Here is a 144,179-nt window from a genome sequence, read left to right on the forward strand (position 1 = left end):
TTAGAAATGCCATCAACATAAGAGGAGCCCTCACGCTGAGTGAGGCAGGGCACAGGAAGGTGAAAAAGGCAAAGAAAATCTATGGTTGCTGGGACAGGAGTCATGTTCGGCTCCAACAGTGGTTCTCAACTTTGCACATCAGTATCACCTGGGGTTCTTCTAAGAGAAATACCAATGACCCCTCCGCAAACCAATTAAATCTGAATCTGTCGGGTGGAACCTGGGCTTCAGTGTTTTAAGTCCCCTCAGATGATTCTGATGTACACCCAGCTCCAGAAATATGGAGGGGAAAACACCAAAGCCTTAAAGCAATGTGACCTCATGGTCTCTTCCATCTCTACTGCACACCCACCACCCAAAAACTCTCAAGCCCCAGACCAAGGCTGAGCCGTGGCTCTGCATTAGGGTTTCTGTCCCAGACTCAAGGGCTTGACCTCTCTGCAGGGATCTGAGAAACAGGATTGCGTTGTCACCACCTAAAGCAGGCTTCCCACGTTACAGATACCTCAGACCCAAAAAAGCCATGTACACAAAAAAATGCAAAAATTCTCTCCCAGTGGAGGTGGACAAGCAGTGCCTGAGCCACAGAATGGCGCTTCCTATAGCTTCCTATGGCAAATCCTATGTGAATTCATCATTTCCTTTGAAAAAAATTCCAGTTGAGGAAATAAATCCTGGGAGTAAGATCTCCATTTCTCTCATCTACGATCTAGATGTAGTAACAGGCCAGGACAGTATTTTAAAATTGAATTATGGTTCAGAAGATAGTCTCTAGAACATCTCAAACAAGGTAGGTGGAATTTATATTGAATAATTATTCCCCACCCCACCTCACCTCCTCCTCCCAGAAAACACCCAAGTAGGTAAGACTTTGCCTATTTTATTCCTCAGTTGTTTTTCATGAAACTAGTTAATCAACTTGTTTTTTTGACTGCTACATTATGTCAGCTTCTTAGGCTCTTAAAAGTCCTCATATTTAATCTAAGAATATTTTTATTTATATGAAAATCAGTAGCAACCCCAAAAACCTTCAACTTCCCTAATAATTCAGGGTAGAGTCAGGCGGACTGGTCCAGGGCCCAATACTCTCACTATGTCTGTGTATTCAGCACATTTTGAAATTTTTGTTTCAAACATTATCTGCCTCATGGGGATAAGGATGAAATGAGACAACTCATGAAAAGTGCTTAATGCAGTGTCTGCTGCCTCATAAACACTGCATCCACTCATCTGACATATATTTGTTACTGTGTATTATGCATCATGGACTGTGGCAGGCATAACATATACAGTGGTGCACAAAATCAGATTTGATCCTTGCTTTCATGGAGCTTACAAACTAAACATCAATAAATTCTGGCTACTATTATTCCAATATGCTAAGAATGCACTAATCCATTCACTGCTAAAAACACTGTGAGTGATAAGAATTTGCAAAATTTACTTGAACTTGCTGAATCCCAAATGACAGCTATTCATATGCTTAAGTTTCATGGAAAGAAACAATGCAGTACTGGAGGGCTAGATAACTTCCTGATTTTGCTTAAACTTTCTAATACTTGAAAAGGCAACAATTAGGGTATGTAAGAACAGCTTGAGATGACCAAATTCCTGTCCCAGGATGTCTACTCAGTGCCTTATAGCTTCCATTTTAAGTCATTTCATCCTTTGGCTGTAGTTTACTATAAACTGTGAGATTATTTCTAATATCTGTGCAGTTCTAATATTCTTTGGTAATTTGTTTTTGTATTTGTGTTTCCCTAAAGCAATGATGATTCCGGTCTCGTAGGTTTAATATATTAGTATTATCAAAAATGCTTGGCAGATGATTGTCCAACCAACCAAAATGTTTAAATATTAACAAAAACAGGAAGCCTATGGTAGAGGCTTCTAATTGCCTATCCCAATTTCCATTCACCCTTCCTCCTTAGTAACTACACCCCACTTCTATTTGAGGTGTGAAAAGTCAAGATTAAAGACTCTATTTTCCAGCCTCCCTTTGACTTTCTAACTAGAACTTTACTAAATTTCAGTTGATGAAATGGAAATCAATCTCTTCGTCTTATGAATAGCAACAAACAAAAAGAATGTTGGACGTAAAATGCTACTGAAACACACAAAAGAGGAATTTTCAAAAGTCAGTGCTGAATAAATTTTCCAATGAAACATCCCTACAACTCAGCAAGCCATACACATTTTTTTTTAGACAATTAAATTAATGGTTGTTGAACCCTTTACACTATTAGGAGAAAAATGTCATTACAATTAGACTAATAGTAACCTTTTAATTCATTGTGTTTATGATCACTGTGGTAGATTGAATCATTTACTCCAACAAAAGACATGTTCTTAATGTTAATCCTCATTCCAGTGGGTGTGAACCCATTGTAAATAGGATCCATAGAAGATGTATTACGAGTGAAGGTATGCATTCATTTCTGAATATTATGGCCAAATTGATTCAGAGTGGGTTTGAATCCATTCTACCAGAAGCCTTATAAAGAGAAGAAATTCTTCTTTACAGTCAGCTAAAACTTCATAGAGAAGTCAGAAGTTAGTGGAAACTGGAAGAGCTGATAGAGAGAGAGATCGTCATGTCATGGAGGCAGGAATGCAAGCCAAACAACCTCAAGGAACATGGCAAGCCAGCACCAGAACACTACAGACTTCAGAGAAAAAGCAGGGGCTTACCAATGCCTAGACTGTGGATATCTAGCCTCTGAAACCGTGAGACAATGGATTCCTGTTGTTAAGCCAACCAGGGTAGGATATTTGTCACAGCAGGCTGGAAAATGAAAATTATTGACCATTTCCCATGCACTCTTCTACCCTCTATTAAAGAGAGCAAAGAATCCTTGCCCTCTAAGAAAGTTTTACTAGAAAGTTTCATACAGTACTCCAAATGGAATATTTTAAAACCTTTCATTTAAGAATCCAAAGATACATTTCTAGGATAAATGATCTTGGACAGTTTTATTTACAAACCGTAATTATTTGCACAGGTAATCACAATCTATCTAGGAGTCTGTTCTATGGGATCTTGAGGAGGAGACCTTGGGGAGATGTCAATGTGTTCCTGGAATAGTCAGGGTTCTCTACAGAGTCAGAACCAACAGGAGATACCTATAAACATTATCAAATTGTTTAAGTGTCTCAAGCAACTGTGGGGATGCATGAGTCCAGATTCCATAGGGCAGGCTGCAAGCTGGCAACTCCGATGAAGGTTTTCAATGAATGCCCCAGGAGAGACTAGCTGACTGAAGTAAGAGATGAAAGTTCTCTCTTCTGATTGCTGAAGTCATCACTTCTTTTAAATCCTTCAACCGACTGGATGAATGTTCTCTCATTGTGAAGACACCCCCCTTACTTGATTGTAGATGTAACTGGCTATAAATGCAATCAACTTACTGATTAATTTAAGTCTACAAGATGTCCTCACAGTAGCAGTTAGGCTAGTGTTTACTTGACCAGACAACTGGGCACCATTACCTGACCAAGTTGACACATGACCCTAACCATAACAGTCCCCTACACAGAAGATCCATCAATAGACAGAAAAGCTTTTATCATTAAAGGAACTTGTATCCTCTGCCTGTGTCTGTTAGGATCTGCCAATTGAATGGCTGACATTCTGTTCTCAAATATGGCAGTAAATCCGCTGCAGCAGAATCGCAGATGCCAAAGTCCACACTGCTTGCCAAGCACATGGGACATTACACTTAAAAATGTTAACACAGTCTATAAAAATGCTACCCACATTGTGTTAAACATATACTACACAATCCAAAAGCATTAGTGTACAGGCATACCTCATTTCACTGCACTTTGCTTTATTACACTTTGTAGATAACTGAGTTTTTTACAAACTGAAGGGTTATGGCAACCCTGCATGGAGCAAGTCTATCAGTGCCATTTTTCCAACAGCATGTGCTCACTTCATGTCTCTGCGTCAATTTGATAATTCTTACATTTCAAATGTTTTCACTATTTTATCTGTTATGGTGATCTGTGATCTGTGATGTTACTATTGTAATTTGTTTTGGGGTGCCACGAACCATGCTTAAATGAGACAGAAAACTTAGTCAGGTCATGTGTATTCTGACTGTTTCACCAACTGTTTCCCTACTGTCTCCCTCTCCTTGGACCTCCTTATTCTGAGATGCAACAATATTGAAATTTGGCCAATTAATAACCCTACAATGACCCTACAATGAGTGTTCAAGTGAAAGAGCTGCTGTATTAGTTTGCAAGCTGCTGGGATGTGTTATACAAGAACTAGAGCAGCTTTTAAAAGGGGGAATTTAATAAGTTACAAGTTTACAGTTCTAAACCTATGAAAATGTCCAAATCAAGGCATCCAGGGCAAGATACTTTAATTCGAGGAAGGTCAATGGATTAGGAGCACCTCTGTCAGCTGGGTAGTCACATGGCTGGCATCTGCAGGTTCCTTGCTCCTGGGCCCCATGGTCTTCAGCCTCTGTTCCTGTGGGGTTTCCTCACATTGCTTTTCCAGGCTGGCTTTCATCTCTCGGCTTCCCTTGGCTCTCTCCAGGCTGTGGCTTGCTTAACATCTCATGGAGACATCTGCTGGGCTCCAAGCATCTCCAAACATGTCTCTATTCTCCGCCTGTCAGCTCTGCTCTGAAGTTTCTGTCAGCTCTGCTGTTTCTGTCATTTCTCCAAAATGTTTTCTCTTTTAAAATCTGTAGTAATCTAATCAAGACCCACCTAGAATGGGTGGAGTCACATCTCCATCAATTGAAAGATTGCACCCACAATTGGGCACGTCACATCTTCATGGAGATAATCTAATCAAAAGTATCTGCCTGAAATCTTGAACCTCTATTAAAAGAAATGGCTGCCCCCACAAGATTGAATCAGAGTAAAACATGGCTTTTCTGGGGTACATAATACTTTCAAACCAGCACAGACTACACACCTCTTAATTTAAATCAAAAGTTAGAAAATGATTAAGCTTAGTGAAGAAGGCATGTCAAAAATCAACATAGGCTAAAAGCTAGGTCTCTTGTGCCAAACTGCTAGTCAAGATATGAAAGCAATGGGAAAATTCCGGAAGGAAAAAGTAAAAGTGCTACTTCAGTGAACACATGAATAATAAGAAGGTGAAACAGCCTTATTGCTGATATGGAGAAAGTTTTAGTGGTCTGGATGGAAGATCAAACCAGTTACAGCATTCCCTTAAGCAAAATCCTAGCCCAGGGCAAGCCTCAACTCTTCAATTCTATGAAGACTGAGCCAGAAAATCTAGCTGGGATCATTGATAAAGGTGACTACACCAAATAACAAATTTTCAGTGCAGATGAAACAGCCCTTCATTGGAAGATGCCATCTAGAGCTTTCATAACTAGAGGGGAGACATCAATGCCTGGCTTCAAGGCTTCTAAGGACAAACTCTCTTGTTAGGGGCTAATGCAGCTGGTGACATTAAGTTAAAGCCAATGCTCATATGCCATTCCAAATATCTGAGGGCCCTTAAGAAAGATGCTAAATCTACTCTGCCTATGTTCTATGAATGGACAGTACATCAGTTTACAACACAATTTACTGAATATTTTAAGCCTACTGTTGAGACCTAATGCTCAGGAAGAAAAAAAACATTCCTATCAAAATATTACTGCTCACTGACAACTCACCTGGTCACCCAAGAGGTATGAAGGAGATAAGGAGATGAATATTGTTTTCATACCTGCTAACACAACATCCATTCTGCAACCCATGAATCGAGAAGTAATTTCTTATTATTTAAGAAATACATTTCATAAAGCCTATAGCTGCCATAGGTGATGATTCCTCTGATGGATCTCAGCAAAGTAAATTGAAGACCTTCTAGAAAGTATTCACCATTCCAGCTGTTAAGAATATATGTAATTCATGAAAAAAAATCAAAATATCAGCATCAACAGGAGTTTGGAAGAAGTTCATTCCAAACCTTACAGATGACTTTTAGGGATTCAAGACTTCAGTTGAGGAAGTAACTGCAAACATGGAGGAAATAACAAGAGAACAAAAATTAGAAGTGGAGAATGAAGATGTGACTGAATTGATACACTCTCATGATAAAACTGAATGGATGAGGAGTTGGTTCTTATAGATGAGCAAAGAAAGAGGCTTCTTGAGATGGAAGCTACTCTTGGTGAAGATGCTGTGAACATTGTTGAAATGACAACAAAGGATTCAAATATTACATAAACTTAGTTGACCAAGCAGCAGCAGCTGGGTTTGAGAGGACTGACTCCAATTTTGAAAGAAGTTCCACTTTGGGTAAAATGCTATCAAGAGCATCATATGCTACAGAGAAATTCTTTTTGAAAGTAAGAGTCAACCAATGCAGCAAACTTCATTATTATCTTAAGAAGCTTCCACAGCCATTCCAACAGCAGCCACTAACATCGAGGCAAGACCCTCCACCAGCAAAAAGGCTATGACTCACTGAAGGCTCAGTTGATGGTTACATTTTTTAGCAATAATGTATTTTTTTTCGGGGGGGGTGCATGGTCCAGGAATCGGACCAGGGTCTCCTGCATGTAAGGTGAGCATTCTATCACTGAACCACCCATGCACCCAGCAATAATGTATTTTATTTTTATTTATTTATTTTTTGCATGGGCAGGCACTGGGAATTGAACCCTGTAATGTATTTTTTTTTAATTTTTTTTCTGTTTTCTTTTTATTTCTTTTTCTGAATAGATGTAGATGTTCCAAGAAACGATCATGATGATGAAATGCAACCATGCGATGACACCGCGAACCACCGATTACATATGTAGAATGGAATGACCAAAAGTTACGAATGTTTGTGTTTGTTGGGTGTTTTTTGGTATTTAGAAAAAAATAAAAAAATTAAAATAAAACAAGCGAGCAAACAAAAAACAATTCGGCTTAACATCAGGAAGATATTATCTGAATCCATTCTGTTGAGACCGACTAGTTAACGTGATAATTTGCCTTAAAATTATTTTGGAAATCTTGTCAAGATGAGAAAATGAAGGGCCATTTTGAGACAAATGCAAGGCCTCCAGTTTGAAGAATGTATGAAAATATGCTTAGACTGCTAGAAACATCCCTATATGCACATCCCTGCATCCTCCCAATATAGTGATAACACAGTTTCTGGTTAAATCAATGTTCAGTGTTTATCTTGTTATGACTCTCTTTGTATTGTTTACTGTGCTTATAGGTCCTTGCTTGTATAATGTCTTGTTCTTTTTTTTTTTTTTTTTACTATTATTATTACTTTTATTTTTTTTCTCTATATTAACATTCTATATCTTTTTCTGTTGTGTTGCTAGTTCTTCTGGGCCGATGCAGATGTACTAAGAAACGATGATCATGCATCTACGTGATGATGTTGGGAGTTGCTGATTGCATGTGTAGAATGGTATGATTTCTAAATGTAATGTATTTTTAATGTAGGTATGCACACTGGTTTTTTTTTAGACATAATGCTATTATTGCACACTGTAACATAACTTTTCTACTCACTCAGAAACCAAAAAATTAATGTACCTCATTCTATCGAGATATTTGCTTTATTGTAGTGGTCTGGAACTAAACCTGCCATATTTCCAAGGTCCACCTATAATTTTAAATGGTTGTAGAAAGTGATAAACTATATAATGTTCAAATCACTTAATTCTAAAATGTCCCCATCCCCCGATAAATGTGAAAACTATAGATATCTTGTTACACCAAAATCATTCCTACCCAACAATCCCTACAAGAAACCCACCTTAAATAGGAGACACATACATAAAAATAAAAAGATGGAAAGATAAATAAAATGTAAACACTAATCATAACAAATCTGAAATACCTGGATTAAGATTAAAAAGGTAGACTTCATAGAGAAAGAAATAGTACCATAAATAAAGAGGGACTTTCAGCAATGACATGGGGAAAATTTATTAAAGAGACAAAACAATCCTAAGTATTTATGGACCTAATAAGAGAGCTTCTAAATACATGAAACAAAATTTTTCTGAACTGTAAGGAGACATGGAGAACACACGATTGTATTTGGTGAGTTCAATACTCCTCCATCAGTAACTGATAGAACAAGTAGGCAGAAAATCAGTAAGAACATAGAACCCTTAAATAATACCATCCACCAACATAACCATATTGATACTTATAAAGCATTACAGCCAACACTGCAGAATACATACTCTTTTCAAGGGTACATTGACTAAGGTAAACCATCTTCTGGCTCATAAAACAAGTGTAATACCTTTAAAATAACTGGCATCAAGCGTTTTTTATTCTGTGACCACGATAGAACTAAGAGATCATAACAAAAAGATCTGGAAAATCTGGAAACACATGGAAATTAAGTGACACACTTCCAATTAGCACAATGATGAAAAAAATACATGGGAAATTAGAAAACTTTGGCTGAATGAAAATATGTGAGATGCAGCAAAAGCAATGCATAGAGGAAGACTGCATAGTTGTGGTGGTTTGAAGCTGAATGCAGCTAGAAAAACATGCTCTTAAAATTTATCCATTCCTGTGGGTTTGACCCATTGTAAGTGGGACCTTTTGATGAGGCTACTTCAGTTAAGGTGTGACCAACCTCATTCAGGACAAGTCTTAAACCTACTATTGAAATCCCTTATAAACATAATGAATTGAGAGGGAGAGGGAGCATGAAAGCCACAGAAGCAAGAAGCTGAAAGCAAAGAAACCCAGAATAGGAGGGAGAGAACAGCAGATACTGCTATGTGCCTTGCCATGTGACAGAGAAGCCAAGGACTGCAGCAGCCAGTCTTCGGAAAGAAAGCATCACCTTAATGATCGTATTAGTCAGGGTCCTCAAGAGAAAAAGAACCAACAGAAGATAACTGTAAATATGAGATTTTATAAAAGTGTCTCATGCAACAGTAGGGATGCACAAATCCAAATTCCCTTGGCAGGTCGCCAGCTGGTAACTCCAACGAAGGTCATCAGTGAACTCCCCAGGAGAAGCTGGCTGGCTAAAGAAAAAAGTGAAAGTTCTCTCTTTTCCCTTAAAAGTCTTCGACCAATCAGATTAAATCCAAGCTGATTGGATTATCTCATTGTGGGAGGTGCTCCTTTAATTGATCATAGATCTAATCAGCCACAGATGAAATCAACTGACGAATGATTTATAAACCAGCCTCTGTCTTATTAACCAGCCATGAAATGTCCTTGCAGTAACAGTTAGGCTCATGCTTGCTTGTCCAGATCACTGGGCATCATCACTTGGCCAAGTTGACACCTGAACCTAACCATCACAATGATGTCTTGATTTGGACATTTTCTCAGCCTCAAAACTGTAATCTTTTTATTATTCCCATTTTTTTAAGCCAGCCCATTTCATAGTATTTGCTGGAGCAGCCTAGGAAACTGAAACAGTTGAAAAATACTTATATGTTTTTTAAAAAGATGTAAAATTTAAAAGCTAAGGTTATACCTTAAGAAGCTAGAAAAAGAACAAGTTAAATCTAAAGGAAGTAGAATAAAATAAGTTATAAGAGCAGCTATCAAAAATAGAAAACTAAAAAAACAACACACACACACACACAAAAAAATCTGAGAAACCAAAAGCTGGTTCTTTAAAAAGATGAATGAAATTGATAAAACTCTAACCGAACTCATAATAACACAAATTTTCCATATTGAGAATGTTCTATGAACACTAAAATGATGAGAATACAATAAACAATTTTATACTGATAAATTTGACAACATAGATGGAATGGGTAAATTCCTTGAAAGACACAAATTGCCATAAACAAAATAAGAAATAGAAAAATTAGGGTAGCCATACAGATATTCTGGCTTCTTAGCTTACTTATCAGTCAGAGTTCTCCAGAGAAACAGAAGCGTGTGTGTGCATATGTGTGTGTGTGTGTGTGCATGTGCGTGTGTGTGAAGAAACTTTAAGGACTGGCTTATGCAACTGTGAGGTCTGGCAAGTCCAAAAATTTATACAGCAAGCTTGGCAGTTTGTATTCAGACAAGAGTTAATGCGACCTTGAGGCAGAATTTCTTCTCTGTAAAACCTCAGGTTTTTTACTTTTATGGACTTAAACTGATTGGGTGAGGCCCACACACATTTCTGTGGGTAAGCTTTTCTTAAGGTCAATTTACTGTAGATGTTGATTACATCTACAAAATATCTTCATAGCAACAACTAACGCTAGTGTTTGAACAAACAACTGGGCACTATAGCTGAGCCAAGTTGACATGTAAATTAACCATCACAGCCGCCAACTAGCCCTTCTCCAATGAGATCTGAATCTCAGCCTTGGGAGGAAGACCTCTTCCAAATTTGCTATTCCCTAGCCAGGAAGTAGATGGTCTCTATAGCTCCTCTTACTAAATCCTTTAGCATCCTCTTGACCCTATAAGCAATTATTACACCATAACTAGTTAGAAATTCTTTATATTACATTTTTCCTATTCAAATAACTGGTGCGCTTTGTCTCTGGACCCTGACTGATACACTGTTGAATTGTAAGATTTAAGAACCTACATACTCTTTCAGAATAAAAAGAAGAGGGGAAGACTTCCCGTATCAGTCAGGGTTTCAACAGAGAAACAGAACCAGTAGGTGATATATGTATAAAATGTATATATATAAATGTATTTAAAGAGATTTATCAGATTTCCCAACTGATTTTAGGAGGAATCATTCTGTTACCAAAAGCAAAGACATTATAAGAAAAGAAAACTGTATGCCAATATTCTGCATGAGCACAAACACAAAAACCCTTAACCAAATATTGGCAAATCAGATACATACACACATATAATATATATAATAAAATAAAACATGTAAATAGGTGTAAACCTCTCTTGGTCATAAAACATCCCAAAGATGCAAAGTTGGTTTACTATTTTAAAGGCAAACAATGTAATTCACCATATTAATAGAAAAAAGAAAAATCAAATAATCGTCTCATCAGCTATAGGAAAAGGATTAAACAAAATTCAAGGTCTGTCTATGATAAAAATTGTATCAAACTAGAAAAAGAAGGAAACTTTCTAACGCAATAAAGGGTATCAGAAAAAGAAAAAAATAGCCTACCATTAACACTACACAGTAAAAAACAAATCACTTTACTCTTAAGATTTAGAACAAGGAAAGGACATCTATTCTCAGCACTTCTTTTCAAAATTGTACCAGCCAGTGGAAGAAGGCAACTGTCATGGGCGGGTTCATCTGTCAACTTGGCCACGTGGTGGTACCTGTTTGTCTGGTTGGGCAAGTGCTGCCCTGTCTTTTGGTATGAGGACATTACATAGAATTAAATCATGATCACGTCGGCTACATACACAGTTGATTACATTTGTAATCAGCCAAGGGGAGTCTTTTTAATGTGTGAGACTTAATCTAATCACTGGAAGGCTTTTAAGGAGGATTCAGAAGAGACAGTCTCTTCCTGCTTTGGCTGGCCAGCCTCACCTGTGGAGTTCGTCCAGACCCTCCATCAGAATCATCAACTTCACAGCCTGCCCTACAGATTTTAGACTCTACGTTCCCATGGTTACATGGTTACATGAGACACTTTTATAAATTTTATATTTATGAATATTTCCTGCTGATTCTGTTTCTCTAGAGAACCCTAACTAATACAACTTGGTACTAGGAGTGGTTCTTAAGAAACAGAATCTTAAAAATGGGTTTTTAATTAATGGTTTTCTAAACTGACTGGACTCAAAGGCACTAAGGACTCTGATTCCCATAATCAGAACAGCATTGCCAATCCATGGAGTGAGTTGGCAAAAGATACGGTCAAAATATCACCATTCAATTCTCTAATGCTTCACTTGTATGAAGCCATTATCTCTGGGGGATAATGTTTTGACATCTTACAGAGTTGTGTGGATATAGTAAGTATAGAGATGTTGTCTAGTTGTTGTTAGATACACTGTTACATTAATGAGTGAAAGGGATGGGCTTAAGGCTTCAAACCAGAAGCTTAAGCACTGTCTGACAGATGTAGATGTTTCTGTGAGTGTCCTAAAGGAAAATCTTATTTCCTGTAGCTGTAGACTTGAGATCTCTGAAAATCAGATTCAGACTCTTATTGTAAGAGTAGCAACTTTACAACATAAACTGAAATCACAATTTTACATGGTGTCTGCCATTAAAGTGAGGGCATTGATTGGAAAGGAGTGGGACCCCGAAAAATGGGATGGCGACATATGGATTGATAATGATGTTGGGGGTGAGGTTGTAACCCTAGGTCATGCTGAGTCTTCTCTAGATAACCCTGTAATAGTCTGCCCTGAGGACATAGCCACCCTACCTCCAGTCTGCCTTGAGGAGTTGGCCACCCAACCTCCACCTAAAGGCATTAGCCCTAGAGTGATTAATCGTGTTTCACCAGATGAAATTGCAAATGAATGTCCTGAAGCAAATGGCTTGGTAGATACTTCTAATTCTTTTCATGACCTACCCCCACCAGCCCTCATTACTTCCAGACCAATAACTAGACTAAAGTCCCAACAGGGCCCTAAAGGTGAGGTACAAAGTATCACACATGAGGAAGTACATTATACTCCAAAAGAACTGTGTGAGTTTTCTGATTTATATAGTCAGAAATCAGGAGAATGTGTGCGGCAATGGATTTTAAGGGTGTGGGATAATGCTGGGAGGAATATAAGACTGAATCAGGCTGAATTTATTGATATGGGCCCACTAGGCAGAGATTCTGCATTCAATGTTAGAACTTGAATGGTTAGAAAAGGAATTAACAGTTTGTTTGGATTGTTGGCTGAAACATGGATCAAAAGGTGGCCAACATTACCTGAGGTTGATGCCAGAACTGCCCTGGGATAATGTAGATGAAGGAATCCAGAGGCTTAGAGAGATCGGAATGTTAGAGCGGATTTATCATGCCAAGCCTTCTCTTACATCCCAAGAATGTCCAGAGGATGCACCTTTTACGGGAACAGTGAGAAATTTGTAAGACTAGCACCATCAGCCCTGAAGAGCTCTGCAGTTGCACTTCTCTGCAGGTCAGATATAACTGTAGGAACTGCTGTAACTGTGCTAGTATCCTTAAACACAATGGGGATGACACGATCCCGAGTTGGCAGAAGCCAGGTGGCAGCACTTAATTACCAAAGACAGGGTAGACGTGGCTATTATAATAGACGGCAAACTCAAAGCAAGAGTCAAAATTATATGACTCGCAGAGATTTGTGGCACTGGCTAGTAAATCATGGGGTACCTATAAATACAATAGAAGGGTAGTCTACTAAATTCTTGTTCGAGCTGTATAAACAAAAGAGTCCTAGGTCAAGTGAACAGAAGTCTAACCTGAATTACAAAAACACAGAGTCACGGCCCCTTAATCAATTTCCAGACTTGAGACAGTTTACAGACCCAGAGCCCCTTGAATGAAGGGGAGACCAGGTCCCTTTGGGGGAGAAACCTGTTACACTGCCACAAATCTATACTGTTAATCTTCCTCTGAGCCTTCCCCAAGGAGACTGATGGTCTTTTACCAGGGTAAAAGGAAATGATCAGACATTTCAGGGATTATTAGACACTGGTTCAGAAATGACATTAACTCTAGGGGACCCAAAATGTCACTCTGGTCCACCAGTCAGAGTGGGGGCTTATGTAGGTCATGTGATCGATGGAGTTTTAGCTCAGGTCTGTCTCACAGTGGGTCCAGTGGGGCCCCAGGCCCATTCTGTAGTTATTTCCCCAGTTCTAGAATGCATAATTGGAGTAGATACACTGGTGCGCAAGAAGTAGCAACTACTCTAGACTTACTGGTAAGGCATTTGCATGTCAGAGGATGGGAGATAAATCCAAGAAAAATACAGAGGCCTTCCTCCTCAATAAAATTTCTAGGTGTCCAGTGGTGTGGGGCATGTCGAGATATCCCTTCTAAGGTGGATAAGTTGCTGCATCTGGACCCTCCTACAACCAAAAAAGAGGCACAATGCCTAGTTGGTCTCTTTGGATTTTAGCGACAACATATTTCTTATTGGGTGTGCTAATCCAGCCCATTTATCGAGTGACCAGAAAAGCTGCTAATTTTGAGTGGGGACCTGAACAAGAGGAGGCTCTGTGACAGGTCCAGGCTGCTGTACAAGCTGCTCTGCCACTTGGACCATAAGATCGAGCAGATCCAATGGTGCTGGAAGTGTCAATGGTAAATAGAGATGCTGTTTAGAGCCTTTGGCAGGCCCCTATAGGAGAATCACAATATACACCCTTAGGATTCTGTAGTGAAGCCTTACCACCTGCTGCAGATAACTACTCTCTTTTTGAGAAACAGCTTTTAGACTACTATTGGGCCTTAGTGGAGACCGAACGCTTAACCTTGGGCGTTACCATGAGACCTGAGTTGCCTATCATGAGCTGGGTGTTGTCTGACCCACCAAGCCATAAAGTTGGGCATGCACAGCAGCACTCCAACATAAAATGGAAATGGTATATACGAGATAGGGCCAGAGCAGGTCCTGAAGGCACAAGTAAGTTACATGAGGAAGTGGCCCAAATGCCTATGGTCTCCACTCCTGCCACATTAGCTTCTCTTTCCAAGCCAGAGCTATGGTCTCTTGGGGAGTTCCTTACAGCGCATTGACTGAGCAAGAGAAAACTCGGGCCTGCTTTACAGATGGTTCAGCACAATATGCAGGTACCACCCAAAAGTGGACAGCTGCAGCACTACAACTTCTTTCTGGGGTGTCCTTGAAGGACAGTGGTGAGGGAAAATCCTCCCAGTGGGCAGAACTTAGAACAGTGCACCTGGTTGTTCATTTTGCTTGGAAGGAGAACTTGCCAGAGGTGCGTTTACATACTGACTCATGGGCTGTTGCTAATGATTTGGCTGGATGGTCAGGGACTTGGAAAGACCATAATTGGAAAATGGGTGACAAAGAGGTCTGCGGAAGAGGTATGTGGATAGACATTTCTGAGTGGGCTAAAAACATGAAGATATTTGCATCCCATGTGAATGCCCACAGGAGGGTGACTTCAGCAGAGGAAGGTTTTAATAATGAAGTGAATAAGATGACCTATTCTGTGGATACCTGTCAGCCTCTTTCCCCAGCAACTCCTGTCATTGCCCTATGGGCTCATGAACAAAGTGGTCATGGTGGTAGGGATGGAGGTTATGCATGGGCTCAGCAACATGGACTTCCACTCACCAAGGCTGACCTGGCTACAGCCACTGCTGAATGCCCAACCTGCCAGCAGCAAAGACCCACACTCAGCCCCTGATATGGCACCATTCCCCAAGGTGACCAGCCGGCTACATGACAGGTTGATTATACGGACCACTCCCTTCATGGAAGGGACAGCGATTTGTTCTAACTGGAATAGACACATACTCTGGATATGGGTTTGCTTTCCCTGCATGCAATGCTTCTGTTAAAACTACCATCTGTGGGTTTACAGAATGTCTTATCTATTGTCATGGTATTCCACACAGCATTGCTTCTGATCAGGGAACATACTTCACAGCAAATGAAGTGCAGGAATGGGCACATGCTCATGGAATTTTCTGGTCTTACCATGTTCCCCATCATCCAGAAGCAGCTGGATTGATAGAACAGTGGAATGGCCTTTGGAAAACTCAATTATGGTCCAACTAGGTGGCAATACTTTGAAGGGCTGGGGTAATGTTCTCCAGGAAGCTGTGTATGCTCCGAATCTGTGTCTGCTGTATGGTGCTGTTTCTCCCATAGCCAGGATCCATGGCTCCAGGAACCAAGGGGTGGAAATGGGAGTGGTACCATTCACTATAACCCCTAGTGATCCACTAGGAAAATTTTTGCTTCCTGTCCCTGCGACCCTGAACTAAGCTGGTCTACAGGGTTTAGTTCCAAAAGGGGAGTGCTTCCACCAGGAGAAACAACGATTCTGAACTGGAATCTAAGACTGCAATCTAGTCACTTTGGGCTACTCATCGCCCTGGATCAACAAGTCAAGAAGGGGATTACATTACTGGCTGGGGTGATTGATCCTGACTATGAAGGGGAAATAGGACTGCAAATACACAACGGAGGTAAAGAAGAGTTTTCCTGAAATTCAGGAGATCCCCTAGAGTGTCGTTTAGTACTACCATGCCCTGTGATTAAAATAAATGGAAAACTGCAACAACCCAGTCCAGGCAGGGCTACCAATGGCTCTGAAACTTCAGGAATGAAGGTTTGGGTCACCCCACCAGGCCAAGAACCACGGCCAGCTGAAGTGCTTGCTGAGGGTAAAGGGAACATAGAATGGGTAGTGAAAGAAGGTAGTGATAAATATGAACTTCAACCATGTGATCAGTTACAAAAATGAGAACTGTAATGCCATTTTGTTCGTTATACTATTTAAGTTGTAAGATATCAAGTTTAAGAATGAATATTACCCAAGGACTTGCACCCTATTCTGGAGATATTTAATGTGTTTCTGGTTATATGCAGGACAGCTGAGTATTGTTAGGTGAGAAAAAAAGTGTCTTTTATTGTTTTCTATTTAGAAATTAGATATGGTTTAAGGTGATGTGTATAGCTGCCAAGTTGACAAGGGGTGGACTGTCATGGTCAGGTTCATGTGTCAACTTGGCCAGGTGGTGATATCTGTTTGTCTGGTTGGGCAAGTGCTGGCCTGTCTTTTGCTGTGGGGACATTTCATAGAATTAAATCATGATCATGTCGGCTACATACACAGCTGATTCCATTTGTAATCAGTGAAGGGGAGTGTCTTTCCTAATGAGTGAGGCTTAATCTAATCACTGGAAGCCTTTTAAAGAGGATTCAGAAGAGACAGGCTCTCTTCCTACTTCAGCCAGTAAGCCTCTCCTGTGGAGTTCATCCAGACCCTCCATCAGAATTGTCAGCTTCATAGCCTGCCCTACAGATTTTGGACTCTCTGTTTCCATGGTTACGTGAGATGCTTTTATAAATTTTATATTTATGAATATTTCCTGTTGATTCTGTTTCTCTAGAGAACCCTAACTAATACAGCAACCATAAAAATACAGATTTTGGAAAGAAAATCATAAAATCATCTTTATTTAGAAAGGATATGATTGTATATGTAGATAATCCTAAATAATCTCACAAAAAAAGTTATAAAAGCTAAAAAAAATAAAGTTATTAAACCTAATAAGTAACTTTAGCAAGGCAGCAGTATTGTAGGTCCAATATGTAAAAATCAGTTGTATTTCTAAATATAAGCAACAAATAATTGAAAAATGAAAGTAGAATAAAAATACCATTACAACAGTATCAAAAGATAAAATAAGCAAAAATTTAATAACCACAAGATTTGTAGTGTGAAAACTATGGAACCTTATGAAATATTAAGGAAGGCCTAAATTAATGGAGAGATACAGCATGCACGTGGGTTAAAGAGCCAATATTATGAAAGTGTTAATTCTCCCCAAATTGATTGGTAATTTTAATGCAATACCGATCAAAATTTCAACAAACTCTTAGCAGAAATAGATAAGTATATCTAACATTTCTATGGAAATACAAAAGAACTTGGGCTAGACTAAAAAAGATTTAAGAATAAAGCTGGAGGACAAATTAAGTTCAAAATTTACTATAAAGCCACAATAATGAAGACCAGGTGATATTTGCTTAAGGATAGATACATAGATCAATGGAACAGAATACAGTCAATTTCTGGATGTATACATACATACTCCATTGATTTTCATTAAATGATGGAATTTTTTTTTTTTTTTTTGCCTGGGCAGGCATCGGGAATCGAACCTAGGTCTCTGGCATGGCAGGTGAGATTCTGCCACTGAACCACCATTGCACAGCCCCAGTGATGGGATTTCTTAATGATGAAAAAAACCTGGATAATAGTATAGAAAAAAAAAGAAACAATCATCACCTCCAATCACTCACAAAAATTAACTCAAAATGAACCACTGCAAAAGGTAAATCTACATAATACTTGTAGAAGAAAACAAAGGAGAAAATCCTTACGAACTTGGAGTAGACAAAGACTGTTTAGAACACAAAAAGCACCTACCATGAAAAAAAAAAAGATAAGTAAGGCTCCCAAATGAAAATTTTGTATTCTTAAGAAGATACTGTTAAGAAAATGAAAAGGCAAGCTTACAGACCTAGGGAAAATAATTTACAAAATATGCATCTTATTTTTTTAAATAACACAAAATTTTGTAACCTAAATATAAGAGCTCTTATAGCTCGATAATACAAATGACCAAAGTTTTAAATTGGGCAAAAAAAAATGTAAACAGACATATTACAAAAGGAAAAACAAGAACAGTCAATAAGCCCATAAAAAGAGGCTAAACATCTTTAGTCAACAGGAAAACACACTACTACACATCCATAAGAATAGTCACAATTAGAAAGCACTGATAATATGAGGTATTAACAAGAATGCGGAACCACTGGAACTCTCAAACATTGCTGATGGGAATGTAAAATCATCACTCATTTGGAAAACCATCTGGAAGTTTCTTATAATGTTAAACACATATTTACCTTAAGACCACACAAATTTTACTTCTCATTATTTACCCAGATAAAAATAAAAACATATTTCCACACAAAGATTTCTAAGCAAATATTTTATAACAGCTTTATTTGTAACATTGAACATTGGGAGGGAAAACCAAATAAGAGTATACCCATACAATGGAGTACTCTTGAGCAAATAATAAGGAAAAAACAACTAATAGACATAACAACATGGAAAAATCTACTGAATGAAAGAAACCATTCAAAAAAGAGTACATAGTGTATGGTGCCACTTTTATGATGTTTAGAACAAAGAAAACTGATCAATAATGATAGAAATCAGAGTAACAGTTGCCTAAAATTGGACATGGAAGAGACCTGACTGCACAGGTGTGTGAGGAAAATTTCTGGAGTGATGGAAATGTTCAGTATCTTGCATGGAATGTTGATATATAGCCATGTATTGAAACTCATCAAACTGTACACTTAAAATTGGAGCATTTAATTGCTTATAAATTATAACCTCAATAAAGTTAGTTTAAAAAACATATAGAGACTGAAATGGTTGTTAAGTTATGTGTCAATTTGGCTAGGTTTTGGTTGCCAATTGTTCGGTCAAGCAAACACCGGCCTCATTGTTACTGAGAGGGTATTTCATGGTTTTAAATCATTAGTTGATAGCATTTATGGCTGACTACATCTACCACTAACAAAGGAAACTGCCTTCAGCAACGAGAAAAGTCTCATCCAATCAGCTGAAGTCCTTAAAGAGAGAACTGATGATTTCAGAAGCCAGAAAGATTTTGTCCCCACTTCAGCAAACTAGCTTCTCCTTTGAAATTCACTGAAACCTTCATCAGTATTCCCAGCGTGCAACCTGCCCCGTGGAATTTGGATTTGCCAATCCCACGGTTGTGTAAGCCAATTCCTATAGTAAATCTCTTAATGCGTATACACACACACACATACATCCTGCCAATTCTGTTTCTATGGAGAACCTGATTAATACAAGATCTGGTATGAAAATCATTGAGACAATTTTAATTTAAACATTTTCTCTGAGATCTGATTTATTTCCAGTAATTAGCTTCTGGTCTTCAATAGTAATACAGTGCTTCATGTCAACTTAGCCTACATGAAACCATTATTACTAATTCCAAAATAGTTAAATAAGTTCAGTGAAATTTTAAACATTCCAGAATTAACTTTACTCATATGAATAATTATTTCTAAGAGGTACACTAATGCTTAGTTATAAATTAAACTGCCTGAGAAACATGCTCATGTCTTTTTAAATATAAACAGATTTGTACTTTAAGGAAATGAAAGCATTTAACCACACAAAATAAATGGGAGTGATCCAATTCAATGGGCTAGCAAAAGGCTGTTTCCCTTCTTTCATGCACAAGGAAATAAAAGAACTCATTAGTTATTTTAGTCTATCACCAATACCGCATTAGAAGAGAGACCATGAGAGGCGCAATGAAATGAAAACTTTGTCTACAGTTGCAGTTACAGCATTGGCTAGATGAGGTTTTCATCCACCTTTCAGCCACCAGGGAAAAGGTTCCACAGAGTTACAAAAGTTAGAAGACTAAAAGTTGGATTTGAAAGAATTACAGAATGCAGATAACCCAATCAATCTGCTAAAATTTAGTACTGCAAAAATAACTTTAGAGGTAGTTTATTAGCAAGGCATTTTTCATATCATCCCACTTATCACATTCTGCATTTCAAAAGCATCATCTTAAAATGGAAGAAAAAAATGCTGTTTAGTGTGTAAGGAAGGCAGGTAGCTGTGCTTTTCAGAAAGCCACATATCCAGTGTTTTTCAGCTTCCTATTATAACAGCATTATCTTAAGCTCACTTAGATAACTGGTCAGCATTAATTAAATACATCTCAGAGATGAACAAGTTATTACACTTAGCAAGAGCATTTGCAAATAGGAGGAAGAGAGCTATCTCAGTATTAAAATCAAGGCTTTGAGGTCTGAACCATCCAGACTACTTCTAAGGACAAGACCAGTATACAGTTTTAATTTTAGGAGACACATCAGGTAGTGGTAAAGATTTACCTGTTTTCCCTTGGCATTGGTTCTAATAAAATCTGTCAGAGAGTCAAGTAAAAATATATTTTTCTCCCCATTAACTATTATTTTTAGTCTCCAAATGGCTCAAATATTGGTCCATCAAAACAAGAACTAGCCCTAAATCAAAAGCAAAAAAAAAAAAAAGAAGAAAGAAAATCCAGGGTGTTCTGTGGGACTCGGTGAGTATTATCTTGTGGCTTCCACTTGAAAGTTGTCAAACTGTGCAAAATCAAAGGAGTGTGTTCCAATCGCAGCCCAACCATTTGGTGGGAAAGCCACATAGACATCTTTCCAGAGAAGCTTACCATTCAGCATGCCAGAGGAGAAACGATCCTGGAGTGGAAAGAGACATATCCTTTGTAAACATATGGAAATGATCTTCTGACGTCTGTTTCTTAATAATGTATGGCACATCTATTTAATGGTGCAAATGTCCTTCTTATTCAAGACTCACCACAGCAAACTGCAATAGCAAAAGTTTGAAATACAGGAAAAATTTTTCTTGAAGGAAATTCTTACCTACCTATTTAAATAGTTTCCAAGGTAAAAAGACTGTCTTAATATGTCCTTGTGCTCCACCCGAAAGTTTTAAAATCAACCACAAAAATGCAAAACTTTTCATAAAATTATTGAAAAGTTTTAAACAAAACCCCACTAAAATAAAAAAGTATTTCTTATTTATAAGTGGTTGCAGTATCGTGTTGTTGCTAACAGCCATCAGCTGTTTAGATACAATTGTGCTGAAGCCAAAATGTCTGCCTCTACCACACCATTTAAGGTCCTCATTAACGAACCTTAGCTCAGCTAGAAGAAGATTAATTAACCATCCTTTTATTGTTTCGTCCCCACTTGCACATTATCACTTCAAAGCCATATGATATGTCAGAAGCACTTACTTACAGGTTAGAAAAATAGAAACCATCAGTTAAATGGATGACTGGAGAAGGAAAATGTTAACTTGTGGACGCACTAATCACTGACAGAGAAAGATAAAAAAAAAATGTCTTCCTCAGAGAGTGTCCATGAGGTTGTCTTCCTGCTGAGAAAAATGTGTGCCACACAATGAACAATGCCAGCTTTTATTATTATTATGTTGGCAAGTTCGTGAGCAAGTAGTCAAGCACATCAATTACAGCCTACCATTGAAAACTAGCTAATCTTTTGGATGGAGACACTAACATATTAAAATTCAAAGTCAGGGATTTACTAGCAGAGCTAAGACATGAATTCAAGTTGCCGGACTCTAACTTCCTATTACTCTACCTCACAAAGCTATCATCAGCTCAAAAACTGTTTATTGAACGTCTTCTGCCATTCATGGGACAGTGACTACAAACACTGAGTCAAGGAACTCACATACTGATACTCCAACAAGTTATTTCACTTCATACTAAGCACATGACTCCTTTAACAGTACATAACTCCTCTAACAGCATGGCTCCCCCCACCTCATCCCCAGCCCAAACTCATTTCCTCCTTCCCTCACTCCTCAGGCTTCAGCCATCCTGGCCTCTGGACAGCTCCTCACATAAGGCTATCATCTCCCATTTTGCACCAGCTATGCCCTCTGCTCAGACTGCTCCCCCCATCACTGAAATTTTGGCTCAAATATCATCCCAGGTAATCAAGGCCTTCCCTGGAGCTACTTTATCCCATTGCACTATTTTATGTTCTTTATGATGTTTTATTTTAATTTACTTTTTGACAAATTTACTGTCCTAAAACAGGGGTTGGCAAATTATGCCCTGCAGACAGAACTCCTGTTTTATAAATAAGTTTTTTTGGGAAATACAGCCAAATACATTTGAACATACCATTCATTATGAATTATTTATGACTGTTTTCCCATTTCAACAGCAGAGTTAAGTAGCTGTACCAGAGACTCTCTGTTTCACAAAGTCTAAATTATTTACTACGTTTACTACAAAAGTTTGCCAACCCCAGCCCTAGAATAACATAGATTCTAAGAGAGTAAGGTCCTGTCTTACTCACTGCTCATTGTTGTATATCCCTAGCATTAGAACAGGGTAGATAGTTAAGTGTTTAAGGAAATATGTTGAATAAAGAACAAAACACATTTAACCCTCAAAACAACTTTGAAGTCATCTTTGCTAACAGAGGAAACAGAAACTCAAAGAAGTGAAATAACTTGTTGGAGTATCGGTACATATAGCAAGGAAACATGAATGCCAGTCTCTCTAGTTCCGCACATTCAGACTCCTGTGAATATTAACTTGATTCATTAAGTGCTTATCACATCTTAAGCACTAGAGCAAGCACTTCATATATATTATTTTATTTAATCTTAATGATAGAGACTTTTTAAATGTTATGAATGGGAAAACTGAAGTACAGAGATTTAAAAAACTTACAAGTGTAACATAAGAGACTTCAGAGTTTACTGTTCTAACCACCACCCCAACTGGGTAAGGTATATAACGTGCTGAGGAGAATTCAACAGACAGCTAATGTTAAAGGGATAAAATCCCCATATTGGCTGTAATTCGAAATACGGACAACATAGAAGATGTTGTACTTTGGTAGTTGTTTTTTATTTCATTTATGCAGCAAAAATTTATATGCCAAATGCTGTTTTATGTACTGGGAATTTAATATGAACAAGAAAAACAAGTCCCCATGCTCATGGAGGAGACCCACAATCAGACATATGATAAGGGTTTAGCAAAGAATTAGAATAAGTTAATGTGATGATGGGTGCTGAGAGATAACTTCAGAAAGTTAAAGACTGTCAGAGTATATTCTATAAAGCTGAGACACAAGTGAGATGAAGAATGCCCACAGTTGACAGAACAAGAAGTAATGGGGCAAGGGAGAGGCAGAGCAAGTTTAAGCCAGCTAAATCGCCACCCATCAGTGTAGCAATTCAAGAGCTAACATCTAAAAGTAATAAATCACATTATATTAAAGAGATACGAGAAGAAACAGCTAAAATAGTTAAGTGTCATTCTCAGAGAAGCAGAGCACAGGCTAAGACGGAGGACAAAGGGGCAAGAGATGAGGCAGGAGGCAGCTGTTTTCAATAAGCCCTTTTATATTATTTAATTTTTTAACAATGTGTACAAATTACCCAAAAAAATTTAAGGAAATTTATTTTTAAATCCCATTCACAATTTTAAAAAATTCATAAGATTACTAAAAAGGCTATCAAGAAGTGTGCAAGATCTACAAAAAAGAAGACTATAAAACTCTATTGAAGGGCATAGTGGGTGACATAAATCAAGGACATGAGTGGTAAGATATAGCATATTCCTGCCCAAATTGATGTATAAATTCAGTGTAATACCAGCACCAATTTTCATAGAATTGAAAAGCTGTTTTTAAAGTTCAAGGAGAAGAAAAAATATACTGGAATGGCAAAGATAATTTTAAATAAGAACAATGAAGAACCTGTCCCACTGGATAGCCACTCATTCATTCAACAAGTATTCACTGGACTCTTGCTCTGACTGTGTGCCCGATACTTTTCTATGTGCCAGAGACCTAACAGTGAATAAAATGGACAGAGCCGTGCCATCAAAGGAGCTACGTCCTAGTAGCTAGCACATAAGCATGACAGGAGGTAAGAAGAACTTTGGAGAAAAATAAAGTAAGGTACGGGGAGAAAGAAAGTGAGATGGGGTGTTATTTTATATGCAGTGGTCAGGAAAGAACTCTGAAGGAACTAAGGAAGTAAAAAACATGTAACAGATTTTAGAAAGCTAGTGTGATTTTAAGTGTGATATTGGGTAAGAACAGAGAAACAAAACAGCATAAAGAATGGAGAGACATTAAAAAACAAGTCTATATACATGTGATGATCTGTTTTCTCAAAAAGGTGGCCTTTTAAATCATGGGGGAAAGGACAGGTTATGAAATAAATGACAATGGCTATCCATTTGTTTAAAAAAACTATATTGGGCACTATCCCTTACAAGTCACAAATAAATTCCAAATGGAATAAAGACTAAAACATAAAATAAAAGAAACCTAAACATTGCCTTGAGAAAGGGGAAGGCCTTCTTAAATAAAATTTAAAACATGAAACCAATGGGGAAAAAAGTGAAATCTTTGACAATATCAAAATTTAAAACTTCTTTAAAAAATACCATAAACAAATTAAAATACACATTAAAGACTAGGCAAAAATATTAGTGATAGGGTGGGCCATGGTGGCTCAGCAGGCAGAGTTCTCGCCTGCCATTCCGGAGATCCAGGTTCAATTCCCAGTACATGCCAATGCAAAAAATATATACATATTAGTGACATATATAACAGACATTGGGTTACTACCAAGAATGTATAACAAATTCAAACAAATTCATTAGAAAAAGACAAACAAAAAATAGAAAAATGAGTAAAGAATATAGGCAACTTCAGAAAAGATAAAATGCAAACAGCAATAAACATAATAAGATGTGCAACCACCCTAATTATTAAAGAAATACAAATCATATCTACTAGTTGAAAAAAAACTTTAAAAATAATAATATAAACTATTCTAGTAAGTACTGTGGAAAATGGTACTATTTGGCTAGTAATATGACAGCATTTGTTAAAATGTAAAATGCAATTCTAACTTGTAAATATCTGCCTAAGTAAATAATAAAACATGTGCACACCAGAAGATATGTACAAGATCTCTCCCCTCTGTTTGCAAGTAAAGCCGGCCCTTACCACCTCAGTTCATTATGAAAGGGAAGAACTGAGAACAAAGTAATGCCCATCAATGGTGGTGTGATTAAATAAACTATGTGATACCCAAACAACAGGATTCTACATAACAGTTTAAAAGAATGAGGTAGAGACATTCATATTGACAGGAAAAGATCTCCAAGGTATGTTGTTAATATCTGAAAAATCAATACTCTCAGTTTTAGTGAATGGGTACAAGGAGAGAACAAGTTCAAAAAGTTATCTGAATTCCATTTTTAATCTCTTTCTCAACCTAAACAGGATTCTCTTAGGAGAGAACAACATATTATATGGAAGAATTTTCCTATATGGCATCCTTTGCAAGCATTGTCAATCAACATCTCATGATCAGTGAGCAACTATGACAAATATTTTTAGATTCTTGATATACTACAAACAATCTGACATATTTTCTGACAAAAATATTCCTGGAGACCAACTTCTAAAATTATTTTCTTGTAGTTAAAAAAAATAGCAAACAGCAAACAACAAAAAAAAACTATGCTTTCAGTTGAAAACCAAATTATTCTCAACCACCAAAAAATAAGTTTATATGACTTTGCATGTATCCATACATTCCAATTATAGTCTTGTTTCAAACAAACATGAAAAAATAGTTCAATTATTGACTTTAGCTACGAATTACTCCTCAGTTTAAAAAAGAAACAGTGCTCTGATAAAGTCAACTTTCAATGGTTCTCATGTGGATAACCCTGGCCTACACTACTTACTACCCTAGGGACCTGTGGTTTACTGGTACTGTTTACGGATTCCCTGCTTCTTTCCATCATTTCTCATATTCTCCCCCCTCTTACTTGATAACAGAAAATGCTTGAGAAGCACAAGAAAAGTACAATTTACCTTCCAGGCACTCTGATCAGCAATACTTACCTTAAGAGTTAAAGTGAGCGTATACCATTTTTTTGCTGTAACATCAACATGTCCTAATTTATATGTGATCCATCCAGCTGTAAAATAAAGATTATCCTAATTTACCTATTTATATATTACATATCAAATAATTATAAATTGTTATGTAAACAAACACTGTATAAATAATATGTATTCACATATAGTTTACATTAAAATTTTTATATAAGTAGATTTTTATCTAAATCATATAACTCAATGGGGAACTCTCAAGTGGTATTAGTCTGTAGTAAAGTCAATACTAATAAAGGAACTACATCCCTTCATGTCCAGATCTACATACAACTAATTCAAAACAAATGCATCATTCAACCCTGCATTCAACTAGCATGTATTGATATCCTATTCTGGTCCATCTACTATAGATGAGCTCATAATGGAACTGGTGAAATACACTTGCAAATCAACCACAGAATAATGGATTAGTGCCAACAGTTCAGGTGTACATTTATCCCTGATTGAATTGAATATGGAGGATGAAAAGTAGTAGTCAAAGGCTACCATAAGGTTTCCAGGTAGTATAATTAGTTATGTAGAAATAGCATTAACTGAGAATTAAGGGGAGACAATGATGAATTAATTTTCAGATGTACCGCATTTCAATGTCTGTGAGAAACCCAGGATGAGATATTGAGTAGGCAATTTAAAATATGCAACACTGGGGACGGTAGATACAGATTTAAATTTCTAATTCCACTTCTGCTACTAACTAGTTTTGAAACCTTGGGCAAATCAATTAACCTCAATGGCTCTTTGTTTTGGATTGGAAAAATCAGTAAGGTACTGCTCTAGTTGCTAGCTACCAGAATGCAATACACCAGAAATGGAATGGCTTTTTCAAAAGAGAATTTAATAAGTTAAAAGTTTATAGTTCTAGGGGCGGGCCGCGGTGGCTCAGCAGGCAAGAGTGCTTGCCTGCCATGCCGGAGGACCCCGGTTCGATTCCCGGCCCCAGCCCATGTAAAAAACAAACAAACAAACAAAATATAATAAAAATAAGAAAATGTTTAAAAAAAAAAGTGAGATTTAAAAAAAAAAAAAAAAAAAAAGTTTATAGTTCTAAAGCAATGAAAATGTTCCAATTAAAGCAAGTCTATAAAAATGTCCAAATTAAGGCACCATCAAGAGGTTATTTTCACTCAAGAAAAGCCAATCCAGTTCAGGGTTTCTCTCTCAACTGGAAAGGCACATGGCAAACTTGGTGACATCACCTAGCTTTCTCTCCAGGCTTCTTGTTTCACGAAGCTCCCTCTGGGGCGTTTTCTTCTTCATCTCTAAAGGTCTCTGGCTGTGTGCACTCTTAGGGTTCATGTGGCCCTCTCATCGTTCTCAAGCTTTTTCCAAAATGTTTCCTCTTTTAAAGGATTCCAGTAAAGTAATCAAGACCAACCTGGAATGGGTAGAGTTACAACTCCATGGACGTCATCTAATTAAAAGTCACCACCCACACCTGGGTGGGTCCTATCTTCACAGGAACAATCAAAAAGCTCCCAGTCAGCAATACTGAATGAGGATTAAAGGACATCGCTTTTCTGGGGTCCACCACAGATTCAAACAGGCACATTCCACCCTTTGGACTCCAAAAAGACATGTTCTTTCTGAATGCAAAATACATTCATTCCATTACAATATCAGAAAGCCTTAAACCATGTCAGCAGCAATACAAATGCAATATAAAGTTAAAATCAGTACAAAGTCTCTTCAAAGTCAGCTACAGGTATGGACAGTCCTAAGGCAAAATTCTCTTCTGGTTCTGGACATGTAAAATTCAGAACAAGTTATTTGTTGCCAACACACAAAGGAGGCACAGCCATAGAATACATATTTCCATTTCCATAGGAAGAAATTGGAAGGAATACAGGGGTCACTGGACCCAAGCAGTTTTGAAAACCGGCAGGGCAATCTCCACTAGATTTCAAAGTCTATTTATCTTTGGGGCTTTAGAAATCAGCAGCCCACCTCTCTCCAGATGCAACCTGGGGGACACTGGGGAGACCGCCTTTTCTTGGTTCCACTCTCTCCAAGCATCGCAGCTGCACCCTGTGATCTCTGGGGTACACACTCAACCTCTTCATGCGGTGGCAGCTAGGCTTTCCCAATCGCCAAGGAATGTGCTCCACTCTCTCCAAGGCCTGAGGCAGCAACATTCTCCCACTGTAATGAGGTGGGAGGCCCATCCTCTGCCTTCTGGGCAAACTCACCCTCTCCACATGCTCGGGTTAAGTCCACTCTCCTGGTCCAAGGTTTCGTGACTCTAGCTTCCATAGTTCTGCCTCTGAAGTTATTTTTTCTCCAATGTGTCCTTTTCTGTCCCTCTGAGTCCAGACTGGCAGTAGTTCTGTTTATAGAGATCCTGCAACACTTTTGTTGGCTTTGTATGTAGTAAGCTTGTATCATGCCCATCAGACAGCAGGAGTTTCCAGAAATCCTTCCTGGATAACTCCATTTCCAATTCTGGCTTTTTCTGAAATGGCTGACTGGTTCCACATTTGTTAAATCCTCATGTGGGGCACTATTCTCTGGGGTCTCCCTTCCTGGAAGCCCAGAACTTTCTAGAACATCGATTTCTGATTTCTTTGTACCCAAGAGTTCAGTTCTCAGCTTATCTCTTTCCTGTCACATTTCACTATAAGCTGCAAGGAGAAACCAGGCTGCACTTTCAACACTCAATTTGGAAATATCTTCTGCTAAATAGTCAAGTTCATGGTTTTTAAAATCTGCCTTCCAGCCAAAGCCACTAGTCAATTTTGCCATATCATCTGACATTTTAAAATAAGGATTGCGGGTGGGCCATGGTGGCTCAGCAGGCAAGGACACTTGCCTGCCATGCCAGAGGACCTGGGTTCGATTCCTGGTGCCTGCCCATGTAAAAAAAAATAAAATAAAAAAATAAAAAAAAATAAGGATTGCCTTCCTTCCAGTTTGCAATGACACATGCCTCATTTCTATGTAGTGCCTCACCAAAGGCATCCCTAGAGTCCACGCTTCTACCAACTGTCTCTTCAAAGCATTTTAGGCCTTCTCTATCAAGCTCCTCAGAACTCTTCCAGAATCTTCCCCTTATCCATTTAAAAAGCCATTCCAACACATTTGGTATTTGCAAACCACAGCATTTCTCTGGTACCAAAATCTTAAATATTAGTTAGGGTTCTCTAGAGAAACAGAATCAGCAGGAGATATCTGTAAATATAAAATTTACAAAAGTGTCTCATGGAATCATTGGGATGTAAGAGTCTAAGATCTGTAGGGTAGGACATGAGCTGGCAGCTCCAATGAAGGCCCTCAATGAACTCTCAGGAAAGGCTGGCTGGGCAACCATGGGGATATAAGAGTCCAAGATCTGTAGGGCAGGCTGAGAGCTGGCAGCTACTATGAAGGTCCTCAATGAATTCTCAGGAGAGGCTGGCCAGCTGAAGCAGGAAGAGTGATTGTCTCTTCTGAATCCTCCTTAAAATTTAGCCTTCTGGTGATTAGATTAAGCATCATTCACTGCAGAAGACACTCCCCTTAGCTGATTACAAATGCAATTAGCTGTGGATGTAGCCAACATGGTCATGATTTAAGTCCATGAAATGTCCTCACAGCAACAGACAGGCCAGCATTTTCCCGACCAGACAACCAGACACCATTACCTGGCCAAGTTGACACATGAACCTGACCATCACAGGTACCTTCTAGAAGGTCATGCTGTGATTTCACAACTCTGACTCTAATGTCCTTACTACCCATTTCCTCTTTAAAATACTGGAATTGCTATTTATGGAGGCCTTTTTGCTTTAGGAAGAGGCAAAGAGCAGCAACCCATAAAAGAGAGAAAATTATTAATGCAGAAGGAAAGTCAAGAAAGTGAGAACCAAGAAAAGTCACCACTAATAAGGTCTAGTTTCAATGTAGAGATGTGGATCAAAATCTAAGCGAACTGTAGGCAATTCAACTTGAACATAGTTTAAGCAATTATTCTGGATAAAATATTGTCCTCCCTAACATATAGGTTGTTGAGATGATGGGGCCAATCAACCTGTATCCAAGTTATTAGCTAAATTATAAATAAGATCTTTTCTTTTTTAAGCATATCAATCTCTCTCTCTTTAGTTCTATAAGCCCATTTAGAACATTCTCACAATCTTGCTTTTATCACAGTGTTTGTATGAATTCTCTCACCACTACTACTTACCATGGTCTACACAAATTATACACTCAAAGCCAAGCTTAATTCTACAGTGCCCTAAAGAGTTTTGTACAATTATTTTAGCATTTATTGAGCTGTTCCTCACTATTGTAACTAAATAGCTCTCCATAATCTTGAATTTTTTAGTATTTGCTTTGTATGTATTGAAGCTCTTCCTATTTAGATGTCCAAGCTTAAGTTTAAAGCTCTTTCACTGATCCCACAAGCTATAAGGAGATGTTCAAAATAGATCACATAGTAAGGTCTCAATAAATGCTGTTGGGTCATGTGCTATAAAAGAAGTCACTTACCTAAATCACCTGTAAGTCTGTAGGTTCCGTTTGCAAAAAGCCATAAGAAAACTCCTCGAGCACTTCTAATGAAAATACCACCTTTATTTACTCTTCCTGCAATGAACACACCTCCCTTCTCAGGAGTCTCTATGTACACATCACATGTTATAGTCATATTGGTCCTGCAGAATGAAACTGTTGATTAGTACTCTTAAATTATGCTATTATTAGTCTAGCATAGAAGTGTCACTTCACAGCTACATGCTTCCAAACTTCTAGTTAGCGTGAGGATGTGATTTGCTAAGTCAATTTAATAGAGGTGGACATCAAGAATCTTCATTGAAAGTGGTTTTGGAACTAAAATTTTATGTGACTTAAACATTTCATTGCCTCTTTTAATGAGTTTCTGGAAAATAATATTTACTGTTTTATGTTTTTTAAAAATATTTTTCTTATCTCTCTATACTAAAACAATTTCACATTCTAAGATTATTATACAGAAACATGCCACTTTTACATTGACACATAAAAGATAAACCTTTCCACACAATTCTGAATAAAGAGATTTATTCAGAGTTTCAACAGCAAGCAGTGAAGACAACATCTCCGGAAAACATAAGTTGTTTTGGGGCTAATTTTTACATTTAAACTTAACAAGATTTAAACATTATTCCAGGAAAAAGATCTAAAATTATTTCTCTGCAAAAACAGAGTTCAACTATATGTTGGCTCCCCAGCTGTGGTTCTCAAACTTGAGGAGCTTCGAAATCACCTAGTCTTGTTAAATTCAGACCACTGGACCTCATAGTTTCTGATTCAGTAGTTGTGATAGGTTGAATAATGGTCCCCCACACGGACCACATCCTAATCCCTGGAACCTGTAAATGCTCCCTATATGGTCAAAAAATGGGGTTTGCAGATGTAATTAAATCTAAGGATTTTGAGATGAGGGGGCATTATTCTGGATTATCTAGGTAGACCCTAAATGTAATCACATGGGTCCTTAAAAGTGAGGCAGGAGATAAATACAGACAGAATTGGAGAAGGCAATGAGGTCATGGAGGCAGAGATTGGAGTGATGTGGCCACAGCAAACAAGTACTGGCAACCACAAGGGAATGGAAAAGAAAAGATAAGAAATGGTTCTCCCCAAGAGCCTCTGGAGGGAGCATGGCCCTACCAATACCTTGATTTGGGCCAAGTGAAACTGACTTCAGATTTCTGAAGTGCCTCCAGAACTGTAAAAAAATAAACTGCATTGTTTCAACCCAACAAGTTTGTGGTAATTTGTTACTGAATTCATAGGAAACTAGTAGAGTAGGTCTGGGGTGTGCTCCTGAATTTGCATGTCTCAGAAGTTCTCAGGTGTTGCTGATGTCATTTTGAGAACAAATTTCATCCAAAACATCTCTATTTACAGAGACAGTAAGAATCACTGTTCTAGAGTTACTGATCCACAGGAGTATACCAAAGGAGAGAAAAGAGACAGACAACCAGAAACTGAGCTTTATAATGAGCCCTCCTCCAGGCTCCCTTTTTAAAATACTACCAGATACAATGCTTTCCTACTGTGATGATAAAGCACACCCCCAAAACCCAATGTTACTTCAGAAAATAATTCACTTCCTACTCAGTGACTGATTGCAACTAGGAAGAAAAAAGAAAGCCTACACATAACCAAGTAAGAAATCAAGCAGTTAGTCTGAAATAAGAATAAAACTGCTGAGGAGTGTATTTGGGGAATAGGGGGAAAGCTGGAAGTAGAATTATGTGGCTTTTTACATTTCTCAGAGTTTCTTCTTATCAATGAATTCAATTTTGCACAGTGAAATTCTACTATTTAAAGGGAAATAATAAAAAAGAAATACTGACAAAGTACACAATCAGGAAAATCCAGGCTTAATAATCTAACCAGAGATGGAATACTTATATGAAGAATCAACCCTAAGTAACTGAAGCCCAGACTCTCTTGTATGTCCTTCAACATCACAAGTATTATTTTCCCCTCTGTAGATTAACAACCAGTATAAAACCAGGTCTGATAAACACTGTTCCTTATACCCTCAACCTCCTTTCTGGTGCTCACTGAAAGTTGAAAAGTGTAATAGATATTGCCAACACTATAAACTTTAAATAATTCTATTTAAAGTTATAACAAAAGAAAATCAAACATTCTTCTTCTTTATATTATCCCATTCCAGAATAAGTGATCTTTGCCTCAGAACTTTTCAGGCAATTTTGCAAATAATGGATGAAAATACAGTTTATTCTTGCACAGCCATAATCTCTCTGTAGTACTGAGAGAATAAAATGAGCCAATATATTAAGCAAATTTGATCAAAGGGATGCAAAGTTTAGCTGTGCGCAGTGAAAGGCAATTTTATGCCTGTCTTCTGAGCCTAGCCAAAGCTTACTAACAAGATGGAAAGTCTGAAGTAACTTTGGTTAAAGTCTTCCCATTACAAATTACTAAATTGATACTCAACTAAATCGAAGCATGAGAGAGTAAGCTATACTGCAAAAGAATTCTAAGAACTGTTGAAACTGTGCACACACTGAGATCTGCTGTACTGTAATAGCACTAGAGATAAACTAATTTTCCATTTCCTTCCTTCTTAGGAAGAAAACAATGATTATAACAAGGCTGTGAGATGAGCTTGGCCTACAGGGTCAGACAGACCTGGCTTCTAGCCCTAGTTCTGCCACTTGCAAATATGGGATCTTGGCAAATCACTTACCCCTAACCTAAGTTTCCTCGTCTATAAAGTGGGGTAGTTGTGAGAAGTTCATAAACGTGTCCAGTATTACCCAGTATCTACTGTCTCCCTTCCCCACAATAGGTGTCAATGCAGCCAGAGAACAGAAATGAACATGGAATGTGCATGGATACATGAACAGACCTGGCTACTTGGAATACAGGAGGGATGGAAAACTCAGAACTACCACATGATTAATAAGATGAGACCAAATTATAAAGGGTCTTAGAAGTCAGGCCCTTCAGTAGCAAGAGAGAGGTACTTCAGATTCCTGAGCATTAGAATAACACGATAAAAGTAGGTTTTAAGAAGATGAAAACATAAAGTGCTTTATTGATATACATGACTGCTATTACCTGGTTCCTGTACTTTTAGACTAGTGTCTCTCTTTTTCTCTCTACACAGTCTTCCCCATTCCCCTCTTTCTAACCTCCTTGCCCTCTGCAACAGATCCTGGTAAAGACTGAATATTGCTATTTAAATATCTCAAAGTTTAAAAACTTTTGAAGGGTTTTGGTTCATCTTTGGATAGTACTCTATCTCATCTATTACAATTAAGAAGCCTCTCAATTTTGCTGGGGTTTCAACCAGAAATAGAGAATATGAGTTAGAAAGAGCCCTCAACACTATTTAGGAGCATGGGGAACAGGGATTGACACAGAAAGGTTTAAAATGTCCAAGTTTAGAGGTCAGTTTCCAAACTGGTGATCAAAATATAAGGATCTATCCTTTGGACACTTAAACCCAGCCACCTGCCTTAGAGTAAGACGATTAGTCACAAATGAGAAAAGTCACAAACCCACTAATTCACTGCCTTGTTCAGATAATCCACATAAAGTAATCAATTCAGAGATGATAGGATAAGTAGTATTCCATTGTGTAAAAAGACAAAAAAGTTATTCTAAACACCAAAGTTCTTCCAAATTAGGCCCTCTACCTTAATAACCCCAATAACTCTGTATGGTACTGTAAGGGTTCCAAGGCCTCTGGTTACCTGAAAGCCTCTCAAGACTTTTGTTAGAGCTTGGCACTAAAATCAAGATTTATAACAGGGAGTAAGGCAATACAGAAGGGATAAAGGATAAATACTTTCTGCAGCATTCCACAGATAAGCAGTTCAAGGCTCTTTCTGGAATTACCTTCCCTTTCCTATCTAACTTCCAAGCTAGAGATATGGCCCTTGGGGGAATTTTCATTATTAATTACTATCAACAAACCTGAAATGCTTTGGGCTTTATTTTTCATTTTTTGTTACAAAGGAATTACACTGTTTAAAAGGAAAAATATAAAAGAAAACCCAAAACAGGTATCATAATAATAGTAAGTCAGCACACTGAAATTCTATTACTTACGTAGAGGGAAAGGTGAAATTTTGGTTTGAGCATTATATTTTTAAGTGAAGAAAAATAATACAATGTGTTACTTTATCGATGCTTAAAGAAAAAGTAACAGAATTAGCTAGGCAATCAAAAAACAGATTTTTTTTACTATTGCAATTTTACTATTTACTGTATCTGTTTTACTATTACTATCACCTGATAAGCAGATTTAATTCCTATCACCTGTTGTAATTCTAGTACTGCTCCAGTAGGTGGCAATATCAGATCAATAATTTAATTCACCAGTAAAACAAAAATTGATTTTGCAAATTACCAAGTCTGCTTATAAACATTAAATTACAGTTGAGTCCAAGAGTCCTCGATTTACATATTGAAAACAAAGTGGTTCTGCAACAATCACTATTAACCTGGGCAAATCTGAGGGAAAGACACTGAGCAGCAAACAAGCATTTTTTACAAACGTTTTAGGTCTTTGGACTAGTAGGACCATTCAAAACTCTGTTTCAAAATGTACCAGACAACACTGTAAGGTTATTTCTGCCAAATCTACACTGAATACATCAATTTCACATACCATTTGTAATCTCCTATAATAGTGATCGTGTTGGACGCATCAGCAGCCCAAGTAATGGGTCGTTGATTGAGAACTTGACGCAGTGTGAAGCGATGCTCTCCGGGATCTTCCGCATTTACAAAGTATTCAAATACACCTGTCTGATCAGCAAAATTCGGAGCTTCACTAAAAGGATTATCTGTTCAGAACATAATAAAGTCTCCATTGAATATCAAACTATTACAGAATCTCTCCTCTTTGAAATTTTATGCTACATTTTGAAACATTTTTGAAAAGTTAAATAAATAAATAACACAATCAAAATGTAGAGTTTAGGTCTCAAAAAGAGAGAATGGTTACTATATATCATTATGATAGAGCAATGTGACAAATTTGATATGCAACCTTGGCTCATTATTTAATCCATACATTTGGTTGAGAGGAAAGAGCATGAGTTTTAGAGTAAGGTAGACCTGTGCTCAAATTCTAGCTCAGTCTGTCACCCTGGGCAAAGTACTTAACTCAAGTTTCCTCATTTCTAAACAGCAGGGGGCAGGAGACTAAATGAGGCAATGTATATAAAGTACGACTATAAGCTAGCACTTAGAAAGGGCTCAACCAAGGATAGCTTTAATATTTCCAGTTTGTCACGTTTCTTCTCACCTAGAAGAACATTAGAAAAGGTGCACCATTTCACGTATAGAATTTACAGGTTTTCTTCTACTTTGAAAATGGAGAAAAATCTAGTTTAGTACATATGCTATCAATCCCTTTTTAGTTTTATTAAATTAAATTTACAGTCTTACAATGTTGAAGATTAGGGAAGAACAATTTTAATCATAATATCTTACAACTATTTTGTATTTCATGCTTTCCCAAGGGCTTTCATAGTCATTATTTCATTTGAGATATTAAGAACCCTATCATGGCATTTCAAAATCTGGTTTTAGTTTTTAACTTTTATAGCTTATTCAGCATTATGTTTACATTTGAAAGTTTAGAACTGCTTTTCAGTCTTCAGGGTCACATAATAAAGAGTTTTGGTATTGGTAAGTATTCCTCAATTGCCAACTGAATGCAAGAAAAGGTACCTTTGCCATGAGAGAACTGAACAAGAAATGCACTAAGACACTGGTGGCTGGAAAAATTAAAGGACTAATTTAACAGACCACATCAGAGAGTTGTTGGAAAACAAACTACCAAGCTCCCTGGAGGGTCACTGTTGTCCGTACAGTCCAAATAATTCAGGGGGAATCCAGTACAATCCAAGGTAGTGACTGGGAAGAAGTGATAGGAGTCTCCCTTGTTGTGGAACAAGCAGCAAGGCAGCAGTAAGAGGTTCAAGGGACTCTTTAGCAATGCCACTCTCTCTCCCTACTACTCTCTTATAGCTACAGATTTTAGGAGCAGAGTATAGAGCCACCTGACCCTGTCTGGGAGATCTATAATCTTCTACAACACCACCTACCAGGCAAGAGAAGATTTGCTGCTTACTGAGTGATCCAGGAATATGACTACAATGGCTGTGTCTTCTAAGCTTTTAATGGTGTTCCTAAATTACTGTGATAGTTTGGAGCTGAATGTTCCCCAGAAAAACATGTTCTTAAACTTAATCCATTCCTGTGGATGTGAACCCACTGTAAGTAGGACCTTTTAATGAGGTTACTTCAATTAAGGTGTGGTCCACCTCAACAACGATGGGTCTTAATCCATTCCTGAAGCCCTTTACAAGAATGAAATTCAAAGAGAGAGAGAGAGATATGGGAAGCAAAAGGCTGAAATTCAGTGGAACCCAGAAAAGGACAGAGAGTCCAAGAGAGGCTGCCATGTGCATTGCTATGTGTCATAGGAGTCAACTACCAAGAATGGCTGGCAGCCAGCCCAAAGAGAATTCCGGTGTTCAGGAAGAAAATATCATCTTGACGATTTGAACTTTCTCTAAACCTCAAAACAGAGAGGTAATAAAACTTGAGCAGCCCAGGAAACTAAAACAATTACCTAAACCAGAAGCTCTACAGCTTTTGGATGGCTCTCGACAGAACCCCAGAAAAAAAAAAAAAAAAAAACACTAATAAAACCCTCAGGCAAAACTAGAGGGCAGACAAAGAGTTGGATTACCTAAGGATATCAGAGCTGCCCATAAGGACTCCATTTGCTAGCACAACGGAAAGACAGATATTAACATGCCTTAGCTTCCACACAAAAGGAAGATGTAAGGCTCACAAAGCATTAGCAGAATCACAAATCTTAAATTTCACTAAAAACAAGTTAGAATTATAACTTCCTCCTGACAGTAACCTCTATGGTACCAAAATATACAGTGTGTTCAAGTTGAGAATTATTTTGAAGTAACACAAAAATTAGATCTCCTTTTATCAAGCAGAGATTTTATAACTAAGTAAATGTGACTTTAGAACCACTTCATCATAAAGTTTGATAGAAATTTACCCATTACAGTTAGAAATAGAAACCGAAGTAAATTTTAGGGGGAAAAAACTTACGACTACTGAAATCATCCTTATATACAGATGGGAAGGGCTGGGATTTAGGAGGAAGCTGGTAGCTGCCTTTGTGACCAGTGGTGAGGGTAGTGAGTGTGAAGAGCTCATCCTCTTGCAGTTCCAGTGTGAAGCTACCGCTGCCATCAAAGAGCTGAAATAGAAGAGAATTAGTATTCAAGGCCAAGTGCTGTGGCCTACTTAGTTTGGATAAAATATTTAAAAATTTTAAAAAAAAAGCTTAAATAAAATCCAAAGTCCTTTCTGTTAGAACCTCCTAATAATTTATAAAAGACCCACCCACTACCAAGGCCCTCAGAATCATCTTGTTTCTTAAGGATTTTTGAAGATTTTAAAACACTATAAAGTTTTCAGAGATAATTTAAAAAGAATTTCAACTTATGAATGGAAGAAGTACTAGATGATCTCAAACCTGTTTCTATTAGCTTGTTCTTCTCCATTAGACTGTAAACTCCTTAAAGCTTATGTATGCTCAATACATATAACTAAGAGAGTGTTTAATTATTCTGTAGGACTTTACTAAGGTAGAAAAAGCCATAAAATCTCACTGTTGACTCAGCTATTAATCACAGAAAAACCTTCAATAATAAGAAAGGAAAATGTTGCTCATTATATGTTCAATACTTATTACAATTAGTAAGTTAGGTTTATGTCACATTTATGATCTTAACAATTTACTTAATCTCTTCAAGCCACAATCTCCTAGTTTCTACAAAATGAGGAAAACAATGCATAGCTCTTAAGGTTGCTGTGAGGATTAAACAAGGTAATGTTTATAAAGTGCTTAGCTCAGTATGTAACCTGCAGAAAACACTCCCTGCTTCATAGCTGCTAAATGCAGACAGCTGAATACATCACAAGTCCTTGCATAATTAATGTAGATATTAAACTGATGCCAATTTTATGAACTTTTGAGCACTTTTTTCCTACTTTGAATTAAAGGAGTTTATATCATATCTTTGCTTTGATAGTAAATTGACAGTTTTCTCTGTGTAATATCTGATACCATGTTCTGCTAGCTAAGGAATAACCCCAAATGGTATTTTTCTTATGGGGGAAATCAATTTTACTATTCTGTTTCCAGCAATTTGTTCTACAAAAGTGGAGATCGCTCTACTTTTCAATCATTGATAGTGACTGATTCCCAGAACACTAATCATTTCTAGAGGTAACAGATCCATGTTAACCAGGTAAAGCAACATGCTTGCTTGGCTCATTTCATTTTTGAAACACTTCCCAAAAAATCACCATGTATGTGCCAAGCACTAGAGTAGGCACCTGGAATACAAAGCTAAATAATACAAGGCAGGGCCCCAAACTTCAAGGTGTCTAGTCTAGTTGGAAAGTATTCAACTAGGTAAGCACAAAATCCTAGGTGGCTACAGAGCTAAGACTGAGTTGTGGGCATCAGAAAATCAGGAAGTGATACTCTGGCTCAATCTTGAAGGATGATAAAGACAGGAGAAACCATTCTAGGAGGAGGAAAAAGCATGTGCAAAGTCACAGAGGTAACTAAATTGCCATGCCACCTCTGAAAAATGCAGGAAGTTTAATCTATCAAGACCAGCTCAGGACGACATACAGCTGGAAAGGAAAGGAGAATTTACCTCAAGAGGAGATTATGAGGGTCACGTGCTAGGCTAAGGGGTAAGAACTTCACTGGAAAAAAAAACTGAGGTAGTTTGAGCAAGGGACCAAGTAGTTATTTTCAGAATACCAGGAGAAAGATAATGTGGAACTGAAATTGTAGCAGGGGGAAAGGAGAATAAGGAATGGGAATGAGAAATATGCAGGTGGCAGAATCTATCTCCCATACTCCATCACTAGTGGGATGGAAAGGGTGAGCAGGAACAGCACAGCCTAGAATGAGATGCAAATTTCTGACTTGGGCAGCCAAGTAATGGTGGAACCATTCACAAGATAAACCAAGTAACTAAGAGCAAAACACACCAATAAAAGCACAGATTTCTTTACTGCCTTGAAGATGATTTCTATAAAATAAAAACAGGAGACAACCTTATCTCTATTATGCTTCAACTGTGAAATCATAAATTTCATAATTCCCATCAAATCAATTACAAAATTCAGAATTCTAAATTCATTAATAAAATTTATGTTCTCTTTTACTTTAACTGTTGCAATGCCCAAAATATAGGAATTTATTATAAAACTACCCATAGAGGATCCAGTTGTTTAAAAATAAATTTCTCAGATGTTTTTCCAAGTTTGGTATACCACACCTGTAGCTCTGGTATTTGACTCTAGGGAAGAAACAGAAAAAAGCACTGGTTGAGTAAGAGACATCATATCCTCTCTAAGGATTTCCAAAATCAGTAACAGCAAGAATGGACCAGTGTCAACATGCACTCTGTTTCATACACCAAAAACTCATCTCAAATTTAAAGAGTGATATTTTTCAAAGTAAGAAGACACTCAAGCAGTTACTTAATTTCTAAAGTAACTACTAAAGAATTTTGATTAATGTTAAAAAGTATTTTAATGCCTTTGCTTCAAAAATACTCAATATTGTACCTGTGTAAAGAGCCTTTTTTAGAAATCTCTAGTATTAAAAAACAAACTTAGGACATTAGTAATCAGAAACAGCACTGTATTTTCGCTACTCAAATTTAACAATAAGTGGAAACAGCAAGAACCTGGTGTCTTTTTTGCATACAGTACTGTAAATATCAATTCTTGAAAGTTCCATAGACCACACAATTGATGCATCTACCATTAAGAACAACTTTCTTACATATGACCTTGTAAGTGTTCTTCAAAGCCACAAAAAGCTTTGCCTATACTGGCTTCTACCATGTTTGACTAAAACCTGTTAGGAGAGAGAAGACATCAGGGAATTTGTCCAATTATATGCAAACAGTTAATAGTTCATCATAAGAAACTTCACTTAATTAACTGCTGGCCTGTGATGAACTACATACATTTTCTTAAATCAAAATAAAAGTACCACTTACGTACTTACAAAAGATCCCTTAAGGAAGAAGGTAGCATATTGTTGTGACACATTGAAATAAGGAAGGAATGGTCGAATACACATAGAATGTTTATGGCTCTAAGGAAAAAAAAATCACATAAGTTATTCAAATAATATAACATATCTGAGGGTAAAAAAAAGTTAAATAATTAATGACCTAATATTAACAGAAATGGCACAATTAAGTGACAAATATGAATTTATTTCAACTTTTAAAAAAGTATTTTTCTAGGGTGCATGGGTAGTTCAGTGGTTAGAATGCTCGCCTTCCAGGCAGGAGACCCGGGTTCTATTCCCAAACCATGCACCCCCACCAAAAAAAAAAAAATTAGTGAAATGTGTGCTTATTCAAAGTTAAACTAAATGGCATTTCAATTGAATCAAAATATCCAAAGATATTTTATGTCACAAATGCATTAATTTTTATGTTATAACTATGTTTTTCAATAAAATACATCAAATTAAAAGCAAAGCTTGAGATGTTTTCACTGAAAAAGGATCTCATCTAGATACAACTTTTAAATACATGCTATTTAAATAATAGTTCTCACCTTGTCAACATGATTACTGAATGGGCCAGGATCAAAGGATGCATGAGACAATCTCTATTTTAGGGGATTCAACAATCTCACAGCATTTATAGTTAAGTTTTACATTGGGCTTCATGGGCAATAAAAAATTACAACTATTTTAGAGATTTCAGTACTCTACTCTCAGTGATTTATAGTACAACTAGACTGAAAAATCAACAAGGATGTGGAAGATGCAAACAATACTACCAACTAACTTGACTTGATTGAAATCTATAGCTATTCTACCCAGCAACAGCAGGATGCATATTTTTTCAAGCACACAAGGAACATTTACCAAGGTAGGAGATACTCTTGGCTGTAAAAAAAGTATCAATAAAGTCGAAAGGATTCAAGTCACTGTGAAGTGAGTTGCATTGTAGGAACATGTGCTCAGATACAACAAAGACTTTCAGCAAATTAGGTGGAAGTTAATCCAATATGTTATCCTTATAAGAAAAATAGGTTTGGACACAGAAAGAGAAAAGATCACAACGTGATGGAGGCAGAGACTGAATTATGTCATAAACCAAAGACCTCTGTACATTTCCACAAGCCACTGCCAGAACCCTATAGACTTCAAAGGAAGCATGGCCCTGCTGACAACTTGTCTATGGACTTCTAGCCTCCAGAACTGTAAGACAATATATTTTTGCTCTTTTAAACCAGCCAGCTTGTGGTGTCTTATTACAGTAACTCCGGCAAACTAAATCACTGTATGATGCTCTCAATAAATGCAGAAAAACCACTTGAGAAAATCCAACACCCATTTCTGATAAAAAATAAAACCTAGGAACAGAAGTAACTTCCACGTTTGGATAAAGGGCAGCTATGAAAAAACCTATAGCTAGCAAACTACTTAACAGTAAAAGACTCAGTGCTTTCCTCCCCAAATTAGGGATATATGCTCTCCATTCAACAAAGTAGTGGAGATTCCAGCCAGTCCAATCAGGCAAGATAAAGAAATGAAAAATATCTAGATTAAAATGGAAGACATACAATTATTTGAATTTGTAGATCATCTATGAAAAAAAGCCCCTAGAACTATTGAGTTTAACAAGTTTATAGAAAATAATATCATTATATAAAAATCTACTATATTCCTATATATTAGCAACTAACAAAAATTAAAATAAAAAAGCAATACCATGTACAATAGTATCAAAAATACAAAATAGTCATAAATTTGACAAAAGATGTAGAAGATCTATACCTATAAAATATTGTTAACAGAAATTAAAGGAAACCTACATAAAGTGAGAAACAAAGATTTTCTTTGGGGTAAAAGACTCAATGTTGTTCAGATGTCAGTTTTTTCCCACCTTGATCATAGATTCAAGGTAACCCAATCAAAATATCAAACGGTGTTCTCATCTTAGAAATTGATAAGCTGACTCTAAAATTGAAATAGAAATGCAAATGACCAAAAGAGCCAAAACAATTTTGAAAAAGGAAAAACAAAGTTGGAAGGCTGAAACTACTTAGTTTCAAGAATTAATTTCTCTGATAATAATGGTATTGGCATGAATATTCCTAAATAAATGAGTTGAACAAAATAGAGTTCAGAAATAAACCTACAAATATACGGACAAATATTTTTACAAAGGTGAAAAAGAATGTAGTGGCGAAAGAATAGCCTTTTCAACCAATGGTGGTAGAGGCAGAATAAATGGATAATCATGTGAGAGTAAAAAAAAAAGAAAAGATAGGGAACTTGAATCTATACAAAATGGGTCACAGACCCACAGGCAAAAGCTAAAACTATAAAACTTTTAGAAGAAAACATCGAAGAAATGTTTTGAGTTGGACAAAAATTTTGAAGATATGACACAGAGGGAGTGTTCCTTTAAAGAACAAATTAATAAATTGGAATTTATCAAAATTAAAAATTCTTGCTCTTCAGAAGACATGTTAACTTAATTAAAAGACAAGCACAGACTGGGAGAAAATTTTTACAAAGCACATATCTGATAGAGGTCTTGTATCCAAAATGTATAAAAAAACTCTCAAAACTCAATGATAAAAAAAACAACCAATAAAAATGGACAAATAGGGGGTATAAGAGTAGTTTAGTGGTAGAATTCTCTCCTGCCATGTGAGAGGCCGGGGGTTCAATTCCTGGTCCATGCACTTACCAAAAAATAAACAAGCAAAACAAACAAACAAAAAGCAAGCAAACAAAAATTCAACAAATGGTGCTACGATAACAGGATACTCAAATGGAAAAATAGAGAAATGTGACCCCACCATAGAGTATACAAAAAAATGGGCAAAAATACCTCTATATGGGACATGACTTCCAGGGCTGTAAACCTCCCTGGTAACATGGGACAGAAATACAACACGGGTATGGTATGTACAAGGTTTTCCTTTTTCTTTTTTATTTCTTTAGAGATAAAAATGTAAAAAAAAAAAAGTGATCATGGTGATGACTACACAACTGTGTGATGATATTGTGAGCCACTGATTGTACACTATATATAGAATGTTTGTATGCAAAGAATGTTTGTATGTTAAGGTTTGACAATGAAAATATTTTTTTAAATGGGCAAAATATTTGAACATTCAACATTTCACCAAAGAACATATATGAATGACAAATAAGTACATGAAAAGATCTTAATATCATTAGTCATTGGGGAATTGCAAACTAAAATCACAATGAAATACAACTATGTACCTATTAGAATAGCTAAAATTAAAAACTGATCACCAAGTCAAGTGTTAGCAATGATAAGAAACTGGAACTCTCAATTGTGCTGATGATGGGAATGTAAAACAGTACAAACACTTTGGAGAACAGTTTGACAATTTCTTAAAAAGTTAAACACATACCTACTACACTGGCTTGAAACTGTTAGGTACCCTAGAAAAGACATGTTCTTTCAAATCTAATCTAATCTTGTGGGGGGCAGACCTATTGTTGGGGATGGGAACCCTGATTAGATTGTTTCCATGGAAATGTGACATACCCAATTGGGGGTGTGGCCTTTTGATTAGATGGAGATGTGATCCGCTCATTTAAGGTGGGTCTTGATTAGTTACTGGAGTCCTTTAAAAGGGAGACATTTAGAAAAGCACAGTTGCTTCAGAGCCGACATGAACGCAGACATTTGGACATGTAGAAGATGCAGAGCCCAGGAGACATCATCTTGTACCTTCCCCTGAGATACTAAGCAAGGACCCACAGTACTGAAAAGCCAAAATCTGGAAAGAGCCCCGGGAAGATGAGAAGAAATTCAGAGTTTGCCCCAGAGAAGCTAAGCAAGGACCACAGATGCCAGCCATGGACCTTCCCAGCTGACAGAGAAATCCTAGACACCATTTGGCCTTTCTTCAGAATCTTTCTCTGGGTGTCTTAGTTTGGAATTTTTAAGGCTTAGAGCTATAAACTTGCAACTTAATAAATCCCTTTTATAACAGCCAATCCATTTCTGGTATATTGCATTCCAGCAGCTTTGCCAAACTAAAAACCTACCATATGATCCAGACATTCCACACCTAAGTATTTACCCAAGAAAAATGGAAATACAAGTCTGTATAAGATTTGTACACAAACATTCATAGCAGCTTCATACGTAAAAGCCAAATCCTGGAAACATCCCAACTGTGCATCAAGAAGTAAACGGATGAACAAACTATAGTACATCCACACAATGGAAAACTACAAGGAATGAACTACTGAAACACATTACAATACGGATAAATTGCAAAATAATTATGCTGAATGAAAGAAGCAAGTCCAAAAACAGAATATACTGTATGATTCCATTTATATAAAACTCTAGAAAATGTATACTAATCTATAGTGACAGCAGTGATCAGTGGTTGCTTAGAGAGCTAAAGTTCAGGGTAGGGGAGGTAGGAAAGTACAAGGGAAGGAGGAAAAAGAGAGTGGACACTTTTCAGGGATAATAAATATATTCACTATCTTGATTGTAGTGATGGTTTATTGGGCAAATATTAAAATGTTAAAACATATTGTACACTTTAAGTACATGCCATTTATTATATGTCAATTATACCTTAATAAAGTTGGTTTAAAAAATAAAGCATTCATTTTTGTAGTATGCTATTTCTAATTCAAAAGCAATGAATTAATCCAAAAGCAACAACAAAAAATTACCATGGTTTCAATGATGATGGTGAGGTTACCTAAGCCATCAGTCAGAGCTACATAGCTTCCTCCTTTCTCTAAATGGTCAACTGTCTTCAGGTAATACCAACCTGGTTGAGTAAACTGAGTGGTATGAGCTATAGAAAAGCAAAGAAAAACCCAAATAAGATTTAAGATGGTGATAACAGGGAGTCTTAAAAAAAAAAGTCTACTCATTTGGGTCTGAATGAGTCCGAAAATCATTTTCTATTTGGGGGGAAAATACCTACCGACCTCACGTTTTAGCTTTTCAGTAATTAATCCAATCATGGTACAATTGCAGAAAGATTCTTAGAACAACTGGTAAAAATAAATAACTCTGGGAGTCAAAGAATATTGATTACTCCATTTTTCAAGAGCAAAATAATGTTTTCCCTTTCCAACCTGTGTTCATGTCTATTTCACCTATCCTGACGTAATTACCAAAATGACATTAAAAAACATTAATAACACACCTCAAAAACATAAGTTTCATCATTTCTGAGTAGTTTATTTTCATAATATATATTTATCGGGCTCCTCCAAAGACGGCCCTGAAACTATACTGAGCAGTATTTCATGTCCTCACCCCTCAACTCAAAAGGGCAGTCACAAAAATAGCAAAGCACATTAGCTCACCTAGATAATACAGAACCAACAATTTCAACATCAAAGGGTTAACCCACCAGGATATAGAAGTCCAACGTAAGTTCCCCATATTTTGGAAGAATAATTTAAGTGGTTTATTCTTAGGGTAATAATATATGATTCAAGGAGTTAGGGATGGAATCTGAGTCATACCTGTTACCCAGATAGGAGCTTCTACTACATAGTGCCCACTCCATGGCTCTTGAGCAGTCATCAATCCACATCGCCCATAAGGCAACTGTTCATAGTAACTGGCCACCAAATTCCAAGCGATTGTGCTAAAAGATTTGTTTGATAAAAAAGAAATATAAAAACAACTAATAAAAATATAAATGTTTGCAAACCTACAGAAAAAAGACCTTATGCTAATTCACATAGATATTTGTAAATGACCACAAAATGACCACAGAACACAAGGAAATATAAGTTACCTAAGTTCACTCACATTTTGAAAAATCCAATGTTAGCTGCGTATAAGAATTTTTAATTATGAATCACATAAAAAAATGCAAAGGTAAATGGGTTCCCAAACTTGTGTGGCATCAGAATCAGCTGGGGCACTGACTAGACCAACAGGAGCTTACCATGGAGATTCTGATTCACTAGGATTCCACATTTTCCAAGGAATCAGTATAATAAATGTCTCAGGTATTCATTAAGAGAAGGTAAATTTGAAGAAAACTGATTTTATTCTGTAACAGAATATACATCATTAAAAATGATGAAATAGAAAATTACTTAATTATAAGAAAATTTCCGTAACAACTTGTTAAGTAAAAAGCAGCTTACTAAATAGATCATGTATTCTGACCTCCACTTTTAATTAAAAATGTATACATGTAAATATAAATTGGAAGGTCATACACCAAAATTTTTAATGATGGCTATTCCTGAATGTCAAGATTATGGGTGATTTTGTTTCCTTCTTGTACCTATCGAGTTTCTAAATTCTATGCGATAAACATGTATTATTCTTACAACCAGATTAAGTTATTAAACCAAATTCTCCATGATAAGCATCCTTTCTTTCAAAAAGAGAAGAAAAAGAACTAAAGGCTTTAAGAATATATCAACTCATATTAACATCACAAAAGTTTGTATCGTCTTACTTTTTTCCTGTTAATATTGTTAAAGAAAGCTAATTTGAATCTAATTACAATTAAAGTATTTTCAAAGCATTTATGAAGTGCTTCCCTTGGAAATAAAAGGACTTGTTCTCTCCCCTTAAGAATCTCTATTTAAACAGACAGTTCCACAAGTTAAGTGATGTCATAAGGAATCAATCAGGCAGACTGGGATGTGAATTATCAACAAGAAAACCAACCTGGTCTTTTCAAAAGCTCACTGCAATAAAAAAAAAAAAAAAAAAAAAGTGGGTCAGTCTGTCCTAGAAGCAGAGGGTGGGCCTTCAGCTTCATCGCTCAAGAACAGTCGTGCCACCTCAGGCCTCAGAGGGTGTGGAGCACATAAACGAAAACTGGGGGGGAGCCTAGCTACCACCCTATTGGGATTGAGCGTGTGCCCTGGAGATGGCAGAGATCCTGGGTGCTGCCTTGATGTATTTAGAGGGTGGAGCCAAGAAAAAGGCATTCCCTCCCAATCAGGGACACTGGCAATCCCAGTGCTGCAACACATCCCAGTATGTGGAGAGAGAGCAAGGCTGATGAGTAGGCTCTTGGAAAGGGTGGGACTGTTGCTTTCTAAAGCTCAGAGGATAAATGACTCTCAGACTTTGAAATCCAATGGAATTTGCCTTGCAGGTTTTCAGAACTGTTTGGGTCCAGTGACCACTATTTACCTTTAGATTTTTCCCTACGACAATTAAAATATGTATCCTATGACTCTCCCTCCTTTGTATATTGGCAACAGATAACTTGCTCTGAGTTTCACAGGTCCAGAACCAGAGGAGAATTTTTGCCTTAGAACAGACCATGCCCATAACTGACTTTGATGAGATTTTGCACTGGTTTTAACTTTATATTGTATTTGTATTGTTATTGAAATTTTTAAGGCTTTGTGATATTGTAATGGAGTGAATATATTTTGTATTTGGGAGAAACACATCTTTTTGAGGGTCCAGAGGGTAGAAGGTACTGATTTGAAGCTATTATGTACCCTCAAAAAGCCATGTTTTAATCTTATCTTGTGGGGGCATTTCTTTTAATCCTGATTCAATACTGTAGGTAGAAACTTTTGACTAGATCATCTCCACAGAGATGGGGCATGCCCAATTGTGGGTGTGACCTGTTGATTAGATGGAAATGTGACTCCACCCATTCCAGATGTGTCTTGACTAGTTTACTGGGGTCCTTTGAAAGAGAAAATATTTTGGAGACAGCAGAGCTGACACAGATGCCGACACTTGGAGAACAGAGGCACAGATGTTTGGAGATGCTTGGAGCCCATCAGACATTGCCATGTGACTTCTCAAGATACGTTAAGCAAGCCAGAACCTGGAGAGAGTCACGGGAAGCCAAGAGATAAAGCCAAGCCCACAGAAGCCAAGCAAGGAATCCCCACAGGAATAGAGGCTGAAAGCAATGGAGCTCAAGAGTAAGGGACCAGCAGATGCCAGTCACATGCCTTTCCAGCTGACAGAGGTGTTCAGAAAAATGATTAGTCTTTCTTGAGTGAAAGTAACCTCTTGTTGGTGCCATAATTTGGACACTTTTACTTCCTTAGTAAACTTGTAGCTTATTAAATTCCCTTTTTAAAAGCCATTTCATATCTGGTATATTGCATTCTGGTAGCTTAACAAACTAATACATTGACTATTACTCAATAAACCTGACTATTATCTAGAAAAAGACTGATAAAGAGTAGACATAGATCATAGACATAAAGGAAGCAAATAAGGCAAAATATTTACCATCACCGAATCTATCTGTTTTAAGAATATCATTTTTTCTCTTTAATTGGGTTTTCAAAATAAAAAACTTTAAAACTTTTTAATAACTTACGAAGTCATGTAGCCATTGATATAATTCTGATTCAATATGCGACCCCAGCAGCCTGCACCCACGTCATTATTGAAAGTGCTAAAATCTTCAGAAGACCAAAGCTTCTTTCCAGTCAATTTTGCATCCATCACTGTTTGGGTCCCAGGATAATGAGCCCTAAAAAAGAAAGTGTGGGAAGAAATGGGAAAAGGTCAGAATGTGGCACTTACACATATATTTGGTGAGTGATAAAAAATACATCTCCTCCCCAAGGTTTTCTATTTTAAAGCAATGAGCAGCTTCCAGATCAATGACAGGGATCTGCCTCTCATCTTTCTAGTCCAGGATCCTGTGACAACAACAGAAAAGAAAACAGAAGGAGATAAATTTTTAACAGCATTCAGAATGGGATGCAAGATCCTAATAGATGAGGGATTTCAACCTGGTTTTGGAAACCATAAAATGGATGGAAGCATGTTGATGGATGGAGCTAGCAGAGAAGGCCACAAGCCAAAACACTCCAAGAAAAGAACAGAGTGGAGAAGAATTGTTGGAAGATGGCAGAGTAGGAAGCTACAGGAATTAGTCCTTCCACACAACAAGTATTGAGCAGACAGGAACTGTCTGACTCAATTATTTTGAAACTCCAGAGTCCAGTAGAACACTATATGGCATCTAGGGAAGAGCAAGAGGAAGAGGCTGGTAAATGACAATAAACACCAGTGAACTGCTCCCTCTACATGGGGGTTACCACCACCCAACCCTGACTCTTACAGCAGGCAACAGTGAGGTCTAGCCCTGGTGTAGCTTGGTGGTGCCAGAAAGGAACATAAAAATCCACTTACCCATGAGGGGGCCTACAGGCTGACTGTTGACACTGCTTTTGATTAGTAGCTTCAGATCACTAGGGCCCAGCTCTAAGGGCAGCCATTGTTCCAATCTGTCTAGGACAAAGGTGGCAGAGGAGGCTCAAAGATGGATGCTTCCTCAAAGCTGTGTGGAGGACAGATGAAGGGCTGCATTTGCTGGGTAGGTGCTGAATCAAGAAATGCAGGTTTGGGGAGCCATGGAAGAAGCTCCTGGTATCCTTGCTGGTCCTTCTCTTACTTTCTACCCAGGGCAGTTTGGAGCCAGCCAATACTACCTTTGTGAGTCCCTGGACTGGTTCCAGTTGGGAAGGAATGACTTGGGAAACTCCTCTCCAGGATGCCTCCTCCACCCAGAATTGGCCGTCCAGGCAAAAGCAGCTTGAGACAAGGAAAGCAATGTAAGAAAGAATTTAGGCAGACAGCCTGGAACAAAGCCTTATATACTCTAAGCCCTTCAACAGAACATGCAGGAGAGGGAGAAGGTCCATTTCCTGGGAATAGAGAGGGTATTCAAACCCCTGTAAACAGGGAATCTCCAAAGGCCACTAGCAAACACAAACCCAAGACAAAACACATATCCAGAAAAGACAGAGAGGATCCTGTACTTTGCATTTGCCTTGGGCAAATCTTCCTTATAGAAAGTGGAACTCTGAAGGAGAGCACCAGCCAGTGGCAAAGTCAATTTGCAAAGACAAAAAGGTAAAAGGAGCTTTTGCTTAGGTTTGCTTGGTTTTGTTAGTTCCTGACACTCAACAAAATCTGTCATATCACTTGTTGGATACAAACTCAAGAAATAGACATCTCAAGGAGTTAATTCCAGAGTTAACATTTAAATATTAAAATGTACAGTGTGCAAAAAAGTATTACAAGTCAAACAAGAAACAGAATGACAGCTCATCCAAAGGAAGAGGAAAAAAATCCAGAAAACATCAAGGAAGAAGATCAGAGTAGGTATATCAGACAAAGACTTTTTAAAGACAATCTTCAATATGCTGAAGGAGATGAAGGAAAATTCAGAGAAAGAACTAAAGGATATAAGGAAAATAATGAAGGAATAATATGAGAATTTCAACAGACACAGAAATTTTAAAAAAGGAGCCAAACAGAACTATTAGAGTTGAATACCACAATAACTGAAATGAAAAATTCCCAAGAGGGGTTCAACAGAAGATTGGAACTGGCAGAGGAAAGAATCAGTCAACTCAAAGACAAAATAATTGAAGTGATTCAGATTGAGGAATCAAGAGTAAAAAGAAGTATAAAGGGTGAAAATAACCTAAGACACCTCTGAAACACCATCAAGCATACCAGTATATGTATTATGGGGGTCCCAGAAAAAGAAGAAAGTAAGGGCAGAAGGAAATAATCAAAGAAATAATGACAGAAAAAGACATGAATATGCTTATCTAAGAATCCCAGAGAACCCCAAACAGGATAAAATTGAAGAAAAAAAATGTCCCATCACATATGATCATATTATCAAATGCAAAGGACAAGGAGAGAGTTCAGAAAACTGCAAGAGAAAAGCAGCATTTTATGCACCAGGGAGTCCCAAGTAGATTAAGTTCCAATTTCTCACTAAAAACCACTGAGACAAGAAGGCAATGGATTGAAATACTTAAAGTGCTGAATGAAAACAACTACCAATGAATTTTTTATCTAGCTGAGGCCTTCTTTCAAAAATGAGGGAGAGATTAAGACATTCCCAGATAAAAACTAAGAGTTCATGACCACCCAATCTGCTCTACAAGCAATACCAAAGGGAATTCTTCAGAATGAAAGGAAAGGACACAATACACTGGTTCAAAGTGGCATGAAGAAATAAAGACCTCTGATAAAGGAAACCATTTGGGCAATTATAAATGCCAGTACTATTATATTGTACCTTTTGGTATGTAACTCCACTTCTTACTTCGTACAGGCTAAAATGCAAATGCATGAAAAGTAATGATAAATCTACGGTTTGGAACACAGATACACAAAGGTATAATTTGTAACAAGTACAAAAAAATGGCAGAAGAAAGTCCTGCATTATCATAAATGGATTAAGCTCTAGTCAAAAGGCAGTTTGGGAGAATGGATAATAAAACTGTTTACAAAACACTCACCTTATATGCAAAGACATAATAAGTAGGTTTAAAGTGAAAGGATAGAGGGCGGGCCACGGTGGCTCAGCAGGTAAGAATGCTTGCCTGCCATGCCCGAGGACCCGGGTTCGATTCCTGGTGCCTGCCCATGTAAAAAAATAAATAAATAAATAAATTTAAAGTGAAAGGATAGATAAAAATATACCACACAGGTAGTAACCAAAAAAGAGCTAAAGGTAGCTGTACTGATATCAGATAAAACAGACCTTAAATCAAAATCTATACTAAGGCAAAGACAGTCATTACATACAAATAATGGGGTCAATTCAACAAGAAAATGCAAAATTTATAAATATGTGCTCCTACCAGGAGAGCCCCAAAATACGTAAAGGAAGTACAGATTTGAAGGGAGAAATAGACCATTCTACATTAATAGAAGACTTCAATATACCACTTTCAATAATAGAGAGAACATCTAGATGGAAGCTAAATCAATAAGGAAATAGAAGACATGAACAATAATCTAAACCAACTAGACTTAACAGACATTTAGATAACACTACACCCAACAGCAAAAGAACACACATTCTTCTCAAGTGCCCATGGTTGATTCTCTAGGATAGACCATGTCTTAGGCCACAAAACAAGTCTCAAAAAATACAAAAATAGGACTTCCGGAGAAGATGGTGGCTTAGTAAGACGCGCAGGTCTTAGTTCCTCCTCCAGAACAGCTACTAGAGAAGTAGAAATGCTACAGAACAGCTCCCGGAGCCACGACAGAGACCAAGAAGACAGCGTACCCCATTCAGGAACGGCTGACTGGCTGGGAGAACCCGCTCCAGTGAGATCGCCGAGGGGCGTGGGCTTCTCCGGGCCGGGGCAGCAGGCGGCCAGAGTCCCTCCCTCCCTTCTTCCCAGGACGGCTGGGAGAATTGGACAGGCGGTCCCCTCAAGCCGCGGCAGCTGGCGCCCCTCCCCGACGCGCGGTCCCCCAGACCAGCTGGGAGAATTGGATCGGAGATCCCCAAGCCGCGGAGAACGGCGACCAGGGTCCCTTCCAAACACGTGGCTTCCCGGTCCGGCTGAGAACGGTGGATAGGCACTCCCCCAAGCCGCTTCGGCTGGCGACACCCCCCCCGACAGTGAGAGTTTTCCAAAGTTAAAGGAGCCACAGTATCTTTTACTGGTGGGACCCGCACACAGATGAGCACCATGAGCAACACCTACTGGGCAGGATAAGAAAAACAGAGCCCAGAGATTTCACAGAAAAATCTTTCAACCTGTGGGGTCTTACACCCAGACTCAGGGAAATCTGATTAAATGCCCAGACGCCAGCAGAAGATAACGGATCACGCTCAGAAAATTGAAAATATGGCCCAGTCAAAGGAACAACCCAATAGCTCAAATGAGATACAGGAGCTGAGACAACTAATGCTGAATATACGAACAGAAATGGAAAACCTCTTCAAAAACCAAATCAATAAATTGAGGGAGGACATAAAGAAGACATGGGCTGAACAAAAAGAAGAAATAGAAAAACTGAAAAAACAAATCACAGAACTTATGGGATTGAAGGACAAAGTAGAAAAGATGGAAAAAACAATGGATAACTACAATGGTAGATTTAAAGAGACAGAGGATAGAATTAGTGAATTGGAGGATGGAACATCTGAATTCCAAAAAGAAACAGAAACTATAGGGAAAAGAATGGAAAAATTTGAACAGGGGATCAGGGAACTGAATGACAATATGAAGCGCACAAATATACGTGTTGTGGGTGTCCCAGAAGGAGAAGAGAAGGGAAAAGGAGGAGAAAAACTAATGGAAGAAATTTTCACTGAAAATTTCCCAACTATTATGAAACACCTAAAATTACAGATCCAAGAAGTGCAGCGCACCCCAAAGAGAATACACTCAAATAGGCGTTCTCCAAGATACTTACTAGTGAGAATGTCAGAGGTCAAAGAGAAAGAGAGGATCTTGAGAGCAGCAAGAGAAAAACAATCCATCACATACAAGGGAAACCCAATAAGACTATGTGTAGATTTCTCAGCAGAAACCATGGAAGCTAGAAGACAGTGGGATAATATATTTATATTACTAAAAGACAAAAACTGCCAACCAAGACTCCTATATCCAGCAAAATTGTCCTTCAAAAATGAGGGAGAAATTAAAACATTCTCAGACAAAAAGTCACTGAGAGAATTTGTGACCAAGAGACCAGCTCTGCAAGAAATACTAAAGGGAGCACTAGAGTCAGATACAAAAAGACAGAAGAGAGAGATATGGAGAAGAGTGTAGAAAGAAGGAAAGTCAGATATGATATATATAATACAAAAGACAAAATGGTAGAGGAAAATATTATCCAAAGAGTAATAACTCTAAATGTTTATGGACTGAATTCCCCAATCAAAAGACATAGACTGGCAGAATGGATTAAAAAACAGGATCCTTCTATATGCTGTCTACAGGAAACGTATCTTAGACCCAAAGATAAATACAGGTTGAAAGTGAGAGGTTGGGAAAAGATATTTCATGCAAATAACAACCAGAAAAGAGCAGGAGTGGCTATATTAATATCCAACAAATTAGACTTCAAATGTAAAACAGTTAAAAGAGACAAAGAAGGACACTATATACTAATAAAAGGAACAATTAAACAAGAAGACATAACAATCATAAATATTTATGCACCGAACCAGAATGCCCCAAACTACGTGAGGAATACACTGCAAACACTGAAAAGGGAAGTAGACACATATACCATAATAGTTGGAGACTTCAATTCACCACTCTCATCAATGGACAGAACATCTAGACAGAGGATCAATAAAGAAATAGAGAATCTGAATATTACTATAAATGAGCGAGACTTAACAGACATTTATAGGACATTACATCCCACAACAGCAGGATACACCTTTTTCTCAAGTGCTCATGGATCATTCTCAAAGATAGACCATATGCTGGGTCACAAAGCAAGTCTTAACAAATTTAAAAAGATTGAAATCATACACAACACTTTCTCGGATCATAAAGGAATGAAGTTGGAAATCAATAATAGATGGAGTGCCAGAAAATTCACAAATACGTGGAGGCTCAACAACACACTCTTAAACAACATGTGGGTCAAGGAAGAAATTGCAAGAGAAATTAGTAAATACCTCGAGGTGAATGAAAACGAAAACACAACATATCAAAACCTATGGGACACAGCAAAGGCAGTGCTAAGAGGGAAATTTATTGCCCTAAATGCCTATATCAGAAAAGAAGAAAAGGCAAAAATGCAGGAATTAACTGTCCACTTGGAAGAACTGGAGAAAGAACAGCAAACTAACCCCAAAGCAAGCAAAAACAAAGAAATAACAAAGATTAGAGCAGAAATAAATGAAATTGAAAATATGAAAACAATAGAGAAAATCAATAAGGCCAGAAGTTGGTTCTATGAGAAAATCAATAAGATTGATGGGCCCTTAGCAAGATTGACAAATGGAAGAAGAGAGAGAATGCAAATAAATAAGATCAGAAATGGAAGAGGAGACATAACCACTGACCTCACAGAAATAAAGGAGGTAATAACAGGATACTATGAACAACTTTACGCTAATAAATACAACAATTTAGATGAAATGGACGGGTTCCTAGAAAGACATGAACAACCAACTTTGACTCAAGAAGAAATAGATGACCTCAACAAACCAATCACAAGTAAAGAAATTGAATCAGTCATTCAAAAGCTTCCTAAAAAGGAAAGTCCAGGACCAGACGGCTTCACATGTGAATTCTACCAAACATTCCAGAAAGAATTAGTACCAACTCTCCTCAAACTCTTCAAAAAAATTGAAGTGGAGGGAAAGCTACCTAATTCATTCTATGAAGCCAACATCACCCGCATACAAAAACCAGGCAAAGATATTACAAAACAAGAAAACTACAGACCAATCTCTCTAATGAATATAGATGCAAAAATCCTCAACAAAATTCTAGCAAATCGAATCCAGCAACACATTAAAAGAATTATACATCATGACCAAGTAGGATTCATCCCAGGTATGCAAGGATGGTTCAACATAAGACAATCAATTAATGTAATACACCATATCAACAAATCAAAGCAGAAAAATCACATGATCATCTCAATTGATGCAGAGAAGGCATTTGACAAGATTCAACATCCTTTCCTGTTGAAAACACTTCAAAAGATAGGAATACAAGGGAACTTCCTTAAAATGATAGAGGGAATATATGAAAAACCCACAGCTAATATCATCCTCAATGGGGAAAAATTGAAAACTTTCCCCCGAAGATCAGGAACAAGACAAGGATGTCCACTATCACCACTATTATTCAACATCGTGTTGGAGGTTCTAGCCAGAGCAATTAGACAAGAAAAAGAAATACAAGGCATCAAAATTGGAAAGGAAGAAGTAAAACTACCACTGTTTGCAGACGATATGATACTATACGTCGAAAACCCGGAAAAATCCACAACAAAACTACTAGAGCTAATAAACGAGTACAGCAAAGTAGCAGGTTACAAAATCAACATTCAAAAAATCTGTAGCATTTCTATACACTGGTAATGAACAAGCTGAGGGGGAAATGAAGAAATGAATCCCATTTACAATTGCAACTAAAAGAATAAAATACCTAGGAATAAATTTAACTAAAGAGACAAAAAACCTATACAAAGAAAACTACAAAAAACTGTTAAAAGAAATCACAGAAGACCTAAATAGATGGAAGGGCATACCGTGTTCATGGACTGGAAGACTAAATATAGTTAAGATGTCAATCCTACCTAAATTGATTTACAGATTCAATGCAATACCAATCAAAATCCCAACAACTTATTTTTCAGAAATAGAAAAACCAATAAGCAAATTTATCTGGAAGGGCAGGGTGCCCCGAATTGCTAAAAGTATCTTGAGGAAAAAAAAACGAAGCTGGAGGTCTCCCGCTGCTGGACTTTAAGGCATATTATGAAGCCACAGTGGTCAAAACAGCATGGTATTGGCATAAAGATAGATATATCAACCAATGGAATCGAATAGAGTGCTCAGATATAGACCCTCTCATCTATGGACATTTGATCTTTGATAAGGCAGTCAAGCCAACTCACCTGGGACAGAACAGTCTCTTCAATAAATGGTGCCTAGAGAACTGGATATCCATATGCAAAAGAATGAAAGAAGACCCATCTCTCACACCCTATACAAAAGTTAACTCAAAATGGATCAAAGATCTAAACATTAGGTCTAAGGCCATAAAACAGTTAGAGGAAAATGTTGGGAGATATCTTATGAAACTTACAATTGGAGGCGGTTTTATGGACCTTACACCTAAAGCAAGAGCACTGAAGAAAGAAATAAATAAATGGGAGCTCCTCAAAATTAAACACTTTTGTGCATCAAAGAACTTCATCAAGAAAGTAGAAAGACAGTCTACACAATGGGAGACAATATTTGGAAACAACATATCAGATAAAGGTCTAGTATCCAGAATTTATGAAGAGATTGTTCAACTCAACAACAAAAAGACAGCCAACCCAATTACAAAATGGGAAAAAGACTTGAACAGACACCTCTCAGAAGAGGAAATACAAATGGCCAAAAGGCACATGAAGAAATGCTCAATGTCCCTGGCCATTAGAGAAATGCAAATCAAAACCACAATGAGATATCATCTCACACCCACCAGAATGGCCATTATCAACAAAACAGAAAATGACAAGTGCTGGAGAGGATGCGGAGAAAGAGGCACACTTATCCACTGTTGGTGGGAATGTCAAATGGTGCAACCACTGTGGAAGGCAGTTTGGCGGTTCCTCAAAAAACTGAATATAGAGTTGCCATATGACCCAGCAATACCATTGCTAGGTATCTACTCAAAGGACTTAAGGGCAAAGACACAAACGGACATTTGCATACCAATGTTTATAGCAGCGTTATTTACAATTGCAAAGAGATGGAAACAGCCAAAATGTCCATCAACAGACGAGTGGCTAAACAAACTGTGGTATATACATACGATGGAATATTATGCAGCTTTAAGACAGAATAAACTTATGAAGCATGTAATAACATGGATGGACCTAGAGAACATTATGCTGAGTGAGTCTAGCCAAAAACTAAAGGACAAATACTGTATGGTCCCACTGATGTGAACCGACATTCGAGAATAAACTTGGAATATGTCATTGGTAACAGAGACCAGCAGGAGTTAGAAACAGGGTAAGATAATGGGTAATTGGAGCTGAAGGGATACAGACTGTGCAACAGGACTAGATACAAAAACTCAAAAATGGACAGCACAATAATACCTAATTGTAAAGTAATCATGTTAAAACACTGAATGAAGCTGCATCTGAGCTATAGGTTTTTTTTTTGTCTGTTTGTTTGTTTGTTTGTTTGTGTCTTTTTTTTTACTATTATTATTATTTTTATTTTTTTCTCTATATTAACATTCTATATCTTTTTCTGTTGTTTTGCTAGTTCTTTTCCTAAATCGATGCAAATGTACTAAGAAATGACGATCATGCATCTATGTGATGATGTTAAGAATTACTGATTGCATATGTAGAATGGAATGATTTCTAAAAAAAAGCACACAGCATGGTTTTACTATGCACTGACACAGTGACGAGGTTTTACAAGCAGACTTTTTGGTTATTTTTAATCTGTTATTTCTACGGCAGCCCTGAGAGGGAGGCGGAGCGGCACAACCCCCCAAAAAGAAGGGTGATGGATGCACAACCACCACGCAAACAACCTGGCCACTGTCAATACCAAACTCCCTGAAATGAAGCGCGGCCAGACAGGGTGGGGAATTTGCAGAGTGAGACTGGGCCAGGCCAGCAGAGGGCTTTGTTCCCCGAGATCCGAAGAATGCACTCTGTCTCTGGCGCTAAGGGCGGTCTAGCCTCGAAGCCACTGCAGGTCCAGGGACCGAGGCTGCGGATGCCTCCTGGCTGGGGGTCTGCTGAGCAGCTCGTCCCCCTTAACCCGGGACACGTGGGGGCCTCTCTGTGCTGGGAAAATGTGGCACTTCAACATGAATAGAAGAAAGAGTGGGGAGCGGGGGAGAGAGCACCCTCATAGTCTCGGGTCTGTACAGACACCACCAGGAGAGGAGAACAAGAATAATTTACAGCAAAGGTCGCACAAAACAATGGCATGTTCTAGTAACTGGAACATATTTAAAGAACAAGCAGTGGCCGTATAAATTGTCTGCAGTCTTCTGTATGTCTTATAAATGTCATGTGCCATGATAAGTAAATGAGACACCTTAAAAATAAAGAGAGAAAGCATATTTGTTCAAAAAAAAACAAAAAAAACAAAAATATTGAAATCATACAATGTATATTCTTGGACCACAGTGAAATGAACCTAGAAATCAGTAGCAAAGGAAGAAATAGAAAACTCATAAATATGTGGAAATTAAGGAATATAATCTTAACCAATATACAGGTTAAAGAGAAATCACAAGGGAAATCTGGAAATATCTTGAGGTGAATGAAAATGAAAATAGCATACTAAAATCAATGTGATGCAACAAAGGCAGTGCTGAGAGGGAAATTTATAGTTCTAAATGCTCACATTGAAAAGGAAGGAAGGGCAAGCCACTGTAGTTCAGTGGCAGAGTTCTTGCCTGCCAAGCCAGAGACCTGGGTTTGATTCCCCATACCTGGCCATGCGAAAAGAAAAAGGAAGGAAGATGGTCGGTGTGATGGTGGCTCAGTGGCAGAATTCTCGCCTGCCATGCCAGACATCAAAGGCCTAATCTCAAAACTAGAAGAACTAGAAAAAGAAGCATACATTACATCTAAAAAGAAGCAAGGAAATAGCAAATATTAGCGTGGGGATAAAGGAAATAAGAGAATAAAAAACAATAAAGAGAATCAACAAAACCAACAGCTGGTTTATTTAGAGAACACAAATAACTAAAATCAGAAATGAAAAGGGGGACATTACTACTGAAATTTATTACCACTGGTATTAAAAAAGACTATAAGAGCATACTGTGAACTGTACACCAACAAATTAGGTAACCTAGATGAAACGAACAAATTCTGAGAAACACACCACTACCTACACTGACTCCAAAAGAAATAGAAGATCTCAATAAACCATTAACTAGTAAAGAGATGGAAGCAGTAATCAAAATTTTCCCAATAAAGAAGATCTCAGGACCAGACAGCTTCACCAATAAATTTTACCAAACAACCCAAATGTCCTTAAACAGATAAATAAAATATGGAATATGTTCACAATGAAATATCATTTAACCATAAAAAGATGCTATACCATGATGAACCTTGAAAACACCATGCTAAGTGAAAGAAGACACAAAAAGCCACCGATTACATGATTCCATTTGTATGAAATATCCAGAATTGACAAATCCATAGAAACAAAAAGTAGATTAGTGGTTGCCAGGGGCTGAGGAAATGGGAAAATGAAGCCTAACTGTTTAATGGGTACAGGGTTTCATTTAGGAATGGTGAAAATGCTCTGGAACTGTACAAAGTTGTTGGTTGTACAATATTGTAATGTACGAAGTGTCACTATCAGTAAATTTTATGCGAGTGTTTGGCCACGATTTTTTTTAAAAAAGGAAATTGGGACATTAGTTTTTATAATATATTTGGTTTAACCCAATACATCTAGCATACATCCAAAATATTATAATTGAATATGCAATTCATATTAAAAATTATTAAATAACATTTTTAAGCTTTTTTTTAAAACTCAATCTTCTAATTCCAGCATGTATTTTAAATTTACAGCACATATAAATTCAGACTAGTCATATTTTAAGGGCTCAGTAATTACATGCAACTAGCAAATACTGTATTGGACAACGCAGGTCTAAACTCATAACAATCCCAAAAACAGATACCAAATAATACCTTTCAGAACTGTAGAGTCTCACCACAACAATAAGCAGATTAAAAAAATAAGAATTAATTTTTTTTCCTAACTAAATACGTCTAAGATCAATGCAACTTTGTTTTCCCTCAAGATCTGAGCTATGTATGAAAGTCTTAAAGATACTGGCAAAAATTTCATTCTAATTTTAATTTATGAAGTGTTTAAATATAAGTGTACAAATATCTTAATTTTTTCTTGACAAAAAAAACCAAAAACATAAAACAAAAAAAGTCAAACTCCAGACTGTGGGCAACTGTACAGGGCAAACAAATGAGTTTCTTCAATAAATCATTAAAAAAAAAAGAGAGAGAGAGAGATAAGATGGAGCAGGAACGTAAATATTAGAAAAGACTTAAAAATCAATCACAAAATATGGATTTTAATTGGATTCAATTTAATAAAAGAAACTAAAAAATAATGATAATAGATATGTGATGACATTTTTAGGGATGCAATAATGGTAAAGAAAGAGTCCTTATCTCTTAGAGATACATGGTAGAATTTTTAAGAATGAAATAGTAGGATGTCTGGAATTTTGTTCAAAATAACATGGGGAGGAAGGAGAAAGGAGTAGATAAACACGACATGGAGAACTGGCCATGGGTTAATAATTATTAAAGCTGAGTGATGAGAACATGGATATTCATTATATTATTCTCACAGCTTTTGTATTATGTTCAAAATTTCTCATAATAAAAAGTTTTTTTAAAAGCATATATATAGATTTAGCAGGGTCTTAAGACTAACTAAAGAACAAGCTCCATTTATTCTATTTTTAAAATATGTATACACACTATCATGATGAATAAAACTGAAAGTCATAAAAAAAATAATAATAATGTTGGAGCACAGTGAAGTCAAGGTCCAGAAGGCAAAAAAGCAGAATTATAATAAGGAAGAGAGTCAAAGCTATACTGCTAAGGAGAAACTACCAAAGTCACTACTGTATCTTGAACTATGTACCCAACAAAAGGCATGTTTTTAACCTTAATCTGTGTTCTTGTGGGTTTGAAAGCATTTGCAATAGGACTTTTAGAAGATGTTATTAGTTAAGGTGTGCCCCTGAATCAGAGTGGGTCTTAATCTGTATTCCTGGAAATCTTATAAATAGGAGCCAAAAGCCAAATGTCAGCAGAAACTAGAAGAGTAAATACAAGGAGATCACCAGGCGATGGGAGACAGAGATGCAAGATAAGGAACCCCAAGGATTACAGCAAGTCAGCACCAGAAAGCTACAGACTTCAAGGAGAAAGCATGGTTCTGTTGACGCCTAGCCTCTGAAACTTTGAGCTAATAAATGCTTAATGTTCAAGCTAACTTGCTGTACAGTATTCGTCCTAAACGAATGGCAAACTCAGACTGTCATTGATAATACCTGGGCAGTCATAGATTATTAACCTTGCCCAAAGAGAGGTCTGTCTGGCTTTTGCCTCAGCTCCTGGGAGGTAACTTCTGAACCTTCAGAACGTACTGCTTGATGTGTTTTTATTTACCTGGGGGACTTGGACCACACCAGATAGTCTATGCTAACAGTGAGATTTATGGTCGGGACACTGGGCTCTCAGTATGAGCTAGAGCTATGGCAGGACTAGAAAATAAGGTCAACCACATAGACAGTCACCACCCCAATAATATCTTTAAACACCAAGACTAGAGTGTGTTTCCCTGTGCATGTTGCCACATATAATTGCTGGGAGAAACAGATGCTGTCTACACAAATCTCCCGAAAGAGGACAACTGGAAGCTACATGCCTGGAACTCTCCTGGAATTTGCCCTAAGCACCTCTTCCCTTAGCCAGCTGTAATCTGTAATCTTTTTGCCATAGTAGCCTCTAACCAAGAGAAAAACAGCTTTTAGTGAGTTCTATCAGTCAATCTAGAGAATTAAAGAACTTAAGGGTGGTCTTGGAGACTCCTAAATTTGCAACTGGTATTAGCATGAACATAGCCATGGAGACTCCAAACTTTGTACTACCATACTATTTACATGAGTGTTCATGCTGAGAACTTCCCACCCCAGGAAGCCAAATTAGAAATTAAATTCAAGTTATTGCCTAATAATACCTAAAATTAAATTCAACTTTTCCCCTTAATCAGAACAAAGCCCCAACTGTAGACTCCAGATATTTATACAATTTGTTAAAACTAACCAACACATGTCATTGCCATAGAAAGCTCCTAAATATATACATTTCAAAAAGGAAGGAAGGAACCATCTGCTATGCATGCCTTAATTGAGTAAATACAAGAAATCTACCTTCTGAAAACATAATCAAATGGGGAGAAAAAAGCAAAAACAAAAGCACAGTCAATAGATAGAACAAGCAACCAGAAATTGCTAGCTTTCAAATAAAACATTCCTTACCCTATAACATCAATCACCTTCAAGAGTTCAGGGTCAAGCAGCACAGAAGCAGAAATGGGTTCCCAGAGATTATCACTCACTATGATTTTCACTCGCTGGAAACCTTGAAAGTTCAGCATTTCTCTTAACAGCTTTTTGAGAGAAAAAACAGAACACATAGGCAAAGATTGCAAATGAGCTTTTAACTGCTGAATTATGACCAAGATAGCTAAAGTAGCTTTAAAAATCAGCACCTAGGATCAGTGTCAATATTATTTCTGTGAAAAATAAAAGCATTTTATCATCAAGGTAACCTGCTTCATGGGACTCTAAAAAGAAATCACAAAACAAAACATAAAACAAGGGATAAAATGTTTTAGAGGCATTTCTCCTTTGATTTTAAAATGTGTTAAGCACAGGAAAATTGAAGGATAAAAAGATTAAAATAATCATAATACTACCCAGAAATAACCACTATTATTTCAATATGCATTCTTCCAAAAATTTCTATTCAAACACAATGATAAAATTGGAATCATATTAAACATACCATTTAGCAAAATGCTTTAATCTATCATTTTATGTTGAGTATGTTCCAATGTCTAAATATTTTGCCATTATTAAAAATATTATAGTTCTTTGATGTTTTGTACCATACTAGAAGTTGAAATAAAAGATATTCCATTCTTACCTGTCTTCAGACAGACATGAAATAAAGCTTTTCAGGATGACTATCCACCCCCAAAATTAAAAGTAACATGTTAAATTCTAAAGGGGTAGAAATCAACAAAGCACATACTGAGCGCCTAGTATGGTACTTAACACTGGCCCCATAAGGACCTTTATGTGGTAAACACACTCACCAGGACACCTAAACTAACAGGGTGCACTGGAAATTCAGTACACAAGTACACACCAAAATATACATAGATTGCCTGTATGTAAAAAAGGAGACATCGTTTAACTCAGAAGCAGAAGGTTCAGAATTCATAACAAGAAGTAATCCCTTATGAATGAATACAAAGAAACCCACTGCTATACCCCCAAGCATTTGGAATTATCTGGCACACAGCAGATGCCCAATAAATACTGGTTTGAATTAAGAAATGAAAGCGCAAAAACTTTCACAAGCTTTTATCACATTCCAACTTTTCTGAATAAGGTAAGTTTCTTCCAATAAATGTATTCTTTTATGAGGTAAATAATAAAAGTCCTAACTAAATCTTTAAAACAATGGATGGTTTCTTAGAACTGATGTACTTATGATATTTTAGAAAACACAGTGAGAATCATAGTGCAAATACAAGTTCATCTTTCAAACAAGTCAGATGAGTCCTAAGGCACTCTGGAAGCAATATGAACAGATTTTTAATAATAAACGGAGACAAACGTGTAAGATTCAGTGGATTGAGAATCTCTATGCCTCTATTGAGAGACCAATCTTGAATTTCATCACCCTAAAGTTGTTTCTTACTGTTACCAACAGGAGGGAGAGCAATTTATTCAAATTTGCCTTTATCACTATAGATATATTTAGTTCCACTAATCCTATTCTTATAAAAGCACTTCTAAAATTGCTTATTCTTTATACAGTACATTTGAGTAGCAAGCCAAAAGTATAGGGCTGTAAGCCATGAATTATAAATAAGCTTCCATCCCAAAGTCAGTGTGAAAAACATTCTTTGAGTAGAAGTTTAACATCCTTTCACATGTTTTTGTTGTGGAACCCTTCCCTTTCAAAAAAACTTTGATGGAAGCCCTATTATAAAATAGATGACAAAAAATGTTGTTCTGGTTGTACCGAATAAAAGTCCTGAGACCCACAAATCCATTTCCATCCACCACTCAGATCCTAGATGGGATTTTCTAGACACAATTTTAAAACCATAAAAACGTCATAGAAAAATAGAGTAAATTACAAATACAAAGTAAACAATAAAACCAAACTTAAAAGAGTAATACCCTGCCATCCTTACACAATTTGTTTGCATTGTATCTATTTCTACTCTAAAAAACATTGTTCCCAGGGACCATTTTAATGTACTATCTTAACAAACCTGAATGCCTATATTAATTTGGCATGATTAGACTCTCTCCAATAGGCATTTGAGCAAACAGAACACAGATCCCAATAAAATGCTTGCTGCAAGAATGGCAAATAGAAACTAAAAGTTTTTATATTGTGAGATGTTTTAGGGCTGGGAAACTAAAAGTTAAGAGAAAAGGAAACGAAGTTTGATGATGAATCTTAGAGCAACAATTACTTCCTCCAATCAGGTCAGGTCACTTGAACTAGAATGCACTAGAATCAGCAACAGATCCTTAATACTTTTTAATTTAAAAAGCAAGATAAAACCTTAGTCCCAGTGAATTAGTTAAAAAAAAAAAAAAAGGAACCAGATTCTAAAGCTTCTAACGCTTCCCTCAGAGGAATGAGCATGACTAGTGACATAAACATATAATCATAAAAAAATAATAATAATAAGCTTTGAAATGTCAAATTTGGTTATATAAACAGTTCATCACTTTCTCCTACCAAGACCCTGTAGTAACAACATCCATCTGATTGCAGGGTTGCACAGTACACATATGCTAAGGTGGCTTCTGCTCTATCCACTAAGTTTCCCTTTTTGGCTGCTCTCATGGGAACTGTGCCCACAGCAGTCATGACTTTCCACTAACAACCCCTGTGCTTCAATTTTATACTAGCTGCACTGCCCCACTCCTTCCCCACCCAACTATTAATGCCTGAAGCCTGAAGTAGACATTGAGTTGCTGTGTTCTACTTGCAATCAATTATTCCGCTCAATGCCCTCTCCTCTGCAACAACTATGGATAAGATAAGACATACCATTCCTTCTGTGGACATATTAGCATCCTGACTGGGTTAAGTGCCCCAATTTTCCTCCCCTGGACAACCTATATTTACCACTTGCTCTTCCCCCTAATCCCCTTAGATCTCAGTCCTCACTACTCTGCACATGCCATACCCCTGCCTCAGCAACTTGGGAAGTTACTATCTACCCCTTCTTGAAGACTTCAACTACATGTTGATTCCTCTAAAAGGCTTCCCTAATCTACCCAGGCAGAGATGTTCTCTCTGAGAGCCCCACACATGCACTATTCTGTCTGACCTGACACTTTAGTTGTCTACATCTGGCCTTATATTCCCAACATGTCAACTACTTTTAGGCAGAAACACTAGTTTTTATCTGAGTATCCCAAGTTCATGCACAATACTTGAAAATACTAGATGTTGACTAAATGTTTGTTGACTGAATAAATAAATGAGTGAATGAATGAAATTTATTTGGATATCATCTGCTTTAAATAAGATGCTCAATTTAAGGAAATTTTTTAAAAACTGAAGCATAAACAAAATGAAAAGATCATATTTTGGGGTGAAAGATACATTAAAAAACAAAAAAGACAAACAGAACTGAAAAGCAAACTACAGAATATTTCCACCTGAAAATTAAAACTGCCATTTATTTTCTAGTGATAGAAGGGGTTGTTTCTCTCAGTTTTTCTTTTCCTGAAAAATGGCAATAATAGATCACTCATAGGGGAGGTTGTAAGAATTAAAGGATATAAATACTTAGGAAAAGTGGCTCATAAATAAAACACTTTACAAATGTTAGTTGCTAACTTTGCCAATCACAAATAGTATATTACATAATACACCTCATTATAAGAGGCTTTCCAAAGGAAAACAAGAATTGCACTATATACTACAAATTCTGACAAAATAAAATGAAAAAAAAAAAAAGCCAGATCTCTTGAAGTCCTAAAATCTAAAATGATAAATTGGCTCTATAATGATTATCATAACTCCACAAATAATGAAATTCAAAATAGAGAAATTCAATACAACTCTTCAGACAAAAGCAATTCAGGGCTTTCAAGTAATGACATATGCTATAATATCAGGAATATCCACAAAATAAAGGAATTTGTTTGAATTTTATGTCACAACTCAAAATAAATAATTTGCTACAAAACCATGGTGTTCCTACCAATTTCTATGGACCCATAAAGGAATTATTCACTAATCATTTAAAAATTAAAAGAGTTTTAAGTTATACCAACCTTGATATAACTGGTGTCAAAAGTCCTCTCATTCCAAATCTACAAAAAAAAAAAAAAACGTTTAAAAAGTCTGAATTGAAAGTTTTTAAGTTTCAAAAAGTAGACTTAGCATTAACATGCCACTTTGCCCATCATCTTTCTCATCTTTCATATTATCTGATAAGCCATTTTTCTTACTTTATGGAATCATCTATCATAGAATTTAGAGATATCTGTAAGACAATGTAGCGTTGTTTAATTAAAAAATTATTTTTAAAAATCTTAAAACATTTGGTGGGCATTTTTCAAAAAGTAATTTGTTCTAGAGATTTCCAACAACAAGAAATACTGGAAGAGTACTGTGTGCCAGGCACTATACTCAACTCAGCACTGAAGGACTACCATGCGGATTGCTGTAATAATTAGCAAAATTGAAAACCAAAGTATTAATAAGTTCACTGTACAGGAGTGATTTTTTTTAAGCACATGTGACAGAGAACAAAAGCAGACCTTAGTGAGGATGGATATAAGCACAGGTCTCTTAGGCTTGCCATCACCAAGTATGGAGTTTTAGAGTTGAAAGGGAATGTACATGACTTTCACGTACAGCTGAGAAGTTTAGGTGCTGTACCTACAAGGTGTCTTTTTTCTACCTCAGTGAAGCAGGAAAGAGTTTTTTTATCTGAAAAGTCCCTCACCGTTGCACATGATCATCAAGAGTCTAGGAGAGATGTGAATCACCTATTGATTACCAGAAACATTTTCTAAACGTGACTTTACCATAATAGAAAGCTATTAGACCCAAGCTTGGACTCAGTTTTGTTCTGGGTTAAAAATTCCCTGACACTTAAGAAACTTCTCAAATACAAACTAAATTTTAGTTAAAATTTAGAAAAAAGTTACAAAAATGAGTATATTCTTGCCTCTGGCTTCTTACACTCTTGGTTCACACCCATGTCCTCTGTCACCCTGTGACACTGCAGTTAATCTGTTCTGCTATTCCCCTCTCTCACTGAACTTCTTAAAAGCTTATTTTTCTTCCTATCCCTAGAACATAGTCACAGTGCCTGCAACACAGTAGGAGCTCAATAACTGCTTGCTGATTGCATGAAAACGTCTTAAATCAGTATTGACAAATGGTACATTAATCAGCAAGTGTTCATGTGTTTGCATAAGGCTCTGTGGGGTACAATGCCTTCTGAGGTAAACTTCTAGAATGCCAGCAGTCCAGCTGGAGAGACACCAAATCATGTTTTACACTTTTTAATCATTAAAGGATATAAAATAACAATTTAGGACAAGGTAAACAGATTATACAGCCTACAGGTCAAATCTGGCCCACACCTGTATTTTTTTTGTTTTTTCACACCAGTTTTTTTACAACCTGGGAGCTACATGTGTTTTTACAATTTTAAACAATTGCATTTTAAATAGTTATATAACTACCTACATAACGTCCTCAATTTTGCCTCTGGACCCACAAACCTCCGGTCCTTCAGGAAAAAGTAGCGATCCCCTGGTTTAGGATAATAGCAAACTCATAGAGCAAAACAAGATTAATCATTAAGCTGAATAGCAAACAAAGTACTGTTGTGAGAGCCAGAGAAACTAAGGAAAGCTTTTACAGGGTTTTAAGCAGGGTGGTACCAAAAAAAAAACAACTAAAAGAAAACAGCTCAGACAAGCCAAGCACTTTTAGTAGTCTTCAAAAGTGGGAAAGAATTTGGATGGGCAAAGAGGAAGAATAAAAGATCACAGTTTAATTTGCATTATCATACACCAATAGAACAAATTAGCCTTGGACACAAATGGTTAGTCAAGAAAGTGTCACAGAATCAAATTATTTTTAAAAAGCTACAAATATCCAAAATGTAATCGTATTTTAAATATATTACTAACCCCAATATAATCAATGTCCAAATTATGATAATGCTTGGCACCCATAATCCAGCTTATAACATAGTAGGCAGTCAACCGGAGATTTACATAAGGCCAGTTGAAACCTTTCCCCAGCCATCCAGGAAACGACCAGGGCAACCCTGCAGAAAGAAGGCAAGAGGCAAAGGTGGAGCAGGTATAATAGCAATGCAACACTGTTAACAGCAAACCAATCAAACAAAAACTACGCCCAGCTAGGCAAAATGCCAATATAGTTCTGACTAAAGGAAAGATTGTACACTACACACAAATTTTCAAAATCCTTTCCAGTTTATGGACACTATAATTCTTTATTCATCCCTAGAGTCAGGTCCCATAATTCCAAATGCACTTTAAAGAAAAAGAAACACAAACAATCATCAGCAAAAACTAGCACCCTTCTCAAAAACACCAGAAGAAAGAACTGTGATATACAATTTAACTTAACATCCTCTCCCCATTTTGGGAATGTTCAATATCCCATTCCTGTCCTCAGAGATTAAATGAAAGAGTTCTAGAAGGCTTATGCTATGAACCTTCTATGCTTATGCTATGAGCATTCCTATTAGATAAATGCTCATTTACAAGCACATCTTAGAGTTTAAGACTATTTAAAATATTAGGCAATAAAATTTAACAATACTAGTTTTTCCTTATATCAATATAAATGCCAATGACTCAAGGAACTATACATTTGCTAAATGATATAAATCAAATAAGTCCACATTTTTCAATAACTATTATTTTTAAGTAAAAAAATAAAAACAGGGAAGCACTAATTAAAATTCTAAATCCTACTTCTGTTACTTACATATTAACAGAAGCTGAACATTTAAGTTCCTTAACTATTGAATTTATTACGAATCTAGTCCATCACTAAAAAAAATCAAAATGACAAAATGCTTATTTTTCCACTCTCGGGAGAAATGCACAAGTGAATCTAACATAAGAAATGTGGCATTAAAATATTGGAACATTTTGAAGCAATGAAATGTCAAATACACTCTGAGGATCCACCATGTGTTAAGTCTTTGTTAGGATAGGGGTCAGCCTGCCAGACTTTCTACATTTAAATGAGAGTTGGCCTTGAAAGCAGCACAATGGGAAGGCTGTGCTAATTCAATGATGCTTTTCACTGCTCAAACAAACATTTCTGGAATTTCTTACAAAGTCCATTTAGAAAGAAAACACTTCAATTTTTAAACTTAGAAACAAATCATTCTTATCCTTTAATTTGATTGTTGAAAATGATTTTTAAAATAACTTGCAATCAAGTCTTTAAAAACAATCATTAATTTCACTGAAAGCAGGCTGTTTCAAGACATCAATTCATTTGAAACAATGAAAATATTCCACCACTGTGGATGTTTTGAAATAATTCACAGACTCTGTATTCACTGATAAAGGAGAACTGTGAAATGTGTATGGTCTCCTTTGAGCAATCCACTCAGTGACTCTGCTACTAGGACCTAAGCGCCACAGGAGATGGATTTGGGGCTCATGTTTTTCCATATTCCCAGTGCCTGGAACAGTGACCAGCTGATTGCTGAGATTAAAAAAAAAACTTTTATATGTACCTCTTTTAGAAATTGGGTTTACTACTACATGTAATATACAATTTTGTAAATAGTATTGCTCTTCTACAAATTTTGATAAGAAATTTTGTTGAGGAAAGTTTAGAGTCACAGAAGGAAAAAAAAAACAAAAAACAGAATAGAATTAGGCTCTAAACCTGATTTTGCCAATTACTAATTTTCTGTGACCTTAAATCAATAGCTTAACATCTCTGAGCCTCCATTCCTTCTTTTATAAAATGAGCAGAGTAGTGCCTTACTCCAGCACTACTGTAAAAATCAGACATAACATACAATGGCAAAGAAAGGACCATGCCTGGCACATAATTTGCTGCTGGTAGCAACCTGGTAGTACAAAAAACCTTATTACAGACTCCACCCACATCATCCAGAAAGCAAACTGCAGAAGCATCACAAACTTACTTCTTACCCATGAGTGTAATATTAGGGTTCCTCTTCTTAGCTTCCTTCATTAACCACCACTCATATCCTCGGAAATAATCCTCGTCTAGTGCATAGTGCATGTGAGAGGGCTCAGTGCCATCTGAAAGGGGGAGAGCAAAAGAGGTAGAATCAATGTGTTAATGGTACTTCTTAGGGACACACACAAACACACATGCACATTTCACAGAAGTGGTATTCCATTTCCAATCCTGAAGTCGGACAAATAAGAACAGTCTTATATAACCTGAGGATGGATGATCAAAGCATAGGATTTACTTTTTTTCATTATTCTAAGCATCTTAAAGATCTGACATAAAAACCGCAACTTTCTATTATAACCATTAAGAGAGCTGTTATTATCTCATATAATTTAAAATTCCTAGAACTACAAATTTCTGGACATTTGGTCTCTCTGGAGTTTTCATATTCTCATATCCAACTTTAAGTCTACATCACCTCAACTTCTAGCTTCTTTATCCTGGCTGTGAATCCAGGAGCTCCTGAGTCCCAATTCTCATACCTCATATAGGCTGTAAGTCTATACTGTGCTCTGTTATAGCAAGAAAATAGAGTTTTGAGGAAAAAGGAATGAGTACACATCCCCCCTAGTAAAATTCTATACGAACCTCTACATGTCAACATAAGTGACTGACATCTAAGTCCTGATGTGTCATCAAGCTCCTCAAATACTGCCCTTGCTCAGTAGGGCCTACATCAGACTTTATGAGAACTGCCTGCTTCTTTATCTCTATCTCTAATTTAGCCTCAGCAAATGACACTAGCCTGTCATCAACACAGCCTAAGATTGTGACAATAAAATACATGTCTCCTTACAATAGCTTGGGGAAACTTTTTGCTTTGATTCGCATTTTTTTCTTTTGACACAGATTAAACACTAATACCACACAGATATATCTGTGATTTCCATGTTACTCACAGGAACACAAATAGGCAAACAATACTCTAGTGTTCACTACAGCGGAATCGATCTATAAATAGTAAACTTAATCAGTGAGAAATTAAATTCATTTTTCTTCTTAATGGAAGTCAGAGACCTAGCAACTGTTAACCGGTAATATACAACAAAAAGCCAATCAAAATGGTAACAAAGAAGACTGAAGATTTGGTGTTTAAAAATAATTTTGTTTTTAAAAGACAAAAAAAACCTATAGATCTGAAATAATTATTTTTTACCACATATTTTATTTGAAATTAATAGTACCTTACATGTTTTATACAAAATTAAAATCTTTTTTTCTTAACTTGTCAATGAAATTCCAAATTGTTCCTAAGTTCTAACCAGTATATACAGTTTTAAGAAACTGTGGATTTACTAAATTAAATTTAAATAAGCAAATGCTGTTTTTGACGGAAAATTCATATTTTGATATAAATTTTTAAAATAATTAAAAAGTTAAAAACGAACAATAAGGAACAACTTCCTAAGCAACAATCAATATCAAAAGTGGGGATATTATTTATATTCTAAAATCATAGCCTATATGTTTAGGTATAGACAGAAATGTTGGAGGGCGAGCAGATCCCATGGCCCAAATATTCTTACCTGTTGTCTGCCCATCGCCACCTATTTCGACTTTTAGAATATGCAAAGAGGCTCCGAAGTTTGGCTGGGGAAAGAAGAAACAGCATTAACACTGTGCTTCATTGTACGAAGGACAAAGCATTTCCAGGCAATTACTGATTACTGCCTTTGGTTTAATAGATGAAAAGGCCAAAGCAAAATTTCAACTAGCAGCTTCTTCCAAAAGAAGCTGCCAATTTTTTCACTAGAATTGAGAAACTGAAAAATTCTATGGATGAAATTCACAGTACTTTCTAAAACCTCGCAAATACCACTAAATTATTAATTTTTCATTACCTTAAAGAGATAATCCAGTATTTCAGAACGATAAGGCTCTGGGTAATTTACTAGGAGTCGGGAGGTTGCCTAAAAATTAAAAAAAAAAAAGGAAAGTTTTCAAAAATAAGAATAAAATAAATCCAACCCCAAATTATTTTTTGTAGTGTTCACGCATGCCACTTGACATGCCAATATTTCAGCAACTCTTCGGAAAGGTGGAGCTTTCACTTCCCAGGTTCGTTATTTACATGACTTGGTATTTCCCATCATTGGGCAAGCAGGCCTGTTGTACGTCTGACAGCAAAGGACAAGCTCTGAGCAACAAGCACATTTCTCTTCTGCTGCGATGAGGGTTGGTTGGGAGGTAAGCTTCCTGAGGCTAGAGATAAACCATATGATTACAAGCCTATCTTGAGGACCTTGACTCAGGGGAGTGGTTATTAAAAAAATGAAACAGGTTTGCAACCTTAAGACCACTGGTCAACACTGATGTTGATGTCTGGAGGCTGGAATGGGAGGGATGATCTCAGCAAATTTTGCTCTTCAACATCTTGAAGGAAAACATTACAACAAGGAATGCTGAAAGTACTACTCTTTTCCTTGTTAGAGATTTTTATAAGTGCTATCTATTACTATTAGGAATGACCACACAATTATCCTCAGGCCAGGCTGTGCTAAGGAAACCTCAGGTACATAAAACAACGCATGGAAAGACAGAGGTGGAAACTGCAGGGACCGAAACCTGATCATACCTAGACCAAGGCTAATGACTACTTGAGAAAAGAAACCACCAAACCAATAATTAACCAATAATCTATCCTTTGGGGAGCAATATAAACAAGGGGAAGAAGAGAGGTAGGTTTTCAGCAGGGAAGAGTGAGATGTCTGTAGGCTTGGAAGTCTGATGGCTCTGGGTTCAAATCACCAACCCATGCCCAGGATTATGACAGAGACAAGATACGAGACTTCTATGGGGCTCAAGTTTCTTTTACATACCCTGACATTCTAGTGGATGCATATTTATCACCCTGTTCCTAATAGTAACAGATAGCACTTATAAAAATCTCTAAAAAGGATAAGAGTAGTACTTCCTTTCAACATTCCTTGTCGTAAAGTTTTGCTCCCAGAGCATCACCTGTACCTGCAACTGGGCCACAGGCCCATAGAACTGCTTTCTAGCCACCTGAAACACAATACATACCAAACCAAATATAGATAGCACGTTCTCCTAAATCTGCTCCTCCTGTATTTTCTATGTTAGTAAAGAACAACTAACCCATAAATTTGGGTTCACTCTTTCACCTACTCTGATTAAGCAATTCTTCTCATTTTCATAATTTTTATTAATTATAAGCATAATATAACCAATGACTTCTTTCTTTAGCAAGCTTCTACACTGAATTCAACATCACAAATATTAAGAGATCTAAAAGGCAGAGAGGGACTATTTTATGAAATCTGGCCATTCTAGTATAAAACCAAAAATATTTTTAAAAGATTGGTAATAGTAAAGAACAAATGCATATAACCCATTAGTACACAGGTTCCCCCTGAAATATGTACCAGCAACCAGAGGTAAAAGCTGGAACATACAGTAACAAAAGTGTAAAACTCAAGAAGGATCACTTGGGTTAGGGAACACTTTTTTTTCACCCCAGCAAAAGATCAAATCTGTCATCAGGATATAGTCCAGGTCATCCATGCAACAAGCAAGCACTCAAGCTAATTCTGAGGGAGGTGTGCAAAAACACCCAACAAACAACCCATTCAAGAGTCCAGCCGTAAAGTTTCAAATAAAATTAGCCCTAGATGTGATCTGGCATGCAAAAATCACACTCTCTCCCAACAATCTACCATGGCAAACCCCAGGACCTAACAAGTACAAAGGAAAGAGGACAAAACAAAGACAAAGAAAAGGTTACCAAGAGCATGGGACAGAGGTAAAATCAATTTTGTTAGGTGCTAAAAACACTCATACTAGTGAAAAAAGCTTCCAGGTCTTGAGGCCACCTGTTGGCAAAACCAGAGACTAAGTAAATGACCAACTGCACCCATTCACACTTTCGCATAAAGCTGGAATTACTCTCACATCTCCGTTTGGGTAAATCCTACAGAAAGAATGCCCACATAAAAAGAACTCACCCCAAGCTTAACAGCCAAAAGAGGCCTAAGATGACCTGAAGATTAAATGTAATGTGATATCCTGGATAGGATCCTGGAACAGAAAAAGGACATTAGGTAAAACCTAAGGAAATGTGAATGGACTTTCATTTACAATAATATATCAATATTGTTTGTGGCAAATGTGACACACTATGTATGGGAAATTGATAATAGGGGAAACCAACTAAAGGGTATATGGGAATTCTCTATACTGCGTTTGCAACTTGTGCTGGTTTGAAAGGACGTCTATCCCCTAGAAAAGCCATGTTTCAATCAAAACGCCATTTGTAAAGACAGAATAATTAATCCCCATTCAATACTGTATGTGTGAAACAAATCAGATCATCTCCCTGGAGATACGATTTAGTCAAGAGTGGTTGTTAAACTGGATTAGGTGACGACATGTCTTCACCCATTCGGGTGAGTCTTAAAAAGTTTCTGGAGTCCCATAAAAGAGGAAACATTTTGGAGAATGAAGGAGATTCAGAGAGAGCAGAGAATGCTACAGCAGATCGAAGCAGAGAGTCCACGAGCCAGCGACCTTTGGAGATGAAGAAGGAAAACGCCTCCCTGGGAGCTTCATGAAACAGGAAGCCAGGAGAGGAAGCTAGCAGATGACACCTTGTTCGCCATGTGCCCTTCCAATCTAGAGAGAAGCCCTGACTGTGTTCGCCATGTGCCCTTCCAGCTAAGAAAGAAGCCCTGACTGTGTTCGCCACGTGCCTTCTCACTTGAGAGAGAAACCCCGAACTTCATCGGCCTTCTTGAACCAAGGTGTCTTTCCCTGGATGGATGCCTTTGATTGGACATTTTTCGGCCTTAGAACTGTAAACTAGCAACTTATTAAATTCCCCTTTTTAAAAGCCATTCTGTTTCTGGTATAATGCATTCCGGCAGCTAGCAATTTAGAACACAACTTTTCTGTAAATCTAAAACTATTCTAAACTTTAAAGTTTATTCAATTAACACAACAGCGACCACAACAACAAACCACCCTCATGCTTGCTTCTCAGCTCCTAGAATCAGTAACAGGTTCCTCAACACTTCTGTCAGAACCAACCGGTGCACTTTCACCAGAATACAGATTCTCAGGCCCCACTCCAGAACTACAAAGTCAAAATTTGTGGGTGGGGCGGAAGGAGAGATAATATTTTAAAGTGAAGGGCCACTGTTTTGGCCCTTGACCCAATGCTTCCCAATTTCTTGTATGCTAAATGGCCACCCATAAAGTACAGAGCCACACACCTTCCCAGGCTTTCATGCCCTATGATGCAACATATTCTAGACTAATAGTCGATACTAGTGTAGCTTACATTAAAAATTATATATATACATACAGAGAGAGAGACAGACAGAGACAGAGACAGACACGGTTTCAGGCCTCTTACCTTCCTAACCAGCCGTTGAGGCACCTGTCCTATCACTAGACAAAATCTTTACTAGGCAATGGCCCTCAAAAGGACTCCACCTGGTGGGCCACGGTGGCTCAGCGGGCAAGAGTGCTTGCCTGCCGTGCCGGAGGACCCCGGTTCGATTCCCGGCCCCAGCCCATGTAAAAAACAAACAAACAAACAAAATATAATAAAACAAGAAAATGTTTAAAAATGTTTCCCTTTCTTCCTCCCTTCCTTCCTTCCATCCTTCCTTCCTTCTCTGTCTTTCCTTCCCTTCCTCCCTCTCTCTTTAAAAAAAAAAAAAAAAAAAAAAGGACTCCACCTGTTGCCGTACACTAGGAGCCCAGTGACCTGGGGTTTACGACTCCCTCGGCTAAAGCGGGAGAAGCACAATCCAAGCATCCCACGGACGCGTCCTCTTCCCCTAGTTCCCCGGCCGCTTTCGGAGCAACCCTTCCTGAGTGCCATCTCCGCAGCAAGGAGGGCCCAGGCCCCTGAGGCCAGGATGAGGGGGTCCGAGCCCTGGCCTTGTCACTGTCTGGGCCTGTCACTCATTGAATCTCCGGATCCTAATTTGTGCATCCTAACTGCCTCTACAGGGTCATCTCTAACGAGCAAGCACCGGTCCCAGTCCCCCAGGGGACGCGCTCCGACAGCTGACCGAAGGGGCACCCCACAGAGACGGGCCGCGCGGAGAGTGCGTAGGAAAGTGAGGCCACGCCGCAGGACCTTGTGCAGCGGGACCGGACCGAGCGGGTCCCCGGGGCCCACCGCTCACCCCGCCGCCGGCCGCTCACCCCGCCGCCGCTGACGGCGCCGATGCCGTCGAACTCGCGGCCGAGGCCGCCGGAGTCGTCGAGCACATACGTGCCTCCGGGCGCCAGGATCGCGCATAGCAGCAAGGGGACCGCGGCGCGCTGGGTCACCATCGCGTTTTTTCGGCGTTGCCGGGAAGCCTTGATTAGGCTGTCAGCCATTGTGTCGGTCACATGACTCCGGTGTCCAAGGAGGCGCGTCCGGCCGCCGTCATGATGGAGAAGGGCAGGAGGCCAGTGACGCCGACGCCGCCATCTTAAGTGCGGGCCGCGGACCGTGTGCTCTAAAAAGAAACCTTTCTCTGATCGTTCCTTTGGCCCGAGGCCTTCACGTCTTCTCACTTTGTTCCTTCTCTCCAGAAGTCATGTGCTGAAGAAACCTCGGCGAAGGAAAGGGTAGTGACCAAAGCCTGCAAAGGGAACAGGGCAGTTGGGGTAGGCCCTCTTTGGGGCTTACACTAGCATCCTAGGGCGCATCCGTCTCGTGTCAGTGGGTGGCAGAGTGAGGAGGAGGACTTCCTGGATGTGGAGGATCGCTAACTACGCCCAGGTTAAGCCGTGACTTAGCTCTCGTTAGCTGAGTTTCCTTTTATGTAAAATGAAGCAAGAGGAGCAGCCACAAGAAAAACATATTAAGTGAAGTAAATGGAACATAATAGACACTCGGCCAATATTTTTTAATAAGTTATACAGCTTGGCAAATGTTATCTGAGAAGGTTCTCCATGCTGGTAACTACCCAGATATATCCATGATTTTAGCTTTATAAACCACCTTGCACTGCCAGTTCAAGTGATTCCAGGCAGATAGCCTTAGAATTATTTAAAAAAAAAAAAAAAAAGTGGTAACTTGTCCTGGGATTTCTGACACATCCAGCATTATCCTTACTTAGATTTCTGATTCTCTAGGTATTTGGAGCAAACTGAGGAGATTGAGACTCTTGGGAAAGCTTTTCTAAAATCTCTCTTGGCAGAGCCATCCAAGTCCCAGGAACACCAAAATGTCAAGGAAACACCAGATAGCAAGGAAAACACATCTAACACAATGTTTTAGCATGGGCAAAGCACCAGTGGGTACAAGCCATAGATAAATCAGATGATTTAGCTTCCCAGCAATCCTGAGATTTTATATCTGTGATGTGCGTATAGCGCATAAAAATCACATGATGTGACCAGAAGGGGAAAAGGAAGGTGTTAACAAAGGAAAATACCATACATATGAAATTAGGAAACTGAAACCCATACCCAGCATATGCCCTCATGTGGTCTATCATTGCACTCTGTACTTGGAAGGCACGCCACAAATATTGGTACAATATGTGAAATCTGCAGAAGAGGAAACAGAATTTTTAACATAACAGGTAGCCTCACCTCCATCCCCAGAGAAAATATGTCTGTTATTTGTGATTTCTAAGCTACACTGAGGAGACCATTAAATAAGAAAGTCCTAATAAAAAGTCAATAAATAAATCTCTGAGCAAGAGAGTTTCTTGGCCTCCTGGATGTAGCACTCAAATTTGTGCGATAAGGGGAAATGGCATGTACCAGACAAGTAATCATGTATCTGGCTTGCTATACATGCTTCCGGAGTCTGAGAAAAATAAGACATTGGGACAGGAGTGTCTCCCAGTACTAAAATTTCAAATGAATTTTATAAGTGACAGTTTCCCTTTTAAATTGACAGTATTTCTGAGTGCCACAACTATACTTTATCTACTGCAAATCTCCTTTTTTTAAAGTGAAAAATGTGATCAAAATCAAATGGTCTCTTGAAAAAGATGAGAGGTCTTGCCTTTTAATGAACGTTGCTGAAGGTCTGGTAGAAGGCTGCTGTCTCATTTTAGGAAATGGCTTTTACTTTTAGAAATCAGAATTGAGCTGTCAGAAATTCAAGGACAGATAATGAATTTTTTTCCTTGTTGTACTTCGTAAGCACAGTGTCTAGTTCTTGATAAGTATTTGTGATGGTTGGGTGCAGATGTCAACTTGGCCAGGTAATGGTGCCCAGTTGTCTGGTCAGGCAGGCACTGACATAAACCATTATTGCAAGGTTATTTCATGGCTGGCTGATAAACCAGAAGGCTGCTTTATTAAGTCATCAGTCAGTTGATTGCATCTATGACTGATTACGGGTATGATCAACTAAGGGTGTGTCTTCCACAAACAGAGATTCCAGTCAATTGGATTTGATCCAATCAGTTGAAGAGTTTTAAGGGAGAAGAGAGAATTTTTACTGTTTCTTCAGCCAGAGAGCCTTTCCTGTGGAATTCACTGAGAACCTTCACTGGAGTTGCCAGCTTCACAGCCTGCCCTACAGATTTTGGTCTCTTGCATTCCCACAGTTGCATGAGACACTTTTATAAATCTCATATTTACAGTTATCTCCAGTTGGTTCTGTTTCTCTTGAGAATTCTGACTAATAATAGTATTCCAAAGCTGTTAGTTGAGTTGAACTTAGAGAAACACACAATAATCACCTGAGTGAAAGAAAAAAAGTATTATGTACTTTACTTAAACATTCTGTAAAATAGAAATCTCCTGGGGCACAAAGGGATATAAAGTATTTATGAAGTATTTTCTGTTCATGAATGATCCTGCAATATCTGTTGCTTATCAGGTCTTTCAACTCTGCACTAAAGTTGCTTGATTGCATTTATTAATTACATCACTCTTTTCATTGACTTCCCTCTAAAATATGTGAATCACTTTTGTTAACTCAGGACATATAAGGAAAATGAAAATGGTTGATAGAACAGAATTCACCTATTGGAATAAATTATATGTTGCTTACTAAATATTTTCTTAAGTATAACCACAGATAAGAACTGCTCTGGCAAGAAGCAATGTATGGTATAATGGTGAAAAGATTGGCTCTAGAACCCCAGACTGGTGGTGGCTTCAGTTTATCCATAAAATGGAGACAGTGATAAAAATGAGTTAATAGGAAGATCAGCTGAGTTACTATTCATATAGCACTTAAAAGAGTTACCAGCACACATTACATGTATATGTGTTTTTATATAAAAGTAGCACAAATGACACACAGATATAACTATAGTATAGCTTTTGAGTTTACTGCTCTCCTCCATTACTGGTCTGAAATTTTTGGCTTTTTTGTTTTTGTTTTGGTCTACAAGCATCCAAGCCCATGTCTAATTTGGCTAATTCCTCATGGTGTGAGTCATGGTGGCTGGCAGAATTCTACCTTCAGGAGTGATGAAGCCAAATCCTCCCTTTTTCTTTCCACAGCTGCACAGGCTCTGGCAGCGACCAGGCTCCCACAGTCAGAACCTGCAACCTCTGACTTTGATCTTGATTGACTGACTATATTTATGCACAGTTCATCACACTGGAGCCATGTCAGAATCCAGAAAAGGCAGTGGCACAGAGCCTTCCTCAGAGGTAACCTCAAGTTCTAGAAAAATGGGGTCAGCAGTGTCATCCTAACCTCATTGCCTAGGTTATCTTTCTGGTCCTTTGGATGTAACTCATTCTCCAAGCCTTGCTCTGCAGCCTCTGCATCAGTTCTATAGGCATATCCTGATTTCTTTCTCACTCATTTATTTTCCACTCAGGTTAGCCATGGATGATTTCTGTTGCCTGCAGCAAAGAACCCTAACTAATACACCAGACTACATTCCACAGATGATGTGATAAAAGCAAAGAATTCTCAGCATCCATGTTACCATCTCCCCACTTTAAAAACCAACTTCTCCAGATGTAGTTCTTTTTGTTGGTAATTGTTGCCGCATTAATTTGGTCAAATAAAGGAATTCTAGGAAGTTTGACTTTCCTCCTATGCTTTTCCTGTGATATGTGTGTTCTTCTTTGTATTATCAATATCCATTTTCCTGTACTCCTGCTGGGCTGGTTGGAATTTGTTGTGTACTCCAGGAAAGCCTATGTTCTTTTAATCCAATCTTGTGGGCAGACCTATTGTTGAGTGGGACCTTTTGATTAGGTTGTTTCCGTGAAGATGTGGCCCTGCCCATTTAAGGTGGGTCTTAATCCACTTGCTGGAGTTCATTAAAAAGTGACATTTTGGAGAGAGTTCATAGTCAAGGAAAGGTAAGAGAGAAAAAAAAAGGCCCACAAATATAATTTTGGAGAGAAGAGCCAGCAGAAGTCACCATGTGCCTTCCCAGGTAACGAGATGCCATTGGCCTTTCTTCAGAGTCAAGGTATCTTTCTCTGTTTGCCTTAATTTGGATATTTTCATGGCCTTAAAACTGTAAATTTGTATCCTAATAAATCCCCTTTGCAAAAGCCACCATTTCTGGCATGTTGCATCCTGACAGCTTCAGCAAACCGAAACAGATTTTGGTACCAGTACAAGCAGAGGGGTGCTGTGATTAGCAAGTACCAAAAATTCTGGGACAGCTTTATAAATGGATAAGAAGAAGATTCTGGAAGAATTTTGAGGGGGTTGATTGAAAAGGCTTTTGCTTTAAAGAGACTGTTGGTAGAAATATGGACTCTAAAGATACTTCCAATGAAGACTTAGTCAGAAATGATGAATGTGTCATTGCAAATTGAACAGAAGGCAGCCCTTATTTTAAAGTGGCAGAGAATTTGGCAAAATTGAGTACCAGTGTTAAATGGAAGGTACAATTTGAAAGCAACGAGCTGGGATAATTAGCTGAAGACATTTTCAAACTAAATGTGGGAAATGCAACCTGGCTTCTCCTGAAGCTTATAGTAAAATGTGAATGGAATGGGATAAGTTGAACTCCTGAGTACAGAAAAAAAAAAAGAAATTGATAGTTTGGAAAATTCTCAGCTCTTGGAAAATGAATCCCCAGAGAATAGTGCTCCATGTAAAGAAGATTTAACCAAATATGGAGCCCATCAGTTATCTCAGTACAAGGTAGGATTGGAAATAGAATTATCCAGGGAGGATTTGTGGAAAGTCCTATTGTTTGATGGTTGTGATACCCTGTATACTCCATAGAAAACTGACAAAAGCATTGTGGGGTCTATATAAATGAACCACTGACAGTCTAAACTAAAAGGGACAGAAAAGGAACAGATTGAAGGAAAAATGTCTTCCAAGGCAGAACCATAGGATCCAGGGTCTGTAGCTAAGATACCTCAGACCAGGAGAGCAGGCCCACCCATGCATGTGAAGAGGATGTTTGCCCCAGAGTTTACAGAGGGTGGGCCTCCCACCCCATTGTTCAGGAAGAGTTTTGCTGCTGCAGGCCTCAAAGAGGATGGAACACATTCTCTGGGGATTGGGGAAAGCTTGACCACCACCCCCACGGATATGGCAGAAAGTCCAGGTGCCATCCTGATGCTTGGAGAGGGTGGAGCTGAGAACAAGGTAGTCTCCCCAACGCTTGGAAATGCTAAAATCCTCACCCAAGTAGTCTGAGAGAGCAGGCCCATTATGTAAGCCATTGGAGAGGGTGGGACTGCCACTCTCTCAGGCCCTGAAGATAAAACATCACTCTATAAGTGACTCTCAGACTTCTAAATCTAATAAAATTTGCCCTGCAGGTTTTTTGGAAATGTTTGGGAACTTTGATCCATGTTTTCCTCCCTGTGGCAATGAAAACATTTATCCTATGACTGTTCCTCCTTTATATATTGGAAGCAGATAACTTGCTCCAACTTGATAGCTTAACTTGTTTTACAGGTTCACAGCCAGAGGAGAATTTTGTCTTAGGACAAACCACACATGTAGCTGATTTTGATAAGACTTTGTGTTTATTATTGTTACTGAAATGATGTAAGACTTTTGTGATATTGTGTTGGAATTAATATCACATTAATTTTACATGTATTTTACATGTGGATAGGACATGTCTTTTGGAGGGTCCAGAGGTCCTGGGTTGAATCTGTTTTGTACCCTGAAAAAGCCTATGTTCTCTTAATCCAGTCCTGTGGGGGCAGACCCATTGTTGGATGGGACCTTTTGATTAGGTTGTTTCCATGGAGATGTGACCCCACCCATTCAGGGTTAGTCTTAATCCATTTAGTGGAGTCTTTAAAGGAGAGACATTCTGGAGGGAGCTTAGAGCTGAGAGAAGCTAAGAGAAAAAGAAAGTGCCCACAGAGACATTTTGGAGAGAAGGACCAGAACACATTGCCAAGTGCCTTTCCCATTTGACAGAGGAACCCCAGCTGTCATCAGCCTTTCTTCAGAGTCAAGGTATCTTTCTCTAGATGCCTTAATTTGGACATTTTCATGGCCTTAAACTGTAAATTTGTAACCTAATAAATCCCCTTTGTAAAAGTCAATCCAATTCTAGCATATTGCATTCCAGCAGCTTTAGCAAACCAAAACACCTTCCAAAGGAAGAATTATATAGTCCACCTAGCCCCAGGTCCTATTCAGGAAGAAAATGGCAATACAAGAATTTCCCACCACTCAGGAGACTTTTTTTGAGCATCTAATACAATGCTATCCAACAGAAAATATAATGCAAACCACACATGTAATTTGCAATTTCTAGGAGCCACATTAAAGTAAAAAATGAAACATGAGATGAATTTTAATGGTTTATTTAACTCCCAATATACAAAATATCATTGTAATATGTAATCAATGTAAAAATGTATGTCTAGACTATTTTGAGTTCTTTTCTTCATACTGAGTTTTCAAAATCTGGTGTGTATTTTATACTCATCTCAGTTTTGTCCAGCCACATTTCAAGTATACAATAGCCACATGTAACCAGTGGCACCTGTATTGGGTGAAGCAGATCTAATATATGCCAAGCCCTGAGCTAGGCACACTCATTAAATTATTAGCACTCACTGCTGAAGATGAGGCTGAAAAATATCCACTCAAACTTAACTGCCATTAAGTATCACTTATCCCATTGCTCAAGAGTAGCATGCTATTAAGTATATGGCTGATCCTCAACACGTAATTACGAGTCATTGGGAAAGATTAGAATTTTCTTCAAAAAGTTTAAATTTACACTTAGGTGTCCAAGGAAAAATCTATAACATAAACAACACATGGCCATATATTTTGAGAGTTTAAAATTGTGCATGCATGACAGAGTTGTAGGAAAAAAATTGTTCCTCAATTTTTGCATAGACTCTGTGTTGCATGTAACCACTTGTTCCTCCCTGAACACACCTATTAGGTGCTCTCCTCCCTGGCTTAACTAATGTTGTCCTCTTGGTCTGGGAATGTTCTAAAGCATTCATCATTAAGATCCATCTCAATAGTCTACTTAAAATTTAGGCCTAAGAGTCACCCCCAAGAGAGCCTCTTTTGTTGCTCAGATGTGGCCTCTCTCTCTCCAGCCAATATGACGAGCAGTCTCACCACCACCCCCTCTCTGCGTGGGACATGACTCCCAGGAGTGTGGACCTTCCTGGCAACGTGGGACAAAGATCCTGGAATGAGCTGAGACTCAGCATCAAAGGACTGAGAAAAACCCTAGACTGAGCTGAGAATTAACATCAAGAGACTGAGAGAAACTTCTCGACCAAAAGGGGGAAGAGTAAAATGAGACAAAGTGTCAATGGCTGAGAGATTCCAAACAGAGTCGAGAAGTTATCCTGGAGGTTATTCTTAAGCATTAAGTACATATCACCTTGTTGTTCAAGATATAGTGGAGAGGCTGGAGGGAATTGCCTGAAAATGTAGTGCTGTGTTCCAGTAGCCATGTTTCTTGATGATGATTGTACAATGATATAGCTTTCACAATGAGACTCTGTGAATGTGAAAACCTTATGTCTGATGCTCCTTTTAGCTACTATATCAACAGAAGAGTAGAACATATGAAATAAAGATAAATAATAGGGGGAACAAATGTTAAAATAAATTCAGTTTGAAATTGTGGTAAATGAAAGTGAGGGGTAAGGGGTATGGTACGTATAGTTTTTTTTTCTCTATTATCATTTTATTTCTTTTTCTGTTGTCTTTTTATTTCTTTTTCTAAATCGATGCAAATGTACTAAGAAATGATGAATATACAACTATGTGATGATATTAAGAATTACTGATTGTATATGTAGAATGGAATGATATCTAAATGTTTTGTTTGTTAATTTTTTTAATTAATAAAAAAGTTAAAAAGATCCATCTCAATGCTATCTCTTTCTTAAGTTTACCTTATTTCTCTGCTAAAAGTAACCTTACCAGTTTCATCTTTACTAGCTCTAAAACTGGATTAAAGCTAAGCCCCATGTCTGATTCCTTGTAATTTCCATCACAATGGCACAGTCCCATGCTATAGGACAGTTTTTATTCATAGCTGATACCTAATAGATACTTGTGGAATGAATGACTGAATATATAATAACAATTTGTTGAATAAACATTTAATCCCAAGGTTCAAAATAATACCTTTTTTAACCTACTGGAAAAATTCTTCTACTCTAGAGAATTTGGTCTATGTGTTTAAAATGTCATGGAAATACATTTATACCTTAATATGAATTATCCCTAGAATCATTCAAGAGATCAGGTTTGGGTTGGAAGAGGAAGAAATAGGACAAGAAGGTCTAACACACTTAGTGAAGCAAGTAAAGGGTGGAAAAAGCAAATATGACCTGGAGGTTTAACCATGTTCATCATTGTACTCAGAATTGACTCTGATCAGAACAAAGACCGTTTGACCATTCATATACCTCCTTGGGAGAAATATCTAATCAAGTGTTTGGCCCAATTTTTAATTGGATATTTTGTCTTTTTGTTTTGAATTTTAGGGTTTCTTATTATATTTTACCTACTGAACACATCAGATATACAACCCTGTGCCAGTATGAAAATGTTATGTACCCCAGAAAAGCCACATTTTAACCCTGGAGCAATCTTGTGGGGGCAGCTGTTGTTTTCCTAATCCTGATTCAATATTGTACGTGGAAACTTTTGATTAGATTATACCCACAGAGATGTGGTATGCCCACTTGTGGGTATGACCTTTTGACTAGACGGAGATATAATTACACCCACTCCAGGTGGGAGTCCTTTAAAAGGGGAAACATCTGGAGAGATCAGAACTGTTACAGGTACTAAGACTTGGAGAACAAAGACCACAGATATCTGAAGATGCTTGGAGCGCATCGTCCTGAGATGTTAAGCAAGCCAGAACCTAGAGAGAGCCAAGGGAAGCTTCCAGCCTGGAAGAAACAAAGTGAGCAATCCCCACAGGAACAGAGGCTGAAAGCCCAAGAGGGACAAGCAGATGCCAGCCACGTGACTTCCCAGCTGACAGAGCTGTTCTATATCCATCAACCTTCCTTGAATTGAGGTGTTGATTCCTGGATGCCTTAATCTGGACATTTTTATAAGCTTAGAAGTGTAATTTTGCAACATAATAAATTCCCTTTATAAAAGCCCTTCTGTTTTAGGTATATTGCATTCAAACAGCTTAACAAACTAAAATAGGCTTCCAGATATCTTGCCCCATTCTGTAGGTTGTCTTTTTACTTTCATAATAAAGTCCTTTGATGCGCAAAAGTTTTTAATTTTGAAAAATCTATTTTTTCTTTGTTGCTCATGCTTTGGATATAAAATCTTAAGAAACCATTACCTAACACAAGGTCCTGAAAATGCTTCCCTAAGTTTTCTTCTAGGAGTTTTATAGTTCTGATTCTTATATTTAGGTCCTTGCTCTGTTTTGAGTTTATTTTTGTATATGGTGAGAGGTAGAGGTTCACCTTCATTCATTTCGTATGGACATCTAGTTTTCCCAGAACCATTTGTGGAAGAGTTTATTCTTTCCCATTTGAGTGGGCTTGGCACCATCATCACAAAGCAATTGGCCATAGATGTGAAGGTTTAATACTGAACTCACAATTAGATTCTGTTTGTCTTTATGTCTGTTCTCGTGCCCTTACCATGCTGTTTTTGTGTTGTTGGTTTTTTTTTACATAGCAGGCACCAGGAAGTGAACCCAGGTCTCCAGCATGGCAGGTAAGAACTCTGCCTGCTGAGCCACTGTGGCCTGCCCAGTATTAAGTTTTAAAATAAGAAATGTGAATCCTCCAATTTTGTTCTTCTTTTTTGAAAAATGGCTTTGGCTATTCAGTGCTCCTTAACCTTCCATATATATGTGATGATGATTGTCTTTTCCATTTATGCAAAGAAATCTATTGGAATTTTGATTGGGATTGCATTTATTTGTAATTTGCTTTGGGTAATCTTCTCTGACCTTGCTCCCTAGATTTCCAATCCTTATTCAATATTTTGGCTGCCGATGTTGTTTTATGGTCCTCCACCTTGGTTCAGAGACTCTATCAGCAGCCCTGGCTCTCCTCTTGGCTCAGATGATTTTGATACCACCCATTTTGGATAAGAAATCTCCCTTCCTCCATTCTAACCCCATGGAATCCTCAAGGGCTCTTTGGCTTCCTTCCCTATTTGCTGTCCTCTCCCCAACACCAGGAGAGGGGAATTTGAACAATAATCTACTTTCCTACTTTTTTTGGAAAAACCTTTTCCTGGTATATTTAGTTACTGCTTAACCGTGAAATTGCAACAATGTGGCTTCACAAAGGACCCTTTATCATCAGAATAGGCTCTGCACAGTCAGGTCCATGGAGAAATTGGAAAGCAGCTAATTCACATTTTCTCTTCCCCCTTCCCCTGTGGGTGGCCCAGATGCTCTACCACTAGCCAGTGTTTGGTCTGTGCTCTCAGAAGACCAGATAACTGACACACTAGCAATACCAATGCCAATTGCCTAGTGGCTATGTTTTCAAATCAATGCTAATTGACGTTTTTCTTATCTTTATCTTATTAAAATGTCACAATAATTAAATGTTCTAATGTTTTCAACCTTTCACTAAATAAGTCTATGATTGAGAATACAGTATTGCCACACATTCTGGACCAAAGGAGAAGCAAATTAATTAAAGCTATAAAGTTCCTTACTGTATAGAGTTGGCCCTCTTTTAGTACAGATCAGCCACAGTTAATGTTTTTCCTACTTGATCAGGAGAAGTGAAAGTTTGATTGCATTTCTTGTGTACTTTTAACTGCATCCTTTAATTTGAGGAGAAAAAAAACCATAGATATTTGATATGGATATGAAAATCCCCTATCCCTAAATGCAGAAGTAGTCTACTTAGATAAAATAAGAGATTGTGAGAGTCATGAAATGTCCACATATTGAAATCACAGATAAGTGGATGTGTAAAACCACGCAAAAATGAGAATTTTGAATTAAAGTCATGAGCATACTGAAATTGTTACTTTCATTTGATATTATTTTTAGGGTTTAAGGGTTTTATCAGTTTCCAATATTCCACTTGAAATTTTTCACCATTGCAGTAAAAATATGAAGTATTCTGAATTAAGTTTTTGTATATTAAATTACTTAATAATTTTTGTGTACTTTATAATTGTAAGATGTTGCTTATATTATTCTCAAAGACAACTCCACAAAGGAAATGTAGAAAATATTTACATTCCTGATATATCCCAATCAATCCCACTATTTTTATATTAAAACTTGTTTATATCACAAGGTCACCATTTTCATTGCTGGATAGGAAAATAAAAACCTCACCGCCAAAAACCTTTAATAAAAACCATGTCCTGATATTAGTTTTCAAAATTATGCTAAATTTTTCTATCCCAAACCAATTTCTTCCTTATAAACAAAGTAATATTTCCTTCTTCATTCCTTATAAAAAGTTTATGAGAGCAAGGTTCAAAGGTGATGTTTCTGATCTTTTTATATCTCAAAAGTAGGAAATGCCTTCTACCAGCCAATTTCAATCCATATTAAACCACTTACAGATTTGGCAGTAACTTTTAATTTGCTAAAGTACCATGTGAATCTGCATTATAACAATCTATGTCTTTCTTTCTTTTTTTTTCTATATGTTATATGCCTGTAGTCACATTTCCTTCTTTTTCCATCTGAGTATCCCATTATTGCAGCACCATTTGCTGAATTTTTGTTTATTTTTTCTTTGTTTGTTTGCTTGTTTGTTTATTTTTGGCAAATGCATGGGCCAGGAATCGAACCTGGGTCTCTCACATGGCAGGCAAGAATTCTACCACTGAACTACCCTTGCACCCCCTATGTCTTTCTTAAATAAATGTTCAGTTTCCATAAAACTATCTTTCCCTAAGCCAGTTAGTTTTAGCAATCTATTTTCTATTCCAAGAGGAGAATCAAAGGAGACAATGGTTCTACAGTCAAATACTATGTATCTAATCCCACCAGTCCCTCCGAAATATTAATTTAAAAGAGATTTTACAAAGTCTAAAAGTCTGCTAGCTTTGCCCCCTCCATCATTGCCATTAAACAATGTAACATTCACAATTACATACCCAACACTCCTAAGATAACTACTCACTGATTTGTTCCAGTAAATTAATCACTCTCAATCGGTTTTAACATTCTCTCCTACTTCACACATCTGAATAACTCATCCTACCTTATTTTGCCCTCTCTTGGAATAGTTATGGATTTTTACTATTGTGTTATGATTTTTTTTTTTTTTCTGTCATGGGTAGGCTCTGGGAATCTAACCCTGGTCTCTGGCATGACAGGCAAGAACTCAGCCACTGAGACACCATGGCCCGCCCTGTGATTATTTTTTAAAATGCCTTTCTTCTTCACTAGACAATAAGCTCCTTAAGGATGATAGCTGGTTTGTAAACATCGTCCAGCATGGTGCCTCCTAAATATAACAGATATATTTGTTGAAAGAATGAATGAATAAATGAATGAATGAATGAATGGATGGATGGATGAAATTCTGGTATGTAGTATATTCAGTAAAGCATCATAATATCATTATATAATTGCAATTAAGATGCAAAGAGAAAAATGAGTTATACGAAAGAGTGTATAGTAAATAAGAATCTTTTAAAGAATTCAGGAGACTTCTTTTGTTCCAATTTGAATAATACACATCCTTCTCATTAAGGTGCCACTTCCTCATTCGTTTATGGTGAAATATGAGTGCAATTTCCTGTCCCTTCAACAGAGTTGGTTTCTCTTCCTGAAGAAAGTAAATTTATAACGCTCCTCGGTCAACAAAACCACCACCCCAAGAAAGATGGGTAAGTAAAAGATTTAAAAATAAAATAAGACATTTAAATAGATAACTTACTGTCAGCGGGACTGTCAATGATGTTCGCATCTAATCTAGTTTTGGCTGTATAAATGTGGTAATATAAGGCATTATAAGAGAAAGAGAGAAATGAGGAAGTCTCATGGTTTCCTATACTTTAAACAATGAGAAAAGGATGTTAAATTTTAAATTTGCAACTGATTAAGTAAAAATCTTTATCGATATACAAAGTAAGAATATTTATACTCCATTTCCTCTTCAAGAAACAGTGTATTGGCAAACTGAATTAAGTGTTTAGGGAGAAATCTACTAGCTCCTAACTGGAGAGCTATTTAGCAATGTTTCCTCATCTCTACAATGGCCTACCCCTTGGAAATAATGTAAAGTTTGGAAATAATATTTCCAGTATTAAGTAGTACTTCATATTACAAAGAGACCAGCACAATGCCTGACACATAGTAGAGTCTTAATAAATAGCTATTAAATTAAATAGCCATAGCAAACATTTACTATAACACTATAGGAAAATGTTTTATCTTTTGGTCATGTTATCAACAATTCATACTATAATAGGAATTGGTTAAGAGCAGGTATACATTACTATACTGTATAAACTATGGATTGTCTTCCTTTGGTGTTTGGTAGAAATTAAAATATAAATTAAAAGCTTACCCAAATTTCTTGGCAGTAGTTTGAGAACAGGTTTCTCAGAATGCTATTCAAGTACCCAAAAATCTGAAAAGATGTATGAAAAATGAGAATTATGTATTCCATTAAAATCTCAGATGCATGTTAATTAAATTAGCTAGTATTATCTGCAGTGCTTGATGGCTTATGTGAAATGTTGTTCTAAAAATTACCCTCCAACACCTCTGTTTGGCTTCTCTGTCATGGCTAGATGTCCCAAAGATACTCTCCTTAAGGAAATGTAGGGAACAGTTCGAGGGTACTGATCACTACCGTAATGTCATTAAAACAGTAATATCAGCTAATGTATGTTGAAAGTTTACTGTATGCTAGGTATGCTGCTTTATATGCCTTCTCATTCAATCCTCACCACAAAGTTGTGGAGTACAAACCTCATCTCCTTTTACACATGTGAAAACTACAATTCAGTGAGGTGAAGAAACACAATCACACATCCCTGGGGGCTATTGAAAGACCTTCAAAGTGTCCCAGAGCCCACACTTTTAATCACAAGCCTATAATGCCTCCATTCCTCCACAGAGAGGAGACCCAGTATCTGCTTCATCACAACTATTCATTCTTGTCCCTATAGTCAGAGCAGGCAGCCCTTTTACAGACAGAGAAATTCATTCCTTTGAGAACTTTATACCTCCTCCTAAAATCATTTTTCCCATTTTATACCCTTTTTAGAAGAGAAAAAAATGTATATTTATTGGGTAGCATGGACAAAGGAAGAAGAAGCACTCACTGCCCCAACACCCCAGCTCTCTCAATCCTAGTCCCAGCAGAGTTGTTTCATGGTTCAGGTGTTCTTCTCCGGGTACACGAGTGTAGAAATGGATGAGACCTATCCTCAGTAGCTTATTCCATCCTTCATGCATCTCACACCTTTACTCTAATATCATTTTCCTTTTTCAACTCAATCATTTAGAAGATTCTTTAATGGAGATTTTGGGGTACATTTTCTCAGTGTTAATCTATCTGAAAATATCCCAATTTTTGCTCTGATTTCTTGAAATTTAGTTTTGTTGGGTATACCATTATAGGACAACATATATTTTCCCTTAGAAATCTGGAAATATTAATTGACTGTATTCTGGTTTCCCTTATCAGACTGTTGCCAGTCTAAATTTCATCCATTGCAGATAATCCGTCTTTTCTCTCTCTCTTTTTTCTTAGTCTTTGGTGATCTGTAGTGTGATTGCAAATTGTCTAAGTATAAATTTCCATTTTTGTTTGTTTTTAACCCTTATTGGGATTCACTGGGCTTTTTAATGTGGGGATTCCATGTTCTTCATTAATTCCATAAAGTTTTTACCCGTTATCTTTTTGAATATTGCCTTGTCTCCATTCTGGCTCTTTTATCCTTAATGGAACTCAAGTTATTTATATGCTGTCCTTTTAACTTTATCTTCCATGTCTCTTAACCTGTTTTTTATATGTTCCCACTTCTTTAACACTCTGATGATTTTGTGTTATTTCTTTAGCTCTATCTTGCAGCCTGTTGATTTTCTCTTCAGATGGACCTAATCATCATTGTGTTGATTTGTACATTTAAATTATAATTTTCATTTCTAGAAACTCTTTCATTCTTTTTAAAAGCATCCTTAGTCATTTTTATAGGCTTTTGCTCCTTACTTGCATCTTTATATTCCTTCTTGTATTTCTTTAAACATATTAAACACACTTATTCTTATCATGTATCTATTAATTCTAATCTCTTAAGCCCTTGTAGTCTGGTTCTGTCATTTTTTTTACTATAGAAATGATAGATTTACAGAAAAATCTTGCAGAAAGTACAGAGTTCCCCTAAACCTCCCTTCTCCCCCAGCCCCCATTATTAGTACCTCTCATTTGTGTGGTTACAGTTGATGAAAGTGTCATTTCTTGTTTCTGCTAAATCTCACACAGTGCCTTGTTTCCCTGCATGGATGTCGTGTGTGTGTATGTGTGTGTGTGCATTTTAATGAGCTCACATTTGTTAGAACTCTTTCTATGGGAATTGTTTGAAATCTGGGTTGAAGGGAACTTCCTCAAGGGAAAATTTATGTCTGCTTCTTCCAGATGCCTGAAAGTATTTGTTCTAGTTTGCTAGCTGCTGAAATGAATATACCAGAAATGGAACGGCTTTTAAAAAGGGGAATTTAATAAGTTGCTAGTTTACAGTTCTAAGGCTGAGCTAATGTCCCAATTAAAGCAAGTCTATAGAAATGTTCGATCTAAGGCATCCAGGGAAAGATACCTTGGTTTAAGAAGACCAGTGAAGTTCAGGGTTTCTCTCTCAAGTGAGAAGGCACATGGCGAACACAGTCAGGGTTTCTCTCTCACCTGGAAAGGCACATGGCAAACACAGCGTCATCTGCTAGCTTTCTATCCTGGCTTCCTGTTTCATGAAGCTCCCTGGGAGGCATTTTCCTTCTTCATCTACAAAGGTTGCTGGCTGGTGGACCCTCTGCTTCTCATGGCTGCATCATTCTGCTCTTTCAGAATCTCTCTCTTTCTCCAAAATGTTTTCTCTTTTATAGGATTCCAGTAAACTAATCAAGACCTACCCGAATAGGTGGAGACCTGTCTAATCCAGTTTAACATTCTTGATTGAGTCACATCTCCAGGGAGATGATCTAATTATAGTTTCAAATATACAGTACTGAATAGGGATTAAAAGAAGTAGCTGGATTTATAAAATGGGATTAGGATTAAAATTTGGCTTTTCTAGGGTACAAACATCCTTTCAAACTGGCACAGTATTTTTTTCATTTAAAAAAAACCTTTATTTCTGGTGAATTAATTTCCATATTATTTAAAAGGGTTTTGTTTCTCTGAATGTTTTATTTTATAAGAAAAGCAGTAAAGTGATATCATTTCTTAGGAAGGCATATATGCTCCATCTGCAGGTAAAACACGTATTAAATTTGTTTGTCAAAATTACTTTTGATTGCAACTCACACAACCTTTTGATTCTGCTTTTTGACTGGAACATAACCTATCCTAAGAGTACAGCTTGATAAGGTTTTATGAACTAAGCACCCTCATGTAATGACCACCCATATCAAGAAAAAATATTACCAAAGTCTTAGAAGTTCCTCTTTTCTCACTTCCAGTCATTACCCTGCCACTGCCCAAAGATAACCTAAGTATCCTAACTCCTACCAGCATAGATGAACTGTGCCTGACTTCTGTTAGATAGTACACACAGGACACAGGAAAAAAGCAAACCTTCCCCCGCATGTGAGTCTACAAAACTTTCTGTCAAGGTCCCTGTTTTAGTTTGTTAAAACTGTCAGAATGCAACACACCAGAGATGGATTGGCTTTTAATAAGAGGATTTATGTAGTTAAAAATGTATAGCTCTTCAGAGGAAAGTCATCTAGCTTTCATCTGAGTTTCTCTGTCATGTGAGAAGACACATTGCGAAGTCTGCTGACCTTTTCTTCTGGCTTCTGGATTCCAGTGGCTTTCCCCAGAGCAATTCCTTTCTGCACCTCCAAACTTCTGGGCTGAGCTGTGAGCGCTGAGTTGAGGTATACTGAGCTGCTACATGTTCTTCTGACCTCTCTCTTTTAAGCCTCCAGCTGATTAAATTAAACCTCCCTCATTGTGGAAGGCACTCCTCTTAGCCACCTGCAAATGTATTCAGCCATAGATGAATTCCATGCACTGACAAGATTTAAGTCCACAGAAACAGAACAACGGGGCATCATCACCTGGCCACGTTGACACCTGAACCTAATTACCACAGTCCCCGTCAGGTAAATCATCCAAACTAACAATAGGTCTCACCAGCAAGGGAACATAGAAGTATTTCTCTATTCCAGTAGGGAGAGAAAGAAGGGATTCTCTACTCCTATGACATCATAGCTTTAAAAAATAAACCAACCTAATAAACAATCAGGTATAAACATTAGAACTGATTATCACAAGATTATTCCCAGAACTGAGGACATCTTCCCAGTGAGAAATTTAATATCCTCAAATCTAGCATCCCTTGGGTAATTCTTATTTAAAATAAGTGATATATCACAACTTGATTTTATTTACCAAAGTCGATTATATAATTTTCTTTCTTTGAATCTTCATTATAATTCAATGAATTTTCAATATATTCAACAACTGAAATAAAAGATTATTTCAAAATCATAATGTAATGGAGTCATGAATCTTAAACATCTAAATTATTCTTGTTCATCTTTCATTGCAGAAAAACAAACAACAGCATTTTAAAAAGAGATGTCTAGCTCTGTGAAAAAAAAGGCTTATATATTCATGTTTGCACCAATCTCCTCTGAGATTTATGAAGAAAAACAATTGGGGACAACACTCTCTGGAGGCTGAAAGAGATGCCTGCTGACTGTCAAGGGTTCTTGGTCAGAGTTCTGTGCTAGTGAGGATATGGACTTCCGTCCATTAAATTCCACTGACCACCTTGTCTAACCGCTAGGAGCCTGGATTCTGACTTCCAACCATTGATAAATCTTTGAAAATTGATCTGCCGCAACCCTTTCAAAGCACTGAATTTGGAAAACAAAGACAAATGTAAAAGAATGCTAATTAAAATGAACTACAATGAGGCAAGACTTAGATTTCTGTTTACTTTCTAAGAACTAATATAATTGTCACTTTAAAAGAAAAAAAAATGAGCAGCACGTGTATTGAAGAACAGCATGACCTGGACCACTTTTTGTTTCCAATTGTTTACATCATTGTGTTTATCATCAGCATTCCAGCCAATATTGGATCTCTGTGTGTGTCTTTTCTGCAAGCACAGAAGGAAAATGAACTAGGAATTTACCTCTTCAGTTTATCACTGACAGATCTGCTGTATGCATTAACTCTTCCTCTCTGGATTGATTATACTTGGAATAAAGACAACTGGACTTTGTCCCACTCTTTGTGCAAAGGGAGTGCTTTCTTCATGTACCTGAATTTTTACAGCAGCACAGCATTCCTAACTTGCATTGCTGTTGATAGGTATTTAGCAATTGTTCACCCTTTGAAGTTTTTTTTTCTAAGGACGAGAAGATTTGCATTTATGGTCAGCCTATCCATCTGGGTATTGGAAATTATCTTCAATGCTGTCATTTTGTGGGAAGATGAAACAGCTGTCGAATATTGTGGTGCTGAAAAGTCCAATTTTACTTTATGCTATGACAAATACCCTTTGGAGAAGTGGCAAATCAGTCTCAACTTGTTTAGGACATGTGTGGGCTATGCAATACCTTTGGTCATCATAATGATTTGCAATCAGAAAGTCTATCAAGCTGTGCAGCATAATCAAGCCACGGAAAACAGGGAAAAGAAGAGAATTGTAAAGCTACTAGTTAGTATCACATTGACTTTCGTCTTATGCTTTACTCCCTTCCATGTGATGTTGCTGATTCGTAGCATTTTAGAGCATGATGTGAACTTTGATGAGCATATATTTGACCACATTAAGTCTGGGAAGCAGACTTTTAAAATGTATAGAATCACGGTTGCATTGACAAGTTTAAATTGTATCGCTGATCCAATTCTGTACTGTTTTATATCTGAAACAGGGAGATCTGATATGTGGAACATATTAAAATTCTGTACTGGGAAGTGTAATAAATCACAGAGACAAAGCAAAAGTATACTTTCCATGTCTACAAAAGAGATTGTGGAATTAGAGGTCCTGGAATAAACAAATTTTTTTTCTTGGCTTTAAGGCACATTGCATCACATCACGATTTTTAAAAGGAAGTCCAATATGATCAGGGACTGCGGGTTCCAACTGAGTAAATATTTTAATTCTCTCCAAGGGACATATTTTACAAGTGTATTGAACAGCTCCCTGACTTTTTTTAAATGATATGTATTAAACAAAATTTAATATTTTCCTAACGACTCAGGGTCATTATTACATATGGCAGTTTTTGGTATCTGTGCTGTAATCCCTCAGAGGCTGGTGAGGTATATAGGATTGTGTGTCTAAATCAGTGGCCTTTGTGTATGGCTTTTATGATTTTTCTCACTCTTTTCAGTGGATTTCAGACTGTCATCTATCATTTCTATCAACGGTATGTACCTGTATCCAACAATTACAACTTTAGTACTAAATAGTGCTTCTAATCTTTTCTCATTCATTAACAAATATTTATTGTGTCCACTCCATGTGCTAGGTTTTGTGCCAAGTACTAGGGTTACAAAAGACATGGTCTTAAGCCTCATGGATTTCACATCAATTAGGAAACCAAGTCACTGAGCTTATAGCCACTTTATAGAGCTAAAAGTAAATAGGCTCTGAGTGAGAGTTTGAAAGCCCCTTCTATGATATAAAGCACATGAGTTTAATGAAAGCTCTTTCCACTGCTCAGAAACTGTTTTAGTTCGCTAGCTGCCAAAACAAAATAAAACAAAAAAAGCATGCAATGTGTTGGCTTAAAAACAGGAATTAATTGGCTCACAGTTTCAGCAGCTAGAAGGCTTGGTTCCTGCAGGGGTCGATATCTTTGGACTGACCAGAAATCCTCAGGGTTCCTTGGCTTTTCTGTTACATGGCAATGCACATGGCGGCATCATCTCTTCCAGGCTCTATTGACTTCCAGCGTCTAGGTTTTCTACGTGGCTTTTCCCATACGTATGCTTATAAGGACTTCAGTCATATTGAATTAAGGCCCACCCTCATTTAGTTGGGGCACATTTTAATAATATCTTCAAAGATCCTATTTTCAAGTGGGTTCGCATCCACAGGACCAGGGGTTGGGACCTAAACGTGCCTTTCATGGGAGACATGATTCAGTCCCCAACAGAGGTCTTTGCTTTCTTTCAAACCATATTGTCTTTGTTTTATTTTGATTATTAAAATTCACATCTGAATACCATATAGTGGAAATTACCAGAGGTTTATTTTCTAGATAAATGGATAATTATTATATGAAAGCTTATATTTGGAGGCTTCTTTCTGGAGAGTCTTGAAATTATACATTCTTTTGAATTTTCGCAGTGAAAATTTTTCTGCCTCGTTTTAAGTAGACATAGGTAAACATTTTTCTTAACTAAAATATTTCATATTTTAAGATTTTTAAATCTTCCTCCTCTCTTCTCCTTCATCCTCTTTCCTATCTGTTCTTTTTTATTTTCCCAAAAATGATCAGCTAGCATATAGCTTGATTCCATTTGGTGCCCTCACATTAGGAAAATAAATTCTTCTAACAAGAATGACTGATACCTTTTCCATAATGAATTTCTAGACAAACACTGAAAGATCTGTGAGCGCACAAACTGACTACATGGTCCATTATGGTGTGGGCACACAGTAGAAAACCACCTTGCTTTGAGACCATATGTGCATTCACTATTCTTTGCATTTTTCCAGTCATAATATTTTTAAAGAATTAATAGATTCCATCTGGGTATTCTGAGATACAATTATATCATGCCTAAAGACTACAAGATAAAACATTAAAATCTTCATTTTAGTAACCAAAATAGTTTGGGCTTCTGATTAATTATTGATAAATTATCAGCAGCCTGTGAGTTGAATATTTACAGAAGTAAAAGGTCCAGAAACAAATTTACCCTCATCTGTAAACTCAGGTTCAGTTTTTCCCCCTTTATGTTACTTTTGTTTACACTTGTACTATTTCTTTCTTTAGTCATGCTAAAGATGTGTGCTTGAAGAGTTGTTCAGTGTGGTTATTGGGTTTAGGTCAGGATATGGAAAAAAATTATTTCATTAATAATCCTCTGGAAATATAATGAATCATATAGACAATAATTAAATTTATCTGCTCCAGATAGCTTAAGACATCCTCAGCTGGTTACATAGAAATGTGGCAGATACAAAATTGTGGCATCCTTAATAAGAATGTACTATTGAATGTTCAATGGAAAAGCCAATGATCTATGATGTTGTACAATAAGTTTCAAAATGAACCAGACTGCCAGCACCTTCCAGTATCACAACCTTCCTTCCTCTTAGAGCAGAGCCAATCATAGAGAAGCCATCTTGAGAAGATAGTCACATGATTTAGGGCAAAGGACTTTAGATGTTATTGAAAATTTTCTAAATTCTCAACATTGGAAAGTTAATCCTTTTTGGTTTTTTGGAGGTGGAGTTAAATCCTTTGGTTTTTAAAGGCTTTTTAATTTCCTTATTAAAATTCCCTCTTAAACTGGCAATACTTCTGGAAGGGATAAGACTCTCAGTTATCATTACCTGGGGTTTTGTTGTCAGAAAACCTGGATGGGAACACCAGATTATCTGTTTACTAACTCTTTGATCTTGAAAATTTTTTCTCATAATACCAAAACTCCATTTCTTCATCTATAAAGTACAGACATTCCTAAAATATGCTTTGAACAAGTAGATGTCAAAGCATTTTGTAAATTGTAATGAGCTTTCTAAATGTTCGTTATTATTATTGGCTATTCTCATTTTCATCGGGATTAGTAGACAGCTACCTAAGGGATAGAAATTACCTGGAGAGGCATTGGATGAAGCAATATAGGGGAGATGGCTCCAGCACACCACTGCCAGGGCCAATCCATCCGCATATAACCAATAAGGTAATTTAAGGGCTTTTAGTGTCCCTGTTCAGTGGGACATTCTCAACAGTGCTTACTCCAGGGAGCTGTCAGTTCCCAGGAGATACATGCTGTAGGCATCAGCGTGAACAAACAGTAATGAAAATATCCATTTTTGACTTTTTATTTTATGATTCATATTGTTATTTTTAAATTTGATATACTCAAATTAGACATGTTGGATAAACCAATGAAGGGACTGAGTACCATTTTTCAAATCCCCCAAATCCCTTATGTAGTCTAGGGAGGCTTTATGGATGAAAAGGAATTTAAGAGACCTTAAAAACAACCGCTTCATTTGGTTCTAATTATGAAACATCATCCCTCCAGGAGTCCCCTGAGCAAATCTCTTTACCCAACCTGATTTTTTTCTTTTTCTCTTTTTAATTTGAGGTAAGAGGTCTCTTCAAGACATTTCTGTTCTTCAATTTTGTGATCAAATAAACAACTGTTTTATCAATTGCCTCTGCTGACTTTGCTAACTTGACTGATTTCTTTTTGATTAACAGTTCCCAATTTAAAATAGATTTTGTGATACAGAGAATATAGACATTTACTTTATGCAACACTTTTATCTTACCCTGTGCTTTCTTCCCCCCCCCCCCCCCCCCCCCCCGCGTCATCATTCTGACATCCATGTATGGGGCTCCTTTCCTTCTCTGGCTAATACCATCCATAGGTTGCTATGGAAACACAATTGCCACTCTAACACTCTGACCCAGGAATGCCTTTGTGAGAATAGTTTTCTTTGTCTAGGGCCATCTGGTGACCCTGCCATGGGATCATAATATTGCTGGAAAAGTTCAGTTCTGACTGAAATGTTTTCTTTCACTTATATCGCTTGAGTATCTTTGGGTAAATAACAGTTACTTCACAAGAAGGGAGTGTACTGTTTTACAAGTCTTCTTTGTTCATATTATAAACATTCAATCTGTTTCAAGCAAAATGAAAAAATGACCACTCTTGTTTCCATATTTTATTCTGTGGCATTTCACTTAAAGCTGGAGCACGACCTGATTGGCTTCGTGCTATTAGTCACAATAGCCAGTGTTCCTTCTTTGCAAGAAAAAGTGGACAATGGGAAAAGCAGGGAGAGGGAAGTGATAGGGTTTAACATCCTTTTCTTCCTATAGCATTTGTTGCTGACCAAGACAAACCATGTGAGGCTCCTGTAAAACCACTAGGTGTCAATCCTGCTCTGTCACAGAAACATGTAGTTCCTGGACAGCCGCCACTCCCAAAGAGCAGACTAGCCCAGGATGACACTTTTCTATAAAACAAAACAAAAACAAGAGCAGAGTACTCTAGGATGACACTTCTCTATGCAAAAACCAAACCAAACAAAGAAGAAATACCCCCTACAAATTGGAAGTGAAGGGGGAAAATGCTGAAATCCTCTTTGCAGCTTCTATTTCTCTGCTCCCTTGAATGCTCACCAATCATCAGACATTCTACTTGGCTTAAACCCTAGATGTCATTCCAGTGATTTTTTTCTTTTCAGCTGAGTAAAATTGGCAAGTCCACATGTTAGAGAATATAGACTAAGTCGTGGAATTACTAAAGAATGGTGGATGTAACACCGATGAGTTGTCCTTGTTTAGTTTTCTTTGTCCATATAAGAAAATACTGGCCCCCTTAATAGAAATAGAAATATAAAATATTTAAGCTATAATTGTTTTGCATTTATTGTCTACTTTTATGTAATTGTTACATATGAAAGCCAAGATATAATTGTCTAATTCTTCATTTCTAATTTGTTATTTTGAGGTCTCAGCATCTGTTCTTTCTGTTTAAATCTGTTCTCCTCCAATTAACATTATTACGATCATGTTCAAAGTTAACTGTATTTGCATTGCATATCATTAAACATATAATGGTCTGTAATCTATTTTTTTCCTACAATTTCATAAGCCCTTAATAGACCCTGAGTAGATTTTCATACATTAAAAAAATTAGGTTATGATTATTCAAATAATGTCGCAATTAGGTATTCAAGAAGCAAGCCACTGACACAGACAATAGAAGAATGAGCTAGAGAAGTCTCCATATTATTGTCCAGTGCAAGCTCTAGACCAATAATATAAACTCTATAAATTCTATTATCTAGGAAATGTGTACTCAATTTCAAATGAAATACACTTGAGAAACCATACTCTATGATGGCTTAACTTGTCAATATTATGAAAAGTATTAACTTCAGGTCTTAGCATTCCAATGACATTTCTTGAATATTTGATTGAACTTGTAAGCATCCTTCTAAGAGAATTCTTTCAGAATTACTGTGAAATTTCTAGTCTTGGCTCTGAGATTGTTGACAGTTACTACATGATTTAATTCGGAAAACAACTTAACATCTCAAACCCTGATTTTCTCTGACAGTGTAATGGATCAAATCAAGGATCATACTAAAGGATAGAAAACTGTCTTTATAGAAAGCCAGAGAGAGGTAGAATCTTTGGAAGTATGCACACAATGGGTACTGACTCTATTAGACTTTGTTAGTGTATTTTTTTTCGGTATATATGATGAAAAAATATCCTTTCCTCCACCATTTACCCACTCATGGAAATGACACTTGCTGACGCTAAGCAAAACTGTTTTGAAGCTTGAAGTAATGCCTTCAGTACTACTATAGCAGTTCGTTCACCCAAGCAGAAAAAGTGTGAATACCTGTGTTTAAAAGGACAGTGAATTGGAAAACATAATGCATTTGAATACTCTTCCAGTCCTTGGTGCAAAGGATAAGCCAAGGCAAAGCAAGGTCTGGAATAATCAGAGATTCTCTTTCTAGCTCCGCAAGTCTTGTTCTGACTTTCAAAAGGACTGTCATTAAAAGTGTTCTCACATGTATCCAGAATTGCTTATTGAGTGAATAAAAAGTGAATTAATAAAATGAGCTAAAGATGGTATGGTTTCACACTTAGTCCCAAATACAGGGTCCAGCTACTGAAATCTTTGGGGTTATTTGTATTTTTTTTTTGAAAAAATGTTAAGATTATATGGGAAAATAAGATTAAAATAAATGAGTCCCTTTTAGGAAAACGCTATTAATATTTTACATTTGCTTAAATGAAAGAATAAAAAAAGATATTACCAATGATTTTTTATTCACCTTAAATTGGTAGTAACAGGAATTGTCATTTTGATTTCCATCTATCATTCCTTATTCATGAGATGTTTTGGGGGATGTTCCTTCCCTAAAGTTTTAGTGAGATGTTCATAAATTGACTGCACTTTGTTGCAAATTATACAATAACATAAATCTCTGTTCACCAATATAGCATTGCAAGAATGTCACTGTGATGAGGCAAGCTTAATTTTAACTCCCAGACCACAGACTACCCAAAAAGGTAGGAAATTCCATCTCAGTTATTACTGAGGTCTTCTTATGTCAGGTTTCACATCAGAATCAAGAAGGTTTACATAATGCTAAGGAAATAGAAGAGGGGCCTCAATCTTAATATCAAATGGTTGCCAGTAACAGCGACATTATCCAAGCTTGCAGTGATCCCTTTACTCCCAGTGGTACTTTCTGCCTCCCTGATTCTCCCAGGGCATAGGACTCTTCAGCAAGAAGGATAGGAGTCCAGCTGATGAGCCCGATTTCCTTCAAAATTTGCCACATTCTCCAGAGCTGCATCATCTCTGGGAGGCACAGGCCCCTCACCCTCTTCCAGCTTGAGAGAATCTTTCCTGTCTGTAGATAACCCCTTTCTCCTTCTTATATCTCGAAGTCAACCTGCTTTGTCACTCATACATACCCTTTCTCTGTATTTGGACTTTTGTTAAGAAGTCTTGCAGGCTCCCACAAAATGCAGCTTTGAAGACAGCATTTGTGATTAACCTACTTAATCACCCAATCCATCATTCTTGAATCAATTTTCCCCCTCTAGATCTATGTAGTTCTTGGGGAGGCAACCTTGGCTTTAGGAGTAGAACATGTGGCATCCGAATCTCTCGGCCACAATCAGTGGTATAGTGGTGGGTATGTGACCTAATTGTTTAAAATGCTGAGACAAAGGCTCTTCATTTGCTCTGGATATGCAGATGAGATGCCTGAATCCCTGTGGCCTTTTTATTATTATGAGATATATGGAAGAAAGGAGAGCTCAGGGAATCACAGAGTCTGGACCTGGATCCTATGATATGACAGGATATTATGAAGCAAATAAATACTCTAATTATTTAATCCAGTTGGAGTCAATTTGTTTGTTTGTTTGGTTTTTGAACCCCAACGGGTCTTAGTGGACTTTGGAACATTGAAGTGAGGGTGATGTAAATTACAAACACAGATTGCTAGGTGAGCAGGGCTGAAGATATACAATGGGGGGCAATGAGGGTGTTTGCAACTTGTAGTTAGCAGCCCTTGTTCAGCTGTAGCAAAATAATTGGCTAAATTTTTGCCTGCTACATCTTGGGACTCAGCCAATGCTTACGAAAAGCCTTGCATCTGCATCAGGGAGCCATTAAAAAAAAATTCAAGGGGTGGGCCGCGGTGGCTCAGCGGGCAAAGTGCTTGCCTGCTATGCCGGAGGACCTCGGTTCGATTCCCGGCCCCAGCCCATGTAACAAAAAACGGAGAAACAGAATACAATAAAACAAGAAAATGTTTAAAAATGTTTCCCTTTCTTCCTTCCTTCCTTCCTTCTATCCTTCCTTCCTTCTCTCTGTCTTTAAAAAAAAAAAAAAAAAAAAAAAAAAAAAAAAAAAAAAAAAAAAAAAAATTCAAGATATTGGATACTTTGGGCTCCTTCTTTCAGCCTACAATAAGGTCCTAACACAAAAAAGCTAAAGCAATAATAGTATTTTTGTGAGAGCTTTCCTGATGTATTTTCAAATGCAGAAAATACTTTTGTCCTGACGGGCCCCCCACTGAAACAATATGTTCATATGCTTCAGGAAAAAGATGAATTTTAGCTAGAAAAGGAAACCAATATTGGTTGTGTCTCAAAAGCCAAACATTATGTAGAAAGAGAAGAATTTTTTAAATTTCTCAGGCTTCCATTTCATATCAAGGACAGCAAGCCTGGATGACTTAAACTTGTAGTTTGCTGTCAGCTAGAGGAAAGTGAGGAATCAGATATGATAAGAAAATCAAAGCTCTTGCTACACAGGAAGATGGAAAATCCTGGCTTCCTGAATCTGGTAGACCGTGGGGAAGAAGCAAAGAAGAGTTTGAATGAGATCGGAGAAGAATGCTCAACCTCATGCCCTGAGAGAAGTAGATACTTCAAGATAGATGTGTGGAAGGGAAATTGCTCAATGCTAATATAGGCATACCTCAGAGGTATTGCAAGTTCAGTTCCAGACCACTGCAATAAAGTGAATGTAACAATAAAGTGAGTCACATGATTTTTTTTTGTTTTCCCTATGTATGATCACTGCACTGTAGTCTATTAAATGTGCAACAGCATTAAAATTTAAAAAGTACATACCTTAATCAAAAAATAATTTACACTAAGAAATGCTAACCATCATCTGAACTTTCAGTGAGTCATCATCTTTTTGCTTGTGCAGTCTCTTGCCTCAATGATGATGGCTGCTGACAGATCAGGGTGATGGTTGCTGAAGGTTGGTGTGGCTGTGGCAATTTCTTGAAATAAAACAACAATGAAGTTTGCCACATCTATTGGCTCTTCTTTTCATGAAAAATTTCTCTGCACTATGAGATACTGTTTGATAGCATTTTCCCCCTAGAAGAACTTCTTTCAAAATTGAAGTCAATCCTTTCAAACCCTACTGCTGCTTGATCAATTAAGTTTATGTAATATTCTAATTCCTTTGTTGTCATTTCAACAATGTTCACAGTGTCTTCACCAAGAGCAGATTCCATTTCAAGAAAGCACATTCTTTGCTCATCCATTCAAGTTTTATCATTAGTTATAGCAATTCAGCCACATCTTTAGGCTCCACTTCTAATTCTAATTGCAAATTCCATCAAATCTACAGTTACTTCCTCCACTGATGTCTTGAATCCCTTAAAGTCATCTATGTGCATTGGAGTCAACCTCTTCCAAAAATCTGTTAATGTTCATATTTTGACCTCCTCCCATGAATCACAAGTGTTTTAATGGAATCTAGAATTGTGAATCCTTTCAGGAGGGTTTCAATGTACTTTTCTCAGATCCATCAAAGGAATCGCTATCTATGGAAGCTTTGGCCTTACCAATGCTATTTATTAAATAATAAGACTTAAAAGTCAAAATGATTCCTTGATCCATGGTCTGCAGAATGGATGTTGTGTTAGGAGGCATGAAAACAACATTCATCTCATTGTACCTCTCTATCAGAGCTCTTGGGTGACCAAGTACATCAGCAGGTCATATTCTGAATGGAATATTTCTAAGCAGTTAGTCTTAACAGTGGGTTTAAAATACCTAGTAAACCATGCTGTAGACTGAATTTCTATCATCTAGGTTTATTGTTACATTTAAAGAGCACTGGCAAAGTAGACTTAGCAGAATTCTTAAGGCCCCTAGGATTTTAGGAGCAGTAAATGAGCATTGGCTTCAACTTAAAGTTACTTGCTGTATTAGCCCCTAATAAGACTGTTAGCCTGTCCTTTAAAACTTTGAAGCCAGGCATTGACTTCTCCTCTTAAGCTATAATAGTCCTAGATGCATCTTCTTCCAGTGGAAAGCTGTTTCATCACACTGAAAATCTATTATTTAGTGTAGCCACATTCATCAGTTATCTTAGCTAGATCTTCTGGATAACTTCCTGCAGCTTCTGTCTCAGCATTTACTGCTTTACCTTGCCCTTTTATTTTATGGAGATGGCTTGTTGCCTTAAATTTCATGAACCAACCTCTGCCAGCTTCAAACTATACTTCTGCAACTTTCTCACCTCTCTCTATCTTCACAGAATTGAAGATAGTTAGGCCTTGCTCTGGATTAGGCTTTGGTATAAGGGAATGTTGTGGATGATTTGATTTTCAATCCAGACCACAAAAACTTTCTCCATATCAGCAGTAAAGCTGTTTTGCTTTCTTGTCATTCATATGTTCACTAAATATAATTTTTAATTTCCTTCAAGAACTTTTCCTCTGCATAACTTGGCTAACTATTGGCATGAGAGGCCTAACTTTTGGTTTTTGACATACATACCTCACTAAGCCTAATCATTTCTAGCTTTTGATTTAAAGCAAGAGGTGTGCAGCTTTTTCACTTGAACACTTAGAGGCTATCGTAGGGGTATTAATTGGCCTAATTTTGAAATAGTTTTGTTTCAGGGAAGAGGGACAGATATAGGGAAACTGCCAGTCAGTGGAGCAGTCAGAACACACAACATTTATCAGTTAAGTTTGCCATCTTAAGTGGGCATGGTTTGTGGCACCCCAAACAATTACAGTGGTAACATCAAAGATCTCAGTTCACCATGACAGATACAATAATGGAAAAGTTGGAAATATTGAGAGAATTACCAAGATGTGACACAGAGTCTAAAGTGAGCCCATTTTTTGGAGAATTTCCAATTTGTGAAAAATGCAATATCTGCAAAGTGCAATAAAGCAAAATGCAATAAAATAAGGTAAGCCGTAGACTGCTTTACCTGCTGGCAGCAACAAGCCTCTGGAAGAGACCCCACTTTCAGCCTGATTCCCATAAATGTGGTGGAAACAGCAAACATTGGCAGACAGTTGTGTTATTTGAGCACTATACAAGGAATACACATCTTATATGAAACCATTCATTTCACAGGCATCATAGCTCTGCATACTTATTATAGCAATGTTAAAGCACATGGCAGAAAAATGTCTGTTCTAGCGAAATCAGCATGACAATTTTCCAATGGCTGGGAATAAAGCGTCTTAAGGAAGAAACGTCTTTTGCTACTTGGAACAGAATGGCATATGAACAGCCTAACCCTGCCTTCTTGCTGCCACCACAGGGTCTCCTAAGCCTCACCCACTCCAGAGCAACCACGAGAAGAGCGGAGAGAGGTGCAGTATGTCTGAAAAGCAGAGCATTTACTCCAAAACAGCTGGGTTAACTGAGGCAGTTTGAACAGGAAGATGTGGAGATACCTTCAATTTACAAGTGAAAAGAGTTTTTGCACACTTGATAATCCAGCAGGTTGGTGATTCAGAAAGAAAGAATAGACCAACAACAGAAAGTAATGTGGTGGTTTGAAACTGTATGTACCCCAGAAAGTTGGTTTCTTAAAGCTAATCTTTTCTTATAAGTGTAAACCTATTGTACATAAGACATTTATGAATTTTCTTCAGTTAAGGTGTGGCCCTGGGTAGGTCCTAATTCTTTCACTGGAGTCCCTTATATGAGAACGCAATTTAAACAAGAGAGAGCAAGCCACAAAAGTAAGAAACTGAAAGCAATGAAACCCAAAAGAGAAGGAAGAGACGAGCAGACACCGCCACGTGCCTTGCCATGTGGCAGAGGAGTCCAGGATTGCCAGCAGCTGGTCTGCAGGAAGAAAGCATCATCTTGGTGATGTCTTGATTAGGATATTTTCAGGGCCTCAAAACTGTAAGCTTATAAGCTAATGAATTTCCATTGTTAGAAGCCAATCCATTTCATGGTTTATTGCTTTCGGTAATCTAGCAAACTAAAACAATAAAGCTACTTTTCCCCCCACAATTGGAGTGTGATCATTGTCTCTCAGTTGTCAAAGCTTTGACTGGAGGTGCCCTACCTGGAACCGAGAGGTAAAAAAGCATATTTCTTTAAAACAGTCCTGTTTACCTGTCACTCACAATCCATGTTGACTTTAGGTCCAAATCCTACGGCAATGGTTCTCAAACTTTAATATTTATAAGAATCATCTGGGAATCTTATTTCAAAAGATTCTTATTTTGTAAATCTGGGATGAAGGCTAGGGTTCTACATTTCTAGTAACTTCCCAGGTGTGGTAGTTTGGAATCATATGTACCCTAGGAAAAACATGCTCTTAAATCTAACTCATTTCTGAGGGTGTGAACCCACTATAAGTAGGACCTTTTGATAAGGTTACTTGAGTAAGGTATAGTCCGATCCAGTCAAGATGGGTCTTAATCCTATTAGTGGATTAAGGGGAATGAAATTCAAACAGAGAGAAAGCCACAGAAGGAACAGCCAATAACTGAAAGCAAAAGAACCCAGAAGAAAAGGGAGAGACCAGGAGATACTGCCATGTGCCTTGCCATGTGACAAGCTAAGGACCAAGGATCACCTGCAGTCAGCCCCAAAATGCCAGTTTTCAGGGAGAAAGCATCACCTTGATGACACGTTGAGTTGGACATTTCCTTAGCCTCAAAATCTTGAGCATCAAAAAGTCCCATTGTTTAACCCAATCCATTTCATGGTATTTGCATCTAGAGCAATGGTTCTCAAACTTTAGAATGAACTGTGGGATAGTGGAGGGCTCCTTCAAACACAGTGCTGTGATCCACCCCCAGAGTTTGTGATTCAACAGGTCTGGGATGGGTCCTGGGTATTTGCATTTCCAATAGGTTCCCAGTATTACTAATGTTTCCCTTGTTGCCAGGCCAGGCACCATACTTTGAAGACCACTGCTCTAGTAATGCAACCCTCTCACAAGTACCTCTTGTTAAAGACCATCTACCAGAAAAAGGCTCAGCCCCTCTGTGCTGGTTTGAAAGGATGTATGTGCCCTGGAAAAGCCATGTTTTAATCTAAATCCCATTTCATAAAGGCAGAATAATCCCTATTCAACACTGTATGTTTGAATCTGTAATTAGATCATCTCCCTGGAGATGTGACTCAATCAAGAGTGGTTGTTAAGCTGGATTAGGGGAGATGTGTCTCCACCTATTTGGGTGGGTCTTGATTGGTTTACTGGAGTCCTATAAAAGAGGAAACATTTTGGAGAATAAGAGATTCTGACAGAGCAGAATGACATAGCCATGAGAAGCAGAGACCACCAGCAGCGACCTTTGAAGATGAAGGAAAACGCCACCCGGGGAGCTTCATGAAAGGAAGCCAGGAGAGAAAGCTTGCAGATGATGCCATGTGTGCCACATGCCTTTTCAGATGAGAGAGAAACCCTGACCTTGTTCACCATGTGCCGTCTCACTTAAGACAGAGATCTTGAACTTCATCAACCTTCTTGAACCAAGGTATCTGTCCCTGGAAGCCTTTGATTGGACATTTCTATAGACTTGTTGTAATTGCAACATATTCTCGGCCTTAGAACTGTAAACTAGCAACTTTTTAAATTCCCATTTTTAAAAGCCATTCCATTTCAGGTATATTGCAATTCTGCAGCTAGCAAACTAGAACAACCTCCCACAGTAAAGATGCAACTGGGATGCAGTCTGCAGGCAAGGAAGTATTGGTGCCCTCCCTCCCTTCCCCCAAGTCCAGTCCCAACCTGTAGTGTGCTAAGAAACTAAATCCCCCAGTCATATTCTTGACTCAAAAAGCTGAGGCCAATAAGGTTTCTAGTTGTGGTTTCTAACCTGCAGAATTGAGAAGAAGCAAACAGAGATTGGAAGCTTCCAGGTTGTTAAGGAAGCTGCATGGCCATTCATTTCTTTGATCTCGCAGAACTATGTTACAGGTTGCTCTTGGTTCCTATGCCTTTCTTAGCCCATGGAACACACATCTGTCTCCTCCATCAGGTTATAAGATCTTTGAGACTACAAACCAGGTATTATTACTTCTTCATTGCTGCTAATTCTACCCTTAGCCCCTTTCCTCAAAGCTAGTATGGAGTTTTCATACTCTAAATGTTCAGGAATAATATTTAGAAAATAATTAAATTGATACACCTGTCATTTCCATATATATGATGTTTTTCCAAAGCCCTTTCCTCATTAAAGCCCAGTTTAGTGCCTAGTACAAAAGTAGGGGGGTATTAAAAAGCCATAGGTGATAGAAGAAAGAAGGTATTACTTGGAAATGCTTCCTTTCCCCATTACGTAGGAAAGTGAAGTAGCTTATACCTTCTAGTTTTAGGAGGAAGAAGAAGAGAAAGCTGGCAAGAGAAAAGATATCCTCCTGGGCCAAATCAAGAAAGGTCAATGAGAAAAGCCGGAAGTAGAAGTGGTTTGGACCTCTCTTCCTGTTTGGGGCTGCAAGGAGGAGGCCACTTTCAGGGAGCTCCCAAACCAACATTGAAAAGCTGAAACTGAGCAGAAAAACAAACATGCTACTATGCTGCCATGCTTAGGCAGAAATTGGTCTAGAAATAGCAGCCCTGGATAAGTCAGCTTCTGTGGACCAGGAGAGGTATCCAGACATTCTCTCATGCTCCTGAGGGTAGAACAAGAAGGAAGAAAGATGAGGGTCAGTGGGACATAAATCACTGTGGGACAGTAATGAGATCTTGCAGAAGAGGCCCAAGGCAGATTGGGGAGGCAGTTGAGCTGAAGAGGATCTGCAGCTTTAGTGAGAACCAAAATAGGGGAGGACAAGCAGAAGGAGACTAGAGGGAGGGACTAGATCCCAACCAGGACCACAAGTCACACTGACATGATCATCAGTAGCTTCTGCCAGCAGGATGCTCAATACACAAACAGGACATCTCTTGGCCAGGGAGGATCCAAAGGACACCAGCAAGACCAGCAGATAGATTTCACCCCTCCTCTCACCACAGAAGACAGAGAAGCATTCCTCTCCACCTATGCACCTTCTTGTGGAAGGAAGGTTGGATATCTAAGAAGAGAAATAGATCTGAGAGGGAATTTAGATAATAAATTTGACTGTTTATCCAAAAGATGCTAAACTAGTCTTTAAAAGCCTGTTTAAAATAGTGGAGCCTCGAATATCTTCCATGGGCAAATTTCAAGGTTTTCCTACCATCAGTGGGTGAAGGATTTTCAGAGCAAGATGGCAATGAATTGTTTCCACATCTCAATGCAGTGTGTAAGTAGGTGATCTGTCAACCCAACAAATGTTTGGCAAATTGGGCAGGATTATGCTGTTATGTTCATTTTACGTAAAGCACAGGCACATTTAACAATGCTCATTCTGGAACATAATGTCAGGGTCTCGGCAGACAACAGAGGGCACTTACAAATTCAGATCACTACAGGAGAGTTTAATAAAGAGACATTGGCAAAAGTACAGGCTGAGTGTAGGGAAAACACAAGGATGGTGCAGTTCTCTGGGGATAGTGCCATCTGGGTGCCCTGAGCCTCTGAGCCTGAAGGGACAAGAGGAAGGAGTAGTTTCCGAAACCCAGAGGCAGAAAGGACTGTGCAGGGTGCCTAATGCCGCAGCCAGCTTGCAGCTACCCCTCAAGGTGAGGGCTGGGCAAGGGGAACAAATACTCAAAGCTCCATCCCTTCAGTTGTCTGTAGGAGCTCCCTACTGGATGAACCACCAGAAAGGTAGAGGCGAGGAAGTGCATTGATATAATTCATAAGGTCAGCCTCACAGGGTGCAAAGCTGGATGAAGAATGGGTTCAGAGAAGCAAACAGCTACTCAGTTTCTCAACTAAGCTTACACTCAATTCATGTGCCAAATCAAGGAAATATCTTTGAAATATCTGAGCATATGTTCCTTATCAAAATTCATAAACTCTGGCATTGGCTGCTTAACACCCATATTAAAAATGGCCTGGATAAATATTGAACTGCATGTGGTTGTGAACATCTGTGACTACAGAGTCAGTGCAATTCATTGAGGTTGCCCCTTGGTTTGGACTCACAGGGCTTGTCCTAGTTTTTGTTCTTTCATTTACAGGCTATCTGATATTGAACATACGGGATAACCACTCAGAGAGTGTTTCCTCATCTTTAATATGAAGATAATATTTTCCCTGACCACCTAATAGTGTCTGTTATGCAGTATAAATGAAATATTGACTACAAAAGTGTTCTGAGAATGATAAAATACTGTGCATATTGACCACTTCAATCTTAATATATTAGCATAAGAAATATATTAGTATGTTTTATTTATTGGTATGGATTTCTGTAATTCTATGTCAGGGAAAGTTCTAAAGCCCATTTGACTCATTCCATACATGGCAGTATCTTTTACCACGTGAAAATGGAAGTGAATTTATGATAAAGTGGTTTGCGTTAAGGATATCATTTATTATGATCTGGCTAATTGCTTTAAAAAATTAATCAAGTTTCCTGCCCAGAGAATGAGTCACTGTGCTTATTATCTGTTTATTACTAGGCAAAAGCACCAAACATTCCTGTGAGTCCTCATGAGTTATGAAAGTCCTTCAAAAACAGTGTATTAGCCATGGATCTCCCTGTCCTCTCTGCCCTGCAGTTTGCTAAGCATGTTTTTCACAACATAACTAGGCTTATAACAATTTATTGCTGTATTGCAGGTTCCTAGAAGGATTGCCTAGAGTTTCAAACTCCAGATTGGAAGCTGTGATTTAGTAAAAAAATATTTGGAGAGAATGGCGGCACTCCTCCCAAACCTGCCAACTCTCTCTTTCTCTTCCACCCTAACCACTCCTTGAATATTCTTGTTCCAAAGGTCAGATTGCCCTATTGTCTCAGGTGCTTGGGAGTTCACCAGTGGTAGTTGCCGTGAGTACATTGAGAGTGTACTATGTGCTGGGAATTTTACACATGGTAATTCATTTAATTTCCCCAGCAATCTTACAAAGTAAATATTATCCCCATGGTACATATAGAGACTGATGCTTAGAGAGGCTAAAATAAAACAAGAATTTGGACCCAAATGTCTGAATCCAAAGCCTCTAACCTTATCCACCATACTATAGAGCCTGTTTCCATGATGTACTAGTAGACTGTTTTTTCTTTTCTTTTATTTTCTTTCTTTCAGCAAAATCTGATCACTGTTGAAGAATGTGTCATAGTCAGGTCAAGATGAAGAGGAAGTTTTGCTTCTGGAATTTTAGGAGATCCTGTGTACACATATTCTTCAAATATATTGCAGTCACTTTACTGAGAAAGGGAGTATCACTGTTTCTTGGTGACAGCACTTTAAGGCCAAGAGGGAACAACATTATCAAACTTAAAGTTCTAAATTCTAATTATTTTGATACCACATAAAATTCAAGGCCATCTATGAGATAATTGGCCAAGAGGAAGCATTTTCTGTTTTGTGATGCATTATTGTGATAAAAGTATAATACATTATTATTTTAAAAATAAAAATGTAGTGGATATTAAGTGGTTGAGAATCTATATATGGAATTTAATCTATTTTTCCTAAATGCTGACTGTAATAGGCTAACACTAAAGATATGAACTACCCTTTATAATGCCCTTAGAGAACTGTATGTTGTTCTTGTTCAGTTTAATTTTATTTCTTAGATACATTGCAGAAGTGTAGGAGGGGAAAAAAGTACACTTGTTTTAAAAAATATAAAGGATCATGAATATTTCAATAAGAAAGAAAACATTTTAATAAAAAAAAATTTTGATTCATTTATTAATTCTTTTGTTGAATTTGTGTCAAGGGCCTGTTATTTGCTAGGCACTAAGAGTATTGAGAAGTTTATAGACTGATGGGGGGATCCAGAGACAAAACAATGTTGCAAGACTTACAATTAGAGTCAAGTGAAAAGGTTAGATGGGGCTGACCATGACTAGCTCAATCTTGGAGGGTCCAGAAAATTTCCAAGAACACGTCATGTCTCCTCTCAGACCTAAAAGCTGAGTAGGCAATCACATGAAGCAATGGAGGAGGCATTTCAGACTGAGAAGCAGCATGTCTTTTTTGAGGAAATGAAAGAAGTTCACTTTTGTTGGAGTTGACTGTGAGTGGAGAAGTGACAAAAGATAAAGACTGGGAAGAAACAGAAGTTAACTCACAGAGAGTCTCAACTAATTTAAATAATTTGGACTTTTATATTAACATCAATAAATAGCCACTAAAAAGTTTTAAGCAGATGAATTAGACGACCAAATTTGTGCTTTAGGAAGATTACTCCTGACTCAGTATTCAAGATGGCTGGGAAGGAAGCAAGATTGTTGATTGAAAGTTATTTAGGTTGTGAAAAGAGGGGTGTTGAAACAATCAAGCAAGATTTAGTGGAGGACTGAACTACAGATGGCAGCAGGGATGACAAGAAACTGACAGATACAATAAATATTTAGAAGAACTAGAGGGTATTTTAGCTGGGTAGCATATATTTCAAAGAAGCAAGAAAAAGGAGGGATCACTGAGCAGGCTTCAGAGAAAGATGTGTCCTCAGATGACAGGTACGTTTCAATCATGTTATGATTGAAGGGACTGTTCATTGTGGTGGAGGAATCTCCAGAGGGTACAAGTGGGCCACTTTGGGAAGAAGGAGATTATCCTAGCTGGAATTCCCTGGAAGGCAGACTCTTAAGGAAAGGAAGGTGTATCTGTATTATTTTATTTGACTGTACAATCCCAGATAACTTCCAGTGAGAGGCAAGGGAGTGAAGTCAAGAAAGAGTGATATAAGGATGATAGAAAGAAAGAGCTAACTGCTGCTAGGTGAGACTGATGAATCCACAGGTCCACCCTTGAGAAGTTGCATAATTTCATGATGAAAATAAAAAGGAAGGAATTTAACCACTGGCCCCTGTCTCCCATTGAGCAAAGGTTTATCTCACAGGGCATGAACTTCCCTGCGCTTTCAGATTACACATACATAAATGCCTTGGAAGTCTCACAGAGGTATCATCAGAATAACTCTGGGGTAGAAAGGGAAAAGTTGTGATGCTGTCAGGTGGCACCTGCATGCAAGTGGCAAGAATCTACCCAGAACAAGTTACCTCAGGGGCAGATTGATTGAAATAGATGAGACAGAGAGAATACAAAAGTAGTTTATAAAAGGTGCGTAATACAACTCACACCTTGCACCATTCATGTTCATTTCTCCCTACTGTTATATTCAATTCCCAGACTGCAATATTGGGCCTCCAGTTTGAGGAGAAAAAGTTGTCTTCATCTGTTCTCCAAGAGGAGAAACAGTAGTCCAGTTTGGCAGAGTCCAGCAACAGTCTGAAAATTTTAATGCTGGAAATTAACAAAAGAGTCCCCATGGCTATGGCTGCATCTGAAGTCAAACTGATATTCATCTCCCTCCTCTTCCAACCATTCTCTATTGCCCTCACCCCTGATCTATATATAGAGATCACAGACCTATATAATGGAGCTGTTGGGAGATACAGCATCATATACTGGCAATTGACTCAATGTTTATACAACATCCTGGAAAAGTATATTTCAACAAGTATTGACCTCAAGCCAGCACTTTAAGTGAAACTTTAACAGACCTTCTACCATTCTATTTCTATGACTGCTTCTGGGTGCTGGGATTCAAAGAAAGATCAGTGGATCCTATGGGCATGCAACTATTACTCTAAAATGGGTCCCTTGGTCTGAGGCAATGTTGTGTGAGACACTATGTTGATTGTTGCTAGACCAAGCACTCTTTATGCTTTTGGGTGATGAGCAAAGTAGAAGTACTGCACACAAGGTTGATATATCCATATTCGGATTGAGTATCAATTCTTGTGAGGATAAATTATAGCCCCCTCCATAATGGAAGATGTATAATTGTAATCATGCAGGTACCAAGTGGCTGGCTGATCTCCTTTGCCTCTGTTGTGGCACGTTGGGCATCAAAGAGTAGCATTAGCTAGATCACAGGGAGTTCATACAAGCCTCCATCCTTGCACATTATCCAGCACAGAGGTAGTCAATGAGACAGATTAGCTGACATCCACAGGCTGTCATTCGTCCCCACTGGTTGCTGAGAGACCTCTTCGCAGTGGAATATCTTTTGTGCCCACTCCTATAGGTCAATTTATAAATCTCTTTCTCAGACCTCCTTATCCTAGTCTTCAAACACTGTTCCTTCCAGACCCCTGACCAGCCATCCATACAAAGTAGATGACCAAGTTTATTGCTCCCTCCTTTTCCCACTAGGGAATTTTATTTCACTGCTGTCTATTAGAGATACCACCAAGTGAGTAATGTGTCAACAGTGCATTTTTTACTAGCACCTATTGACACATCTGGGATAGAGTTCTTATTCTCCACCATCAGATGGTTATAGGGAATCCCTCATAAGCCACATTGAGAGATCAGAAAAAGATGTCAAGGCAATAGATGCAAATGACATGCAAATACATTTACCTCTTCAGACTATTGATTTTTGTCTTATAAACCTGCTCAGATCCATTCTCAAATATAACAATTCCTTAATAAAATGGATTGCTATTCTGCTCACCAAACCTATGATTTAATGGTTCTGATAGTATACAATCCATGATGGGAAGTTCTAATTACAGTCATCTTGTATCCTGTGATTCCATGACCAGGCACTCAGTCTCTACAAGTGTTCACTGGTAGGCCAGGAGCTGTAAAAATAATGGCAATCTATGAAAGCCAGAGAACTCTGTCAACTTTGAAGGACACCCCCATCTCCCCTAGCTCCTCCACCATGCAGATCTCTCTCATCATTTGATCTATTGAATCATATGGCCCAAGTGGCTGAGCAACTGCAGAGTCTTCTACTGACTCTGCCATGGAAAATTTCTGACTTTCTCAATAAATAAGTCAAAGCAATAGTCTTAAGTGCAGTCTATTTTGCCTCTAAAATCTGAAGAGGCCCACTGTGGTGGCTAAGTTCATGTGTCAAGTTTACTAGGTTATGGTGTCCAGATGCTTGGCCAAGCAAGCACTGGCTTGATTTTGGAGATATTTCATGGATTTAAATGATCAGTAAGTTGATTGCATCTATGGCTGATTACATTTACAATCAACTGAAGAGATTGCTTTCAATAATGATATAATTTCATCCAATTATTTGAAGGTCTTAAAAGAGCTGGTGATTTCAACAATCAGAAGAAACAACTGCCATCTCTACTTTAGCCATCTGGCATTTCCTGGGGAAATTGAAAACCTTCACTGAAGTTCCCAGCTTGCAACTTACCCTACGGGATTCAAACTTGCCCATACCCACAGTCATGTGAGAAATTCCTATAATCTCATAATATTTACACACACACACACACACACACACACACACACATATATATCCTGTTGGTTCTGTTTCCCTAGAGAACTCAGACCAATATACCTACCAAGCCCTGTGTCTCTTGACGGAGGAGGTGCAAGTACAATAAATATTCCTTTCTTTAGAAAAATATCCTAGCATATTCTGGACCACTGGACACTTAAAAAGTTTACCAGTGTGGCAGGCCTCTGAATCTTTGTAGGGTTTATCTCCAATTCTTTGACACACATGTATCTTCCTAGAGCATTTCCAATTTGTACGGCATCATCTGTGTAATGAACAAGTGTGATTTGTGATGTTCTGCAGGATGTCAGGATGACTGAAGTCCCTACAGACTCCTCTGACAAGGAACAGCAGAATTAGCATAGCTGTAAGGCAAGACAGCGAATGTGTAGAGTCATCACTGCCATGTAAAGGCAGTGATAACTTCTTTTGCTCTTCTTTGCTGATGAAGATCTACTTAGCAAACTTTCCTGTGAAGGATCAGACATTAAATATTTCTGTGCCATGTGATCTCTGTCTAAACAATTCAACTCCACTGTTGAAGTGTGTGCCATATTTGACCCAAGGGTTATAGTCTGCATTCTCCAGATTAACAGCTGCATGTAAAGCACCAGAGGCTGTGTTGATCTATTCCATTAGAGATACTGCATATTCATTGGAAGCTGCAACTGGACATATCACCCCAGTAAGTTTATGGTTATACACCATCCATTCACCACATCTAGCTGATTTTTTTCATGGCCCAAATAGGCCAATCAATAGAGATATAATAGCCCCACCAGCACTGAATATTTTAAATCCTGATGATAGTGATAATCTGCAATTCCTCCTGGGATTCAGATTACTTCTTATTTAATATATAGGGTAGGAGTGTTTTAGTTTGGAGGGGGAATAGCGCAAGTTTCAAGGGTTCTGCTTAACCATTCCTATCATAATGGTCCTTATTCTAGAAGTCAGGAAAGCATTGTGAGGGTTCTGCCAGCTGCTTAAGATAGCTATGTCCTTGGAGACTATGGACACAACTATGAGATAAAAAACTTGAGTCAAAATTCCATTTACCACCTATTCTCCATAAACCCCTATTCTAACTGAAGAGCCATTGTGAAGTTTTGAGTCCTCTAGCAAAAGACAGACCAGGCTCCATATTTAAGATAACTCCAGAAAAGTCTGTGTATTTTCCTTTCTCTAGTGTACAGACATCCTTACAAGTGTTCACAAATCCCTTTGGTGAAGGATTGGGAGAATGCTTAGTGTAAGTGTGTCTAAGCACACACTTGTATATAAATATGAATATAGGTGTGGTTGTGCATATGTATGTGCAGTTGATTGCAAGACGATTCTTCAAGAGGACTCTGTCTCTTTCTCAATAAATTGGTTCTAGACCTATGAGTTAACTTAGATCTGGAAACTGGAAGAGGGACCACACATTTCCATTGTGGTGACTAATGTCAACCATCTGTTCACACTTCTCAATTTTTAATAATAATATAGCCCTAGTCAGCAGTTTATCTATCTCATTGCAATACCAAAGATCCCTGTGAAAGCACTTTGAATGACAGTCTGACCTTGCTGCCCATTATAGACATTATAACCACCTTGCCACTTACTGTTGAGTGCTACCACCCAGGCTCCTCCGTTCTGGAATACTGTCTCCCCATTGGTAAGGTGGAACCAAATTTAAAGACAACATCCCCCAACATCAGTGGAGAGACAACCTCCATCAAATTTCTAAACAACTTCCAATGCCTCTTCTGACTGGTGCATTCCTTATTGCTTTGGTTAAGGGAGTGTCTTTTGGTCTACCCAGAGAACATAGTCAGGTGATAGATTTTTACATCTTACATAATAAATTACTTCTAATTGCACCATCTCCTTAAGACTCCCAACCCTTTCCACAATACTATACCTAGGAAATTGCAGCATCTCTACCTCATTTACTGAGAGCCATCATCTTGTACATGCTGCAAGGAGCCATCCCAATCACTTTTTAGGATCAAATTGAGATGTTTCCAAAACATTGAAACTCAATATTGAATCCATCACTCAAGTCCAATACCCTTTAGATCCATGCCCACATGTCTTTCCCAGGTCCTGCAAATCCTTTGGTATGTAGGTTGTTCCTCCTGGAGCTGAGGCTATACTTCCCTGATAAGGTGGGCTGACTCTGACTTTAATTATTGACCTAGAAGTAATGAGGGGTGGATATGCAGGAAAGCTAGTATCATTTGCAAGGCACCTGCCCTAATTGATGTCATTTCACTGTCTCTAGGAAAGGGAAGGCAGCTCTCCTCAGGCAAAGAGGAAATGGTGACTTCTGTCATCCTGGAGAAATAAGAGAGTGCGGGCTCACAATTCTGAGATTCACCCACCCAAATATCCCTAACAAAAGTCACAGCCCCACTATTTCCCATCAGGGCATAAATGTTGTTATATGAGGCCTGTTGAGACTAGGTATTGGGCCTCCTCTACTATACTTAAAATTAGATCCTGGACCTTACTTTTAGCACAGTCTACAGGAAATGAGAGATGCCTTCGAAGTTGCTGTAAAACACTCCGACTTTCATAGAGTGTATTTATTTAGCAGTTGGCTGCCATGAGTTTCTCATTTTCTTGTGTCGAATATTTTAATTCAGTTAAGGAAGCCATCCCACCCCAAAATTCTTAAAATTATCATTGCCTTAATAACATTCAAGTACAACATATCCCAGCACCTCATCTTCTACGTGTCCCTCATTCCAATTAACTTCAGGTGAATACTTTAGTAAAGGTGATGCTCCTGTAGGCCAAGAATTATCACCACTCCACTTAACTTCTGACATGCTTAATTATTGCCATCAGTTCTCTGAGTAATCTGGTTTGAAAATCCCCTTCTGAGGATCTGATTTCTAGGGTCACTTCTGCTACTAACAATTTTAGCCTGAGTTCTCTAGGAAGAATAGCCTAAAGCAAAAGGATTGAGTATAATCCCAGATATCAGATATGAAGCACAAAGAGACAAGACAAGGGAAGTATATGAGTAATTTTTAGCAAGTCAGTGGCCACTAGGTATGACTTGCTGCTCATGTTTGGGATTCTGTGGGTCCATCCCTTGGGAAGCCATAATAATTGCATCCAGCACTATCCATTGGTGGAGGGAGAGAAAAGCGAAGAATTTATCTACTGGTTCCAATCCCTCATCTCCCACTGGACAAAGGTTAGCCATGGGGGCAGGTGCACCTCCAGGCTGCACATACGTGAGTGCTGAGTAGACTCGCACCACAATATCCACAGGGAATGCCCCAGGAGAGGGGCATGTGGAATGGCTGGAGGTGAGGTTCTGTCACGTTGGCCTGTATAAGGTCAATCAGAATCTATGCAGAGCTTGTTGCTAAAGGAGTAGCTGAACTGAGAGAAAGAAGGGGATAGGATTTCAAGTAGTGTACAGTAGGTTGGTCAAAGGAGGGGAATCATAGAGAGGTGTGGAGGCAAGAAAGCAGGAGAAGCCAGATGGTTGTTTGTAAGTTTAAAACATAGGCCTTCCAAATAAACTGATGTATAGATGTTCTTTATTTGGCAGGCCCAGCTTTCAGAATTTTTTCCAAATCCAATTGCCTTTAGGCAAAGCAGGTATTTGTCCTATTTGCTCCAGTTCCTACCAATCCCTACTGTGTTACACCCAGCACGCTCTATACATTTCCCTTTCCTGATTGACCCCTGAAGGCATTTGAGTCTGTGACCTATGAGTATTGGGATTATATGCTCATAACAAGAATGGTGGATTTAGCTAGTTACAAGTTTTCCAACTGAATTACTCCCAGCAGCCTGTGGATGGGGGTGATTCATACCTTCTGGAAAAAGTGAGCTAAGGCCTGAATTCTCTGAGCCCCTTTGAGATTCAGTTGAGCAGGCAAGCAGAAGAGTTAGCTGATTCCCAGAATACTTGGCACATGTTGGAAGCAGCAGTTCCCAACTGTTCTTCCTAAGGAAATAAGAAGAGAAAAGAAGAGGCATTACAGTATTTTTAAGCAAGCTTGTTTATGTCAAGAGTTTTCTTTCTGATTCTGATTAAACTTAAATGTGACTGTATGTGGTTCTCTTCCCTACCATTTTTTTTTAGCTCATTGGTGGCCTTCAATTCAGTGGTGGACTTCCTCTCTATTCCAAAAGCAAGATAAGAATTAAGTTAATAATAAGAATTATTATTGCCAAAGCAGAGCTTAAGGTCTTTTGTCTGTGTATACTGATAATAAGAAAACTCAGCGCTATTAAGTGAATACTTGGGTTTGTAAGGGATGTTGAACTTTTTAAACACATTCAGAGGTGGACAACAGATACCATCAACATTTATTCATAAATTTATATCACAAACATATTTCATGAGGTTCATTCTATACCAGATGTTGTCTTGGGCACTGCTGAAGGAAAGAGAGTTAAGATATGGGAGGCTGTCCCCAGGAAAATGAGACTCTAGTAGGAAAACACCTGACTATGTGAGGTCAGGGTAGAGGACTATGGAGGTAACAGAAAGGGGAGAAAGGCCTTACCAAGAAAGTGGTATATTTCTTGAATCTTGAAGGACAATAAGTTCCCAAGGCAGAAATGGGGAGATGGGGATGGCATTTCAGCACAGTGAGTGGAGTTCTGAGACAAGATGTGGGGCCACTTACCCTACTTGTCGAACTGGGCCATCTTGGCCATTATCATCTCTACACCTGTTTACCACCTCACTTTGGGTGCTATTGTGGCCACCTTCATTAATGATTTCTGCTCCACTCTGCCTTTCCGACTCTCTAAGATAGGCAAATTGCAACAGAAATCTGCAAGTAACTAGTTGCAGGGACCCTGGACTAGGTCCACTGGAGCTGATTGTGTGGTTGTACATTCAACCATGGCTTTAAACTTCCCAATGTAACAACACATTACATTGTTAAATGGAAAGTGCTTAAATATTTCAGATTCTCCCATTCTTCTGAGCTTGAATTCAACAGGCAGGGAGCAGAGATATTTACATGGTCACACTCTTCTGAGTATTTAGAAAGAAATCTGGATCTGAAGAGCTGTAGGTGAACAGGTGAATTCATTGACTAGGTGCTTTGGGTGATCAGGTGTATGAATTCCAAAGGGAACACTTTAGCATTTCATCATTCCAAAGATTTGGTAACTGATGGCATTTTTTACCTTCCTCCAGTCCCACATTCTAACTCAGTGAGACTACCCTGAAATACACAGCTGAGTTTCCAGGATTCTTAAAAGAGTTGATGCAGGGTGAACAGAGGTGGCTCAGCAGGCAGAGCTCTCATCTGCCATGCTGAAGACCCGGGTTCGATTCCCAGGGCCTGGGAATGTCTAAAAATAGGGCCCAGATATCTGTCTTTTCAAAGCTCCTCACATGACTGTAATGTGCAGCCTGGGTTGATTACCATGCTCTAGACCAACTGGGAGAGGAAAAAGGAGAAGAGCTGAAATTCACTAAATAAGCACTATTGTTGGCATCTTTCCTCTTTTTTCTTTTGTAACTTTAATAACAATGTGTGAGACAATGTGACCAGAATTCCTTCTTGGAAAGCATTCCAATAAGTTGGTAGAAATGGTTTGATAAGCTGGATGGGGCTCGAAGTGTGCTCTCCCAAAGGTATGTTCAAGAAACTGAAAACAGTTTTCAAAACCCTAAGCAAATGACAAAGAGAGGGAGTAAATTGCTCCATTGGGGGACTGGGGAAGAGAATACAAAGAGGAGGGATAGGAAAGGAAAAAGGGAAAGCCACCTTTTGTGAGCATCCATATCTTCCATGGACGAAACTGCATTGCTTAGGGTCAGGATTTCTTGTAGACATAGAGTATGTGCTAAGGTTTCTGCCCAGTTGACATGAGAAGCCTAAAAGCAGAAGCTGAAGGAGGGTCAGGAAGGTCTCCTGAGGTCTGGTTCTCAATCATGGCAGTAGCTAAGAACAACAGACAGTAATTTAGATATTCAAAAGTAGAGGAAAAGTTGAAAGATACTGTCACATGGTGACAGTAGAGAATTTCCTGATGTGGAGAGGTCTCGTTGGTGTAGCTGGAGCTGCATTTATGAGGTTCCATAGATAGCCATTGTGATCAAAAATGCTCCCTAGAATTTTGAGCTCCTAGAGAGTAATCATAGACCAGCACATCCCAAAGGTCTTCCAAGGAACTTGTGGTTTGACAATGTTAAATGAAAAAAATAAAACAGACAACAAGAGTTCCACAGTCAAAGAAGTCAGAGAAATTAGTTAAATAGAAGATCTACAGAACTCTCTAATAGGTTAATGAATCTGGTGACCCTCCAAGTAGGGAAGTATAGAATATAGTTCTCTCTGCATGTTCCCATGAAATGTTTGAAAGAAACAAATATTTTGGGAAAATGCTGCTTTGGTTCCATGTATAGATTACTGGTGCCACATAGATGTTTGTGTAGGAAATATCCGAAAGATATAAATATATAAGTACACACACTAATTAATGTTTTAAATTTGCCTACCTTTTCAGTCAAAAAGAAAAGCTACTTTCTCTTTCAATACCCCTCTCTAGGAAAAACAAAAACAAGAACTGAAGCCTTTTTAAAAATAAGCTGTGACTCTACTGGAGGCTTTGTGTATTCTGTGGGTGATCATCCCCAAATCATTGCTAACATGATGTAATGACTCTACAGGATTTATTTTTCTCTCCTTGAACTCCAGTTTCCCGTTGAGGACAGTAGGGAGCAAGAAAGTTAGGATTTAATCTTGCTGAGTTTCTTCTATTGTGTATTGTTGATATGACTCTGTAAGTTTAATGCAAACTGAGAAGCAGATGACATTTAATATCAGCAGATTAGAAACAGGGTGTGCTACTGGGTGAGGTTACCTTTACTGCAATGGAAAGTGTATGTGAGGGTGGCGGGAGACCTCCAGGGAAGATGGTGGGTTAAGGAGATCCAAGACTCACCCCTTCTCCAAAAAATGGCTAATAGACAGGCAGAAACTGTCTGAAACAACTGTTCTGGGGCTCTAGATGCCAGGGAAGAGTGGGACAAAGAGGCTGAGAAACTGCAGTCCTGAACTGTGAAAAACTCGCTCTTCAGTGTCTGCCAGCACCCATTCCACACTCTCCAGGTGAGCTGCCTTGGGCCTGGTACCTGGCTGGCTATTGCAGGTAGAGAGGGACGTGGAAGTCTTCTTCCCCAAGAATGAGGGGTGTGGGGCATGGCCGAGTACTGATCACGACTTTGGATTGCTAATGTTCCATTGCTGGATCCTGGCTCTGAACCACTGTTTTAGCCTGCCCTAACCAGGACCACTATGACCTTTCTTTATTTCAACCCCTCTCAGATGGGGTGCAAAGACAGTGGAAGTTTAAGAGACAGGCCTCCTCAGTGCTGCAAGGAACAGTTAGTTGAAGAGTCCCACCTGCTGGGCAGGCCAGGAACCCCAGCTTTCAGAGCTGTCTAAAAAGTTTTTTGGTGTCTTTCCTGATCCTCTTTTCCCAGGGCTCTTTTGTAACTGGTCTGTACCCCTTTCAAGGGTTCCTGGCACTGTTTTGACTGGGAACTATTGACCTGGGAAAGTCCTGGGGCGACCTTCCTCTCAAAATTTGCTCTCTGAGCCAAAATAACTAGAGGAAATGAAAGGAGAATTAAAAAACAAAACAAACAAGCAAAAAAACTACAGAGGCAAAACAAAACAAACTGAACAGATCAAGATTGCAAGAGAAGGAATGGAGGAAAGGAAGCCTTCTCTGGGGGTGAAACAATTGCACAAATAGTGTAATCTTTAAAATTGTACTACATACCCAGGGCAAGAATCAACTGAAGAAGAGCTAAAAACAAACAAACAAACAAACAAAAAACCTGTTCAATTTTACACAGGAAATTCTAAAGGTCTAGAAAAAGTTGGACCAAATGTCAAACAAGAGCCTTGGTACAGAGCCAATCAACAATAAAATCCTAGGCAAGGGAGAGAAACTGACTCCAAAGCAAATTTATCAAGATAATCAGATTCCTAAACATCAGCAAAAAATTACAAGCCATACTAAGAAACAGGAAGTTTCTTCCTGGTATGGCCCAGTCAAAGCAACAAGTTAAAAATTCAGAAACACAGAATTTGGATCAACTAACCAAAGATATTCAAATAGATCTACTAAATGAATTACAGAAGATGAAGGAAAATATGGCTCAACAGACAAAAGATATTAAAAAGACACTGGGTGAGCATAAAGAATTTGAAAGTATGAAAAAAAAAACTTATGGGACTCTAAAGAGAAAAACCACATGATTACCTCAATCAACTTTAAAAAAGGCTTTTGACAAAACCCAGCATCCTTTCTTGATAAAAACAATTCAAAAGCTAGCAATAGGAAAAAACTTCCTCAACAAGATAAAGGGCGGGGCATATATGAAAAATTCACAGTCAACATCATAATCAGTGGTGAAAGACTGAAAGCTTTCCCTCTAAGATCTGGAACAAGACAAAAATGCCTATTGCCACTACAGTTATTCAACCTTGTGCTAGAATGTCTAGCTAGAGCAATTAGGCAAGAAAAAGAATTAAAAGACATCCAAAATTGGAAAGAAAGATGTAAAACTTTCACTTTTGCAAACTTTCATGTTTGCAAATGACATGTTCTTATATGTAGAAAGTCCTGAAAAATCTACAGCAGTTACCAGAGCTAATAAACGAGCTCATCAGAGTGGCAGAGTACAATATCAACATGCAGAAATCAGTAGTGTTTTTACACACTTGTAATGAGGAATATGAGGAGGAAATCAAGAAAAAAAATCCATTTACAATAGCAACTGAAAGAGTCAAATATCTAGGAATAAATTTAACCAAGGATGTAAAAGACTTGTACACAGAAAACTGCAAAACATTGCTAGAAGAAGTCCAAGAAGACCTAAATAAATGAAAGGACATTCGGTGTTCATGGATTGGAAGACTAAATATTATTAAGATGTCAATTCAACTTAAATTGATTTACAGATTCAATGCAATCCCAATCAAAATTCCAACAGCCTACTTTTCAGAAATGGAAAAGCCCATAATCAAATTTATTTGAAAGGGTAAGAGGTCCCAAATAGCCAAAAATGTCTTGAAAAAGAAAATTGACATTGGAGGATTCACACTTCCTGACTTTAAAGCATATTACAAAGCTACAGTGGTCAAAGCAGCATGAAGATAGATATATTGCCCTATGGAATCAAATCAAGAATTCAGAAATAGACCCTCACATCTATGGCCAATTGATTTTTGACAAGGCTGTCAAGTCCACTCAATTGGGTCAAAATAATCTCTTCAGCAAATGGTGCTGTGAGAACTGGATATCCATATGCAAAAAAATGAAAGAGCACCCCTATTTTATACCTTACACAAAAATTAACTCAAAATGAGTCAAAGACCTAAATATAAGGGTGAGAACCATAAAACTACTAGAAGAAAATGTAGAGAAGCATTTTTAAGATCTTGTGGTAGGCAATAATTTCTTAGACTTTACACCCAAATCACAAGCAAAGAAAGAAAAAATTGATAAATGGGAACTCCTCAAAATTAAAAACTTTTATGCTTCAGAGGATTGCCAAGAAAGTTGAAAGGCAGCCTCCTCTACAGGAGAAAATATTTGTAAGCCACATATCTAACAGGGTTTAATAACCTGAATATATAAAGAAATCCTACAGCTCAACAATAAAAAGACAATCTAATTTAAAATGAGCAAAAGACTGGAATGGACATTTTTTCAAACGGGAGATACATATGGCCAAAAGCATGTGAAAGGGTGCTCAAGATCACGAACTTTTAGGAAAATGCAAATCAAAACCATGAGTTATCATTTTATGCCTACTCAAAAGACCACTATTAAAACAATAGAAATCTACAAGTGTTGGAGAGGACGTGGAGAAATAAGAAAAACGTATTCGCTGCTGGTGAGAATGTAAAATGGTGCAGCCTCAATGGAAGACAGTTTGGCGGTTCCTCAGGAAACTAAGTATAGAACTGCCATAGGATCTGGCCACCCTGCTATTAGGTATAAACCCAGAAGAACTGAAAGCAGGAACATGAACAGACAATTGCACACAGATGTACATAGAGGCACTATTCAGAATTACCAAAAGTTGAAAGCAACCCAAGAGCCCATCAACCAATGAATAGATAAATGATATGTGGAGTAAACATAAATGGAATATTATTCAGCTGTAAGCAGAATGAAGTCCTGATGCGTGCAACAGCATGGATGAATCTTGGGGGCATTATATTGAATGAAATAAACCAGACACAAAAAGACAAATATTGTATTTCTAATTGTATTATCTCATTGATAGGAACTAATTATAATAGGCAAGCTCATAGAGTTAGAATCTAGAATACAGGTTAACAGGAGATAGAATAGAGGTAGAGGATGGGGAGCTGTTGCTTAATTTACACAGAATTTCTAATTAGGTTGGCTATAAATGTTTGGAAATGGATAGTGGAGATAGTGAGTGTAATTAACAGTGCTGAATTATGCATGTGAATGTGGTTGAAAGGGGAAGTTTTGGGTCAGATATGTCAGTAAAAGAAGAAAAGTTAGAGGTTAAAACATTGGACAGTATAACACAGTGAACCCTGGTGTGGACCCTGACTGAGATTAAAAGTGCAAATATAAGAATGTTCTTTCATGAATTATAAACAATGGGCATCACTGTTACAAGGTATTAATAATAGGGTGGTGTATAGGAAACAATATACCTAAATCAAACTAGGGACTATAGTTAGTACTATGTTCGTATTTTTTCATCTATTGTGACAAAGATTCCACACTAATGAAAGTGTAAACAATAAGGAGATATATGGGAATGTTATATTGTTACATAACTTTTATGTAAATATACATCTTCTCTAATGAAAAACAATAATAATAACTATAATTTAGGGAACGTTATGCTAACTGTAAGAAACCAGCCCCATGGTACTACATAAAAAGATCTCAGATGTAAAAGTATATGTGCATTAGCAAAAAGTATTGGCAAAGTCCCTTGAGGGATGGGAGAAACAATATGGAACCATTAAACTTAACCACCGGGGAAATCCCAGATACTGTGTCAAACATTAGGGACATCAAAATCAATAGGCCAAGCACTAGACCTTGAGGTTTGCTCTTGTGAAGCTTACATATGTAGTGGAGAAGCTTAGCCTACCTATAGATACACCCAAGAGTCACCTTCTGTTGCTCAGATGTGGCCTCTCTCTAAGCCCAACTCTGCAAGTGAAACCATTGCCCTCCCAGTTCATGGGACACAATATCCAGAGCTGAAAATCTCCCTGGAGGCATGGGAGATGACCCTCAAGGATGAGTTTAGCCCTGGTACTGTGGAGTCAACAATGCCATCCTGACCAAAAGAAGGAAAAGAAGTGTAACAAATACATGTCAGTGGCTGAGGGAATTCAAATAGAATTGAGAGGCTACTCTGGAGGTCACTCTTATGCAAGCTTCAGTTAGACATTGCTACTATCATGACTTGCCAACCCCCAACCAAACACATTCCTGCCAATCCTAAAGAATACCTAGGGTATTATATAAGATTCTACAAAGGTTCCATGCACTAGGGTAACTTTCCAGAAACCTACATTCTCCAAGTAGAATTTATCTGGTCCCTGGGCCAGATAAATCCTGAAATGCAGAGGGGCTAGCCTTTCCAGACCATCAACTACTTCCATTCCTCTATCCCATATTATCGACAGCCCCTTCCAACATGAAAATGTTAGAATGGTCATAGCCCAAATACCCCTAAAGAGTGAGAGAAAGATCAAATGTGATGGTGGAGGGATACAGAGAATATCAGTTTTACCAAATGAGTATGAGTGTAGAATCATATTGATATTTCTTTTAGTCTCCAGTACCATAGAGCAGCTAGAAGTAAAAACACAAAACGGTGGACTTGTAACACATACCATACTCTCAAATCTGTTCTGCAACTAATTATTGCAAAATACTTTGAAATTTATTGCTTTTTCATATATGTTATTTTTCATGAAAAAAAGAAAAAGAAGAATATAATAAAGAAGATAGGATTTCACAAATGAATATGACTGCTGAATTAATATATTGATTTTTTTTTCGTCTCCAGTGTCTTGGAACAGCTAGAAGAAAAAATGAAAAATCGTGGACCTGTAATGCATACCAAACTTTAAAATCTGCTGTATAAATACTTGTTAAAATGTACTTGGAAATGTATTGCTTTTTTGCATATATGTTATTTTTCACAATAAAAAAAGAAATAACAATATTGCATACAAAAAAACTATACATGCATTAGAACTAAGCAATAAAAATGGAGGCATGCTGTCAAGGGACTACGTAAAAATGAAATTAATAAAATCAATTTTTGTGTTAAAGTGGTAGGGCTAAGGATGATTTATTTTTATATTTAAGCATTTTCTTTAATATTAGATTGCCATTTTCATAATGCAAAGATTAAGTAGCCAAATAAATATTTGCTTTTTTTTAACATGCTTGGAAACTTTTTTTTAGCAATTTGATAAAATTTTAAGACTTTCATATCTTTTTTGCATAAAAATTTAACAACATTTTAAACATTTTAATTTAGTTCTTAATATGCAAGTTTATACATGCTTGATTATTCTGCTTTTTGAAAGGGTGAGAAAAGATACTAACTAACACTGAAGACATTTATGACAAAAGGAAAACAATCTGTTTATAATTTTGCAATGTCATTAGGAAGATTGGCCTGTAGTTTTCCTTTCTTATAACATCTTTCCCAGGTTTTGGCATTAAAATGATAATTAGCTTCATAAAATGAGTCAGGTAGAGTTCCTTTTTCCTCAATTTTGTGGGAAAGTTTCAACAGGATTGGTGTTAGTTCTTTATGGAATGTTTGATAAAATTCCCCTGTAAAGCCATCTGGCCCTGGGCTTGTCTTTGTGGGAAGATTTTTGATGACTGATTGAATCTTTTTACTTGCAATTCATTTGTTGAGATCTTCTATTTCTTCCTGAGTCAGAGTAGCTTGTTGGTGATTCTCCAGGAATTTATCCATTACATCTAAGTTGCCTAGTTTGTTGACATATAGTTGTTCATAGTATCCTCTTATGATTTCTTTTATTTCTTCAGGCTCTGTGTTAACACACCCCTTCTCATTTCTGATTTTGTTTATTTGCATCTCTCTCTTTTTTCTTTGTCCCTCTTGCTAGGGGCTCATCAATTTTATTAGTAAAATAAAATAAATAGTAAATCAATTTATTTACTCATCAAAGAACTAACTTCTGGTTTTATTGATTTTTTCTATTGTTCTTTTGTTCTCCCATTCTTTTATCTCTGCTTTAATCTTTGTTATTTCTCTTCTTCTATTTGCTTTGGTGTTAGTTTGCTGTTCTTTCTCAAGTTCCTCCAGGTGTGCTGTTAAGTCCTCGACTATTGCTCTTTCTTGTTTTTAAATATAGGTATTTAGGGCAATAAATTTCCCTCACAGCACAGCCTTTGTTGCATCCCATAAGTTCTGATAAATTGTATTCTCATTTTCATTCATCTCCAGAGAGCTAGTGATTTCTCCAGCAACTTCTTCTTTGACCCACTGGTTGGTTAAGAGTGTGTTATTTAATCTCCATGTATTGTAAATGTTCTCATTCTTTGGTGGTTATTGAGATCCAGCTTCATCCCATTGTGATCAGAGAAAGTGCTTTGAATAATTTCAAAATTTTTAAATTTATGAAGACCTGTTTTGTGTCCCAGCATATGATCTATCCTGGAGAATGTTCCATGAGCACAAGAGAAGAATGTATAACCTTGCGCTTTGGGGTATAATAGCTTATACGTGTCTGTTAGGTTTAATTCATTTACCAAGTTGTTTAACTTCTCTATTTCACTGTTGATCTTTGTCTGATTGTTCTACCTAAAGAGGAGAGTGATGTATTGAAGTCTCCTACTATTATTGTTGAATTATCTATTGCTCCCTTCAGTTTTGGCAATGTCTGTCTCATGTACTTTGGAGCTCCTTGATTGGGAGCATAAACATTTATGATTGTTATATCTTCTTGGTGAATTGACCCTTTAATGAGTATATAGTGCCATTCTTTGTCTCTTATTATGTCTTTATATTTAAAGTCTATTTTGTCCGATATTAGTATAACTACTCCTGCTTACTTTTGGTTACAACTTGTGTGGAAAATTTTTTTCCATCTGTTCACTTTCAATCTATTTGTATCCTTGTGTCTAAGATGAGTCTCTTGTAAGCAGCATATAGCTGGATTATGCTTCTTAATCCATTCTGCCAATCTGTACTTTTAATTGGTAAGTTTAGTCCGTTAACATTCAAAGTTATTACTGACAAGGGCATTTCTTGATTCCACTATCTTATCTTTTTTATTTTATTTGTCAGACCTATATATTCTTTTCCCTCTTTCTCTTTATATTCTTTAAAGTACTGTTAGTGGTACTCTTCAATTTTGTGCCCTCCTCCAGACCATTCTCTCCTGTCTTTTTTTTTTTTTTTTTTCAGCTGGCAGAACTTCTTTTAATAGTTCTTGTAAGGCCCATCTCCTATTGACAAATTTTTTCAGGATTTCTTTGTCTGTGAAAACTTTAATCTCTCCCTTGATTTTGAAGGACAGTTTGGCTGGGTACAGAATTCTTGGCTGAAAGTCTTTCTCTTTCAGGATTCTGAATATATCATTCCACTGCCTTCTTGCATCCAGGGTGCTAGTTGAGTAGTCTGAACTCAGTCTTATTTAGTTTCCCTTGTATGTAGTAAATTGTTTTTCTCTTGCTGCTTTCACGATTTTCTGCTTCTCTTCAACATTTGACAGACTGATTAGTGTGTGCTTTGGGGAAGGCCTATTTGGATTTATTCTGTTTGGAGTTTGTTGGACTTCTTTGACTGGTATGTTTATTTCCTTTATGAGATTTGTGAAATTTTCCCTCATTATATCCTCAACAACTCTTTCTAGCCCTTTATGCCTCTCTTCTCCTTCTGGGACACCAATGATTCTTATATTTGTGTGCTTTGTTTTGTCTAGTTATTTCCCTGAGTTCCAATTCAATTTTTTCCATCTTTTTTGCCATTTGCTGTTTTGAGTCTTCAAAGTTAATTATCCTTTCCTCTATATCACTTATTTTTTCTTCTGTCTCTTCAAATCTGGTGTTGTGTGCCTCCAGTATGTTTTTTATTTGGTCAACAGAGTCTTAAATCTCTGTGATATCTGTATTTTTCTATTTATTCTTTCAAATTCCTCTTTATGCTCTTCTACTGTCTTCTTGATCTCCTTTATGTGATTTGCTATCCCACTTATTTTATTCAGTAGAGTTGTATGAACATCTTTGATTAGTTGTTCCAATGCCTGGTATTTTAATTTGGTAATTAGGCAGGGCTATATCTGTCTGCATTGTGATATGCTTAGTGATCTTCTGCTGTCTCCATCACATGTAAATATTTTGATTGATTTACTTTGGGAGTTGATTTCTTTCAGTAATCTAAGGCCTTGTGTTTGCAGGATGGTTGTACAGCAGGGAGCAGGGCACAGGATGGAGCACTCAGTGTGGTGAATTGTTTCCAGGCAGGTATAGGCACAGGTTAGGGATGTTACACTGATGCTTGTGAATGTGGGTGCCCAGTGGCCAAGGAAGATGTAGCTGTGTGGGTGCACTGGTCTGTGGGGGTGGGGTGGGGCGTAACCCTGGTGTGCATTGGTCTAAGGCACAGGGCCCTTTGTGCACATGCATAGAGCTGTAATAGCAGGTTGGCATTATGCCTTTGTGGACTAGGGGCAGATGTGACCCAACCATGCAGGTCGGCACTTTCTCAGAGCTGGGAAGACAGGCTGAGGGCCGTGCACATGCATGGATCTAGAACTGCTGTAAAGTGCGGTTCCCAGAGCTGAATCTCGTGACTGGGGGCCCATGAGCATGAGTGGGCCGGGGGGTGCCATAAAATGATGTGCAGAACTCAGGCAGGGCCGAGTGACCTTTATGCACTGCAACAGCCTGCAGGGAACAGGGAGGGGGAGGTAGCACTTGGGAGGGGTGCAAGAGAGGTGGGTTGGGCTGCACTTGGGGTGGGGGTGGGGGCAGGTATGTGCACTGGGGGCTGGTGGGGTGGGGGCACCTAGAGCATGGAGAATGGGAGCAGGTGATAGGCTTCGGGTGCTTGGGGTGTGGGTTGAGTTGCCAGTCATGGGGCTGCACTGTTGAGGGTAGCGTGCCCAAGGAATGTGGCCTGGCTTACTTCCTAGCCCTAGACTCCCATCAGTGCACTCACGCAGGCTTCACACCTTCGCACCAGGTTTCAACTTTCTGCCTCTCAGTTCCTTGGCCTCTGCAGCCAGGGTTGCCCTGTGTGGTGCAGAAGGCTCTCCAAGGTCAGCTGCACTCCCAATCACCACCTCAGTCGCCCTCCTGTCCCTTCTCTAACTTTTCTGTGTAGCAGGGCAAATCTCATTCAGCCGTCTTCCTGGAAGTCACAAATAAATGTATTTTGAGTGAAAGAAAGAAATGTATAATGAATGCATTTGTGGATTGGGAGGCAGGTGGCCTGAATTCTTGTCCTGGTTCTACAGAAGCTTGCTATGTGACCCTGGCCAAATTCCTTTTTGTCACATCTGTTAAATGAGGGTTAGATGATCCTGAAGATCTCTTTTGGATTGAATCTGTGTACATCTATATAATGGCATGATGATAAATGTAAGTTATTCCAAAGTTGCTACAAAAATGCTCGGTGACTCAGAACCTAAAGAAACTGCCTTTCTTCAGAAAGAGGCATCAATGTCTTTACCACTGTGATTCTCAGTGGGGCTCCGGGCAGAATGCTCAGCTTGAGAAAACATTCCCACCCTATGACTTTTTGATGTATCAGCCATGGCAAGGGCTCCTTCCTGTACTGTATTGTTCACACAAGAACCATGGTGGTTGCACAATCCTGGAAAATGGCAAAGAGTCCAGGCCTTTGGTCTCCACATGAGGTTGCTGCCAAGGTCTGGTCCTTCACTTAGTGTCCAGTTGTGACACTCATTCACTCAGTGTGGCTGCCAGAGCTCTGGTCCTTAGTGCTTGCTCAGTCCTCTTTAGCATCCTGGCAGCTGTCCCTGTCTTGGAATTTACCACCTTTTTTTATGCCTTTTATTTTCTCATAGATCACTGTAGTTCTCACAATAGAGCAAAGATTTTTCTGGGTGTTGTAAAAAGCTCAATCTTTGTAAGTGCAACAACATTTCTCCCGTGTCCAAGAATAGTCAGCCTGCTTTTTCTTATGTTGATTATATAATTGGATTTTCATATGCCATAACATTGAAGTCTCAATAATTCACCTGATTCGCCTCTCTAATAGAATTTCTGACATTTGAATTGGAGGGTTAGAGTGTCCACAATGCATGTAATTTGAATACATCTGCCCAGTGATTCCAGTATTCTCTCTTTCATCTCCTCTCTCAAGCATAAGAGCTATCCCTTCCTCAATCATCTAGCTCCAAACATAAAGAATGCCATTTTTGTTGACATTAGCATTTTTTGAAAGTTCATTTCATATAGGAGCTTTAGCCTCCCTGTTTCTTTGAAATTATAGAAAGAAATGTGTGACAAAATACATTTTTGCTCATGTGACCTTTTCCCATTACAGGTACATATTCTTTTAGCATTTCTAACTTTCTCCCAATGTCTATAATTCAAGAAATATTCCACTCTTATCTCAGTTTAAGCCACTGAATGACTGCAGTAACCTCTGGTGTGGTCTTTCCATGCCCTCTCATCCATTCTCCACACAGCAGCTAAAGTGGGCTCTTAAAATCTGATCATGATTTACCCCACTGAAAACTCTTCCTAGCTTCTAATACTCTTAGGATATTTTCTAAAACTTATGGCCCATTAGAACTTTGTGATCTGATATGATCCTTCCAGTGTATCAAATCTCAATTCTGGTCACTAACCCCTTATCCCTGAGCTTCAATAATGTGAGCCTCCTTATACAACACTTGTTCTTTTGCATCAGATTAAATCCTGGTCCTTCAGCCTGAGACCATCTTTCCCCATTTCTTCACAATGCCAATTATACACTGATGTGCAGGTGAAAAGTATAATGTCATTTTCTTAGGTTAGGGAGCCATATAATAAACACTCATTGCACTATCTGAAATTTATTTTTTTGCATGCTGTGTGGTTATTGAATTTTCTATTTTTCCACTTGGGAAACTAACTATTCTGCCACTGTTTATTAAATAGCCAGTCCCCTTCACTGTGCAATGCCACTTTTTCATATTCCTACATTTTGATATACACATGCTCCTGTTTCTAGGCTCTCTGTTCTGCTTTATTGTTTTTTTTTGTTTTGTTTTGTATGCTGTATGGCAGAGTCCCATTTCTTTATTTTTTCATGTGAGTAGGCCATTATTGCAGCATCATTTGTTGAATTTTTGTTTGTTTGCTTTGTTGGTTTCTTTGTTTGAAAAGTGCATGGGCCAGAAATCAAGCCTGGGTTTCCCACATGGCAGGTGAGAATTCTACCGCTGAACTACTCTCGCACCACCTTTTATTGGTATTTTTATGTCCAATTCTGCACTGTGGTGGTTTGAAACTCTAAGTACCCCAGAAAAAACATGATCTTAAATCTAATCCATTCCTGTGAGTGTGAACCCATTTTAGTAGGATCTTTTGATGAGGTTACTTCAGTTAAGGTATGTTCTACCTCAATTGGGATGGGTCTCAATCCTGTTACTTGAGGCCTTTATAAGAGAATGAAATTCAGAAAAGGAGAAAAAGCCACAGAAGCAAGGAATTGAAATCAACAGAACCCAGAAGAGCAGGGAGAGACCAGCAGACACCGCAATGTACTTTGCCATATGGCAGAAGAGCCAAAGACCACCAGCCACTGGTCTTCTGAAAGAAAGTATCAACTTGATGATGACTTGATTTGTGCATTTTCTCAACCTCAAAATTGTAAGCAAATAAGTTCCCATTGTTTAACTCAACCCATTTCATGGTATTTGCATCTAGCAGCCTAGGAAACTAAAACATGCACCATTACCACATTGTGTTAATTATTATATAGCTTTATGTTCAATTTTCGTATCTGGTAGAGAAAGACCCCCCTCTCTACATGTTTTTTCTTCAAAATTGTCTTTGTCATTCTTTTTTTTTTTTTTTTTTTTAAAGAAAGACAGAGAAGGAAGGAAGGATGGAAGGAAGGAAGGGAGGAAGAAAGGGAAACATCTTTAAACATTTTCTTATTTTTATTATATTTTGTTTGTTTGTTTGTTTTTTACATGGGCTGGGGCCGGGAATCGAACCAGGGTCCTCCGGCATGGCAGGCAAGCACTCTTGCCCGCTGAGCCACCGCGGCCCGCCCTGTCTTTGTCATTCTTGACCTTTCATATTTCCATTGGGATTTAGGATGGATTTATCAAGCTCTACAAGGAAATCCTGTTAAGATTTTAATTTTAATTGCACCTAGCTTTATAGACAGATTTTGAGAAATTTTACATATTTCTGACATAGAATCCTTTCATCCAGGAATTTAGCGTATATTTCTAATTATTTAAATCTACTTTTATGCTTTTTAACAAAGCTTTATAATATTCTCCATAAAGATCTTAGACATTTATATTAGAGTTATTCTTAGATTACATAATAGAGTTTGTTGCCACTGTAAATGAATTTTTTAGGAATTCATCTTTTAATTGCTTTTTTTTGGTGTATAAGAATAAATGCATTTTTCATGAGCTGATCTAGTACCTATCAACTTTGGTGAAGTTTCTTATCAGTTCTAGTTTTTGTCTTTAAATCCATTTCAATTTTCTATATATATACTAATTTAATTTTCTAATATTTTAATTTTTCCTTACTTATCCTTTTAACTTTTTTCCTATTTGCATGAATTATTGTGATAACTGGGACTTCCAGAGTAATACCGAATAAAATAGCAGATATCTTTGGCTGGTTTTACCATTAAGTATGTTTGTTCTCATTTTTTGGAAGATTTCATTTTATCAGGCTAAAGAAATTGGCTATGCATTTGTCTTATAAATTAGTACTAAATTTTATCAAATGCTTTCTCTGCATCACTAGAGATTATATATGGCATAAAATGAGATTATTTCCCCCTCTTTTTCTATTTTCTAAACCAGTTTGTGTAAGATAGGAACTATTTGTTCTTTGAAGCTTTGTTAGAACTTACCTGTAAAATCATCTGCACCTATAGTTCTGGCTTTTCATTTCTTACTTATTTCTTATACCTGGAGATTTTCTTTCTTTCATATGAATTCAGCAAGCACTTTTTTAAAATGCTATATATTATTCCGGATTTCTTTGTGTTATACAAGTTTCTGACCTAACTTGATCCACAAGATTTCTAAAATAAGAAGTCCTGGATTATTCCTTTAAGAAAATTGCCCAGAAGCTATATTGTTGTGTTAAAGTTCATAAGTGTTTTGTTAACTTTGATTTTTATCACTCAAGTTCCAAAATAAAAATTAGGTCTTACAAACAATATTTTTTCCAACAATAAGTAAGCATCAATTTCAAAACACATACCAAAGTTTATACTTCAAATATATTTTATAGCAAAACATAACAGTTTACTTTTGTATCTCATTAATTTCATTATTAAAAACCTTGAAATGTTTTTCAGGTGTGTTTTGCTAGTTATTATATTTTCCCCTTGGACTCATAAATTATCTGCCACTATATTTTGCCCATTCTTAAGGTTTTTCTTGTAAATTTCTATTTGTGTGTGTGTGTGTGTGTGTGTGTGCATCAAAGTATAACACTTTATATGTACGTTTTGCTGCAATATACTGCAGTCTGTTTTTATTTTGTTTACAATATGCAGAAGTCTGAATTTCCATATCAAATCATCCGATCCTGATATTTTGTGTGAGATTTTTATTGCTTTTTATTTTTTCTTTTTGGCGTGTGCAGGCACCGGGAAATGAAACGGGGTCTCCGGCATGGCAGGCGAGAATTCTGCCACTGCACCACCATTGTCTGCCCTTTTATTGCTTTTAATCCCTCCAGAGTTACGTAAATACTTAGTTTACAAGATTGTAAAAAAGAAATGTAAATGTACACAAGGACATAGAGTAAGATATGATTTTAAAACATTTTTCTGATAAATATACCAATAGCATTGATTGCTGTATTATTTTCTTTATCATTTTTATGATGCATCCTTCACTATTGCATGTGTTTATATATTTGATAGGTAGGTAGATACACAGATAGGTGATAGATACAAGGCCCATTTCTGAGCTACTACTTTAGTGATACCAAATGTTCAATTAGTGTTGCCTTATCGTACTTTGAGTGTCTAAAAATAGTATTTCACTCCCTTATTACTATAGGCTTTCAGAGTTTTCTCTCCTATTTTTACCAATTCATTCTTTCAAATGAACTTTGGAATCTTTTTATCAAGGTTAAACAGTTAATCCTTTTATTTAATATGTGTCAAACATATATACTCATTTAGGGGGAATTTTAAATGTTACTGTACTTTATCTTTCCTTCCAGGAGACTGACAGATATCTACTTATTTGAGTTTTCTTTTAATATTTATCCAAGACTGTTAATATTTCCTTTAAAAGCACGAACATTCTTAGATCGGATTTTTTATTCAGTGCTGCTGCTAACCCAAACTCCTCCCTAAAGAGAGAAGCACATTTCAAAAAATCATTTAAGCCATTGAAATTTGTGGTTCTATTTGTTTACTGTTTGCCCTAATAAATACAGAAATTGGCACTTTAAAGTGAGTGTCCTAATAAGCACTTAAAATACATTGCATTAGTTTAGTGTTCAGACCATGAACAGGAAGGAAATGGATAATTAAGAATGGAAAGCTGGAGACTCATGTTATCCATGGTAAAGCACTTTTAAAAACTTTCTTCTATTATCACTTAGAAGGCAGATCAACAGTATATCGAACCTGTAACTCTAAGTAAAGCAATTGGAAAGAGCATGAACATTAGTGTGTATTGACCTCTTTTTGCTGCTTTTAGCAAAGTATTACAAGAAAGAGATGAACTCAGGCAAGAATTAACTAGTTTTCCAGCTAAAGTGGAGTTAAATAAAAAGAAGTGGGGGGGCCGCGGTGGCTCAGCGGGCAAAGTGCTTGCCTGCTATGCCGGAGGACTTCGGTTCGATTCCCGGCCCCAGCCCATGTAACAAAAACGGAGAAACAGAATACAATAAAAACAAGAAAATGTTTAAAAATGTTTCCCTTTCTTCCTTCCTTCCTTCCTTCTATCCTTCCTTCCTTCTCTCTGTCTTTCCTTAAAAAAAAAAAAAAAAGAAGTCCCAGATTCAGAGCTTCTCAGGGCTGGGAAAATGGATACATTCTATAACTCAAATACCAGAAGATAATTACGTCTTGGTTAAAATAAGAAAAGAAGATAGAGACCTAGTCCAGTGGCAATCATACTATCAAAACCAAGGTTGTTTTTTTGGATTTCAATGTAGATTCTATTAAATTGAGGGAGGGGGAGATGGGTTAGCCTTAGAACAGGTCTAGGAAAGAATTGGGGGGTTATTTCTTAGCCCATGAAACTGATTGTAAATAAATGGATCAGAAACCTATCAAGTTTTTGAACAAATTAGATTGCCGAAGAAACTGCCAGCTTGTAACTTTATAATTACCCTCAAGTACCAGCAAAACATGGTTTGGGAGTTCTTACTGGTTTGGGAATTCTTTTGTGTACTGCATGGAAAGATGGAGCACAGATAACTTGTCTTGTAGTTCAAAGGGTGATGGATCTTGAGAAACCACATCTTGACATAACGGAAAGGTCTGAGAATAACCTGGAGATCCTAACCTTTGAGACAGATGCAATTTAAAAAATGGATGAAATTTTTGGTTTTCTCCCCTGAGGAATATGTATGTTTTAGGTAAGGGAAAATGGTGGCCAGGGGGCTTGCTGTGCTAGAAATTGTTGGCCATCTACCAGATTCCATTCTCCTCTCCTTTCTAGGCACACAGTGAGACTGCATTTCTCAGCCTCCTCTGCAATGAAGTTATTAAGTTCTCTTCCGTGGGGTATGACTGAAGTGTATGTGCCTCTTGCAGGCTTGGCCCATAAAAGCCTCTCATACTTGTCTCTGTATTCCCTTCCTCTCTACTGGGTGACTGAGGTAGTAATGCCTTGGATGACCTCCAGAGGTCACATGTTGAAGATGGCAGATCCACCACCAACCTGGGTTCTTAAATGACTCTGTGAAAGAAATGGACCACTGACCGAAATCCTATTATAAATCTTTTTTCTCTTATGAGACACTGAAATTTCAATTGAATTTTTCTGCAGCTTAGCATATCCAATACATCATGTTAGCAATGTCAATTTTTGCGCAATCTGCCAACTTTTTCAAGGAAGACTACAGATGATTCATTGAATACAATGAATGAGGGACAATACTACTCCTTAAATATATTCTTATATATACTCCTAGTTTCTTGCGCTTCTCTCCATTCTCTCTCTCTCTCGCATATTCTCCTGGCAAAACCCCAACTCTAGTTCCATCCAACTCTCTACCTACCCGTACACTCACAACACTGATTAAAATAGGTCCAGACTGCTGCCTAGCAATCGCATTGCATTTCCATAGTCCATTCACTCATCTAGGTTCTTACACAACCATTTCATGCTTTCTCCTGTCTCCACAAATTGCTATTTCTTCCACCCTCCTCCTTACTCTCAGCTGATACAGGTGATTTCTGTATCAATAAGAAAATAGAAGTAATCAGGGGTGGATTTTCCATTAGCTCCCATCACCGCATTTACTGCCAACCTGAATGTGTTCCCACGTAATTTGCCTTCCCTCCTGGGTGAAGAGTCTGTGCTCCTTTCTAAGGCCAAATCATCCATATGTTTACTGGGCACCATTGCCTTTCTTCTCCTCAAGGATATACTCTAGCAGTTTCTCCTCCCTCTCCTGCATCATCAGACTTTTCTCTCTATATTGGATCTTTACATCAACACAAAGAACATGCTGTGATAAAGCCAATCTTTAAAAAATAACTTGACTCCATATCCTTCTCCAACTGCCATTCCATTTCTATGCTAACTTTTATATATTCCTGAGAAAAAAATTATCCATATTCACTCGCTTCCTCCGTACAATTTTATTCTCTCTTGAACCTACACCAGACAGAATTTCACCCTCACTATTCACTGAAACAGCTTGTATCAGGTATCAATGACCTTCATGTTGCCAAATGCCGAGGTCAATTATTAATCTTCATCTTACGAAATTTTCCTGCAGCATTTGATACATTATTTTTTACTCCTCTTTGAAATCTTTATTCCCTTGACTTCCAGAATATTCTTTTTTCCTTCTTACTTGCCTCCTCAGCTCCCCAACCTTTAACTGTTGGAGCGCCTCCAACTCAGTCTCTCTGGCTTACTCTTTTCTACCTGAGCTTGCTTTTTTCTATCTGAACTCGTTTCCTACATGATTTTAAGTTTCATAGCTTTAAGTACCCTATCTATGCAGATGGCTCCCAAATTTCTATTTCTAGGCTGAATATATACATTTGACCCCAAACTTGTATACCCGACTGCCTTCTTGACATCTCCATTTGGTGTCTAATAGTAATTTCAAAATTATCTTTCCCCCAAATTAAACTCCTTATTGTCCTTATTTTCAAACTTGCTCAATAAAGTTAACTCCATTTCTACATTATTTAAGCCAAAACTTTCATCATCCTTGACAATTTTCTTCCCCTAACATTCACATCAGCAAATCCTCCTGGGTCATATTCAAACTGTAGTTATCCTCAAACTAAATCTTATCACTTCTCACCACCTGCATCGCTATCATCTCTCACCTAGATTGCTGCAATAGTATCAAAATTGTTTATTCCCTCCAAATACCCATGTCCTCTCCTTCCATAGTAATAGAATTTTTAACTGGGCACTCAATTTCCCAGAACATGGATTCAATTTCCTAACATTTCTTGCAGCTCAGTGTAGCCAAGGGAATGTAAGCAGAAATGCCAGTGAAACTTCTGGGAACCTTGCTTAAGACATAGCTGGCAGAAACCTTTGCATGCTTCCTCTTCATCTTTTCCTCTATCTTGCTTCCTGGTACACAAGTGGCATTCTCAGACCACAGGGATTAATTCAGCTCAGGCACTTATGTTCATTTTTTCTAACTGCACGCATTCCCTAGATAAGTCCCTAGAGCACTGAGTTGGAAGGTTCTTGAGTCCCTGAGCATTTGGTGAAACAACTGCCTGGATTCAGACCTCTGGACTTACAAGTAAAAGAGAAATTAACTTCTTTTTAAAGCCATGGTCATTGGAGTTTTACTCTCACCACACTGACCTTTATCTGAACTATTATGTCTTCCTACTTGTATCCCTGCATCTGCTCCTGCTCCTTTACAAACTATTCTCCCCATTGCAGCCACCAGAGTAATCCCTTTAATACCAAGGTTGGCTCATGCTACTCTTGTGCTCAAGGCAGCTTCCCATGGTACTCCTATCATGTGCTCATCAAAGCCCTTACTGAACCTATCTTGGTTCTCTGCCCTCAAGTCCATCCATCATTCTGCCACTTACTCCATTCCAGACACAATGGCCCACTCATTGACACACAAGTACATTCCTGCTGCAGGGCTATGTCCTTCTCTTTTCCTCTTCCTGGAAGACTCTACCCCTATTATCTTGTTACTCATTCCCTTATTTTCTTCAAGACCCAACTCAAATATTTCCTTATCAAATAGGTCTTTTCTGACCACCCAATCTAACCATCATTACAACCATGCCTCTCAGCCCCACATCTTGGCACTCCCCTAGCCATCTTTCCTGATTTCCTAGCACTTTTCTTTGTTGCCCTCTATATTACACATTTACTTGTTTATTGTCTGGCCCCTACCTCCCACCACATCAGTCTGTAATCTCCATAAGAGTGGGGACTGCTCTTTTGTTTACTGATGTGCACTTAGTGCCTAGAGCAGTGGCTGCCATAAATGGATTTGTTTCATAATAATTATTATTCCTGGACAAAATTCTAAAAAGAAAAGTGCATGAGCTCTTTCAAAGCAGTTTTACTGCTACCATCCAAGAATTTGGTTTTGAAAAGCATTTATAAAAACAGATTAAACTTAACCTAGGAACACTGACATTTTTCTTTAATGAAAAGTCAACAAATATGTAAGAGTACTACCAAATTCTACGTAAACCTTTTTTACTTTGATGAATTTGAATTTCACTTGAACCTGCAACTGTTTGAATTTGTCTTTGGTAACAGCTAAGCATAGCAGTTGCTGGCTCGGTAATATAACTCACCTGCTACTTATTTAAAATAGTAATTCCTTGGCACAGGGCTAGAGCCTTCTAGGAAAGATTAATCTGTTTGCAATGATTTCTACACATGTTCAAAGCCTGACTGATTTCTAGTGACATTTCAAAAGGAAACAAACTTGGATATTGAATCAAATGAAACAACTTTCCAGTGATGATCCATAAGGCTTTGTAAAAGAATCTGGTAAAGGGTGGTGTGACGGTGGCTCAGGGGCAGAATTCTTGCCTACCATGCCGGAGACGTGGGTTCCATACCCGGTCGCTGCCT

At 37.8% G+C, this 144,179-nt stretch overlaps 2 protein-coding genes across 11 annotated transcripts; one reads left to right on the forward strand and one right to left on the reverse strand.

Moving 5' to 3' along the window:
• Nucleotides 1–18,082: 18,082 nt before the first annotated feature.
• On the reverse strand, nt 18,083–78,055 carry GALC (galactosylceramidase). 10 transcript variants are annotated; one of them, XM_077123246.1, is made up of 18 exons: nt 77,526–78,055; nt 73,190–73,258; nt 72,875–72,938; nt 71,297–71,410; nt 69,275–69,414; nt 67,397–67,435; nt 63,329–63,459; nt 49,096–49,251; nt 46,289–46,413; nt 45,479–45,606; nt 40,772–40,861; nt 39,966–40,052; nt 37,774–37,924; nt 35,294–35,471; nt 30,643–30,806; nt 26,125–26,201; nt 20,847–20,874; nt 18,086–20,760 (listed from the first exon to the last, which is right to left on the reverse strand). In XM_077123246.1, the coding sequence occupies exons 1-18, from the start codon at nt 77,703–77,705 to the stop codon at nt 20,756–20,758; spliced, it is 1,926 nt and encodes a 641-aa protein (XP_076979361.1). In that variant the 5' UTR covers nt 77,706–78,055; the 3' UTR covers nt 18,086–20,755. The 10 variants fall into 10 exon arrangements, with proteins under 10 accessions (XP_076979359.1, XP_076979360.1, XP_076979361.1 ...); XM_077123244.1 differs by having other exon boundaries at nt 18,083–20,874; nt 35,294–35,433; nt 40,764–40,861; XM_077123243.1 differs by having other exon boundaries at nt 18,089–20,874.
• Nucleotides 78,056–90,401: 12,346 nt separating this feature from the next.
• Nucleotides 90,402–97,082, forward strand: GPR65 (G protein-coupled receptor 65). Its single transcript, XM_077122336.1, has 2 exons — nt 90,402–90,531; nt 95,428–97,082. Exon 2 carries the CDS (start codon nt 95,863–95,865, stop codon nt 96,886–96,888), a length of 1,026 nt encoding a protein of 341 aa, XP_076978451.1. The 5' UTR covers nt 90,402–90,531; nt 95,428–95,862; the 3' UTR covers nt 96,889–97,082.
• The last annotated feature ends 47,097 nt before the right edge of the window (nt 97,083–144,179 follow it).

Source organism: Tamandua tetradactyla, chromosome 12 (genome assembly GCF_023851605.1).
Source record: "Tamandua tetradactyla isolate mTamTet1 chromosome 12, mTamTet1.pri, whole genome shotgun sequence".
In the NCBI taxonomy this organism is placed as follows: domain Eukaryota; kingdom Metazoa; phylum Chordata; class Mammalia; order Pilosa; family Myrmecophagidae; genus Tamandua; species Tamandua tetradactyla.

Excerpts from the sequence above, each read along its gene's own strand:
- GPR65 (XM_077122336.1), top strand. The coding sequence starts at position 95,863 with ATGAGCAGCACGTGTATTGAAGAACAGCATGACCTGGACCACTTTTTG.
- GALC (XM_077123243.1), bottom strand. The coding sequence starts at position 77,705 with ATGGCTGACAGCCTAATCAAGGCTTCCCGGCAACGCCGAAAAAACGCG. Across the intron at positions 40,862-45,478 it reads CCATCATCATTGAAACCATG|AGCCATAAACATTCTATGTG; the intron begins GTAATTTTTTGT and ends TTTTTTCCTTAG. Across the intron at positions 37,925-39,965 it reads AACAACTGGATCCTCTATGG|CTCTTTGATGGCAGCGGTAG; the intron begins GTAGTTTTATAA and ends CTTCTATTTCAG.